Source organism: Sorex araneus, chromosome 8 (assembly GCF_027595985.1).
Source record: "Sorex araneus isolate mSorAra2 chromosome 8, mSorAra2.pri, whole genome shotgun sequence".
Taxonomy (NCBI): domain Eukaryota; kingdom Metazoa; phylum Chordata; class Mammalia; order Eulipotyphla; family Soricidae; genus Sorex; species Sorex araneus.
In genome coordinates, this window is record NC_073309.1 from 172,298 (window position 1) to 278,745 (window position 106,448).

Sequence of the window (106,448 nt, forward strand, 5' to 3'; positions counted from 1 at the left end):
TTACTCCTGGAGTCTGCCAGCAGTGCTCAGGACACCCGGAGATGTTCCAGGCAGCGCTGGCCGGCAGTCCAGATGGGTCGGTACAGGGACTCAAGCATGGGTGCAGTGTGCTCTGGCCTTGCGGCACCAGGGGCACCGTGGACCCCAGGGCCACCTAGCAGTGGGAGCCGGCCGTTTCTGTTGGCTGTACCAGTTCCACTCACCCTGTGGGCTGCCCGCTTCCTGCAAGTGCCATCTGTGCCCTGGGTGTAAAACTTTGGCCTGTGGCCTGCACAGAGGTACCAAGCGTGGGCTTGGAGTGAGAGCCAGACGTGCTGTGTTTTCAGTACTCATCCCTTTGCCTGGAGTGCTTCCCTGTCAGGGAGGGGCGGTTGTGGCCAAGCACCAACTCCTGGGAGCAGAGTGGAGCTCCCACCCAGCAGACCCAGGGCAACCATCTGTCCAGAGAAGAGAAGAGAATCTGGAGGGCCGGAACAGGCTCCACTGTCCCACAGAGCCCTGCTGGTCACAGGACCAAGAGGACCAGCTCATGGATTGGCCCTCGAGCCTGGCTCCCACCCTGTGTCTGTGTAGCCGTCGGGCTCCACGCTACACACGAGACCCTGGAGAACAACTTTATTAGGCCAAGAGTAGTCATTTGCACATACAGAGCTGCTCAGCTACCCCATGCCGCCACCCCCGCACCTTGGGTATGAGAGTACAGTGGCACCTGATGCCCTGGGTGGCTGAGGTGTGGTGCCAGGCAGGCTGGTGGCAGTCTGCCCTAGCGTTATGCCTTCCAGACGAAGGAGTGAACGCTTACAGGACCAACCCTCTCCAGCTTTCCCAGGCCTGCAGCCTGCCATGTCCTCGTCCCTGAGATGAGACACCAGCATGGGATGGGTGCTTCCCCAGAGCCCCCCGCCCAGATTCCTCTGCTCCAGGCTCTCAGTGTCTTCCCAACCTTGTTTCCTTCCTGTGTCCCCGGTCTGCCTGTTGGCCCCCTGGATTTGTGCTTGTGCTGTGGCCCCTTTGGAATAACCCAAGGGCCCACAGGGGACAGTATGCTTCTTGGTTGGCAGCCAGCACTCTGTTCCCCCTCCACTCTGCTTCCTTCCCACTGCTGTTCCGCTTAAGGAATCCTGAGAGGGTCTTAGAGTGAATCTGACCCCGGGTGGACTCGGGGGCCAGGAGAGCTGTCTATAAATATATAGGCTGCGGGTGTGTTACATCGCGGTCTATGTATGAATGTACATGCACTCAGTACAGTTTTTCAGGGGCATCACTTGAAATCCAGCGTCCAGGTGTTGGGGACATAGAGGGACCGGGTCTGCCGGGCCCTGTGCGGGGTTGCGTTGAGGGCATCCACACTCTTGCGGCTAGAGTGTACCACATCGGCCACAAAGCTGGTGCAGTCACTGCAGACGTCCTTGAGCACGCCACCATGTGTGTAGAGGTGTGGGAACTCATCTTCCACGCTCTGCCACTGCGGCCCCTGCAGGGATCTGAGCAGATGGGTGTCAGGGAGGACCGCCCCGTCCTATCCACCATAGCCCTCACCCAGGACAGCAACCAACATGGGTCATGCCAGCAAAGACAACATGTTGGTGCTGACCATCCATGTGTACCTCACATTTTTGCCGTCAACCCCCAAGGCGATGCAGACCATCTCAGAAGCACCACCTGGCTTCCCATTACCCTGAAGTGTCCCAGCAGTTAGCACCGCCCCCGGCTCTGAGGTTACTGTCAAAGCCTGCCCACCAAGATGACCGCAACAAGGGACAAAGAAACGCACTGGAAGACATCTCTTCTTTGAGTAGGCGTGGCTTTCATGGCTGACCTCTTCAGAGGACCCTCAAAGCCCAGTGCGTAGACTGGGATGTGTGCGAGCTTCTTAGAAGGCATCTTCATCTAGAGTGAGAGAGGGGTGTCACCTCCAGGAGAGCTGGAGAGGCTGGGGTCGGAGCAAGAGCATACAGCAGACTTTCTCAAGGATGATCAAGCACCCTACCACATCAAGAGCACCAGAACACCCCCAGGAGGTGACAGGAAGGGAGGATTTGGCAACAGTGCTGCTTCTCAGAATCCTTTCAGCAGGGTCATGCCAAAGGGCTGAGGTGTAACATGCCACGTTTGGGGGGACATGTGGATGGAGCTAAGTGCCTCTTGCAAATCCTTACTTCTTGAGCTTTCTAGGCCTGGGACTGCACACTCATCAAAGATATATTTTTTTGGTTATGGACCACATCCTGCAGTGCTCAGGAATCACTCCTGCACTCAGGAATTACTCTTGGCAGTACTCAGGGAACCATATGGAATGCCAATGATTGAACCCAGGTCAGCTCCCCATTGTCCTCTCTCTCCAACCTAAAAGACATCTTGAATATGTGTGTCCTGCATGTAGATAGACACACTGAATGGTTGCTCTGTGGAGCTCTGCACATGTTCAAGTTGTCCTGACAAAGGGTAGACCCTCAAGGGGGAAGGACTGGGTTCTGGGCACCAAAATAGGGGCACTATAGCACACCACAAGTGTCTTTAGAAATGGGAATGGAAGGGCCAAAGTGATGGTACAGCAGGTAGGGTACTTGCTTGCATGTGGCTAACCTGGTCCAATCCCCACCACCACATATAGTCTCCTGAACCCATCAGGAATAATTCAGTGCAGACCCAGGAGTAACCCTTGAGCATCACTGCCTGTGGCAGCTAGACAAGAAGAAATGGGAGGTGGAGCAGCTTGGATGCAGGAGAGGGAGGAGGTACCTCCTGAAGGGATGCAGTGCCTATTCTGGCCCCCTGGGCATAAGCTCCCTCAGGCCCCAGACGACACTCACCTTTACGCTGCAGAGGCTGCACACGGCCCTAAAAGGGAGAGGAAAGCACACCAGGCTAAGTGTAGGTTAGCCCCCTAGCCCCCCCCCCCATATGTCCTCCACACAGTTGCCTGTCACCTCTCACTACTATACACCATCCGACCCAGAGGAACTGGGTGCTCAGTTTTATTTAGTTTTCTTTTTGGGCCACACCAACAAGTGCTCCAGGGCTATTTCCAATTCAGAGTTTAGGGAACACTCCTGGTGATGCTCAGAGGACCACATGGTACTAAGGCTCAAAAGAAGTGCTCAACTGGGGCTGGAGCGATAGCACAGCAGGTAGGGCGTTTGCCTTGCACGTGGCCGACCCAAGTTCGATCCCCGGCATCCCATATGGTCTCCCAAGCACCGCCAGAAGTAATTCCTGAGTGCAAAGCCAGGAGTAACCCCTGAGCATCGCTGGGTGTGACCCAAAAAGCAAAAAAATAAAGTGCTCAACTGTGGCACCAAAGCTATAAGACAGGAAGTGTAATAGTACAGCTAAGGGCACTTGCTTGCACACAGCCAACCCAGGTTCGATCACAGGCATCCCATATGGTCCCCAAGCATACTAGGAGTGATTCTTGAGTGCAGAGCCAGTAATAACCCCTGAACACAGCTGGATGTGGCCCAAACACGGAAAAGTGCTCAGCCACCAGGAGGAAGCCTCAAATACTGCCAGGTGTGGCCCAAAAACAAGTCAAAGAGTGACATTCAGTTATAAATAGCAAGTAACCCCTTTTCTGCCTCTCTGGCTCCAGCTCTGGGAAAACATTCACAAGATGCTGCTCGAGACAGCTACAAATCCAGCTGTGCTACAACAACCTGAGAAAGATGGGAATTACACATGCTCTGCACAGGACCCCTGTGGCTGTGCTCACAGTATCCACATTCACCTCGTCTTTTGAATTACTGCTGTTGCATGTAGTGTGGTTCAGACCTGGGCCTTCCCCAGACACAAGGCACACCCTCTACCACTGGAGATGTGTCTGAAGTCACTTCTTTAAATGAGCCACCATGTTCTTTTGCACCTATGTGCTGTGATTAATCAGCTTTCAAAATTTTGATTTTACTTTGCTGCATACCCATGTGATATCAACTCATGTCTTATGGCCAGAATCTGGTGTTTGGTCACTGGCATGTGTCTCCTTGACAGGAATGCTGCTCAACTATTCTATAGTTTTTTTCTGCAAGTTTTATCGGTTACTGAGGAGTTTTGAAATAAAAAAATAATTTTCTCTAGCAGAAGTTTTGGTCAATTTAGTATGTCCTTGCCATGATTTTATTTGTAGTTCTTGCACTTGGGTTCATGAACTTTTGTGTGGGTTCAGATCTTTCATCAATATTAAAAACCTTTTTCTATATGTAGCTCTCAGCTGGTGTTCACTGATCCCTGCTGGGGAACCATATGTGGTGTCAGGGATTGAATCTGGGCTCCACCATGCAAAGCATGTGTCAGTCTGAAGCTCTCTCCTGGATCATGAATAACATTCTTAGCCATAATTTATTTTCTTTCTTTTTTTTCCTTTTTTGTTGGCCATTATTTCTATGGAGGTTTTTTTTCTGCCCCACCCCTTCCTTTGGGACTTCAATAATATTTGCATATATTATCCCACATCAGTGTCTTATTTTTTTTCTTTTTTTCTTTTGGCCCACACTCAGCAGTGGTAAGGAATCTTCCTGGCTACTTAGGTGGAGCAGTGCCAGGGGCTGAGCCCAGAGTGGCTGTGTGCAAGGCAAAAGCCCTACCTGCTGTACTATATCGCCAACCCTTATTTAATTTTAAATGTATTTATTTTGTATTGTTAAGAGATCCAATCCAGGGCCTCAATCACACAAGTCAAGTGCTCCATTATATCCCTGGCCCACTTTTTTTATTTAAAATATTCTTGAGCCACATCTGGTAATGTCCACGGCTTACTCTTGGCTCTGTGCTTAGGGATCTCTCCTGGCAGGTTCAGGGGAACATAAGGTGATGGGGTTGAACCTGTGTTGGTCAAGTGCAAGGTAAATTCCCTACCCACAGGACTATGGCTCTGGCCCCATATTTTTTCATTCATTTTTTTTGTTTGCTTGCCGGGAGCATACCTAGCAGTGCTCAAGATTTACTCCTGGTTCTGAATTCAAGGGTCACTGCTGACAAACCTGAGGGACCATGCAGGGTACCAGGGATCTAACAGGTTGGCACATGCAGTGTAAGTGCCCTGCCTGCTGTTCTATGGCTCTAGCCCCCTAGCTTCCTTCTCCCCCTCACACGGGGCTCAGCCAGCTCCAGCTCTGGCTCCCACAGCCTCTGTTATTCCCGTGCCTGTCTGTGTGCTCTGCACTGTGGAGTGCCCAGGGTCCCTGCACGGGACTCTCCCCTTTGAGTATGCAGAGGCCTGTTGCAGCCTGTTTTCCGGCTTCTCCACTCTCCCTGAGTGTGATTCCTGATGCTACAAAAATGTTTCGAATTCACTTTCTGTGCTGAAGTTGTTGGGTTGGGAGAGGGAGGGGCATCATACCTGGTGGTATTCAGGGCTGACTCCTGGCTCTGCACACAGGAATCACTCCTGGAAGTTCTTGGGGGACCATGTGTGGTTCCGGAGACTGAACCCGGGTTGGCTGTGTTCAAGGCAAACACTCTACCCACTGTCCTGTCACTCCAGCCCCTGAGGTTGGTTCATCATTGGTATTTCAGGGAGAAGGCACCTACTCCGGTTCCTGTCAACCCAAATTGGTTGAAAATGGGGTCCCTTAGATAACTCAAGTTAAAACCAAACTAAGTAAAAACTTCTGATACTCCAGGGTTCAGCAGTGTGGACCCCATGCAAAGGGACATGAGCCTGCATTGCACAGCCTGGACCTAGCCAGAGGCTTACCTCTTGCAGAAGAGGCAGGTCGGCGGCCAGGAAAACAATGGGAACTTGGTCCGGCAGCAGCAGCACACCTGCAGGGGAAGGTGACTGAGGGCTGGTCCTCACTGCCCCATCCCGCTCCTGCTCCCAGGCCCTCACCTTCCCCTTCTTCAGGCTGCTGATCAGCTCTTTGTTGTGCAGGAACTTCTCCATCTCTGCTTTCACCAGCACACGGCGCACCTCCATCACCTCCTCCACTGTCAGGGCCAGGCTTTCCACAGGGTGGCTGAACTCCTGTAGGCAGGCCACAGGCGCTGGGGGCAGGGTCCCTGACCACCCCCCACCCCACTGAGTGCTCCTCCACACCCTGACCCATTCCCTCTGACTCCATTCCTTCTGATCCATCCTTCCAGACTCCCTCTAACCCATCCCCACCTTGGCCTTCGGGCAAACATCAGCTTCCACTTTGTTCCCACCTACAGCCACACCACGGCCTCTGGAGAACATCCTCCCAAAACTGCCTGATCAACAGGGCCGATGTGGAGTGCCCCCCAAACTCTCCAAGGCTGAACATAGAATTGGATCCCCCCAACACCCTTCTTTGTGAGACCAGAGCAGTGCCTAGGTTGGCAATGTGACTGTGCAGGAGAGGGCAGGGGTGTCTGGCTCGGGAGTGTGGCACAGCCGGGCCAGACCTGAGGGTACACTTCACTCTCAGTGAGCTGCTGGACTTTCTCCTTCAAGGACAGGGCCTGGACCCCAATCCCCACCCTGAGAGTGGCCATTGCAAGCCCCTGAGACCGAAGGAGCAGGGGAAAGTGTGCTGAGGACATGGCACAAAAGCCACTCAATCCGCAGAGCACAGACGGGTGAAGCGAGGGACCAGATGGAGGGCCCCAAGCAGGCCTGGGAGTTTCACATGGGACTATGGGCCTTGCATTGCAGCCGTAACCCCGGCCACCCACAGCCTTTAGAATGGCAACCGGCAGATGTGGGCCAACCTGCCACTCAGCTTGGAGCTCTGTCTCCAGGAAGTGCTCCTGGCAACAGCACAGTCCGCTCTCAGAGCCTCCCGGACATCCATGTACCCCTCAGCTACAGCACCTGTACTAATCCCGCTCAAGGGTCAGGTGCAAGTGGGGTTCAGACTGGCAAATCAGATGAGATTCCCCACTGCTGAGGGGGCAGGAGAGCTAAGGGGCTTCCTGCGGAGCTGGGTTCAACTCCCAGATACCACATATGGCTCCATGAGCACTGCCTGGTAGGGTACGCTTCCCCTTCCCAGAAGAGGGAAGTGTCAAGAGTCCCTGGTCTCCCAAGCCACACCCAAGGTCGGGAACCTGCCCTCTCAGACCTGGAACTGCAGAGCTCACAGGGCCCAGAGGGTGGCAGTAGAGAGCAGCGTCCTGAGATGACAGTTTACGGGCTCTAGCTGCCCAGGCCCCAAGCCTGGGGGTCGAGACCAGCAGGGTGGACACGACCTCTCTATGACACCACACCCTAGGGTGACCCCCGACAGGTAACATCCCTCTGCCACTCACCAGCCACCGGTGACTGGCATCTGGGGCTGTGCAGGCGGCGCCCTGGTGGCTGTGTGGCCGGGAGCTGGGGTCCAGCTGGGGTTGTGCAGTCACCCCTGGAGGAAGAGTGTGAAGTCAGGAGTCAGGCAGGGACCTGGAGTAAGGGGGTGGAGGGCAGCAGCAGGCTGGTCTGGGCACCACCCAACTCTGGAGGCAGGGCTGGGATCTCTGAGTCTGGGGGCACTCTGGGGAGGCAGGGCCTCCTCACAAAACAAAGTGAGTCTTGAACGGGGACTATCCAAATGGTGGCCAGAAGCGACGGGGCTGCTTAGGTGATCTTGAGGGCAGAGAAGAGCCTGTCCTGCCCAGGGAGAGGCCCCGAGAGGTGGCAGGAACTAGTTCTGTGTGGTCGGCGTGTGTCCTGCCCTCTGCTGCTGATGGGACAGGGGGCCTGTGAGGGCTAGGTGTCAGGCAGGTTCTGGATCTGCCTGTACAACACTCTGGATACTGTCCATGGGCAGAATTCAGTCTGTCCATCTATCTGCTTCTCAGACTCTTGCTCATCATCCCCTCGTTTGTCATCCATCCATCTGGCTAGCCTTATTTCTACAGGCCAATGTGTTAGTAGTAATTGGTAATAGAGCTATGGGAATTTTTCCCTTTGGGGCGGGGGCAGACCTGTGGTGCTCAGGAGTCACTCCCAATGGTACCTGGCCTAGTGGGGCCTAAGGGAGCCACGTGGAATTAAGGATGGAACTCGGGGTCTAAACTGTATCTCCAGGGGCTGGAGTGATAGCACAGCGGGTAGGGCATTTGCCTTGCACGCGGCCGACCCGGGTTCAAATCCCAGCATCCCATATGGTCCCCTGAGCACTGCCAGGGGTGATTCCTGAGTGCATGAGCCAGGAGTGACCCCTGTGCATTGCTGGGTGTGACCCAAAAAGCAAAAATAAATAAATTAATTAAATAAACTATATCTCCAGCTCTCTCAACTATATCTCCCGGAATCCAGAAATATTTCTGTTTTTAAAAAAGTGTTACACTGAATATGGGTCACTAATTTTTTGAGATCACACCTGCATTGCACAGGGGTTACTTGCACTCAGGAATTACTCCTGGCGGTGCTTGAGGGACCATATGAGATGCTGGGAATCGAATCCAGGTTGGCCACGTGCAAGGCAAACGCTCTACCCGCTGTGCTATCACTCCAGCCCCTGGGTCTCTAATATAATTTATTTTGGTTTTGGAGTCACACCCTCCGATGTTTAGGTTTAATCCTAGCTCTGCACACAGGGATTACTCCTGAAGTGCCTTAACCAGTGTCCTAATTCTCCAGCACCTTTAACTTAAAATTTTTAAGAGATTTTGGGCCACAGAAATAGTACAGCAGGTACTTGTCTTATCAGCACACAGCCAGCCTAGGTTTGATCCCCAGCATCCCATAAGGTCACATGCACTAACAGGAGTAATTCCTGAACCTCCTGAGTCCAGAGCCAGGAGCAAACCCTGAGCATCACGGGATGTGCCCAAAATCCAAGAGCATATCAATAAAAATATATTTTAAAGTTCAAATAGGGGCTGGAGCAATAGCACAATGGGTAGGGCATTTGCCTTGCACGAGGCCAACCAGGGTTCGATTCTCGGCATCCCATATGGTCCTCTGAGCATCGCCAGGAGTAATTCCTGAGTGCATAAGCCAGGAGTAACCCCTGTGCATCACTGGGTGTGACCCAAAAAGAAAAAAAATAAAAGTTAAATAAAGAGACTGGAGAGATAGCAGCCGAGCTTTTTGTCTTGCACGAAGCCAAGCCCCATCTCACCCCTGATACCACAAGGTCCCCAGACCCCACCAGGAGTCACCATGGAGCACAGAACCATGAGGAATCCCTGAGCACCAGCAGGTGTGGCCCAGCCCCACCCTCTCCCAAGACCACTGGGGCTGCAGCCTGAGGTGAGAATGGGCCTCAATGTCCTGTAAGCAGGAGGCAGGTGGGCAGGTGGCACTTGCCATGCTCCTGGGTGCTCGGCCTCCAGCTGTGTGCACTGCCTGCACGGGGCCTCGATGGCTGCAGGGCTCCTGCGGGCTGAGTGTCCAGCTGATGGCCAGAGGCCAGTTCCGTGCGAAGCTGGGCCAGATCATGCTCTGAGAAGGAGCGGTCACGCTTCAGGGTGCCTTCTGCACATGGAGAGTCCTCCTCCTGTAGACACAGTAAGCCCAGCCTGACCATCCACCCCAGTATGACCGTGCCCCTGCCACAGCCCAGTATGGGTTTGTGCCTCCCAGGCCTCCAAAGCATCCCCGGAGGCCAGTCTATGTGGCTCTCACCCTGGTCTCCTGGGCACAGAGGGCGCTCAGGTGGACCCTGTGGCCTGTCCACCACCAGGTTCTGCTCTCTAGCCCACCCTGCATCAGTACCCTGTGTGTGAGGACAGGTGGCCTGGGGCTGCCTTGCCACGTGGCTCCCGATGGAGCAGCAGGACTCAGTGCTCCAGCACCAGAGCCTGGCGCTGGCTCTGCTCAGCCACCCCATTCCTGGCTCTGACCTCGGATGTGTTCATCTCCTCCATCTCAGCCAAGGTGGGCGCCTTCAGCAGCACCCGGGGCCGAGGGCGCAGGGTGCTGCCCGCAGCATCCGGGACAGAGAGGTTGATGCAGGAGGCGGCCTTGAGATCCCCAGAGCAGGCATCGAGGATGCAGGGCAAGGAGCCAAACCCTGAGGGAGCGGTGGAGTGGAAAATGGGGAGAGAGGACAGGACAGAGCCCTGGAGGGGGAGAGGGAGGTGGGGGCAGGGCGGGGTCCCCCAGGAGGGCACCAGGGCACTGGGAGGAAGGCAGAGGATAAGCGGCTGGTCAGCGCAGGGCCCAGGGGAGGGCACAGGACGAGACGAGGGACGAGGGGTGCTCACCCCGGGCCCCCACAGGGCGCAGCCGCCGCTCCTGCTTGATCTCTTCCAGGATCTTCTCGTGCAAGCTCCGCTGCTTCTGGGGCAAGGGGCGCAGCCTTCTCTCCGAGACCTGCACATCATAGACGGGGGACCCCCAGGATCCAGCACTGCAAAGGGACGACCCCGGAGCTGACCTTTGACCCTCCTATGAGCACTCTGGGTAGAGGTCAGGTACCTGTTTTAGGGGGGGCCGGGAGCGGATGAAGTCCAGAATGAGCTCGTGTGCATCCTTCTTCACCCGGGGAGGGATGTCCCCATTGACCTGTGGGGATACGGGCAGCCAAGACAGGCCATGGGGGGATGGCCCAACAGTGGCCTCCATGGCCTCACGCCTTCATTAGTCACATCTCCAATTTTCACATGGAGAGGGGGAATCAATCCTTCTTGTTTGTTTGGGGGTCACATTTAGTGTAACGGGAGCTGTTTGTGGCTCTACTTCGCAGGGAACTCTCGGTGCCAGAGGCCATCTCCTGCATCCAGAGCGTTTGCTCTGGCCCTGGGATTATCTCCCCAGCCCTCAATGACGTTTTAAAGCACTGCTACCACATGGCCAGGGCCGGAGGGCTCAGAAAGCACCGAGACCTCAGCTCCTGCCCATTCTCCAGGACCCTCCAGATCTCTCTCCCTCACCAGGATCGCTGTGCGCCCCCCGCCCCCCGCCCCAGGCCTGTTAGCAGGCCTATGTTCAGATACAGGCTAAAGAGCAGGAACTGCAGAGCCTCAGAGAAAGCAAGGTGGAAGTAGGCTCCCAGCTCACTGAGACCTGGACAAGCTTCCCCTCACTCACCATGACCTGGCGCAGCTTGTAGTTTCTGGCCCGGATGTCCTGCATTAGCATCTCGAAGGGGGTGAGCTGGAACTCAGTGGGCAGAGGGTTGAACTCCTGCTCCTGCACCTTCTTGAGCTTCACTCCATGGCGAAGTTCCCGCATGAGCTGGACCCAGAGGCGAGTCTGGACCAGAGAAAATGGAAATAGCCTTAACCCCTCAGACAGACCATGTGCCCTGCATGTGTCCAGTGGGGTTGCTCTCTCACCCAGTCGGTGTGCCCCAGGTGATCAAGCTCTGCCAGGGGTTTCTCTGCCTGAGGCTCCTCTTCCCGGAGCTTCCGCAGCATCTGTCAAAGTAGAGGAAGGAGCTATGAGTGTATGGCCCAAGTCCTTCCCTCACAGGTTCCCCTTCAACTGAGCCAAGGCCCTGGGGCTCAGAAGTCCATCTGGAGAAGCCAAGTCGTCCGCTTGGACACAGAGGACATGAGACACCGCAGCTCTAACAGCTTCTCCCAGGACGGGGCAGTTACAGAAACTTCTATATGCAAAGGAAGCCATGTCTTTTCACCCATCCCACAGGCCCTAGGGACATACTGCATCCCTGAGACACTGCACCCCTGACTGAGACACACACTGCACCTCTGACTGAGACACACACTGTACCTCTGACTGAGACACACACTGCACCCCTGACTGAGACACACACTGCACCCCTGACTGGGATACACACTGCACCCCTGACTGAGACACATACTGCACCCCTGACTGAGACACACACAGTACCCCTGAGACACATACTGCACCCCTGACTGAGACACTGCACCCTACTGGGATACACACTGCACCCAACTGAGACACACACTGTACCTCTGACTGAGACACACACTGTACCCCTGACTGCGACATACATTGCCCTCCTGAGACACACACTGCATCTCTGACTGAGACACACTGCACTGTGGAGCATGGTGACAAACACTGGTGCAGATAAGACTCAACCTTGCAAGGCGACCCAGAATAAAGCCTCACAAGAGGGATTATCTGGGCAAAGTTGGCCAGAACAGGGTGTCAGCCAGCACCAGGTGTTTGGCCTTGAGCCTCACTCGCCCTCCTGGTCACGTAAGCCCCAGACACAGAAACCATCACGCATGCTTAGCAAGTCTCCTAACTGCAGCATCTAGCCTTGATGGGGATCGGACCAGGGCAAAGCAGAGTTGGAGAGGTGACACGCCAATAATGCTGAACTTCATGTGACTGGACTTTCTTGCACGCTGAGACCTCCCCTATAGAATATGTGTGTATCTGGCAATACAGTGAACAGCCATCAGCTGCTCCTGGAGGGTGTTTCTCCGCGTGCCCATCACCCTCCACCCCACGTCTGCCTGGACCCGGAGCACAGCGTGTCCAGGCACATTGGGGGAAAACTGTTCCCCAACACTGCACCTCTCCCTGAGACACTGCTCACACAAGAGCATCTGTGGGCCCAGAAGCCTCGTCCCCATGTGTGGAGAACCCCCAGCTGAGAGCACTGCTGCTCGGGTGTCTCTCTCAGCCTCTCTAATTGGGTCGCAGCTAGCCTCAGAACAGCCAGAGCTGCTTCTGCACGCATGAGCCAGCAGGAGTCTGCATTTCTCAGCACTGTGTGGACTCTGGCTCCGTGAACGTTTTCTGTACTTGCCTTTCCTTACTTCAGTATTTCTGGTTCCTGGCACAGCATGGCACAGTCTAGGTCTTAAATGTTGGTTGGATGGTGAATGAGTGAATGGTGGATGGATAGTGGGTAGATGGACGGATGGATAATGGGATGTATGGGAACACAGCAGGGTGGATGGAGGGTTTGATAAACGGTCAAGGCTACAGATAAGTGGATGGGTGGGTGCATGAGACGGTGTTACTACACAATCCAGGATACAGTCTCAGATATGTATTTTGGGGCTGGGAAAAGGTCATCAAGACACATCCAAGAAGGATATCAGAACATGAGGGACTTCTATGCTAAGAACCTGGGAAGAAGCTGTTAGATTCTGTTGCTGTTTCCTTGGACCACGGCAGGAGGCAAGGGTCTTGCTCACGCCCTCCCATTCTGGACAAGACTGTCCTTTAACACCCCACAGCCAAGACAGAACCAGGAATCTTTCACCCAGTCATCCACCAAACTGCCGTAGAAACGTGGTCACAGAAACGTGGTCTTTGCTGCGAAGGGGTCAGCGAGCAGTCTCTCTCCCCTGTGCAGACCTCCCGCCCACCACTGTGTCTCGGAACTGCTCCTGGGTCTGAGAAGCAGGAGGTCAAGGTGGGCCACGTGTGTCTGTGGGGAGAGCCACGCCCTGAAGGGGGAGGCCTGGGTGGAGGCCACACCGCTGCATGCAGCCCACTGGCTCCTTGCAGAACGGGGGGGGAGCCCGGCCGCGGGGGCTGGGCCTGGCTGCAGGGGCCCCTTCAGGCACCAACTTCCCAGAGCGGGTGCGGGCCCTCACCTCCTTGGCCTCGTGGACCCTGGCCAGAAAGGCCTGCAGCTCCAGCGTCTCCACGAAGAGCGCACGGCACACAGCCTGGTAGTGGCTCTGCGCGCCTCGGGGGTCCGTGAGGCGGAGGGCACACAGCCGCATGGCCTGCGCGAAGGTGCGCACCACACGCGGGCCCTCGGGCCCCTCATCCTCCTCCTCCGGCCCGCCGTAGCCCTCGTCGGCGCCACCGCCGCCATCTGTGTCCTCGCAGTCGTTGTTGGCCATGAGGTCGATGAGCCGCTCCAGCTGCGGGCTCAGCTCTCGCTCCTCGCTCTCGTCCAGCCCCCAGTCCAGCGCTCGGTAGATGGCGAAGCCCAGGGACTGCACCATCTGCAGGATGGGGCGACAGGTCATGGGGTCACGCTCAGGCGAGACCGGCAGAAGCCCCAGAGGACACCAAGAGCACGGGTCAGCAGCTGGAGGCAGTCAGGCCGGATCCACCTGGGCGGGCAGGGGGCTGCAAAGGCCTGCGTTCTTCGTTGTTTTAGGGTCACACCTGGCAGTGCTCAGGGCTGGTTTCTGGCTCTGCACTCCAGGATCGCTCCTAGCGGGGCTCCAGGGGACCCTACGTAGTACTGGGGATCAAATCCAAGTCAGCCACATGTAAGGCCAAGCACTGGCCGGCTGACCTCCCTCTCCAGCCCCAGTGCCTGCGTTCTCAACTGTAGTGTCAATACATGGTGCGTGTGTTTATGAAGTATACTCCAGGAACTTAAGAGACACAACCTACCTAACTTTAGCTTTTAAGAGAATTTAAGAGCAGGTCTCAAATCACAGACCAGTAGATTCATTATTGCTGGAATAATTGCTGGAGTACTTATCATGAAGCACTTGAATTTATACAAAGTGACACCCCTCATATTTCTTTATGTGGTTCTGGGACCAAACCCAGGAGCTCACACAAAGGGCATGTCTACCAGTGAGCAGCATCCCAGCACCTCACTTAAATATTTTAAACTGCATGTTAACTTCAATGTATGCAAATTTAACCAGGAAAAAACTGTGTGCCCAGTGAGAGGGCCTAGTAGGGTTGGGAGGCCACAGGTGGTACAAGGGACAGAAATGGGGTCAGCATGTGGCAAGCAAGTCCTTGCTCTGTGCTTCTCCATGGCCCCTCACAGTAGATTAAGCAGAAAGGACCCGGTTCCTGCTCCCACCTAGGCAGAGGAGAGGAACCTGGGGGTGACCAGCTGCATCGGCTGGAGCAGCTCTCCTGGAACTCTGACCCTGCATGGGTGGCTGGAGTCAGCTGGGGCCTGGGAGGGCCTGCGAGGCAGAATCTGTCTCCCTGCATGGGGGGCACGACCACTAGTGCTCAGGAACAAAGACCCAAGGGACACCAGCCGACAGGTGGACAAGCCCCAGGACAATGGGTCCCCAGAAGGTGTCCTGTGTCTGAGGACAGCTGGCCTGCCCCTGATAACCCCAACTGAACCTTTTCCTAGGGCTGAAGTAGGCACTAAGAAGATGGTGCAGTGAACTTCTGTTACTTCTCACCCCTCTAGGCCTGGTCCTGTTCCCGCCACTCGAGCCACCACCCCAGTGCTGATCCACCCATCGAGCAAGCAGTATGCCACGGGAAGGGTTAACTTGAAGTGAGTACTTATCTGATGCTACTGTTTAAAGCTCCTCTGTGCCCAGCCAGAGATTCCGGAAACTCCCTGAAAAGTAAAGAGCACTAGCCTTCCCATTAGGAGAATCTGGGCCAGGAGCCAGCCTCAGAAACTCCAGCTACTGAGGATCGCAGCAAAAGGACAGCAGGGAGGGCACTTGCCTTGCATGCAGCTGACCCAGGTTCAGTCCCCAGCATCCCATATGGTCCCCTGAGCACCTCCAGGAGTGATTCCTGAGTGCAGAGTGGGAAGTAAACCCTGAGCATCACTAGGTGTAGCCCCAAAACAAAAAAGAAACTTCATGGGGCTGGAGCGATAGCACAGTGGGTAGGGCATTTGCCTTGACATGCCTGACCCTGGGTTCGATTCCCAGCATCCCATATGTCCCCTGAGCACCGCCAGGAATAATTCCTGAGTGTAGAGCCAGGAGTAACCCCTGTGCTTTGCCAGGTGTGACTCAGAAAGAAAAGAAAAAGAGGAGACTAATACCCAAGAACCGTAGAAATAAGTACCAGGAGGTTGACCCCATGGCTTCTCGGCTGGCCTCACGTTCCGGGGAAAGGGCAACTCAGAGAAGCGATCACCAACTACATTGTAGTTGAAGGCCATGTGGGGGAAAGGAGTTGCGGGCTGAATGAGGGCTAGAGACTGAGCACAGCGGCCACTCAACACCTTTGTTGCAAACCACAACAGCTAATTAGAGAGAGAGAACAGAAGGGAATGCCCTGCCACAGTGGCTGGGTGGGGTGGGGGGGAGATGGGAGTGGGGAGGGTGGGAGGGACGCCGGGTTTACGGGTGGTGGAGAATGGGCACTGGTGAAGGGATGGGTTCCCGAACTTTGTATGAGGGAAGTATAAGCACAAAAGTGTATAAATCTGTAACTGTACCCTCACGGTGATTCTCTAATTAAAAATAAATAAATTATAAAAAAAAAAAAAAAAAAAAAAAGAAAGAAAAGAAAAAGAAACTTCAGCTGTTTCCTAGCTCAGATTCCAGAACTACAGGGTTACTACGGGGACACGGTTTGGGGTGGCTAGAGTGAGGGTGCAAGAGACAGTTGAGCAGCTGAGTATGACTTGCTGGAGTTCAGTTTGGTACTGCACCTGAATGGTATCTGAGCCTAAACAAGGAGGCAGTGGCAGACAGCAAGTCCACCTCAGAGATTGGCCTGATCTTCCAGTAATTGCCGGCCCCTCCCTACCCGATGCCCTCTGTCCAGGGAGCAGAAGAGCAGACGCCCTCCCTCGGGCAAGCAGAAGCTTGGGGAGGGGAAAGGTTCAGAGGCTGGGAGGTGTGGCCCAAATCCCTCCAAAGTAGTATTTTAAATACAAGTACCTGAGCTTCTGAGCTGGCTGGTGACCCCACCATCGTGGCAGACTCTGTAGTGGGAGAAAACAGTGACTAAGTGCACACAGAGGTACTCCCCCGGGGCTCAGTCTGACTGTACCCCGACACAGCCCCATCAGCACTCCAGTCTACTGGAAACCCAGAAGGCCGCCAACAGAGAACAGAACAATCACTTACATGAACTCCCACACGCAGCAGCAGCCAACAGAGCTCCCAAAGGACCCCTGGACTGGACATGTGGTTAGTGGCAGATGGGGAAGTGGGGAGAAGGTCTGTTCTGGTGCACACACACACCTCCCTGCACACCCTGCACCCCTGCATACCCACACTTTTGCATGAACCTACACCCGTGCCCCTGCACACACTAGCTCCCTGCATGCACCCCTACACGTACCCTTGCACACACCTGACATACCCAGTACACACTAGCTCCCCTGCATGTACCCGCTGGATATACCCCTAAACACAACCATACTGCTTTACATATTGGCTTGCAGTATGGGGAATGTTACAGGTCAAGAAATTAAGTTGAGGGGCTGGAGCAATAGTACAGTGGATAGCACGTTTGCCTTGCACATGGTCGATTCGGGTTTGATTCCCAGCATACCATATGGTCCTCTGAGCACCGCCAGGAGTAATTCCTGAGTGCAGAGCCAGGAGTTAACCCCTGTGCATCGTCAGGTGTGACCCAAAAAGCAAAAAAAAAAACAAAAAACAAAAAACACAGAAACAAAACAAAATTAAGGTGGAGCTGGAGAGACAATGCAGTGTACAGGGCATTTGCCTTGTAAACACAGGACCCGAGTTCGATCTCAGGCATCCCTTTGGTCCCCAGAGCACTACTAGGAGTGTTTCCTGAGTGAAGAGCAAAGAGTAACCTTTGAGCACTGAGAGGTGTGGCTCAAAAATTAAGGACTATGGGGGCTGGAGAGATAGCACAGCGGGTAGGGCGTTTGCCTTGCACGCGGCCGACCCGGGTTCAAATCCCAGCATCCCATATGGTCCCCTGAGCACGGCCAGGGGTAATTCCTGAGTGCAGAGCCAGGAGTAACCACTGTGCATCGCCAGGTGTGACCCAAAAAGCAAAAAAAAAAAAAAATTAAGGACTATGTGTGTGTGTGTGAGCATGTCCATTATACACACTCTGTGGCTGGTGCACACAAATGTTTGCAAGTACATTCTGGATTGTACATGTGTCTGCTTACACAGCACACTGTGTGTAGGTATACAAACAGGTGTGTGTATATGTGTTGTGGGCTGTGTGTATGTGTCCTGTGTACCACACATGTATAATTTGTGTACATGCCAGTGTATTTGTGCACGTGTACACACATGTGGTGTGTAGAATATAAACTGTGCATGTGTGCAGCATGGGCGTGCATGTTGTATACCGTGTGCACCATGCATGAATGTGAAGTGTCTTGCAGTGTCCATCTGTGTGTGGTTGTGGGGGAGGAGCAAGAGAGACAGACACCTCTCGGTTTCTATCACAATTCAGTACGGAGGGGATGGGGAGAATAGTGAATGGGTCTAACAGCCCATGACAGACCCTGGTTCATTCTCTGGCACCAGATATAGTCGACCTACCACAGGAGCACAAAGCCAGGAGTAAGCCCTCTGCACCACTGGGTATGGCTCGAAACCTAAAAAAACAGGTAGGATTGAAAGGCCAGAGAGATAGCACAATGGGTAAGGCACTAGTCTTGCACAAAGCCGACCTGGGGGCAATCCTTGGTATCCCATATGGTTACTTGAGCCAGCCGGGGCTGATCCCTGAACACAGACCCAGGAATAACGCCTACCCTCAAGCACTGATGGGTGTGACCAAAATTAAAAAAAAGAGGTAGGACTGAGGACAGGAACTTGTGGTCCAGAGCAAACACAGACTTTGGAATCAGATCAGCCCCGTGCCCAAGAGCACCAACTGCCAGGACGCTCAGAGCACAGGCTGCCCAAGAGACCACAAAGGCCGTGTTTGCTCACGTCCAGTCCTGAACTGACAGTGGAGACCAGCTCTGTTGTTGAGAGACAGATTTTATGTCCTGAACTAAGGAAAATGGCAGGTCCAGCAGCTGTTCAGAGAGAAGCTGGGGAGTGAGGGGTGGGAGAGGAGAGCAGAGGGCGGCTGCAGAGCTGCAGCAGGGCCTGTGTGTGGTGGCTCGCACACTTGGCCCCCTTCACAGCCCCCAAATTGGAGCCGGGGCCCCATGGCCACCTTGATCAGAGATGGACAGGCATGTCCACATGCCAGCAGATCCTGGGTCATCCCGAGAAGGCCCCCAGCCTTCTGGGTGCTTCCTCCACACACGGGCCAGCAACAGCAAACTCGGCATCTCGGCGATCATGTGACTGTTCCCTGTGGCCCTCACTGGGCTCCAGAGAGGGAGGGGTCTGCCCATGCCAGACTTCACCCCTCACTAGCCTGATGCTGAGCTACGGTCAGCCAGCCCGGGGTCCTCACGGGGCTGGGCACCCCTTCCTCAGGGCAGCAGCACACAGTGTCCCAGTGTGGCCAGAGCGGGTGCAGGCCCGGCTGTCCGTCTGTGCTGAACTGCCACAGCCACGCTTGGTGGCGCAGTGGGACCCAGAGCACGGACCGGCGGTCCCCACCTGCTGCCTTGATGGGCCTCACTGAGGAGCGGTGGGGGCAGTGCGAGGCCCTGGAATCTTTGCTGGAAGGGACCGATGGCCTGAGTGTGCAGCCCGCCAAGGGACGGACTCGGGGTGAGCCTGGATCAGAGCAGACTGCTCTCCACACATCGCCAGCTCCAGGGCTCACCCCAAAGGCTCCAGCCTGCCCGCAACACCAGGGACCCTCGGGGCGACTGTCCAAATGCACCCACAAACCTGCTGGGGCTCATGGCAGGAGCCTGAGGTGTCTCCGATGCCTCAGCTGGCAGGTTCTCTTGGGGGGGCACAGCCCCCCGTGATCTCCCCAGGAGCTTGGTCACGAGCCATAGACACCACCAACCTGTGAGGTCGCCCCCCACTCAGAGACAGGTGCAGGGAGTAAGGCTGGTGCACCCCCAGGCACCCCCAGCCCCTAACTCCCCCCGACTGTGCTGGGTCTCGTTCCTTCCTCCCCCCCTGGGGAAGCAAAGGGGCTCCCTCTCCACCCGGGTCTGCGCTGGGTGCCAGGGTCCCTGGACGGGGCCCGTGATCGGGGGGAGGAGGACCCAGGAGCTGCAGGTGAGGTCCATCAAAGAGTTTCTGCCACAGAAATGGGAGGACAGACACAGGAAGAAGCAGCCCGCACTTCTGCCGGGGAAGAGAGACTGATCTATCCATGGTGGTCCTGAGCCATGCTCGGGTGAGTCCTGGTGACCCCCTTTGGGGACTGTGCTCTAATCCCACATACAAGCCCCATTCTGGCCCAACACTCATGGCCAGGACACAGGCCCTGCCGCAGAGCAGAAGGCCTTGGGCTTGATCCCAGCTACAGTCTACATTTGCAGCCTGGGAGACGGGGGCACTGACATAGGGTGTCCTGCGCCCCTCAGCTTACGGAAGGGCACGTTCCCAGCGCAGCCCAGCCAGCCTGGCCCTGGACTCAGCAGCAAGGGAAGGGAAGGGGACATCCTGAATGACTTACTTTACAAATCTACTTTTAAAATTTCACCGAAAAGGGGAGCTGGAGTGATAGCACAGCGGGTAGGGCGTTTGCCTTGCACGCGGCCGACCCGGGTTCGAATCCCAGCATCCCATATGGTCCCCTGAGCACCGCCAGGGGTGATTCCTGAGTGCATGAGCCAGGAGTGACCCCTGTGCATCGCCGGGTGTGACCCAAAAAAAAAAGCAAAAAAAAAAAAAATTTCACCGAAAAGGACAGTGAGATAATACTGCAGGGAGGGCATTTGCCTTGCACATGGCTGACCCAGATTTGTTCCCCAGCACCCCATTCGGACCCCTAAGCACCACCTGCAGAGCCAGGAGTGGCCCCAAAGCCCAAATATATAAGCAAGTAAATAAAAGGCAGGTTCAATTGAGCTGCACCTCTGGCCATACATGTCCCCAAACACAACCAGATGTGGCTCCTATAAACAACAGATAGGGGGGCTGAGACAATACAGGGCCAAGGGACGTGCCTCCCACGGAGTCACCCCAGATAGACCCTGAGCCCTGGGTCTATCTGGACCCAGTGACGCTGGAGCACCAAGCCAGGAGTAGCCCAAGTACTGCCACGTGTGACCCCAAAATGAACCAATGAGACCTGGGACAGACAAGCAAGAGGCTGTTCCTGGTCACTTAGGACAGGCCTACATAGCCCACAGTGCCACCGTGTGCCCAGCACCAGGGCACGTGGCCTGTGCAACAGGAGGGGCCTCCAGGGTCAGTACAGAATGTCACGGCTGCCCCAGCATGCTGGCCAGCAAAGTGGGCACAGCTGCCCCTGGGCCAGGCCTGGGGCCGTCTCCCTGTCCGGGAGGTTGTTCTGCGGCTGTTTCTCTATATCAGGCTACAGGTGAAACTTCGGGGCCACAGTCAGCACCCGTGGATGACGAGTGGGGGTATCACGGCACGTGGCACCCCATCCCTGTTCAGGGGTAGCCTCAAAAATTCAGGCAGAGGAAAAGCAGCATGAGGGGTCAGGAGGGACAGGCACCCCAAGAGAGAGGTAGAGCAGAGGCAGACAGACTGCGTGGGGGCGCCCAGCCGTGCCACACAGGCAGCCAAGGGACCAAGACCACAGGAGGATCTTGGGTACAGCCGCGCCAGCTGATCAGCCAAGAGCATCTAAGGAAGTGCATGCAAGGAGAGGCCAAATGCACTTCTTACCTCAGCGGTCTAAAAATAAACCCGGGGGGAGGGGCAGGGCACACCCAGTGGTGGTCTGCAGTCACCCCTGCCCTGTGCTCAGGGGAACGTGTGGTGCCCACAGGCACTGAGCTCTCTCTCCACCCTCCCTCCCCCACCTGGCGATTGTATTAACAGGCTTAGAAGTAACTTCACCTGTCCCCTTTGTAACCGTGGAGAAGCCTCAGCATAGCTTATGAGGCATGTTATGGCCAACCCCAGACTGTGTGTGCTCAGATAAAATCATTCATTCCCCAAGCGTGACTGTGGTCTTGCTTCTTCAGAATGTCATCTTAGGGGTCAGAGAAATAGTACAAAGTACCGTAGGCAGGGTGCTTGCCTTGCCCCATCCCTGGCACCACATATGGTCCCCTGAGCACAGGGTCGGGAGTAAGACCTGAGCACCTTCCCTACCCCCAAAATAGAGTTATCTTAAGCATTTGCTTACTACCTAGATTTATGAAACTACAAAGGAAGGGGGCGGGGCCTGATTTCTATTTACTGCAAGAAATCAAGACGCATCTCTCAGCAATTTCCCAATCAACCAAGTCCCAGAGATAAGGCTGGCCTCTGGCAAGAGGGAGGGGGCTGATCCGAATTACAGCTGATTCACAAAAGTTCAACAAGGGCACAGGAAAGTTCCAGAATCTATTTCCCTCAATCTTTGAAGAGGCAGCAAGTCCCAACACTGGCCCACCTTCCCAGGACATGTTCAAGGGAGCAATGAAAGATCACAAGGGACAGAAAACCGAGCACCGCTGGCTCCTCCCGGGCAGGTGACAGCAGATGACTCAGAAAGAGCTTTGACCCCAGCCTGGGGTGAGCATGTGGCTGCAGCTGGGTGGGCCAGGGCCAGGGAGATGGAGCCAGCCCTGCCTGGGCTCTGGCCGGCAGCACCTGGGCCGAGCTATTTCCCCAGAGAGGAAGATGCAGCTCGGGACAGCCCGACCTCCAGGCCCCAATGCTCCTTCCCACTGGACCGGGACACCGGTGCCGTTTGTGCAAATACAGCTGGGGAGAGTGACCGCGAGAGGGGGAGGTGCAAGTCCAGGGCAGCCTCCGCCCGCCGGGCAGGGGAGGAGGAAGCGGTGGCTCCCAGTGCTAAGTCACCCACCGGCGCGCGTCTCTCCAGGGCTAGTGCCCGGCCCTGGGCCTAAGGCCAGGCGCAGCAGCCCGGACTCCACACACCCGCCCCGCCGCGGGCCCGCGGGGAAGGGGTGGGGTCCCTGCGCCACGGAGGGGGCGCGCCCGGCCCGGCCCGCCCCGCGCGCCCCGGCCCGCTCACCCGCCGCGCCCGCGGCCCCCGGCTCCGGCCGGGCGCCCACCGAGCCGTCCCTGCGCAGCACGAGGTCCGCCGTGTCCCGGATGCGCCGGCCGGCGCCCGGCGCGCCCCGCAGCCCGCGGCAGCCCTGGAAGCACACGGCCCACGCCTGCTCCTCGTTGATGGGCTGCTCGTACGCCTTCAGCACCGCCTCCAGGGACAGCTCCGCCGGCTCCGGCCCGCCCGCGCCCCCCGCCCGCGCCCCCGCCGCGGCCGCGCCGCAGCCGCCCGCCCGGGCCATGGCCCCATCATCGCCGCCGCGCGCCGCCGGCCCCGCGCTCCGTCTCCATAACAGCGCCGCGCGGGTGGGGGCGGGGCCGGGCCGGGGCGGAGCCGGCGGGAGGGGCGGGGCAGGGCGAGGGACCGCGCCGCGCTGCAGGTGGGGGCGGGGCCGGCCCGGTGGGCGGGGCGGGGCCGGCCCGGTGGGCGGGGCGGGGCAGGGAGAGGGACCGCGCCGCGCCGCAGGTGGACATGCAGGGGGCGGGGTCAGCGCTTATAAGGGCGGGGCTTAAGGGGCGTGGTCATCCGGGTGGGGCCGGCGGGTGGGGCTGGCAGGAGGGGTCAGGGGGCGAGGCTCGAAGGAGCGGGAGGGCAGAATGAGAAAGGGGCGGTGTCCGGCTTTCTCAAGTGGGATTTGAAGACTCAGCCCCGTGTAAAGAAGAAGGTAATGGGGTGTGGAAGGGTGAGGAGTGAAGGGCACAGCCAGAGCTGAGCGATGGCGTTCCCACACTATTCTGCACCACACACACCCCATGGCAGCACGTGGTCCCGTGTGGACTGGGCCAAACAGGAGGGACAGCATGCGAGTACCCCAGCCCCCCACATAAAGTCCTCTGCAGGGTGTCTGCCAGTGAGGCTGGGCCTCTGGTGAACTGGGGACACCTGTGTGTGTCCCTCCCCTTTGCACACCTGCATTCAGGGTGTCCATGTAGCACACCAGCCCTGCACAGGTACTTGTATTCACGTTCATCCCAGGGGCCATAAGTGAGAATCATCATCATCATCATCATCATCATCATCATCATCATCATCATCCCGTTAATGTCGATTTTCTCAAGCGGTCTCAGTAACGTCTCCATTCATCCTAGCCCTGAGATTTTTTTTTTTTTTGGTTTTTGGGGTCACGTCTGGCGATGAAGGGGGATACTCCTGGCTTTGCACTCAGGAATTACTCCTGGCAGCGCTCAGGGGACCACATGGGATGCTGGGGATTGAACCTGGATTGGCGGCACACAAGATAAATGCCATACCCGCTGTACTATCACTCCAGCCCAAGCCCTGAGATTTTAGAAGCCTCTCTTTACTCATCCTTCCCAACAGTGCCACATTGGAGGTTCTTTCAGGGTCAGGGGAATGAGACCCATCACTGTTATTGGTTTTGGCATATGAATACGCCACGGTGGGGGGGGCGGTTGCCAGGCTCTCCCAATGTGGGCAGGAAACTCTCGGTAGCTTGCCAGGTTCTCCGAGAGGGAGAACTAGGTTATGAGATGTCGCAGCTGTGCGCTTCCAGGAGCGCTTCCGGGAGCTTGGTTTTATAGTCTCTGAATGTTGGCCATTGATGGGATTACACAGTGCTGGGGGCAGTTTCTGGGTGTGACTGCCTAGCTACTGGAAAATGGGGAATCTGAGTGGAAGAGCCCAGTCCTGATCCGAGCAGGCCTGGAGATATTAGCCCCGGGTCCCGCACACTTGGGTTCCTCTGCCAGTTCCTTCATGTGTGAGGCTTGTCCGAACGTGTGGAGAGGGGTCTTGAGCATGGCTGTGGCTGTGTTCTGGAGGTCTTTGGCTGCGGGGGCTCTGGTCGGGATGGGGAGGGAGATTCAACCCACCCCATCCGAGCAGCCCCAGTGAAGATAGCCAGGGGCCAGGCGTGAGTGCACAAGACTGCTCATTCTCTTCCGGGAGCTTGGTTTTATAGTCTCTGGATGTTGGTCGTTGATGGGATTACTCGGGCGCTGGGGCAGTTTCTGGGTGTGATAATAGGTGAGAATAATAAGACAAAAAGCAGCGGGGAAGTAAATGACAGTGAGGTGGAGGGACCCAGCTGTATGCACAGGAACACGTGAAATGCAGCTTCCTCAATCCCGAACTGTCTGGGCAGGTAAAGGGCTGCTGTGCCAGCAGCGTAGCACAGCGTAGCACTTTCCCTCTGGACAAGAGCTGAGGGCAGTTCACTTCAGATATTGGCCCCTGGGATTGGCATTTTCAAGGACTTTAAAAAAGCATGGTGTTGACAAGGAGGGCTCGTGGGCTGAGCCCATGCTCCTACCTCAGTCCCAACACCACTTGGTCCCCAGAGCATGCAGCTGGGAGTAGCCAAAATAGCAGGAAAGAAAAGGGTGCGAGCCTGTCTGGGGAGGGTTTCCTCTCCCACAAACAACTGCAGCAGGAGTGCTGCTTTTTCCTGAGGGAAAATGGATGCAGAGAGCTTGAACCTCAGGTCTCTCTTCTTGCTTCCCTGACCCAGCCCCTGTCAGCAGGTCGAGAAACATGGCAGATTGGCCTGGGCCAGCCACAGAGACCTCCATGGTGTTGGGAGTTTGTGGGGTGGGGTGTGTGTGGGATAGGGAGTGTGTGGGGGTGGGGAGTGTGTGGATTGGGAGTGTGTGTGGTATTGGGTGAGTATGCATGCTCGGGAGTGTGTGGGAAGCGTGTGTGGGGTGGGGAGTGTGTGGGATAGGGAGTGTGTGTGGATGGGGAGTGTGTGTAAAAACACAAAAAAGAAAAAGGCCCAGCAGGGCTCTGTCTCTCCCGCTGCCCGCATTCGGTAGTCTCACGCCGCTTCCCCACCCCTGGGGAGGTTGATGGCGACGATGAGGCAGGCGAAGGAAGGAAGAAGGCCAAGCTGGTTGTTCGATCAGTTTATTTCATTCTCTCTCTCTGCTTCTCTCCTGGTTCTCGATCTCTCTCTGGATCTTCCTCTATGCCTGTCTCTCTGTGCCTGTCTCTCTGCGTCTGTCTCTTTGCCTCTGTTCTTCTCCTTGTTTCTGTCCTACCTCTGCAGCTTCTGTCTTGCCTCTGCCTTCTTCTTCTGCCTCCTTCTTCTGTCTCCTTGTCTCTTCTATCTCCCTGTCTTCTTCATCTGTCTCCCTCTTCTGTCTCCTTCTTCCTCTGTCTCCCTTGTCTTCTTTCTCTCCTAGCTCCCCTCAGTGCCCCCACAGTCTTAGTTTATATAGCAAATTACATAGGGTGGTGACACCAAGATGGGTTGAACATTAACAAAGAAGGATAAAACCATTTCTCGAAGAGATTAACAAAATCTCATCTAAGGAAATCCACTCAAGGGTGGGAGTCCAAACAAGGGTGTATCAGGGTGTGAGCTAGTAATCTACTTAAATAGTTATGGTAAATCTACTTCTAATATTTCTAACAATGTTATTCTGTATGAGCACAGTAAGAGATATAACCTTAAAGTTTGGTTCTTCCTGAGGGCATTCACTATATATTCCAGACCACAGTCCTCAGGCCAGGTTAGTCTTCCTAACCCCAGCAGGGTCCTAGTCTCGTCGTTACCTTTGGATCATGACAGCACTGTCCATGATCATGCCCTCAACTTATAATTGAGTATTGTGGCCCTTTGGCCTGGCCTATCTCGATGCCAGGGTAGCACATAACTCACCGCTTGCCCTGGATCCATCCTGTTCCTCGTTGGGACCCTGCTTTTGGAGTGCTAGGAACTGAGGGCAACTGAGTTAAGAAAGCAGATGCCCAGGAGTAAATATTATTGGAGTCAATCAATTCCCAAGTTACAAGCACAATATTGTCTTCCTGTGTCCATACAGAAAGGACATTGCTTTAAGGTAAACTATGTTCCCTAAGGCAAGGCTAAAAGGACAAACCCCATGTTATCCTACAGGAGTGTGTGTGGGTGGGGAGTGTGTGGGGGGAATGTGGGAGTGGGGAGTGTGGGGGTTAGGGAGTGTGTGTGGGGTGGGGAGTGGGGGTGGTTAGGAGAGTGTATGGTGTCAGGTGGGATGTGATGCCTATTTTTTTTACTTAGTTTGGGGGTCACATCCAGTAGTACTCAGGGCTTACTCTTGGCTCTGACCCTGTTAATTGCTCCCGGTGGGTTTGGGGGGGTCAGGTGGGGACCAGGGATCGAACTCCTGTTAGTGTTGTAAGGCAAGGGCCCTACCCTCTGTACTATCATTCCTGTTTTTTCAAGTCAACATTTTAGGTCAGCCTGCGACTCCCATATGTGGGCCCCACTGCTCCAGCTCTGAGCACGCTGTTGAAGACGAGACACGTGCCCAAAGGCAGCACCCTACTATAGGGACACTTGCTCTGTTGTCCATGGAGCATGTGACACTCAAAACATGGAATCAGAAATGTTAGTGCCTCTGTAACTGGATTTTTCATCAGGATTCTAGAAAGAAAACTCCCCAGACTCAAGAGATGCCTGTGGAGTCTGGAGGTAGCAGGGGAGTTGGGGTCTCTTTGCACATGTGAAGCCTGAGTCCCATCCCCAGCTCCGCACCCCCCAACGCCCAGGAGGTTTCTGGGGGACCTCAGAGCCACTGGCCTGAGTGCTGGCCTGTCTGTTATGGTTAGCCAGTTATGTCCAGGAGTGACCCCAGGGTCTCTTGAGCATCACTTGCCCTCAAAAGAATAAAATCCCAGAAAAAATGATTCAGGGACAGGTAGAGAAGTGTGTGGGCTGCCCAGGCCGCTCTGGAAACTGCTGGAGGCTCTAGGGCTCCGTGTCCTGGCTCACCTGAAGCCTGCTCCCGAAACCTGTGCTTCATACAACATTTCAAACCACAAGGACTCCTGGGGGATCCTGGAGAGAGGTTCTGGGCTGTGGTGCTGGGGACAGAATAGAAACATCTTGTGTAAGAACCAATCCTGCTTAGCTTTAGAGAGAGGACAGCGGGCAGGGTGCTTGTCTTACACACAGTCAAACCAAGTTCAATCCCCAGCACTCCCTTGGTTGCCAAGATGCCAGGAGTGATCCCTCCACACAGAGGCAGCCATGAGCACTGCCGGGGCGTGGGTCTGGATGGAGCATCATTGCCGCATGGTCCATGAGCAGAGATGTTCTGGCAGTATTCACCTGGGGAGCAGGCTGTTCTCGTTGCCAGCATGTGACTTGGTGTCTGTGCCAGGAGAAGGCAGGCTTCCCGCACCACACCTCCCAGAGCATGTTGTCAGGGAGACGAAAGGGCACGTTCTCCACAGCTACTCGGTGAAACCAGGGGCCACATAGATGCGCTTGTCTCTCCCACGCTCTGTGTCTGATGCTTGGGAGAAACTTCGCAGGGGCTCAGCCAGGTACACACCACAGGCTGCATTTGGTGACTAAACCTCTCTAGGAAACACCCTCAGCATCTCTGCAGACACAGGCATGAGAGGGGCCCCGATCTTGGGCTCTTGCAAGCCAAAATCCAGGTCCCAGGTGTACCAAGGACAGTGGTTCCAGGACTCTGGAGTGAGTAGGGTTCTGGAAATGATTTGAGTGTTTTGCACAAAGGCCCAAGTGAGTCAGGCACATGGGTGATTGGGTTTAAGATAAAAGATTTGGGACTCAAGACAGAGCAAAGTGCCTGTCTTGCATGCATGAGACCTGGGTTCACCCAGGAACTGCAAGAAAAATCAAAAAGAAAAGAAAAAAAGTAAAAAGACAAAGACCATTTGAGGCAAGGCCCTTTAGTGCCCTGTGAGGTGGTGGGTGGGGCTGGGGCCCTCCCGCACAGATGAACCCCAGGCTTCTGAGAGCAGAGCACTTTGCGACGCCTCTCCCAGCACTCAGGTCTGAATGCCCTCTTTGTTCTGCAAGGAAAAGCTGAAACTGGAGAGCTGAGAGTTTTGTGTGTTAGGTTTATTTTGGGATGATGATACAGCGGTGGCGGTAAACCCCCAGGGGAAGCCTGGCTGAGCCGGGCTGTGCTTCTCTCTGAAAGTGAGCCCAGGACTACCCAAGGGAAGGGCTGGGACAGGCATTTCTAGACTGGGATTGAGACTGGCCTGGGACAGAGGAGAGGAGGGATGTAGGGAGGACAGAAAAACCTGCTGTCCTGAGCAGGGCCAAGATTTAGAGCAAGCCCAGCAGCTGGGGGCGGGGAGGGCAGGGGTTTGTCCTGCGGTTCTCAGTAAAGAACACTCAAAGGCCATGGTTCTTCCTTGAAGACATTCCAGGGTTTGGGGGCTGGACTGATAATATAACAGGGAGGCACATGCCTTGCACACAGACTCAATCCCCGGCACCCCAGATGGTTCCCTGAGGTTCACCAGAAGTAATTCCTGAGTGCAGAACTAGGAGTAACCCTTGAGTATCGTCAAGTGTGGCTGAAAAAAACAAAACAAAACAAAACAAGAGTACTAAGGATGGACACAGTGGTTGGCCTCTATGAAGGGCAACTTAAGAAGCTTTTCTTTTCTGGCTGAAAGGGGGATGACACCCAGCTCTGAAATCAGAGGTATTTCCCAGGGAGCATGTAAGTGTGCCCACTGTGTATGTGCATGTGTACCCGCCTGTGTATGTGCACATATGGGCACATATGCATACGTGTGCCTGTCTGTGTGTGCGTACATGTGTGCCTGCCTGTGTGTGCACAAATGTGCTTGTGTATGTGCTTGTGTATGCCTACCTGTGTATGTGTGCACACATGTCCCAGGTCATCAGAGAGCCTCAGCCTGGGCAGCACAGGCACGGTGCACACCTGGTTCATTTGGTCTTTGCTCTTCACTAGCTGCAAGCTAGCTGCATGCCCTGCAGGAATCTTGGGACTGTGATTAGCTGCAATATGGAGCAAGAGAACTGAGCTCTGCCTTCTCTAGGGATCTTGCACAGGGGCAGGTCCCTGGTCTGTGATAAACCAGACGATGGTTCTAAGTTAGGGTTTCCATACCCCGCCAGCCTCACGTCTCCCCATATCGCTGGCACAGGCAGCCTGGGGCGCCACCAGCCCAGGCTCTCCTCTGTCTGTAGGCTGGACACACCCCTCTCACGTGGACTTGCCTCTTCCCATGGGGTCTGGCTCTGGAACTTGGCTCTGGGTATTGTTGTTGGCTTCATTGAAGGGCGCAGGCAGGAACTGGGGAATGTCAATATGATGCAGGCAGGTAGGTTAGTGTGAAGACCCCCACCCCATGATGGCAGTGAAATTTCCGGAAGTAATAAAACCACTGGAGCGATAGCACAGCAGGTAGGGTGTTTGCCTTGCATACGGCCGACGCAGGTTTGATTCCTCCGTCCCTCTCAGAGAGCCCAGCAAACTACCGAGAGTATCCTGCCTGCACGGCAGAGCCTGGCAAGCTACCCATGGCATATTTGATATGCCAAAATCAGTAACAATGGGGCTGGAGTGATAGTACAGCAGGTAGGGTATTTGCCTTGCACGCGGCTGACCCGGGTTCGATTCTCAGCATCCCATATGGTCCCCCGAGCACTGCCAGAAGTAATTCCTGAGTGCAGAGCCAGGAGGAACCCCTGTGCATTGCCGGGTGTGACCCCAAAACAAAACAAAACAAAACAATCAGTAACAAGTCTCACAATGGAGATGTTACTGGTGCCCGCTCAAGCAAATCGATGAACAACGGGACAACAGTGCTACAGTACAATAAAGCCACTGGCAGGAGCAATAGCACAGCAGGTAGGGCATTTGTCTTGCACGCGGCCGACCCAGGTTTGACTCCTCTGTCCCTCTTGGAGAGCCTGGCAAGCTACCGAGAGTATCCTGCCTGTACAGCAGAGCCTGGCAAGTTACCTGAGGCATATTCGACATGCCAAAAACAGTAACAACAAGTTTCACAATGGAGACATTACTGGTGCCCACTCAAGCAAATCAATGAACAACTGGATGACAGTGCTACAGTGCTATAATAAAGCCACTAGTCCTAAATCTCACCCACTTTGTGAATGCAGAAAGAAAGAGCTGATAAGACCTTCTCCAGCAACAGACTTTGAGGAGATGGGCCCCTCCTTCCCTCCCTCCCTACAGAAAGGCCCTAAAGGAAATTACTGGAAAACCCTCAATTCCTTCCTTTGATCCAATTAACTCAGCTATCCCAGACTAGAGAAGCATGGACCCATCCTTGAAGAGAAGATACAGTAGGACCAAAGGTCAGAAAAAGGTCTTTCAAAGGCGGCACCCAATTCTACCCACTTAGCAACAACCCTAGCAAGGGACTCTTATCTAGGTAGAAGCCCCATGTGGGGGTAGGTTGGAAAAACCCTATAAAGCCACCTTGAAAAAAGGAAGGGTACGTGTATGCTACCAGAGTCCATGTGCTGCTTGCTCACACGTGGTCAAGCACATGTGGTGGCCAAGCACATGTCACCGGCATCTCCCCTCTTGAGATGTGTGCTTTCCTATCTAATGCTAGGTGTGTGTAGGGGCTCTCTCTGCCCTTGGAGAAGCCCACGTTCTCCCTCGAACACATTGCTCTCTCTCTCTCTCTCTCCCTCCTTCTCACCTTCAAAAACCCTCCAAATAAAATCTATTTTACTTCACTGCTCATCTAGTCCTGATATTCTTTACTGCGAGGCAAGACAAGAGCCCAGTAGCCCTGGGTAAGGCCTAGGGCTACTGACTTTCCTGAAAAGAGCAAATCCTCACTCCAGCCTGAGAAATCCAACCTGAGAAATCAACTCCCTGTGGAGAATACCAAGCGGACATCAGGTGTGGCTTGACAGCCACCTGGTGGGACTGGCTGGGGTGCTTTGGCCCGTCTCAGACTTTATCAGTCCTGGTCTTCCCAGCTGGGTCTCAGGGTGGCAAGAGGTGGATTGGGAGAAAATGTCTGTTTCTCTCTCCTCCCCTCATGTAAGCCACCTGTGGGCCCACCAACACCAATGTCAGGGATTGAACCTGGGTCGGCAGCCTGCAAGGCAAGGGCCCTGTACTGTCGCTGCGCCCAGTGCTGGGTCACTTTGGACCTAAGGACCGGGCCGCATCTGTCTCGCACGTGATGCCCTTTAGGGTTCGCCAGGTTGATTCTACTGCTAGCCTGCATAGCAGTTTCTGATTCTCTCCTTCCGCCACTCTCAGCATGGCAGCCTCGAACACCTCCCCACTCCCTCGCCAAGCAGGGCTTCCAGCCAGACTCCACCCCAGTGTGGCCGATCGCGCCAGCCAATGAGCGCGCGCGCCTGGCCGCAGCCAATGGGCAGGCAGCGCGGGAGGCAGCCAATGAGGGGGAAGCGCGGGCCGGACCCCGCGATCCCGTCATGTCGAGCTGGTGGCGCCAGTGCGCGGCCCCGGACGGGGTCTCGGACCCGGGCTCGCGGGGCCGCCGCAGGACGTGGGCCGAGCTGCTGGGTAGGTGGGCGGGGTCCCGAACGCGACCACTCGCGTTTTTATCCTGCCGGGGTCCCGCCCCCGACAGCCTCCTTAGACCCTCCATGTGCGTGTCCTGGTCCCGGGCCCCGCATCTCTGCCCGGCCCCAAATCTCTGCTCCTCCCGCCCCGACCCCGCATCTCTGCGGCCCCGCATCTCTGCTCCTTCCGCTCCGACCCCGCACCTCTGCCTGGCCCCGCATCTCTGCCCCTCGCCCCCCACACACCCCGCATCCTGGCCTCCCTCCCGGCTCCGCATCTCTGCTCCCTGCCCCGACCCCGCATCTCAGCTCTTCTGTCCGGACCAGCCTGGCCCACAGTGGACCCCCGCAGTGCCCCCCTGTGCATCCTGTCATGCAGGAAGGACGTTTAGAGGAAGGGTGGCCCCGCACACGCGGGCAGCTCTGCAGGACTCAGGCCCAGGAGCACCGCAGTGCTGCCTCTGGGACCCCGAGGAGCCCCGCTACTCGTCCCCCTCGTTTCTCGGTGGGCAACCTGGCTTTCTGCTTCCTGTGTGTTCAGGACAGTGCTGGCCCCAAGTGGGCTTGTCGGGGTCCCTGATGCTTAGCTAGAAGGAATCTCACATAAGTGACTTTTCCCTGGGGCGTGTGTGGTCTCCTTGGGTGAGGTTTTGGGGGTGCTCAGAGCTTTTTAAACGGGCTTTTCCTTTAGCAGGAAGAGTCAAGAGACAGAAGTGTGATTCCCGCAGGGCTCAGGAGCTCGGAGCAGCTGCGGCCAGCCTCCTGAGACGGCACCTGGCCTTGAAGGGCCTTCTGCTCGAGGTGAGAGAGGTGGCGCCTGGCAGTGCAGCCGAGTCCAGGTGGTTCTGTTGTTAACTTGGCGGCCACACCTGGACTTAGGTTCAGGGATCACTTCTGGTGTTGCTGGGATCAAACTGGCACAGGGGAGCCCAGCCCCTCTGGCCCAGGTTGTGTTGTGTCTGTTGTTATCGGGGTGGCCGGTGCCCAGCAGTAGGCTGCTCAGGCCCTTCAGTATTTCCCCAGACTTGTTAAGGCGCACAGAAGCGTTTGATCTGATAGAAGGACCCATTTGATTTTGTGCAGGTGAGAAAGAAATTTGGATCATTTCTGTCTTTGGAGATAAAAGAACTGGGGAAATAGACTTAATAATTCTCGACTCGATTAGTTATGTCCACTAAGGTTTTGTTTTGTTTTGTTTTTGCTTTTTGGGTCACAACCAGCGATGCACAGGGGTTACTCCTGGCTCTGCACTCAGGCATTACTCCTGGCGGTGCTTGGGGACAGTATGGGATGCCAGGGATTGAACCTGGGTCGGCCATGTGCAAGGCAAATGCCCTACCCGCTGTACTGTTGCTCTGGTCCCAGATTTGTTTTTTTTTTTTTTAAATAGGGACCAGGGCCAGAGAGATAGTACAGTGCGTAAGGCACTTGCCTTGCATACGCCCCATTCAGGTTTGAGTCCTGACACCTTATGTATCCCCCTGAGCCCTGCCAGGAGTAAGTCCTAAGCACTGCCAGGTGTGGCCAAAAAAACCAAAAAGGAAAATAAAGGACCAGACCCAGTGATGGTGTTGGGGATTCGGCTCACACATGCTCCAGCCATAGTCCCCACCTCAGCGGCTTGTCGGCAGTGGCCGAGGCTGTGCTCGCCAGGCTGCTGTCATGAAACGGAGGGGTGTGGTTTCTAGGTGGAAGGCACACCACACCGAGAGCTGAGTCTCAGCCTCTGGACGGACCCTGGCAGCCCTGAGGCCAGCCCTGGCCTTCCCAGCTGGATTATCAGTAAGTAGGGCTTTGTCTCTGGGTGTGTGGAGTTAGGAAGAGCTTTTCCTATATAGTGACCTGGATTTGTGCAGAGCTCCTTCCAGGTAACAGTGGCTCCCTGCTCATGATGAGGCAGTTGTTGAACTTCAGAAGTGGCCCTTTGGGACACTTGGGGACAGGGCAGTGGGGAAAGCTGATGTGGGTCCTGGAAGAGTGCTTCCTGTGCTGTGTGAGGTTAGGGGAGGGGCCGTTAATGGGGTGGCCCTCGTTTCCATGTTGTGATGACTTGCTTCAGAGAGACGAACCAGCTCACAGATCTGTTTTTGTTTTTGTTTTTATTTTCACAGATCTGTTTTAAATTTCCACCAATGTCAATTTAAGTAGTAATTCAGCTGGATCAGTGACTACTGTGGTCATCTCACTGATCTTTGCAACAGTAATTGCATTTTAATTTCACAGATTATATGTCATTTCATTCAATAAGCTGAAATACATACTTCCTTTATTTTTGGATCAAGGCGTAGAGTTGAGGGGTTGGAGCAGTAGTACAGGGGGGAGGTTTTTTGCCTTGTATGTAGCAAACCGGGCTTTGATCCCTGGCATCCCATATGGTGCCCCAAGCACCACCAGGAGTATTTTGTGATTGCTGAGCCAGGAGTAACAACCCCCTGAGCATCACTGGCCTATACTTTACATAGGAGTCTCTTAACCGTGGTTCTAAATATAAATGAACCCTCAGTTAATGATTTTTGTTTCGGGGCCACATCTGACTGTGTTTAAGGCTGACTCCTGCCTCTACATTCAGGGATCAAACCTGGGTCAATTGCATGCCAGTCAATTGCCCTCCCCACTGTCCCTACAATTCATTACTTCTGAGTTCTTTTTTCCTACTGATGATACTAGCTACCACCTTTCTTTACTTTCATGGTGCCAGAATGAACTCAGATCTCTGCTGGAGCCATTTTCCTAGCCTTGAATTTTTTTTTCTTTTGTGGGGAGTGGGCGTGGGAAGGGGTTGGAATCACACCTGGTGAGTCTCAGGGACGTACTTGGCTCTGTGCCCAGGGTCATCGATGGTGATGCCCCGCCCCCTGTCTCTGTCCTCTTGATTTTTTTCCATCACTCTAAAAAAACCTTTGTATTTGGCTTCCTGCCTGCACAGTGACTGACCCTAAGGCAGGAAGGCAGGTACCTTGTGGTGGCTGCACCTGGGGCCTGGCCCCCACTCCCCTGAGGCAGCCTGGGCACAGATCCCCAGGTCTGAAGGTGGGTGGGTCCCTCCTGGGGCTTGGGGGTGATGCCCAGACCCAGGTCCGAGACCCTGAACATGGCAGCTGATGAATTTTCTTTTCTTCCTGGTATTGGGGATTATGCCAGGACCTCTTCCCTGCCAGACAGATTTTGTTGTGACCAGTGACCGTTGTGGCTACTTTGTGCTCATTCACATGTTGTGTGTTTTCAGGGCCTGAAAATACCTCAGGTGCTCATTAAACATCTGTTTTTAGATGCCAAACAAGAATGTGCTCACCTGTGGGCACCTGTTGTAGGGATCCAGGCCTTTAAGCAAGTGCTCTGCTGAGCCCTTGACGATCTCGCTTGGCTGGATGCAGGCGAGACCCTGGGCACTGTTTGGGGCACCCAGGTGCCCACACAGAACTGGGCCCGTCTCAGTCTCCCCTCCCCAGAAGGTAAGGGTGACGGGGCATGTCTGTCTGCCTCGTGCTGCTGGCCTGGGATCGCAGGAGCTCCCTGAAGCTGCCTCCATGACGCCTCTGTCCCCTCTAGCGCTGTCTGCTTTTCCCGGGGCTGTGGCCAGGGCTTGCTCTGAGATGCTGTCTGCCTTTTTCGCTCTAGGCTCTGCACTGCAGGACCAAGCCTCATGGCTGGGGGTCCCTGTGCTGGATCTGTGCAGCCAGCTGGTCGCCTCCCGCCTGCTGCAGCTCTGTGGGGCAGCCCCTGCCGGGGTGCTGCTGAGTGCAGAGCAGAGGGTAAGCCGCAGCTCCAGCAGGGAGGCCGTGCTGCCCTGGCTCCTTGTCATCCTGAGAAATAGGGCGTTTGGGCCTGTTCTCTCCCCAGAGGAAGCTGGCCTCTCTGTTGGAGACCGTGCGCTGCTTCTCTGCACACGGCATGCTTTCCCGCCACCACTGCTGTCAGGAGCTGTGGAGAGAGCAGGTGAGTCTGGGGGTCTGCTGTGGGCGAAGCTGCAGAGACCTGCGTTCTGGGGGCTTCAGCAAGTGTTTCTGTGAGGACGGAGGAAGCCCCCAAACTACCATGTTTCTCGATGTCCTCTGTCAATGGTTTATTAAGATGAGATGTGTCACAAAAATGGGATTTTCTGTCTCTGTAGCATATTAATATGAAGAAGTGCCCGGGCCGTGCTGGCTGGCTCAGGGACGTGGCTGAGACATCGTCTGTTCTGGGGCTGGAGAGAAAGCTCAGTGGGCTGAGCGTGTGGTTTGCATGAAGAGGCCTGGGTTTGGCCCCCGGAGCTACGCGTCCTCCAAGCACTGCTGAGGGACCCCCAATAGTAGTTATCAGCTTATTTGGGGGCATTTTTAATTTAGTTGATATATAGATACTTGAATAATGGAGAAAACGCATAACTCCTGTTTGGTTATTTACTTCTTAATTTTTACTGTATATATAATTTTTTTGTGGGGGACACTCCTGGTGGTGCTCTTGGATCCTCTCAGAGCACCGCTGGGGGACCAGGTAGTGCCAGGGAATGAACCCAAGATTCCTTTGCGCCCTTGTTTCTTCCGCAGGGCTTGAAGGTATCTAGGAAGCGGACACACATGCCACACTGCCTGGTGTCCCGGGCAGCTGTTTGCTTGCTCAGTCAGGGCAGGTGTCTGTGCTCACGAGAGCCTGGGAGAGGGAGTGCTGAGCACAGGCGAGCTGACGGTTGCAGGCACAGGGGCGGCCAGGAAAGTTACTGCGGTCAGTGGGATGCTGTGTGGGGTGTGAGAGGTGCAGCTGGGTGAGCAGGGGGCCTTGGCGGCAGGGGGCTTCCACGCGCGCAGGAGGCCACGTGGGTGCTGTGGCAGTGAGGCCTCTCACAGGTGTGCACGGCCGTGAGGCAGGACTGTCTAGAGAGGTGAGGGACCACTCGGGTTCTGAAATGGGCCTGGTGCACTCGTGTGAGAGGAGCAGGGCCACAGGGAGCGGGAGCTGGCAGGTGTGTGGGCCTGGGCTCCGGTGGAGGTGGGTGGGGAGGGGGGTCCAGGGCACGTCCAGGTGCTGGAGAGTCACGTGTCCGTGTCTGTGTTCCACAGAGCCTGGTGGCTCAGGGCACAGGTGGGTGCACTGTGGAGACTTGGGCAGAGACTCATGGCACCTCCTTTCTTCAGAAATCGCTGGCGCTGGAGGCTGTGTGGCATCTCCACACTCACAACATTGTGCGCTTCCAGGAGCTGCTGGAAAGGTAACCTGCCTGCTGGCAGTGTCCTCGGGCCTTAGCTGTGCTGTTAGGGCACCCGCCGGGGTTGGCCCATCACGTGCACACTCGCTCTTCTCTGGCAAGGACGTCCCTGTGGCTAGAGACCCCTGGGGAGCAAGGCTGAGAGTGTGTGGAACCACTTCCTGCTTTGACCCCCGGCTCTGCCCTCGGTCACTGCTGCCGGGACTCGGGACCATATGGGTGCTGGGGATCAAACGTGGGCTGGCACGGGCAATGTCAGGGCTCTGCCTGCTATACTGCTGATCTGGCCTTAAAAGAGGGATTTTATTAAAAGCTTGACTCCGTAGTTGGGCCAAGGCTAGGAGAGGGACATGGAAGCACTGTTTGGGAGCTGTGGAAAATGACTCAAACCTGAGAAAGACTTGTCCCCAGACCAGCGGTGTGGAAGAGGCAGGGCCCAGGTGTTCGCTTTCTGGAAGATTCCACCTTTGGGCGGAGGCAAGGAGAGTTGGTTTGTGGAAGGAATGGAAAGTGCATGCGGAGACACGGGGACTGAGGTTCCCTCCTAGTGGGCATCTGGCGGGGTCTGCCCACAGCACAGGCTTTTCTGTGTAGACTGACTGGGGATGGACATTGTCCTGGGAAGCCGAGGCCAGTGTTTGGCTCTGGACCACATCTAAGGTGAAAAGTCGAGTCTTTACTATATGCAGCAAAATGATCAGTAACCCAGAGAGGAGGGAAATGGGATTCTAAGAAAGAACTCAAAGAAATCACGGGAGGATTTTTTTTAGTCTTGAATTGGGAAAGAACTCAGTATGAAAGAAATCCAGGAGTTCTAAAAGGTCAGTGAAGTGCGTAATGTGGAAAGCATGTTTCTGAGCAGATATGCCTGATGCAAGAGCAGCAGAGTCTGGGCTGCCGATAGGCTGATTGAAGGAATAAGTAGATCTGCCTTCAGTTTTGTCCGGACACCAGCTGTCCATTAGGTCAGTCAACAGACTTGACCTGATGTTTGTCCCTTGAAGGGAGCCTTGGGGTGCACCTTCAGGATTACGGCTGAGGCTTGAGCGACTGTAGTGGCAGGGAAAGGGGCTGTCGAGTCTGCAGGTGTGCCAGTGCTGGTCAGTGACGGGTTCAGGGATGGGTCACTGCTGGGGTCAGTGAGGGTCTCAGATGGTCAGTGCTGGGATCAGTGAGCGCCTCAGATGGTCAGTGCTGAGGGTCTCAGATGGCTAGTGATGGGGTTAGTGAGAGAGTCTTAGAGATGGTCAGTGCTGGGGTCAGTGAGAGGGTCCCATAGATGGTCTGTTAGGGTCAGTGAGAGTCTCAGAGATAGTCAGTGCTGAGGTCAGTGAGAGAGTCTCAGATGGTGAGTGTTGCGGTCAGTGAGAGGGTCTCATGGTCAGTGCCCCTGAGCTTTGCTTGGAAGGCCCCTCCCCACATGAGAAACATTGTACATGGGATAAAGAGCTCTTCCACTTCACATATTGGGACTGATCCGATTTAAAGTGATGGCTGCGTATCGGGAAGCACCTCCTTGCAAGTGTGAGGATGTGGTTCGCTGGCCAGCACCAGCCCCGCGTCTCTGCCTCCTGGTGAGGTGAGCACTGTGTCCACGGCACAGGCAGGCACCTGGGCAGGCTGTGCCTGCAGCGTCGTGCTTCGGGAGGTGTCCAGCCACTTCCCCAGGGCAAGGTGGGCTGAGTCCTGAGGAGAGGTTTGTCTGTCCTATCTCTGAGAAGGCGGCCGACAGCTGGGCCGTTCCGGGCAGTGCTTAGACTGGGCAGCGCTGAGTCCGCCCAGCCCAGCCGAACTCCCTTTCCCCACCGGGAACCAGCCATCCCACGTAAACGCGGATATTCTGAATTGATTGGCGAATTTGTGTTTCTGATCTTGGGCCTCACCCGTGGTGCTCTGGATGGAACTGGGCCCCGTGTGCCAAGCTGCACTCTGCCTCTCGAGTCCCTGTCCTGTCTGATGCCCTCCGTGGCCCCACCTGCCCCATGTCTGTTTATATTGCAGCCACACGGACACGCAGGCCCTGGTCACGTGGCTCGTGGAGAAGCTGCGCCTGCTGTGTGAGCAGGCTGAGGTGCCCGGTCAGCCCTCCCAGGTTGCCACTACCGTGCTCTCTGGTACGTGGAGGGATGCTGGGGGGAGCGCACAGTCCTTGTGGGGGTCCCACAGCCCAATGTCTCCATGGTGCCCTCGTTGAATCTTGCTGGGGACGTGGGCAGGCCAGCTCCTGCTTCCGTCTCTCTAAGCATCTCCCCTCCAGGGTGGCCTGCCCCTGCCATGGCCAGTGGCCCTGCAGGCTGGGACCTGCAGTGACAGGTAGATGAGAAATGGAATGTCCTTTCCAGGGGCCTGGGGGTCGTTTTCCTCTGCAAAGGACCATTCCTTTTTCTGCATCTCTCTTGGTCACGTGAGCCGCTTTGATTCCTAAATCCAGATAAGAAGGTTGTGTCTAGCCACAGATTTTCTCAGTCTGTTTTCTGCCCCATCCATCAGCCTGGGATGTTCTGGACCTTCTCTTGGTGTGGGTTCCAGACGTGACAGAAACCCTCAGATGCTGCTTTGATTCCCAGGGCAGGTGTGCCTTGGCTAGTGGAGAGTCCTCGTGTGGGGTGGACTCAGTGTGGTCAGGAGCGGCATCGCCGTGTGCCTGGACCGCCCCACCCTCAAGCTGTGTCTGTGGCCCTGTCATCTGCACGCTGCCCTGTTGTGTTTGTTCCAGACCTAGTGCAGGTGCTAGTGTCCAGGGCGTTCCAGGAGGACACAGACCGGGGAGGAGATGCCGACTCTGACCAGGTGCCCCAGGTAGGCGGGAAGTGGACTCGGCCAAGTGACCAGTGCCCCAGGTGGGGGGGGGGGGTGGAGTTGGCCGAGTCCTGGGCTGTGGCACGAAGGAATGCGGGTTCCCAGACAGTCAGTGGCATGCCACCAGCACTGGCCTTGGGGAGCGCCCTGTGGCCATCACGAGGTGACCCTGAAGGTGCCTGGTGTGCACAGGGGACCGGGAAGGCCATCTTCAGGCTTGGCTGGACGGTCACTGTTCCTATCCTGACCATTGGAAATCAACACACTAAGTGAATTCAGACCTTGAGTTTTGGGCTATGTCCAGTGACACTCGGGAAGCTGGGCTTCACCAGCTGAGTGGCTCTCCAGCCCAAATTTAAAATAATATTTTATAAAATTTATAAAAGGGGTCGGAGAGACAGGACAGTGGGAGGGCACTTACCTTGTGTGGCCCTGGCATCCATGTGGTCTCTGAGCACTGCTGGACACTCCCCTTGAGGTCGAGTTGCCTCTGCACAGCTCTGGGAAGCGGCAGGGGTGGCTGGGCGGGTGCCAGGGGTAGGTTCTGTGGTGTCGTCTGTCTGGGGTCCTGCGAGCTCCCGTGACCACTGCCCATCTCTACAGGTTGCCGTGACGGTACTTCAGCGCATGCTGCAGGGTGAGGCCCTTCCTGCTGTGACTGGGCCCCAAGCCCCAGTCCTAGTGCTCCGTCGGTCGGCTGAGCTGGGAGGCCCTCAGGGCCCTCACATGGTCATGAGTGTTTGGGGCTCTGGGGCCACCCCCACCCTGAGTGTAGACACGGGGCTGGTCCGGCTGAGCGAGGCTGCGTGCTGACGTCTGCCCTGACATCTGCCCTCAGATGCCCTGGGTGTCCTGGCTGCGCCGGAGGGGAGCTCGGGACTCAAGGTGGCGGCTGCCTGGTGCGTTCCTGGGCCTGCGGGCACAGCTGGGACGTGGCATGTCTCCCTCCGAGCTCTTTCGCTGAGCTGCAGCTATGTGTGGGGGACACTTCTCTTTGTCCCGCTGCTTCCATCCACGGCCTTCCCTCTCTCTCCTGCGCTGGGGGCACCCTTCCTCCCTGCTCGCCTCCCTGCCGGCGTGTGCCGCGTTTCCAGGAGCAGCTGTCCGAATGCTGGGTGTGGAAGGCTCCTGCTTCCTCCTCCCCACTTCAGCCTTTGGGGGTTCACATTTGGCTCCACCTGGCCCTGAGCTTCCTTCCTGGCTGTCTGACGTCTTCCCTGGACACAGGGTGCATCGCAGGGTTCAGTGCGGGAGGTACTGGGCCCTGCTGGGGGGCCGGGGGGGCCTGACGACCCGCACTGCCTTGCAGGCTCCACGTCCTTGGCACACAGCTCTGCCCGGGGGCTGCGCCTGCCATGCCCCTGAAGAGGTTTTCCCGTCAGACTCTGATTTGGACCCTCACCTACGAGCCCGTGCTGAGAGGTGAGCCCTGACCTGGGGTGATGAGGCCCCTGTTCTTTCGTCACAGGAGCTTGAGATGGTGGCAGGGTTCGACCATTAAACACCTTTTGATTTGGAAATGCCAGATTCTCATCAAGAAAATTTAGAATGAAATCAATGAGGTAGTTTGGGGCCTGATCCCTGGTAAGGGTGCCACCCACCGCCACGCCCAGCAGTGCCCAGGGACAGGAGCACCCCATGACTCCCGGCGCCCACCAGGATTGTTCCTTGAGCATAGAGCCAGGAGTAAACCCTGGGCACCAACAGCTGTGATCTAAAAACAAAATCAAAAAGGAGCCTATTAGGGCCAGGGAGAGAACTGGCGGGGAACTGGTCTGCTCTCTGGCATGTGGGTAGCCCCTGCGCGCCTGCATATTGCTGCTGTGACCCCGACGCGTGTGGCGGAGGAGTTAGAAAGGCCAGCAGATGTGATAAGGGCTTGCCAGCAGGTAACTGACTCAGACAGAGATGTCTGGTGACAGGAAACCCCTGATAGGGAGATACTTGCTGATAACCGAGGGGAACGGTGGTTCCGACCCGAGCTTCCAGAGGGGTGGCTGCTGACGTGATGATCTGTCTGTCCCCGAGTAAAGTGTCCGATGCGCTCCAGATGCAGAGAGACTGGACCTTCGCCAGAACCCCAGCCCTGCTGCGTGACCTGTTTCGTGGAGTGAGTCCGGCTCGGCCTCTGGGGTGCTGAGACCTGGGCGTGGCCTTCTGGGGCGGCGGCTGTCTGCCGGCCACCAGGAGAGCCCCTTGCTCACCCTCTCTTGCAGCTCTTCGTGCCCCTGAGTGCGGAGGAGCTGCTCGGCCTTCTGCAGCACGTGCTGGCTGCCCAGGAGGTCAACTGGCGACACGTGCTGTCCTGTGTGTCTGCAGTGGTGGTCTGCCTGCCGCAGGCCCAGCTCTTGGTCCACGGTGCGGGGGCGGGGGGCCCCGTCCAGCTTGGGGAGGGCAGCAGTGCCTAGCCAGAGCCTGCTGCCCTCGGCCTCTGCTCTTGGCAGTCTCTGCTTGTCCTGGGGCCACACTGGCAGGGCCCTGGAGTACCATCCCAGCTCAGCGCTCAGGGAGTGGGGTGGGGGGTGGAGCCTGCTGCACGCAGAGCCTGTGTCCAGCCCTCTGAGTTGTGTAGAGACGTGACGTGCACCTCACAGACATGGGGAGGCCTCATGCTGGCGGTTCTCCCTCCCCTAGATTGGGTGGCGCGTTTGCTGGCCTGTGCCTTCGAGAGCTGTGACCTGGACAGCATGGTCACCGCCTTCCTGGTTGTCCGTCAGGCTGCCTTGGAGGGCCCCGCTGTGTCCGTATCCTATGCCGACTGGTTCCAGGTCAGCCCCTCGCTGAGCAGTGAGCCTCCCAGAGCAGGCTGCCGGGTCAGCGCTGCAGGGCTGGCTGGCCGCCGAGTGCCCTTAAGCCTGATGGCCTCCTGCCCTCTGTCCAGGGACTAGTGTGTGCACGTGGGTCAGGCGCACTCACAAGAGGGGAGCCCCATGCCCATAGGAGGGAGTGATGGGCAGGCGGAGAGTGGGGGTAAACCAGATGGACTGTGATGGGGGCCGGTACCTCTGTAACATCTCAGTCCTTGCAAGTGTCACACTGTGTAGACGTGGCGCCTCTTGGGCCCCAGACACCTTGTAGAAGCTCCTCCCACCAGCCCATGCCCCGCCCACCTGCCCTAGGGCTCCGCCCACTTACCCTAGGACTCCTCCCACCGGCCCACAGGGCTCCGCCCACTTGCCCATGCCTTCCTGCCTCTTCTGCAGGGATCATGCTCCGAGCCAACCCTCACGGGGCCCCATCTCCCGGGGAGGGCCCTGCCTGGCACAGGTGTCGGGGCTGTGATGGCAGGAAAAAGCCCTGGGCAGTTCCCACACAGGCAGAAGGGGCGCCCCGGGGAAGACTCGGTGGGCTCTTGCCCTGACCCATCCGGAAGCTGCCACAGCGTCCCAGACCCCTGCTCTGGCAGGAGGTGGAGGTGGTGCTGTGCTGAGCCCTGCGGTCCCACTCTCTCACCAGGCCTCTTTTGGGAGTGCTCAGGGCCACCACGTCAGCAGCAAGAAAGCGCTGGTGTTTCTCTTCAAATTCCTGGCTGAGCTGGTGCCCTACGAGGGCCCCCGGTACCTGCAGGTGGGCCCTGACACTGGTCCCGGGTGGGGGTCCTGGGGTAGGGGCCTCCTGCTGCCCCGGCAGGTGTTGTCGTTGCCCCCTCCAGGGGAGAGGAGGGCGGGGCTGGGGGTTCTGCTCCCCCTTCTTTGACCACCATCCCCAGCACAGGGCAGACCCTTGGGCTTCTCCCATCGGCACGCTGTGGAAGTGACCCTCTGCCGCAGGTGCATCTCCTCCACCCGCCACTGGTGCCCAGCAAGCACCGCACCCTGCTCACTGACTACGCCTCGCTGGCCAGGACCCGGCTGGCTGACCTGCAGGCACGTCCCGCGCTGTGCTGCCCCTCCCACTGCCCGCCCCCCCGCCGTGCACACTGACACTGTCCCTCGGCAGGTTCCTATGGAGGCCATGGGGCTGTATGAGGACCTGTCTACAGCTGGGGATGTCCCCAAGGTACTGTCCCCACTGTTGCAGACGCCTGTGGGATCTTGGGGTAGGTCTCAGTTGTGAGTCTTGTGAGAGTCTCAGAGTGGATCCTGTGAGGGTCTCGGCTGTGGAGCCTGTGAGGGTCTCGTCCGTGAGTCCTGTGAATGTCTCGGGGGGGGGGGCAGCTTTTGTGGGTCTTAGCTGTGAGACCTGTGAGGGTCTTAGGGGAAGGGAGCCTGTGAGGGTATTGTGGGGGAGCCTGTGAGGGTCTTGGGATGGATCCTGTGTGGGTCTCGGCTGAGTCCTGTGAGGGTCTCAGCTGTGGAAACTCTGTGGGTTGAGACTGGAGTCTGTGTGGGTCTCAGCTATGAGTCCTGTAAGAGTCTCAAGGTAGACCCTGTGAGGGTCTCAGCTGTGAGTCCTGTGAGGGTCTCAGCTGTGAAAACTCTGTGGGTTGTGGTTGTGGAGCCTGTGAAGGTCTCGGGGTGGATTCTGTGAGGGTCTCAGCTGTGGAGCCTGTGAGGGTCTTGGCTGTGAGTCCTGTGAGGGTCTTGGCTGTGGAGCCTGTGAGGGTCTCAGGCTGGATTCTGCGAGGGTCTTGGCTGTGGAGCCGATATGGGTGTCAGCTCTGAGTCCTGTGATAGTCTCCGGGTGGAGCCTTTGAGGGTCTTGGCTGTGGAGCCTGTGAGGGTCTTGGCTGTGAGTCCTGTGAGGGTCTTGGCTGTAGAGCCTGTGAGGGTCTTGGGCTGGATTCTGTGAGGGTCTTGGCTGTGGAGCCGATATGGGTGTCAGCTCTGAGTCCTGTGAGAGTCTCGGTGTGGAGCCTGTGAGGGTCTTGGCTGTGAGTCCTGTGAGGGCCTCGATTGTGAATCCTGTGAGTGTCTCAGCTCTGGCTCCAGAGACTCAGGCTCTGTGTGGGTCTTGGCTGTGGAGCCCGTGAGGATTTCAGGGTGGATCCTTGTGAGGGTCTCGGCTGTAGAGCCTGTGTGGGTCTCAGCTGTGAGCTCTGTGAGGGTCTGGGGTGGAACCTGTGAGGGTCTTAGCTGTGGAGCCTGTGTGGGTCTCGGCTGAGTCCTATGAGAGTCTCGGGGTGGAGCCTATGAGTGTCTCAGGGTGGAGCCTGTGGAGGTCTCATCTGTGGAGACTTTTTGAGGATCTCAGTTGTGGAGCCTGTGAGGGTCTTGGCTCTGAGTCCTGTGCTCCTTCCCACCTGGACATGTGTGCTTGGAGCCTTGACTGCCTTGGAGGTGCATCACGACTGGTTCACAGGGGCCCATATGGTACCACGAGTTCTTTGTGCTCCATCTGGAGCTTCCTAAGGGTGGCAAACAGTGGTACCTCCCTCTTTGGTGGCGTTTCAAGTCAGCATGTTGTTGCTGTGTGGACGTGTGCCTGCTCTGTGGCCTTTGTTGGGAGTCAGGCAGGGATAGAGCGTGGCTCTTAGTTCCAGCTCTGGTCATCTCTCCCTCCTCCCCCTCCCTTCCCGTGGAGCCAGCCGCACTGCCAGGCACAGCAGGATGTCAGCAAGGCCATTGAGGTGTTTGAACATACCGGCCGGATCCCTGTCGCTGTCATGGAGGCCAGGTAAGACCCTGTGGCTGGGTGGACACAGACCCGGGACTCGGCCACGTGGCCCTCTCCTAGAGAGAGACAGTGCTGTGTCTCCTTTGGAAGAGCTTCCCACACAGAGTGGCTCAGGCCCGAGAGACGCCTGGTCAGTCTGATCCCAGGGCCCCTGCTTCTGGCTCCTCCCCCCGTGGGGTGATGTGGGAGGTTATTTGTTGTGAAGCGGTTAGTGGCTGTGGCACCCCGATCGGCTTAGCCCCTGGAGAACGGCCACCATCCATCCAAACGGCCCTTCTGACCTGTGGCCCCAGGTGGCAGATTGGCTGCTGCGGCTGCTCCTGCAGGAGGTGCCTCGGGTGGGCAGCTGAGCTGTGGCTCGTGGCGATGTCTGAGCATGAAAGCAGGCGGCCAGGTGTTGCCCTGGGGGTGGGCCGACTCTCCCTGACCGCTCCTCCTGCCACCTGGCATGTTTAACGCCTCACCGTGCTCTGTGTCTTACAGCATCTTCCGGAGGCCCTACTTCCTGTCGCACTTCCTCCCTGCTCTGCTCACACCGCGCGTGGTCAGTAGGCCTCCCGACCCTGCCCAGGGGCTGCGTCCACCTCTGACGTCTCATGTGACCCGTCTCCCCCAGCTCCCGCAGGTCCCCGATGCCCGAGTGGCCTTCATCGAGGCCCTGAAGAGGTAGGGCCTGCTGTTCCTAGCAGGGCTTTGCTGGGCCCAGGACACGTGTTTTACTTAAAACCTGGCCTCTGTCGTGCTTCCAAAGAGAAGGACTTTGATTCTGAATATCTTAGTATCATTCTCCAGTGAACCTTTCGGATGATTGGTGTGGAGTTAAAGTAGCTTCATGCTAATAATCATGGCCCCCAGAGAAGAGGTAAAGCAGAGAAAGGAGGAGAATGGGTGCCAGCCATGGTTGTCTTCCGGTCTCTGCACGGAGCCGCAGGGTTTGTGGTCGCCAGTGACCACTGGCAGGAGTAGCAGGAAACCCAAGATGCTGGTTCCCAGGGGCATGGGGACTGGCCCTGGAAGGCAGCAAAGAGCCTGGGGCTGGCGAGATAGGACAGAGGACAGGGCACTGGCTTTGGGTCAGCCCCTAGCACCACATGTGGTCCCCTAAGCATAGAGCCAGGAGTCAACCATGAGCACCACCAGAGAGAGTAGCCCAGAAATCAAAAGGAAAGAAAAAAGCAGCCCAGGAAGGAAGAACAACTTTTTTTTATCTGGCATTGAGACAGTTCTTGTGCTGCGGGTGGCTCAGTGGTGAAGAACTTAACCTGTCACATGGCCCTGGACTGAGTCTAGCACCACAACACGCCCCCAGCCAGGAGTGACCCCCTAGCACTGAGCCAGGAGTAGCTACAGCATTGCTGGGTATGCGTGACCCCCAAGCCCAGGAGGAAGTTTTACTGGGCCAGGGATATAGCCCGGGGCTCGCAGGGTCCATCCCCAGCACTCGAGCCCTCGGCTGGTACCACCGAGAGTGGGCCCTTGGCCTGATGGTGACGAAGGGAAGCAAAGGGGCTTTGACTTTTTAAGTGTTTCATTTTTAACTTATTATTTGCCTTTTTTATAGGCACCAGTGGTGCTGGGATTGGGTCCCGGGCTGCACACACACACCAGGCATCTGCCCCACACTAGGTCCCCCTCCCGGTCCCTGTGCCGGCCATTTATTCTGGAAATCTGTGTCCTTGGACATGATAGGACAGAAATGTGGAGAGGACTGTGTGGAGGCCCCGCCACTGTCTCCAGTGCCTCCCTTGCCCCTCACCTGCACTGCCAGGCGCCTGTCTGCCAGCCCTGCTCCAGGCCGCACACCCAGTTTCCTTGAACCTGCTCTCTTCCAAATCATTCATTCCTGCCTCTCCCGCAGAAGGCACCGAGGGCACAGGCACGTGCCTGACCTGCTTGTTGGCGTCCTGTTCTCTCAGTGCTTAGCTCCTCTGGCCCTTAGTGGTGGGACGTGTCTCGAGAGAGGCTGCCGCGGCAGGAGTCCTGCTCCCTGTCTGCAGGGGCCACGCCATGCTGGTGACGGGAGGGGGCTCCCTCGTGCAGGGTCACACGAGCTCTCCGGCTGACCCAGATCTGCACTCAGCATTGGAAATTAGTGATAGACGAGTGGGTGGCACCACCTCCGATGCCACAGTCACGTGCGCCATGGCCACCATTGGGCGACTGTTAAACGGTCGTATATTGACACAAACAGTCAGAACCACAAGCTTTCATGTGTCTACCAGCTTTTTCTTTCCTTCTGGGCCACAACCAGCGGTGCTCAGGGCTTCCTCCCGACTCTGCACTCAAGGTGTCCCCTGGCAGGGTTGGGGACCCTGTGGGGACTAAGGGTCGAACCAGGCTTGGAGTGTGCGTGGCGGGCACTGGTCGCTGTCCTGGCTACTGGTTTTTCTGAAGATGACTGTGTGGACAGTCCACTCTAACTCACTTTGATGTCCTATGTCACGTTTCTCTTTTATGAGTTTGGGAAATGTAAGTTTGAGAATTGGTCCTTGTTGACTTGATTTTATGTTTCCTTCTGATCCAGAGCAGATAAAATCCCCCCGTCTCTGTACTCCACGTACCGCCAGGCTTGCTCTGCTGCCGAAGATGGGAAGCCAGAAAGTAAGCCAGCAGGACTGTCCTCTGCCTTGCTCTGCTCTCCAGTTGTCCTCCCGAGTCTGAGGACCTAAACAGCCGACTCCGAGGGCAAGGCATGGCCCTGTGTCATGCTGAGCTTGGCCCCATATGGGGTACTGGGGATTGGACCTGGGCTGGCCATGTGCCAGGCAAACGCCCTTCCTGCTGTGCTATCACTCTGGCCCGGAACCACTTTTTCTATCGTTTATTTGTAGATAGACTATATAAATAACAGTGTTGGAGGGACAGGTGCCTGCAGCCCCAGGCCCAGACAGACGGTCCTGTCACCCCCACAGCAGATGCAGTGGCACAGACACAGCTGGGAGAACCGCTGGAGGCACTCAAGGCTGCACTGCACGCGCTCCGGGAGGCAATGGCGGACCCTGTCCGGCATGAAGGTGACGGGGGGACATGCAGAGACCCTGCTTCTAGCCTGCACTCAGCAGGGCAGAGACAGCGGGATGGGGGGCTGGGTAGCCAGAAAGGGGATGCTAGGGGTTGTCTGTAGAAAGGGTCCTAGAGACCCCCGAGTGTCATCAACCCCAGTTTAGTCTAGTACTTGTGTGGTTTTCTTTTCCTTTTTGGGTCACTCCTGGCTCTGCACTCAGGAATGACTCCTGGCGGTGCTCAGGGGACCATATGGGATGCTGGGAATCGAACCTGGGTCGGCCCTGTGCAAGGCAAACTCCCTACCTGCTGTGCTATTGCTCCAGCCCCAGCACTTGTGTGTTTTATGTGAGAAACGCAGCATCTGGTCTAAAGCTCTCTTTGCTGGGCAAGAGGGTCCTGTTTCTGTCCGATGGGGCTCTGGAGGGAGCAGAAGAGGCCGAGAGCTTGTTGTTTGTTCCTCAGTGTCTCTGGGCTGGGGGTCTGGAGGGCAGCGCTGGCCTCGGGGTCCTGGAGCTCAGGACGCAGGCCTGAGCACAGCTGCACCTGTGTGCCGGGGGCAGCATGTGGAGATGCTGGTCAGGCCAGCTCGGCTGCTTGTGCTCCGTGGGCTTGTGCTCCGTCTCAGTGTCTGGCTGGAGTCCCCAGAGAGAGGCTGCTTTCTCGGCTCACCAGATGCCCCCTCGGCAGCCGTGTCCCCTCAGCTGGCTCTGGTTGCTGAGCGGCTCAGCTCTGCCGTGGGCCACGAGGACGAGGATGTGTCCCGGCTTCAGCTCGCTGCCCCAGCCTCAGCACCGGAGCCACGGGGAGAGGCGGTGAGTGAGGCCCCAGCGCTCGGGTCACTCTGGGCCCTGCACGTGTGAGTGGGCTGCGCGCGGCGGGGCCACTCCCGGCTGTGTGCGGGATGGCGATGTCAGGGCCGCTTCCCTCCTCAGGTGGTAGATCTCCTGCTGACGGCTTTTTGTCAGAACGTCACCGTGGCTTCCCACTTCACACCCCCAGACAGGTAATGGCCAGAAACCGTGGGGTCTGGGAGGCCTTTCTCGCACCTGCCATGCAGGCCCCCGACGGTGCTGGCAGGTTGCTGGGGGGTGCCGCCCGCGGGCTCCTGGCTGCCACGTGCCCTTCACTCCCCCTGCAGGCAGGGCTCCTGGGCGGCCCGGTTCGCGGCGCTCATGTGTGGACACGTGCTCCTCCCTGCTGTGCTCACCAGGCTCGGCCAGCTGCTCGGACCCCAGGTGGGCTGCACCCCAGCATCTGCAGACGCCCTCCTGCACCTCTGCCCTCACCTCCGCCCTCACCTCCTTCTCCGTCCCTCAGGGCCCAAGTCTGCACACTGCACATGTCCTGGGGCTGGCTGCCCTGGTCGTCCACCTGGGGGAGCCCAGCTCCGTCCTGCCCCGGGTGCCTGTGGGCGCCCGCACCCTTCCTGACCTCCTGAGCAGCTCCTTGAGCTGCTCCTCCAGGGAATCGTCACTCTTCTGCCTCAGGTGAGCTGCCCGCCTGCCCGTGGCACGGGGACCATGTCTTCTGGGATCTGTATTTCCTCAGGGACACACAGCCCAGCTGGCAGATTTGGTGTCTCGCGTTGCGGGCCGCCAGGCTGGGACTCGGGCCCCACACATGCCAGGCACGTCCTGCCCCCTTGGTCTGTGTCCAGGCACGTCCTGCCCCCTTGGTCTGTGTCCAGGCCCCCTCATCTTCCCTGTTCTGCTCACGCTGTTTCTAGCACAGCAGGGAGCCTTGGTGGTGTGCACACTTCTGGGAGATAGGTGTGGGTCTGTGCCCCACCCCCACCCTGACCCTCACTGCAAGGACACACCTCAGCATCTGGTCCCCTCCCCCCACTGCGGGACCTCGTCTCAGCCTGGCCCCTGTTGTGGGTTCAGGTTCTGCACCGCGGCCATCTCCTACTCTCTCTGCAAGTCTCCCTCCCAGCCACGGGGTGCTCTGTGCAGCAGCTTGGGTGCAGACCTCATTAAAAAGGTACGTTCTGGGGCCAGAGCGATAGCACAGCAGGTAAAGTTCTTGCCTTGCATGCGACCGACCCGCGTTCCATCCCCGGCTCCCCGTACAGTTCCCCAAGCACCAATAGGAGTGATTCCTGAGTGTAGAGCCGGGAGTCAGCCCTGAGCTTTGCCCCCCATCACACACAAGGTATATCCTAGGGTTCCTCTTTTCATTTCCTTTTCCCAAGAGTGCTTTGAGTTCTGAAAATGGGGAGGAGGGGAACCCACAGTCAGCGCCGTAGCCTGGGGCTCCTCACTGGTCGAGTCAAGATTCTCTCACTCGTCGTCTTAGTACCTGCCACCTGGCCAGGCAGTCAGCACACCTGGTCCCAATTTTCAGCAGGAGCAAGGTGTCACGTTTCCTGTGGGTAGGAACTGGACACTGCACGGCTGCACTCCTGCGTAGGCCCACAGCAGGACACCGAGGCTCGTGTGTACACCCTGTGTGGGACCCCAGCACTGGCTGTGTCTGGAGGGACATCTGGACTTGCCGTGGGCAAGCCCTGGGGCAGAGTGGGCATGCTTCTGCCAAGGAAACAGGCGGCGGGGCTGACTGGCGTGTTCACGCCCGGGGCATTTTCTTGCTCACAACAGCAGCCTTGCTCGTGTCTTCCCCAGTTCCAGTTCCTCGTGTTGAGATTGTTCGCTGAAGCCCGGGAGCACCCGTGCTGGGGGCATGACACTGGCCTTCCGTGGCGGGCTCTGTCTCCCCCCTCTGCCGACTGGCAGCGTGCAGCCCTCTGCCTGTGGCAGCAAAGAAGCTTCCAGGACCTGCTGGTTGAGGAAGGACTTCATGTGGGTCCCTGACTGCTCCCACACTTTAGGGGTTGCCTGCTCAGCTCTGGGGGCTGGGATGGGCCTCACGGGTACTGCGTGAGGTGGCAGGGAGGCGCCACCACGGCAGCCTTGCAGAATCACCCATGGCTGTGACAGATAAATGCTGTTTGCCCCGTGGTCCAGGATCCTGGGCAATCAGTTGCCGACAGTTCCGGGGGGCTAGAAACTTGTGTGAACAAATCCCAGGCACTGCCAGCAGCTCGGCCCTGGGTGGGGGGGGGGGGTGTGGAGACACCTCATTCTGACTGAAAGAGACTGGCCAGTCCAGGCACTGCACAGTCCTTGTCCCCTGCCCCCGAGGGTACCAGGATCCTTGCAGTGGGGTTGATTTGGTCCTTTCTTCCAGTTAACATACAGAGACTGGTTACAGCTGGAAGTGGAAATTCAGCCCCAAGCTGATTATCTTTCAGACCTAGAAAGGTAAGCGTCTCAGGGTCACAGGGCTCGTGTCTTACCCAAGCACAGTGTCCTGCTCCCCTGTGAGCTCTGCACAGACTTAGGTGCATTCCTGTATCTCACGTCCGGAGTGCGTGCGCTGGGCCAGACCCTTCCCTGCCCACTCTGTTTCAGGGGTGGCTCAGGGAGACAACGCAGTGGGACAGGTGCTTGGTGAGCATGTGCTGACTCCAGTTCGACGCCCAGCACTGCCAGGAGTGGTTCCTGAGCACCAAGGGTGGCCTCAAAACAGCAAAAGCGATCAGGCCTTCGGCAACGTCTGCAGTGGGGGGACACGGGTGACCTCTGGCTCAGACACCCCTGGGCTGGGTCAGTCCACGAGGGGAGGAGAGGGTGCTTCAGTGGACACAGCAGAGGTGGTGAGGTCAGGGTCTGCATCTCCCCAGTGGTGAGAGGGCAGAGGGGGCTGCCGAGAGTCCTGTGCAGGTGCCCCTGGGTGCCAGGGGCAGGGCCAGCACCGGTTCTTAAGCTGGCTGGGTCAGCGTGCTGGTGAGGGTTGTCAGGGGAGCGAATTTGTGTTGAGAGCCCCAGGATTGCTCCTTGTGGGTCTGAACACATGTGCACGCACGCACACACATGCGCACACGCACAGACACTCTGGCGTTGGAATAGCCAGTTTCAGACACAACAGACAGCAGCCAGGCCAGGTGGTAGCACAGCGGGGAGGGCGCTTTCCCTGCACACGGCCAGCCTGAGCTGGTCCCCTGAACACTGCCTGGAGTGATCCCTGAGTTCAGAGCCAGGGGTCAGCCCTGAGCACTGCTGAGTGTGGCCCAAACAGAAAGAAGAATGCTCCTTCCTAGGCCGTGCTGGCCCACCGACCGCTCAGGCTCCTGGGCTGCTGGTTTCTCATGAGGAGGGGTTGGCTTTGCTTCCTGGGAGGAGGCTGTGCTGACCTTTCATCTTGGACGTCGCCTGCTGACAGTGTCCAGCCCTGCTCCGGTGTCCTCTCGCTGTGGACAAGCAGCAGGCTTATCCCTCAGCCCTTCCTGCTGGAGCTTCCAGGTGGTCGGACTCGGGCATAGTTTGGGCCCGAGTGTCCGTGCTAGCCTGTCGGGGGTGCATGCTGCCGCAGGGCCCTGACACAGCTCTCAGCACTGGCGTTGCTCCTGCAGGGCAAGCTTCCAGCGCTGGGCCATCCTGGAGCGGTTCCTGCCTGCCCCCACTGCGGCCGGAGGCTGCGGCAGAGATCTGGAGAGGGCCTGCACCGCACTTGCTGACGTGCTGCTGGACTCGTGGCAGAGGTGAGGGCCTTGGTGCTACGCTGTGCTGGGGCCGAGACCCTTGTGCAGAGGCTGGGCACTGGCCAGGAGAGGGAGGGCCAGGTTTTGCTCATTTTCAGTTGCAGAACTGGAGGGTCACTGAATCCAGGCACGCGGCTGTGTGGGCTGCCCTGTGGCCACTCCTGCGGGGCCTCAAGCCCAGCCCGTCAGGCCACCTCTGCAGCCTGTGGTGACCTTCTCTTCCTGTGTTGTGGGAGAGTCTACACAGCCCTCTGCGGTGCACTCAGGCCCTCCACGCTGGCCTCGGGGCACTCTGGTCTGCTCGGGGTCCTGCTCGGGGCTGGCCAGGTCACACTCCCTGGTCCATGCTCGGCCTCTGTCTTAGGAGAAAGGCTGCGCTGGGCTCCCCCACTTGACAGTGGGTCCTTTGTCTTTCAGAGCTCTGAGTGCTTCTACACTCAGTGCATCACCTCCCCTCCTGAGAGCCCTTTCTGAGAGCACTTTCTGATGAACTACTTTGATACAGAGTTTTAAATTGCCCAGTTCATCTAGTTTGGGTTGCTGCTATGCTTAAGTCTCTGCCCCTTCTGGGCTCGGTTCTGCTATTCTCAGAGATGGGGTCCTGCTTTCTCCTGCACGTGGAGACGGCTTTCCCAGAGCGTTTGTACAGAAGCATTTGCCTGTCACACCGTCTCAAAAAATCAAGAGTGTGCTGGGTGAGAGCGATACGCTTGCTTGGTGGTGCTCAGGGCTACAGCCGTGCCCAAGGCGGTGCCCTCCCTGCTGTGCCATCGCTCCTGTGTTCTTTTCAGGACTGTTCTGGGTTCTGTGCTCCCTTCTGAACTTTAGGCTCAGCTGCGCAGTGACTGCAGGGGGGGCACAGGGAGTGTCCTGTTTCAGTGCCCCATTCCCTCACTGGGAAAAGGCGGTTGGTGGTGACTTACCTTCATTTGTTGTGATTGTTTCGTGAGTCTCACTGCGTGATTCTCATTTTTAAGTCATCATCATAATCATCATCATCCCGTTGACCGTCAATTTCTTGAGCAGTCTCAGTAACGTCTCCATTCGCTCTAGCCCTGAGATTTCAGACGCCTCTCTTTACTCATCCTTCCCAAGGGTGTCCTATTGGAGGCCCTTTCAGGGTCAGGGGAATGAGACCCATCATTGTTACTGGTTTTGGCATATGAAGACGCCACGGGGAGCTTGGGCAGGAAACTCTGGGTAGCTTGCCAGGTTCTCCTAGAGGGAGAACTAAGGCTGTAAGATGTCTTCCGGGAGCTTGGTTTTATAGTCTCTGGATGTTGGCTGTTGATGGGATTACATGGCGCTGGGGGAAGTCCCTGGGTGTGACCGCCTACCTACTGGAAAATGGGGGATCCGGGCAGAAGAGGCCCATTCCTGATCCGAACAGGCTTGGAGATCTCAGCCCCGGATCCTGCACACCTGGGTTCCCCTGCCGGTTCCTTCATGTGTGAGGCTCGTCTGAACTTGTGGAGAGGGGCCCTGAGCATGGCTGTGGCTGGGTTCCGGAGGTCTTTGGCTGCTGGGGCTCTGCTTAGGGAGGGGAGGGAAACTCAACCCTCCGCCCTCCAAGGGGTCCCAGTGAAAACAGGCAGGGCAGGTGCGGGGGCAAGAGACTCTTAAGCATTATATTTAAACAATGCTGTGAATGAAATTAGCACTTTAGTTTTTTATTTTGGTTCATTGTTAATGTATGGAAATACAGCTGGCTTTTGTGCATTAACTTTATTTTTATTTTTTTGCAATTTTTTTTATTGTATCACTTTGAGATAGACCCTTACAAAGAGGTTCAGCATTAGGCTCCAGACAGTTCCACACCGTCCCTCACAAGTGGTGCCTTAACTTTAAACCCTGCGGTCTCACTGAGCTCACCATGTCTAATGCTTTTTATGTTGTTTTCTTTGGAGGCCCAGGCCAGAACCCAGGGCCTCACAAGGCAGGCAGGGCTCTGCCACAGAGTCCCAGAGTGCCACACCTTGTGCGTCTGGAAGATTCTGTCTTTCCCTCCTCTTGGGCTGTGCAGTGTGGATGGCTGTGCGAGAATACTCTCCACATGTCCCTGAGCCTTGCCGGAACACAGTCCCTGCCCGTCGCTGAGGCCTGATGAAGGTGCTCAGTCAGCCTTCATCAGGGTGAGGCTCCCTGTGCCTGCAGCTGTGCTGGGCCAGAGATGACTCCTGTCTCTGAGTTCAGGGGCCGCATGTGGTGCTGGGGACTGACCTGGGGTCTGCTTTAACCTGTGCCCTCTCCCCAGCCCGTGAGAGTGTATTGGATGTGGCTTAGTGCTGGGATGGTTCTTTTTGTTTTTGGCTTGACTCCTGGCTCTGCACTCAGGGGAAACTCCTTTTTTTTTTTTTTTAAATATGTAGGAATACTGCTATTTATTCAGCCATTGATTAAGCTGATTGAATTGGGCATGAACTCCACATTACTTTTTTTCTTAATGTCTTTAATTGGATATCCATGAGCTAGTCCTACAGTGATCCAGCACCCATCCCTCCATCAGTGTACGTTTCCCACCACCAGTATAACCCAGTCCCCGCCCTCCAACCCCAACCTCTATGGGAGGTACTTTAAAGGGGTAACTCCTGGTGGGGCTCAGGGCACCTGATGGGTCCCCATCAGCCCCTGCCCCCTCTCGCCCCCTCTTATGGTCCTCATTCTGCCCCTGTGTGCTCCATTTACTGGTGGTTTTGGCCGCCTTTGCTTTCTTGGTAACTTCTCCTTGGTCTTAGCACATACTGTTTCCCGTGTTGCTGGATCTAGGTTGTTGAGAGTGAACTCGAGAAGGTCTGGTGGATTAGTGATCCCTTGTGAGTCTTGCCGGGTGCATCTAGGCCTGTCCAGACAGTCGGGAGGTGGGAGCTGTGCACTCAGGGACCGAGGAGGCTTTGCCTGTTCCCATTGCAGTTCCAGGAGCTCCAGCTGCTCAGAGACCTCCGGCCTGGGCCCTGGTGTCTTCACAGGAAACGGAGGCCTTCTGTCCAGATTGCAGGTGAGTTAGAAGAGGCAGAACCCAGCGTGCTCCCTGAATTGCGAGTCTGTTCTCAGACGTGAGTAGGGAGGATACACAGAGCAGGAGTAAGATCTGGGTCCTGGGCCCTCTCTGGGTTTTTTGGGCCTCTCCGTTTTTCCGTTGGAAACAGGAAATCAGTACCGACTCCCCTCAGAAGTGGTTGTGCACAGGCTTCAGACAAGCCTCTGCTTGCGGCTGCCTCTGGGTTAATCCCGGTTGACTCCTACAGCGAACACTGGGGTTGAGGACAGACAGTCACCCCCGCCCCCAGCCTCGATGACCAGTGTGTCCTCACTTTGGTTTTGAAGCCATACCCCCTGGCTCTCAGGGGACGAGGATGCTGGGAATTGAGCTGAGGCATCTCATGGTCTCGACCCTCGAGCCCTCGCCAGCCTCTGGTCATGTCTCATTGGGTCATCTGTGTTGAGTTCTTGCTTGGTGTCCCTGTGGCCACTGTAAGGGCCCAAATGGGAAAACAAGGTCCAGAGCTAAACTGCACAGTGGCATTGGCGCCCGGAAGCATCGACGCCTGTCCCGTATCGACACGAGGACCTATTTTTTGCCGATCCCTTGGGAAGAGTTTGTCGTGTGGGCTCTTGAGGGCCAGTGACCCGGGGGTCGGGTCCTGTGCCTCGGGCTTAGCCTGGGCGTGGGGGTGCGGGGCTTCTCTCTGTGCTCGTGTGCCTGGCCTGGGTGCAGCCCCGGAGGCCTGGCCCACTGCTGCAGGGGCAAGTGGGGGAGAGCCACTGCCTCACCCACCCTCTTCCTGTCTCTGGGGTTTGTCCCTCCCAGACCCCGAGTATATGGGGTTCACAACCCCCGTGTTTGCTGCTTGTTCCATGCTGTGGGTCCCAGTGCAGCCGCCCTCTGGGAGGGGCAGCCGCGGGAGACTGACAGGCTGGTGGGAACACTGTCTCTGCCCCAGGAGATGGTTGCTGACCTGGACCGGGGCCCAGTGCCGGCCCTCAGCTCGTCCCCTCCGCAAGGACACTCCCTCCTCCAGGCCTTCTGCCGACGGCTGCAGGCTCTGCCGGGCGGGTGGGACGAGGCTGCCTGCCTTCGAAGACAGCAGGAGCTGGTTGTCTGCCAGTGGTGAGGCGGTGTCTCCTGGGCCAGGCCACACGTGGACCCTCTCGCCCCCGCCCCGCAGCTGCCCCTGGGGGTGTGGGGGATGACCTTGGACGATACAGACTTGGCGTGGTGCAGCCCCTTTTCGGTCCCAGCCGGGAGTAGCTTACCACCTCCAGGTGTGACCCCCCAGAACAGACTTAGGCGGATTGACAAGATCGTCTCATCAGACCTGAGTCAGACCAAGGAATGGGCGGGGAGACTGAGGCTTCTGCAGCCTGGGCTGCAGGCCAGGCGCGGCCTCACCGCTGCCCTTCCCAGGGTGCTCGTCAGCCTGCCTCCGTCCCTGCTCGTCAGCAGCCCTCAGGCAGACCTGCCTATCCCCGACTGTGCCGAGTTCTTTCACTTGGTCAACTCAGAGCTGGTAGGTGTGGGGCGGGGCTGCTGTGTCCACCGGGCGCCAGACCTGGGCATGTGGTTCTGTTCATAGCCAGTGTGACCGGTGACCCTCAAGGGCAGTCACCTGTCAGCAAGCACCCTGGACAGGGCTTGGGCACCAAAGCTTGTACTCAGCCTTGACCTTTGGCCCTTGACCCTCGTTTGGAAATGCAGAGAGATGGAGGCTGGTTTCTCAGAGCAGGGAGTGGGGGCAAGCTTTACTCAAGTGCTCCCAGAGCCTGCCCCCTGGAGGGCATCCAGTGGTCTGTGACGACACGTAGGGGAGCCCATTCGTCAAGAGCAGAAGCAGAACCAGAGCTGGTGGGCGGGGGGATCAGTTGTACAGAGAACTGTGTAGAGAGGCAGTGAGCAAAAAAGATTCTAGAACAATGTGTTGACGGTGGAAAACTCTCTCTCACACCCTGTCCTGCTTTGCAGAGAAACATCTGCTCCCACGAAGGTGCTCTGGGCCACGCCATCACCGCCCACTTCTTCAGGGTAATTCCATTTCACACGCCTGCTCATCCTCAGACCGGGTCCCATGTCCAGGTCTGAGGCTCCAGCTCAGCTGTGCCCACAGGGTCTCCTCACGGCCTGCTCGAGAAGCAGAGATCCCTCCCTGACCGCCAATGGGACCCTGGAGGTGTGCTGGGCTGAGTGCCCCCTGCTGGTGACCTCCGCCCTGGTAGGCTGCCCTGGCCCCCAGCAGACCCTCTGCCCACACCTCATCCCCTCGTCACAGTGTGGAGGTGACGCACCTCCTGTGGCTCCATCTGTGGTGGTGCGGAGGGCCACTGTCCCTCGTTTCCCTACCCAAGGGGCTCTGACCACCGCCCCACCACTGGGCACTGTCCAAACGTGAATCGGGCTGGGCTGTGTCCGATCGGCCCGACTGCTCTCCAGACTGCTCTCCACTCACTGACCTTCCTCATCCAAGCTGTGGTGGCCACGTCTGGAGGCTGAACTTGAGAGTCGGTGGGCCAGATGCTCGGCCGGCCCCCTGCCCAGAGAGCTGCAGCGGCTGCGAGAAACCCAGCTCTTTGCCAGGAGGTCAGTGTGGGCAGGGTGGGCCGCCTGCCGCGTGCTGGGCTTCAGGCAGGCTGCAGAGCCAGACAGGACTCCTCCGCGCTTGTTTGGCTCCCCCGAGCCTGTTTGTCTCTGCCATGTGTGTGCCCTAAACCCGGCCTGACCTCGGGACCGTCTCCAGGCAGAGCCAGGATTTGGGGGCACAGACAGCAGCCAGGTCACTGTGGTGACCCCTGGGCCCCTTCTCCTGCAGCCTTCTGTCCACCGACACGCTGCCCCCACCGCCCAGCCCAGCCTGGGCCCTTGCCGCAGCGTTGCATTTCTCCGTTTGGCGAGCAGGACAGGCAAGTGTCCGGAGTCTGCTGGGGCAGCTGCCCTCACCCCCAGGGGAGCAGGTGAGTCCAGGCTCCAGGGCCCACCCAGCCGGGAGTAGAGTCCAGGCTGGCAGGTTTGGTGGCCCAGAGAGGGCCCTGACGTGCCTGGCTTTTCTCCTTGCACCTGCCCCCAGGTGGGGAGCAGCTTTGCTCTGCTGCGCACCCTCGGCCAGAGCAACAGAGGCTGGATTACTCAGCTCTGAGTCTGTCAGCTCAGGCAACCAGCGGCCGAGAGTTTCCTGCAATAAAATGTAAAGGGCTGTAAGGAGGAATATTCTCCTACGTTTGTGTTCCCAAGGGGTCACTAAGGCTTTCAGGGGCCCCAAGCCTGCTGATCTGTGTGCCACTTGCCTGGGGTAGGAAGCAGCTGCACATCAGGTTCTGGGGTTCAGACACACCCTGGATAGGGACAGGCATGGCCAGTACAGTCAGTGAGCCCTTGGAACTGCCCATTTCTCCACGGCTTTTGTCTGTTAGGGGCACCTAGTGTGGTGACCCCTCGGACACTTCGTGCCTCAAAGGAATGAGCTTTCTGGCACAACTGCTCGAACCTGAGAGGCCCTCAGGCCTCAGCTAGATGGCGGTCACGGATAGGTGGTTGTGCATGTCCTGAGGCCCGTCTCGCCCACAGCAGCTGCTCTGCTTGTTCTTCTTCTCCCTGATGTGCCTGCTTTCCTCGTACCTGGCTGCACAGGTGAGCCGCAGACCTGAGCTGGGGAAGACATGCCTGCTGCCTTGCAGAGGGCCATGGGTGGGCACTTACAGGGGTGTGCTGTTCCCCCGTGGCACACAGGCTGCCAACTCCGAGAAAGCTTTGGGCATCTGTGCCGAGATCCTAGGGTGTCTGGAGACGAGGAGGATTTCCTGGCTGCAGCTCTTCGAGTTGAAAGAGGCAGGTGAGGTGCCGTGGGACTCGGTGCCGGACACGGCTCTGAGCCCCAACAGTTCAGAGGCCTCCCTGGGGTCTGAGCCAGATACTGCAGCGTTCACCCGCCCCAGCAAGACCGACTGCACAGTGCTGAGTGGTGGCGCCCCCAGCACACCACAGTACTCGACGTTCCCAGAAGGCACTCGTGGGGGTGGGGGTATGCCCAAGGACTGGCTGAGACCCCCACCCATCAATATTGCAGGTAACGGCCTGGGAAGTGTCCTGCTCCGTCTGGCCCCTGATCAGCACATCCGGCTGCTGCCTTTTGCCTTCTACAGGTAACGGCCTGTGGCTCGGTGCCCCTCCCTGGACTTGGTCCCCACCCCCTGGGTGCTCCCACCACACTGTGTTCCCTTTAGTCTCCTTCCCCACTTTGGTCAAGATGTCCTCTTGGAAGAGGGTTTCCTGTGTGTTGCCGTGAGCATGTACCAGAAGCTGACCAGCCTCTTTCTGGGTGGTGAGACCCAGCCCGTGACGGGCCCTGGACGGCACAGGCAGAACCAGGCAAGTGCAGGGCAGGAGGTCTGGGCTGCTCAGGGTCTGCCGGTCCCTCCCAGGGTCCACAGCTCTGCCCCTCCGCTCCCTAGGAAGAGCCTGTGGGCTTGATTACGAAGGCACGCCTCTTCCTGCTGCGGGCCATACCTCAGTGTCCGGCACAGAGCTGCTCCAACGTGGCCAAGGTAACAGCCAGCCCTGTGCCTGTGTGGGGGCTCTGAGGGCTCTGGCCTTGACCCTGAGCACGGCTTTCCTTGCAGCTGCTGGCATCTGCTGGGGATGGTGACCCCGAGCTGTGTGCTGCCCTCCAGAGCAGGCTACAGACCACCCCCAACCTTCTCCAGGAGCCCCTGCTTTTCTGAAAGGACCAGGCGTCACCAGCTCCTTGTAAATAATTTATTACAAGTGAAACATTGCGCTTTTGTTGCACTAAAATGATTACAAAAGTCCTGGATTGCTCTAGTGAGAAGGGGAATCGGTACTTAAAGTCTGGCCGGTCACTCAGGGTTTGCAGGAAAAGACACTGCTGGTCCCACAAGGAGGAGCCACCGGTGGTCAGGTCGGCTCAGGCTTCACCACCCCGGGCCCAGGCGGGGCCTTGTCCTGAGCCTGTGTCAGCGGGTGGACCATGGACATATGCACGTTGAGGTTGTGAGCCTTCTCGAATCTCCGGCCACACTGGTCACAGGCAAAGTCCAGCTCTGTCTCCGCCTTGTGCTTGGTCATGTGGTACTTGAGGGATGCCCGCTGCCGGCACTGGAACCCGCAGACCTCACACCTGCGGGGCAGGACCGGGTGAGCGGCATGCGTGCCGGGCCGGGCCAGGGGCAGGGGCGGGGGGCGGGCACACACTCACTGCAGGGGCTTGGCTCCCGAGTGGCGCATCTGGTGGACGAGCAGGTGCTTGCGCTGCTTAAAGGTCTGCCCGCACTCGTCACAGATGTAGTTGCGCACCTCTGCGGGCCACAGGGGGCGCTGAGCCTGCAGGCCCCACCCAGGCCCTAGCAGAGCACATCGGGAGGGGCGGGGGGGCAGGGCACGCACCTGTGTGGATGAGTTTCAGGTGCCGCTGCAGGTATCGGTCGATCATGAAGACCTTGTTGCAGCCCGGGTAGGGGCAGGGCCGCTCACGGACCTCCTCATGGTACTCCTTGATGTGCTTCTGTGGGCCACCAGCACCCCCTGAGGGTCTGGCCCGGGGACGCCTCTTCCCTCCCCAGGACCAGGCTCGGGGTCCCCGCACAGCTCACCTTCATGCCATCAGCCCCACGGTACACAGCGGTGCAGCCCTGGTGCGGGCACTTGTAGATGGTGGGCAGCTCCTCCCTGCAGCACAGTGCCTGGGTCAGCCCCCGCCGGGGGCAGCAGCTGACCCCTGACCCCTGCCCTCACCTCTCACAGCGCAGCTTGCTCTTCCAGCCTGGCTTGGGGCCAGGCTTCTTCCGGAGTTTTGGTTCTTCTTTCTTGGCATCTTTGCTTTCGCTCTTCTTAGTGGAGAGCCTACAAAGCCCCAGCGATTGGACCTGGGCACTGTCGCCGGCCTGCAGTGCCTCCCCCAGACACAGGCTCCTGGCTCCCTGCTGCCTGGGGCAGGGCCCACTGTCAGGTCAGGCTCCTCCCACCGACGGCACCCCCCCGTCGTGTCCCACCCCTGGGGGCCACATGCCAGCCGCAGATGAAGGGGCACTGCCCTGGGGCCCGCAGCACTTGCTGAAGATGGAAGGGTGCTCATGTCCTTCAGATGTCTCAGAAAAACTCACGAGGAGGAAGGAATTCCCAGGGAACACCTGGGACCCCAGAGGCCCTGACCCTGTGCATGTATCCACACCGGGAGGTTGGCCCCAGAGGACAGGCCTAGCTCTCGGGCACGACACTGCGGAGGCCAGGGCAGAAAAGGAGAACAGGCAAGTCCCCGTTCCCACGGCCGACAGTCTCAGCACGCAGGTGCCTGACTCGGACTCGAGCTCCACAAGCACCCAGGGAAAGGCACATGGCAGGCAAGTGAGGAGACGGCACAGGCCCACGGGACCTGAGAGCCCTCCCGGGGAATGTGGCACCCAGAGCCTCAGCTCAGCTGCCCCACGACCATGAAACTTCTCCCATCTGACACCAGGCTGTACCTGAAGGAGAGTGTAGCTATGGGTGCTGTGACAGTGAAAAAGATTACCCACTGAGCAGCAGAAACGATTTGCCAGTCTTGCCTAGCAGAGGAATATGACGCATAACAGCCTACAGCTCACGTAGGCTGAACACACTCCAGTGAGAACATGGGCAGGAGTTAGCAGGCGTTTTCCAGGGGTGTGTTAGTACCTGCCCCCACGAAGATGAGCACACATAGTACCAGCGTTGGCATGGATGCCAGAAGCCAATCCTGGAGCCCTTAGAACCATCAGCCAGAAAGACTGTGGCTTTGGGTCTAGCTCAGGGGCTCCCAAGCACGTCCGCAGCATGCAGTGCAGTCAAGCCAAGAACCCAGGCGTGAACACGGCTGAGGAGAGCTGCCTGAGGGGCTGAGGCAGGGCTGGCACTGGCTGCTGGCAAGGCAGGGTGGGCACGGCGGCTTTGGGGCAGCAGCCTGAGGAAGACAACTGCACGGCACCCACCAGAACTTTCGAGACTTTTAAAGTGCGAATGTTTCACAGCAGATTTGCTGATGTGGTTTTGAAGAGGTCACTGAGAAAGGCCCTTCCCAGCTGAGGGCAGTGGCAAGACCACCCCCCACCCCCCTGGTCTCTGCCAGCCTGGCTGCTCCCAGGCCCTCAGCCCTGCCGGCACTTGTGTTCACAGCCGATCTAAGCGTCTCAGCATCTCCCCTCCCGTGCCCAACCACCTCCCGTCTGCCTACTGCCCCCTCTCAGCCGTGCATGGTGCTCTCATGTCCCTGGACTGTCCATTCCTATGGAGGACCTGTCCTGCACAGGCTCCAACTACCCCGAGCTCGTGCCTCCTCTCCCCTGCTGTTCTCCGGAACCACCCAAGGAGAACAGGCAGGCAGGGGCCTACAGGGACCTGCTGGGAAGGGCAGCCCAGAGGCTGAGCACCACGGACCCTGCATCCAGTGGGCTGGAGCAGGGGGACCCCGCCCCCGCAGCAGCCACCCCTTACCTCTTTTCTGGGTAAGGCTCAAAGGACTCGTCTGAGGACGGCACGTGCTTCCTGTCATTCTCATCCTCACTTGGGAAGCCTCTAGGGGAGAGGGGGGTCTTCACTACAACCCTGGCAGGTCCTGTCTGAAGGACCCCGAGTTACCCTCATTCCTTCTGAAAACCCCCGAACCTCAGGTCACCTCCAAAGGCTGCAAGAGCCACACGAGCCGAGTACCCGTCTCCAAGGGAAAGTGTCTAAGCGAAGGCAGGGGTGGGGCCCAGGAGGGAAGAGCTCAGGGAACCACACTCGGCCACTGCACCCAGGTCAGAGGTTACAGGCCAAACTGACTTGCAGGACCGTGACCTTCCCCCCAAGTTGGTGCCCATGCAGCCATCCCCACCACTAGCACCGTCACCCTAGCGCCCACAGCTGCCAGTGGCCCCTCGGGAAGTCTGGTCCTGCAGAATGACCCCCACCCAAGCCCAGACCACACCTCGGGACACAGCCTCCCCTGCTCAGTCGGGCAATCCCAGTCTCAGAGCTCCTATGCCCCCCAGGGGAGCCCACGGGGGCAAGGCCCCGGGATGGTGTGGTCTGGCTTTCCAAGGAGAGGTTTTTAGACTACTGAGACCCGCTCTTCTCTCACCCCTCAGAAAGGTCACTGAACTCGTCTTTTACCCGATCATCCGAGGCTGAAGGTGGAGCCTGCGTCTCCCCCAACTGCCCTGAGAGAGAAAGAACAGCGTCATCACCACCTGGGCGGGGGCTCCTGTGGGGAAGGCACCCACAAGCCTGCCTCCAGAGCAGGCCCTCCCCGTGACCTGCGACCCCACTGTCCCCGAGACAAATCTGGCATCTTGGGATGCGGGATGAGCTGGGGACAGTTCGGACCCTGCTGCAGTGGGCCCCCTGCAGGCAAACAAAGGCGACTGTCTGACTGTCCAGCAGCTGCACCTGTTCTCACTTGTCGTAGGTGCTGGGGTGACGCATGCTCAGCACAGGCCCCACAGGGTAAAGGCCCAGGAGGAGCTGGGAGCCCGCCGCCCCCTGCACCCCAGGGCTCACTGAGCGTGCTCGCCAGCATGCCCACCCCCGCTTCCCAAAGGCAAGGACTCCTGACCTGGGGGATGGAGGCACCTCCTACCTGAATTCCCTCTCAAGGGAAGGTTCGGCTGAGGTGGGGGGCCTGGTCCAGGCCCCACTGGGTTGCCAGCAGAAGGCAGCTGGGCCGTGTCCGTCCTGGGCTGGGTCTCCGTCTCAGTAACCCTGGCAGCCAGGGTTGGTCGGCCCGGCGAGGGCTGAGGAGCGGCCCCCGTAGGGCTGGTCCCCCGATGCTGGGTGGGCTGGGGGGCCAGCTCCTTGTCCCATGCCCACTTGATGGACAGCGAGCTGTCCAGCAGGAGAGCCCCACAGCTGGTGCCAGTGTCCATGGTGTAGCAGTGGCCCTGGGCGCAGCCCCACACAGCCTGGAGGGCGCCGTGGTATCCGGAGGAAAGCGTCTGCTGGAGGCTGGGCAGGGCCCCACAGCCCGCTGCGTGTCCGTGCACCCACCCCACCAAGCCACGCAGGCCCTGGGTGCTTGGGCTCATGTGGCTGGCTGAGGAAAGGCACAGAGAGCCCACTCAGGGGCTGCTCAGCACCCAGTCTGGCAGAGCCCACCCATTCTCCATGCCCGGGGACACTCACCCATACACGCTGCCTCCTCTGGCCCTGCTAGGGGCTGGGCACTGGCCCTGCAAGAACCACCTGTGAAGCCAGCCACAGGCACGCCTTCCCGCCCCCCCCCCCCCCCGCCAGCTGGCCCGTCTGCCTGGGCTGCCCCACCCCCTCCCCCAAGCTGCCACACAGGAAGCTGCCCACAGTCTGCTTACGGGGCACGGGGCTGGCGGAGGGCGGCCGGGGAGGCGTTGACCCTCTGCAGGAAGGACGTGAGGAGGCCGTGGCATTGGTAGAACTGGCTGAGGCAGTTCTTGCAGATGAAGGGAGACAGGGCTGCGTCCTGGCGCACGGTCACCCCCAGCAGACACTGAAAGTCTCTGATGAAAACACGCTCTCGGGGGGCCGGCTTCTCGGCGCTGTCCCCCAGGACACAGCCGGAGATGCTGCGGAGACTCCGTGAGGAGAACCTCCCGTGACAGAGGCGACAGTGCCCCATAGCCGGAGCCCGGCCTGCTCCTGGACAGCAGGAGGGCGGGGATCAGTGCATGAGGCCCCCTTGGCACCTCCCCGGCAAAAACACCATAAACGCGAGTCCTTCCTGGGCTCTGCCAGAGCTCAGGAAAGAGCCTGGGGAGCGTGGCCACGGTGGGTCTGGCCCACAGCATGTCCCCTGGGGAGCAGGCGCTCCGCGTGAGGCCCACGTCCTCCGGGGGAAGGGCCTCTAACAGACCCCGAGGCAGACACTCTCGACAAGCCCAATGTCTGCCAACCAGATGCCCCTGCACAGGGAAGTGATCCACAAGCAAGGGGGACTTATTTCTGGGAACAAGTGGGTCGGGGTGGCTTGTCATCCACGAGAGGTGATGTGGTAACACCAACGAAGAGAGATGAAAATCACAATCATCTCAATTCAGGCAGATGATTGAAGCTGGAGTGCTAGCAAATGGGAAGAGGTTTGCCTTGCACGCAGCTAACCCTTAGGGTCCCCTAAGCCCCACCACGAATGACCCCTGAGCTCTACTGGGTGCAGCCTAAAACCCTTTCCCCAAGAAAAAGAAAACCCTCTTTAAAGACCCCACCTAAATATCAGAACGAATTAAGCCGCAAAATAAGGAAAAATTTAATACACAAAAATCAGTGCCATTTCTTTGTTTTGTTCTTCTCGGGGGCAGGAGGCCATGCAGCAATGCTCAGGGGTCACTACTGGTGAGGTCAGGGGGCCACACAAGATGCCGAAAATCAAACCTAAGTCAGCCGCATGCAATCTCTTTGGTCACCATCAGTGGCATTTTTATATACTAATAATGAAGCACAGAAGAGAAACTCAAGGACAGAGGTAAAAATACAAAGCTTTGCATTATTTACTTGGTTTTGGTTTATGGGCCACACCCGGCAGTGCTCAGGGATCATTCCTGTTGGTGCTTGGGGGACCATATGGGATGCCAGTGATAGAACCTGTGTCGGCCATGGAAAAGGGCCACTCATTCACAACTGCAGCAATAAGACCTAGGAAAGAAGCTAGCGAGATGTGAGAGGTCTGCGTAAGGCACAGTGTGAGCTGGGCCAGTGCACAGCAATCGTGGTGGTGGGGCTGGAGCCCTGGCACGCTGGCGACCCAGGTTACATGCCTGGAGGCGTCCCAGATGGTCTCCAGAGCCCCGCCAGTAGCAGAGTCAGGACTGACCCCTGAGCATCCTAAAATGCCCGGTGTGGCCCCCAAAAGAAAGAAAGGTTCACCTCATGAGGAGAGTGCACGCAGCAACCCAGGTTCAATCACCAACATCCCAAATAGTCCCCTGAGCCCTGCCAGGAGTCACCCTGAGCACTGCTGGGTGTGGCCCCCAAAACAAAACAAATACGGAGGAGAGGCCTAATAAGCACACTGAAAGGCACACTGAAAGGCACTCAGAAAAGCATGATAATCATCATCTGAGGTGTTCCTGGGGGCTGGTCCCAAGCGCAGGAAACAAAAGCAACACGACCTGCTGGGACCAATCACGCGTGGAGAGCAGAGTGCCCGCAGAGAAGGAAGAGGCTGTTCGCACACACCTAATAAGAGGTCAACATTCAAAGTATACAGAGAACCCTCACCCAGAAAGGGCAAACAACTCAACAGGAAATTAAAGTGCTGACGTGAACAAGAGTTGTCCAAAGATCTACAGCCAGCCAGAGGCAGATGGAATGAGTCAGAGAAAGCGCCTAGTGGTGTCACCAAGGTATTTATTTTACACCTGTCATGAAGAGAGAAAGAACGAAAGAACAAACGGAAAATATGCACTTGATGGACTCAAAGGTCTCTGGAAGGGATATGGCAAAGTAAGAAGATGAATTTGAGTTTAAGGGGTGTGTGTGGTGGGGAGGCAGGTTATTTTTAATTTTTTTAAAAATTAAAACAACGGGGCTGGAGGGTTAGCACAGCGGGTAGGGCGTTTGCTTTGCATGCGGCCAACCCAGGTTCAATTCTCAGCATCCCATATGGTCCCCTGAGCACTGCCAGGGGTAATTCCTGAGTGCAGAGCCAGGTGTGACCCAAAAAGAAAAAAAAAAATTAAAACAAGAGGCTAGAGTGATAGTAAAGTGGTGATAGTGACACTTGGCTTGCACTTAGCACCCCAAGTTCAATCCCCAGTATCCCATATAGTCCCCTAAGCACCACCAGGAGTGATTTCTGATTTCAGAGTCAGGAGTGACCCATGAGCACTGCTGGGTGTGGCCCAAAAGCCAAAAGGAAAAGAAAAATAAGAACCAATAGGATGGAAGGGGCCACGCAGAACTCACGCCTACTATATGAGGCCTCAGTGAGGCCACACCTCACTGCTACACCTCAAAAACTTAATGGGGCCGAGGGCCTTTGGAGTCACCAGATGTGACCCCAAAACAAGAAGTAAATGAGGTTGAGGTTGAAGAAACAGAACAGTGGGTAAGGCACTTGCATTGCATGTGGCCGACTTGGGTTCGATCTCGGGCCCTGCTTACAGTCCCCAAACCCAGCAGTGATCTCTGCGCAGAGAGCCAGGAGTAAGCCCTAATTACAGCTGGGTATGGCCCAAAAACTAAAAAAAGAAAAAGAAAAAAAGTTAATGGGGGGTCCGGAGCGATAATATAGCAGGTAGGGCGGTTACCTTGCACGCGGCCGACCCCAGTTTGATCTCCGATACCCCAATGGTCCACTGAGTACTGTCGCAAGGAAACCCTGAACATAGCTAAGTGTGGCTCACACACAAACAAAATTAAACAGGTAACTGCTAGGGAGTGTAATCTAACCTCAGGGACCAGCACCGCTCCAAGGAGACAATGACCAGGGAAAGACACCAAGGCACAGGAAGGCTGGAGACCCCAGGGCTGCCTCTGGTCACTGGGGGGCGGGGACAAGGAGACAGGAGCAGAATCATCGGGGCTGGGAGACTGCTGAGCTGAAATGGCGGAGTCAGACAGGCACAGTGAGACCAGAGCAATGAGAGAACACCTGTGGGAGGGGAGGACCAGAGAGCACCAGTGTGAGGCCTGGAGGGGCCGTCCCACCAAACAAGGCACATGAGCTTTGTGGGACCTTCCATGCTGCAGCCTGATCGAGGGCCTTGCTAGGGGCCTGGACAGCCTGGACACGGGGGTCCTGAGGTTGGTGAGAACAGAGGCCAGACCAGCACAGCTGAGGTGGAAGTGTAGCTGCGGGGCCCCAGGAAGGTGCAGGGGGGAGGGCACTTGCCTTGCCCGCGGACCGTTGAGCACCGCTGCTGTGCTGTACCCAGCAGCCCACCTCCGGTCTCTGAAGGGGACACGAGCAGGCACTCAGGACACCATCTGCCGGGCTACAGGGGGGACCGGGGCTGCATGTGGGAGGCCCAGATCTGACGTCCAGTACCCTTGGGCTTCCCCGAGAATGCCAGAAGTGTCCCCCCAGAAGGACATCTGCATCCCACGTCCTCAGCACTATCCACAAAGCCAAGCCAGGTGCCTGTGGGAGACGAGCAGGACAAAGCCCCAAGCACGGTCTGCCCGCTGCAGAGGGCGCAGTCAGGGGCCCCGGTGCACCCGGGCACAGCTGAGCCGCCGGGCGGAACTGAAGCAGCGCAAAGCTAGACATGCAGCTCGTTCTCGTATCTGTACCAAACGGGGGAGACTTGGACAATCTGAAAGCATTTACAGACAAATCATCTGTGTCACTGGATGATCACTGAGTTTTAATGAAGACTCGTTATAATCAGCAGAGGGAAGCATGACAGTAGCGTGGGTTCTACATAGGCCAACTTTAATGACTGGCTCCCACCCCCAATAAAAACAAACGGAGAGAATTAGGTATATCACAAGTGCACAAAAAACCTAATATACACTGCTCATCCACTAATTTCACTGTGTGCACTACCACTTGTCCCTCTGCTCTGGAGCCTACCTGACTCCAGGAGGTCCCCAGAAGCCCCCTGGTGTGTTTGGCACAATCGAGCACTGTGGAGGGAGCATCCTAACACATATGGCACAACTGTGGCTGCCCTGTTTCAAGGGTAATGCACCCCTCCTCAGCCACCATCAGAAGAGCTCGGCGAGGGGGCTGGAGCGATAGTACAGCAGGTAGGGCGTTTGCCTTGCACGCGGCCGACCTGGGTTCGATTCCCAGCATCCCATATGGTCCCCCAGAGCACCGCCAGGAGTAATTCCTGAGTGCAGAGCCAGGAGTAACCCCTGTGCATCGCTGGATGTGACCCAAAAGCCAAAAAAAAAAGAAAGAAAAAAAAATAAGAAAAAGAAGAGCTCGGCGAGGTGCTGGCCCGGAGCTCTCCCTCTCGAGGCACCTGCACACTGCAGGGCACAAACGAGCAGTTCTGGGAGCTGGAGCAGGGAGTGGGGGCGAAGGCACTTGCTCTGCACTGCCAGACCCACCCGGGAGCAACACCGGGAGTGGCCCAGGGTGAGAGACGGAGCTGGCCCAGCCCTCCCGGCAACACCCGCCCGCAACACACGCACTCACACACGCACGCACGTGCGCACGCACACACACACGCATTCACGCGCGCACAGACACACACAGACACACGCACGCATTCACGCGCGCACAGACACACACAGACACAGACACACACACACGCACGCATTCACGCGCGCACAGACACACAGACACACGCACCTATTCACGCGCGCACAGACACACACACACGCACACACACACACGCACGCATTCACGCGCGCACAGACACACACACACGCACGCATTCACGCGCGCACAGACACACACAGACGCACACACACACGCACGCATTCACGCGCGCACAGACACACGCACACACACACGCACGCATTCACGCGCGCACAGACACACACAGACACAGACACACACACACACGCATTCACGCGCGCACAGACACACAGACACACACACACACACACACACACGCATTCACGCGCGCGCACAGCAGACGGGCCCTGTGCCGACAGGTCTAAGCGCGCCGCTGTACCCCGCACCGCGGACCGCGCGGACGGTCCGGCCCGGCCGTGCCGGAGTCCCGGGCGCCCAGCGGCCCAGCGGGAAGCGAGGCCGGGCCGGACCGTCGGCCGCGGGCCGGGCGGGAGCTCCCGGGGGTCTCCGAGGGGCCGCGCTGCGCCCGCACCTGGCTCCTCGGCGCCGTCCTCGCGCGCCCGCTCCACGCCGCGGGAGGGGCGTCCCCGGGCCCGGCCGCCCCCGCGCGCCCCCGCGGGCCCAGGCGACAGGAAGCGGCCGCGCCGGTCCCGCCGCATGGCCGCCGAGGCGCGCTGGCCAGCGCTGGGCCCGCCAAGATGGACGCCGCGGGGCGGGGCAGGGCCAAGGGCGGGGCCAGGAGGGGCCGCGGAGGCGGGGCCAGGAGCGGTGTAGGGAGGCCAGGAGCGGGCGAGAAGGCGGAGTAAGGGGCGGGCCTCGGAGGCGCGGCCAGGCGAGGGCCGGAGAGGCAGGGCCTGCTCGGCCAGGCGAGGGCGGGAGGCGGGGCCAGGCGCGGGCCGGAGAGGCGGGGCCAGGCGGGGGGCGGGGCCAGTCGCGGGCCGGAAAGGCGGGGCCAGGCGCGGGCGGGAGGCGGGGCCAGGCGCGGGCCGGAGAGGCGGGGCCAGGCGGAGGGCGGGGCCAGTCGCGGGCCGGAAAGGCGGGGCCAGTCACGGGCCGGAAAGGTGGGGCCAGGCGCAGGCGGGAGGCGGGGCCAGGCGCGGGCCGGAGAGGCGCGGCCAGGCGGAGGGCGGGGCCAGGCGCGGGCCGGAGAGGCGGGGCGCGGCGCGGGCGGGTGGCAGGACCAGGCGCGGGCGGGAGGCGTGGCCTGACGCGGGCGGGAGGTGGGGCGCGGCACGGGCGGGGCCGGGGCGCGCGGCTGCACTTACGCGTGGCGGGCGGCGCTCCGGGAGCCGGTGCCCTCGGTGCGGGCCGGGCCGCGCTGGCCGGCGGAAGTGCGCTCGCGCGGGTCCGCTCCTTCCGGCGCGCGTTCCGGCCCGGCCCTCCCGGCCCCCCCGGCCCCGCCCCGCCCCGCCATGGCCGCGGCGCTCGGGGACGGCGCGGCGCGGCCGCTGCAGCGCGCCATGAAGCTGGCCAGCGCGGCTCTGGAGCTGGACGCCGGTGGCCGGCCGCGGGTGAGGCGCGGGCGGGCGGGGGCGGGGCGGGTTCGGCCCGGCCCGGCCCGGCTCACGGCGTCTCCCGCAGGAGGCCTACGCCGAGTACCTGCGGAGCATCCGCTACATCTCGCAGGCGCTGCTGGAGCAGGCGGACGGCGGCGCAGGTGCGCGCGGGCCGGCGTGCCCGCCCTGCGGGTTTTCTCGGCGCCCCCCGGGTGGGCCCGGCCCGGGGAACGCGGGCACACCGCGCGGCGACCCTGCCGTAGGTCCCGGGGCGGCCGGGGCCCCGGACCGGAGAGGCTGAGGGGGTCGGGCCGGCGCGAGGAGAGGGGCGCGCTGCGTTTCTAGCTGCTCTTTTCAGTGAGGCTTAACGGGCTGGGAGGTACGGGAGCGATCTGATTCATGGCGAGAGGATGGTGACCAGCCTTGTTGTCGCTTGCTCCCCAGAAGCCGGGGACATCACGTCCCCTGACACCTCGAAGATGCTGAGGCTGGCGGAGCAGTGCCTGGAGCGCGCCCAGTCAACGGCCACCGTGCTCGGTGCGTCTGTGCGGCTCGCAGGGCGCCCAGTGAACCCTGGTGCCCGGGACTCATCCCTACTCCTCAATGTCTCATAGGAAGGACACAGCTGCGGGCAGCCACAGCGGCGGTCACTCCTGGCTCCTGTCCAGCCAGCCGGCACCGGCGGGTGTGCTCAGATGAAGGCGGGAAACTCTGTCCCTTCCTGCCGCCAGAGGTGTTTCAGAAGCTTCAGGTGGTTGAGTCACAGAGTTCCAAGAAGTAAGAGGGGAGCCAGGGCAGGGGCGTGGGGGCAGTTTGTGTGTGTGACTGCCAAGCTACTGGAGAACTGGTGGGGGAGGGGGGAGCCCAGTCCCGGTCTGAGCGGGGCTGGAGATCTCAGTTACAGGTCCCATGTACCTGGGTTTGCCTGCCAGTTCACATTTGAATGAGGTTCATCTTGCCAAACGGAAACACTTTAGTGCCGACAGACTTCTCCCCAGCCCTCCTGCCAGGTACCTGCAGCCTGGCAGAGGCTGATGTTGGTTGGCACACATGGGTATGAACTAAAGTGCATCTGCAGACAGTAGCACAGGCACGTGCGGCCAGGCCCCGTGGGAAGCATGGAGCAGATGAGATCAGCAGTAAACGGCCTCACACGTGTGAGCCCTGAGTCCCATGTCAGCACCTCAGAACAGAGCTGCTTGCTGCAGAGGTTCGGGGCAGGGGTGGCACAGCCCGTGCCGTTGGGCACCCACGTTCTCCTTTACTGTGGGTGCTTGTGGACCACTGCCTCACCTTGGCCAGGACAGCATCGCGAGGGCGCAGGCCACCAGAATAGCTCCTGGGCCCAGACAGAGCCTGTCACCAACCATTTCCAGGGAGTTGACCCCACTGGAAGAGGCTTCTGTGCAGAACCAGAAGCTGAAGGCTGCATATGAAGCCCGGATGGCCCGTCTGGACCCCAGCCAAGCCACGCAGAAGACAGCACTGGTCAGAGCTGCAGAGTGTGGGGTGGGAGGGGGCCCTCGCTGTCCCCACGGGCCCTGTCCGGGGCCCTCACTGTCCCCACGGGCCCTGTCCGGGGCCCTCGCTGTCCCCACTGGCCCTGTCTAGAGCTCTCGCTGTCCCCACTGGCCCTGTCCGGGGCCCTCGCTGTCCCCACGGGCCCTGTCTGGGGCTCTCGCTGTCCCCACTGGCCCTGTCTGGGGCTCTCGCTGTCCCCACTGGCCCTGTCCGGGGCCCTCACTGTCCCCATGGGCCCTGTCCGGGGCCTCGCTGTCCCCACGGGCCCTGTCTGGGGCTCCTGCTGTCCCTGTAGACCTGTCCTGTGGTGTGCCCCTCACTGCCCCACAGACCCTGTCCCTGCAGCGGCAGGTGATGGAGAACCTGGTGATCGCCAAGGCTCGGGAAGAGACAGTATCCTTTCTCCCACCTCACGCAGAAAGAGGACCCTTGGGCTGAGTCCCCTGCCTCACACCCACCCTGGCACACAGGCTTCTCCCTAGCTCTCCCACCAGATAAGTGCAGCCTGGCAGAATCTGGCATTGATTGGCACAGATGGGCATGAACTACATAAATGGGCAGGGGCAGACATATCACAGACTGGCATGATAGCCACGGACAGCCAGACGTTGACTTGCCACGTACTCTCACCGACTGGCACAGATGGACACATTCTGGCATGGACGATCAGGTTGGTATGGACTGGCACTGACAGGTGGACAGGACCTGCTTGGGGCAGATGGGCGCAGATTGGCTTGGTTCTGCACGGGTGGGCTCGGACAGGTACCGGCCTGTGGCTGCAGCTGCGGGCCCAGTGCACAGGACAGCCTTGACTCCACCAGCTGCAGAGAAAGATGGAGGAGCGCAGGCTGCGGCTCCAGGAGGCGGCCAACAGGTGTGTGTGCGGCAGGTGGGGTGGGCAGCAGGCCCCGGAGCCGCCAGCCCTGAAGGCCCTGCCCTCCGCAGGAGGTTCTGTAGCCAGGCGGCGCTGACCCCTGAGGACCGTGAACTGCGGGCTCTCTACGCTGCGATCCTCGAGTACGAGCAGGACCATGTGAGTCCCTGCAGGCCCCCAGGGGAGGCCCGAGCATGTGCAGGGTGGTCTCCCCATCACAGGGGCCCACTGAGCTCCCCAGCCCTCTTGTCCTGCAGGACTGGCCGAGAAGCTGGAGAGCCAAGCTCAAAAGGAACCCAGGGGACCTGTCACTGGTGGCCAGCCTGGTCTCACACCTGCTCAGGTAGCCAGGGGCTGTGGCTGGGAGGGCGGGGGTGGGGCTGGGGCCGCGGCAGCTTCTCTGCACACTGCCTGGTACTATCCTGCAGCGTCCCAGACCACCCCATCTCACAGCTGCTGCGGAGGCTCCAGTGTGCTGTGTACCGGTCACTCTACCCCATGGTCAGCTGCTCCCTGCCTCCTGACACCCGTGGACTGCGGGCCCCTGCAAGCCGGCGTCTCCGGCCCTCTCAGAGTCTTTACTGCATGCTCTCGCCCCCGGAGCCCACCGACGAGACCCCTGCCAGCCCCCCCGCAGCCCTGCTGCAGCCCGGCCCCACAGACAGCGGCTCTTCCGGGGCCCCCTCGCCCCTGGTGGAGAGTTCCTCCCGCCCACCGGACAAGGACAGTTCATTTGAAGATCTGGAGCAGCTCCTGACTGCTTCTGAACAGCTGGGCGGGCAGCCCGGGGTACAGCCCGAGTCCCTGACCACAGGGGTATCAAAGGAGCCTCTGATGGAGCAGCTGAGGAGCCTGGTGAGGGACATACACAACGCCATCGGTGAGCTGATGCGCCAGCTCTCGGCCCGTGTGCAGGGTTAGCCAGGCGGGGCCCTCTCAGCCCCCACCACCACAGCCCCAGGCTCTCCTGTCTCTCAGAACTCAGGCTCTGACCCATGGACTTCCTGGTAATGGGCTTGCCCTTTGACCATTTGAGAGTCACTTGCTGGGCTGGAGAGACAGGACGGAGGCGGGCACTTGCCTTGCATGCAGCTTGATCCCCAGCACCACTTCTGGTCCCCTGAGGAGCCTGAGACGGTGTAGGGGTCAGGTGCTCACCCAGTCCACGACCGACGAGGTTCCATCCCCCACCACCACCAGGTATGGCCCAGCACCCAAAAATAAGAGGAAAGGGTTGTCACCTGCCCGCACATGGCATCCCCGTGGGCCTCTCCAGGAGTCATCTTGACCCCTGGGAGCAGGCTCAGGGTAAGTCCTAAGTGCCTCTGGACATGGCCCAGGAACAAAATAAAAAGTGAAACTAGGGCACAGGTTCCTAAACGCTGGGAGTCGAGATGGCTCCTGACTGCTGAGCCTGGGCAGGGCTGTTGGCCCTCGGCGGGTCACGTCAGGAGGCGCTCAGCCTCAGCCCTCTGGAGTCTCAGTGCCCCTCCCTGGTGCTCTGGTCCACACTTGTAGCTCAGAAGGGGCGTGGGGAGGGAGGCTCCGTGGCGTTGCTGGGTCAGCCTGCTGTGTGGGCTGTGAAGCGGAGAACACTGTGCTGGGGACCCAGGACACAGCACCCATGCACGGCTGTGTCCCGGCAGACAGGCTGCTCTCGCTCACGCTTCTGGCCTTCGAAGGCTTAAACACAGCCCCCTCCAAGGACCGCTGCCTGGCCTGCCTCGAGGAGCCCTTCTTCTCCCCGCTGTGGCCCCTACTGCTGGCCCTCTACAGGTACAGCCCCACCCCACCTCTGCCTCGCTGCAAACTGGTTTGCACGGTACCTGGGCCTCAGGTGTGGGCCAGCCTGTCTCAAGGCACGGCTCTTGCTCACCCACTTGTATGGGTGCCGCGTCCCCCACCCGCCATTACCCTGGGTCCATCCAGGGACAGGTGCCCTAAGCCATGAACTGCTTGTCTGTGCCAGGGCTGTGTACCGTCTTCGGGAGGCTGCTCTGAGCCGAAGCATGGAGCTGTACAGGAATGCGCCCCCGGCAGCTGTGGGCATCCCCGCCCGCCTCCTGCCCCCAGATCCCACGGCCCTGGGCACCGACTCCTACCCCTACTTCTCTGCTACCCAGGAGCTGGGGCTGCTGGTCCTGGAGAGCTGCCCGCAGAGGAAGCTAGCCTGCATCGGTGAGGGGGCGCTGGGGACCTCAGCCACAGGCAGTGACCCATGGGCGTACTGAATGCTGGGATGGTCTAGCTCTGCCAGTTTGGCACCTTAGTAGCCAACAGTGCTGGTGGGGGGGCTCCTTCTGACCTTGACCCCCTCACCCAAGTCCCCTCTGTCCCAGTGCGGGCACTGAGGGTCATCTGCGCCTCTGCTGAGGATTACTTCCGGGCCCATGATGCTGCCCCCGTGGCTGGGCACCAGCCTGGCGCTGCCGCCATGTAAGTACCAGGGGCTGGCCTAGGAGGGAAGGGGTTGGCACTGGGCCCTGGGCCCAGCTGGAGTCTGGCTTGAGGCGGAGCATAGGCTCCAGACGTCCACCGAGTTACCAGCAGCCCCGAATCCCACCCCCTGTGACCCAAAGCAGGAAATAAAAGCACCTGCTGGGCCCCAAGCTGGAATGGGGGCTTGTCCCTCCCACCTTCCCAAGGGCACCCAGGCCCCTTCCCGGCTGGCGGCCCACCCTCCGTCTCGCCTGCAGCGGTGCCGACGACCTGCTCCCCATCTTGTCCTTCGTGGTGCTGAGAAGTGGCCTCCCCCAGCTGGTCTCCGAGTGTGCCGCCCTGGAGGAGTTCATCCATGAGGGGTAGGAGTGGGGGGTGCCCTGTGCCTGCCACCGGCAGTTCCTGAACGTCTGCCTACAGGTGGGGCCCTGCAGGATCCAGCACTGGGCCCTCCTGCAGGTGTCTGATTGGAGAGGAGGGCTACTGCCTGACCTCGCTGCAGAGCGCCCTCAGCTACGTGGAGCAGCTGCCGCGGGGAGCCCTGGGCAAGTAGGGCTGAGGAGCATCACCCCAGGGCCACGAAGGAGCCCCCAGGACTGCGACCGGTGGGAACGGACGCTGCACCTTCCTTCCCCCACCCCACTCCTGTGACAGTGCTGGGAACAGCCTGACCTGCCTGCCCAGTGTCTACACTGGCTGCCCTGTCCACTGAAGCCTCTGCCAGTCATGGGCAGGGCTGTGGCCAGAGCTCAGTCTAGGGTACCCCTGCGTTGAGTCTCAATCCCTTCTCATCCTTCACTGTAGGCATTCTGGGACCCCGGGCCAGCTCCCTGACCTTTCTGAAGGTCAGAGCCCGCTGTGCCCCTCACCCTCTTTTACATGCCAGTGGACAATTGCCAGCTGGAGCACAAATAAAAGCAGTTACTGGCACTGGTCACTGGGTCGCCACCCAGTTGCCGGAACAAGAGTCTGCATTTCTTGGGCTGCTGTAGCAAAATGCCACCCACCAGTTAACTCAGAATAACAGAATTAGGGCCAGAGTGATAGTACAGTAGGTAGGGCAGTTACCTTGGATGGGCCAACCCAGGGTTGATCCCTGACATCCCACATGGTCCCCCCTAGCCCCACCAGGAGCAATCTCTGAGTGCAGAACTAGGAGTAAGCACTGAGCACCACCAGGGATGAACCCCAAAAAATGTTGAAAAGAAGGGCTGGAGCAATGGTAGTATATGCCAGCTAGGGTGCTTGCCTTGTAGGCAGCTGACCTGGGTTCAACCTCTAGCACCCCTCTGGTCCCCAAGCCCTGCCAGGAGTAATTCCTGAGTGTAAAGCCAGGAGTGAGCCCTGAGCACCACCAGGTGTACCCGAAACAACAGGATCGGGGCCAGGGATGTGGCTCAGTGTTAGGGTGCTTCCTGGCCTACATGAGGTCATGGGGTTCAAGTCCCAGCACTGCAAAAGGAAAAAAATACCTGTGGACTACAATTCTTGACAAGCTCTGGAGGCTTCCAGCAGAGTCAGGCATTCCCCCAGCCTCTCCCTCAGCCCTCTAGCACACTGCCCGCCTGGATTTCCGGTTCGGCCTTATCTGGCATGGCCTCATTTTGAAGAGATCTGCAAACTCATTTCCAAAGGCGCTTAAGCTGTCAAGTGCCAGGTGGGCGTGTATTTGAGAAGATAGTGATGGGTCCATTGAGGTCAGGCCCATGTCCTCTAAGTGGCTGGTGGCACTCGGTGGCAAACAGGCGCTCCAGACCGTAGCCTGTGGACTCAGTGCCACTTCCATTCTGTGGGCCAACATTTGACCAGGATCAGGTGCCATGAGAAAGGCCAAGTTTCTTGGAATCCAAGCTTTCTCATGGGGCCCCACAGGGGCGGACGGCTGACTGTCAAGCACTGCTGGCAAGCGGGGAGGCCTTGGAAGAGCCCGGGCACTGTCTGGGGGCCAGGGCCAGCCCGTCAGCAGCTGCCAGGCCTCCCTCAGCCGGAAGCTGCCATCCTTGTTTAGTTTTAGGGTTATACCTGACTGTTGGGGCTACTCTCCAGAAGGTTCTCTCCCACATGCAAAATCTGTGCCCATACCCGTGAGTTCTTACTCCTGCCCCAGGGTAATGTTTTGAACCATAGGATTTTGGTGTCAGGTAAATGGGGCTAAGGAGGTAATGGATTAGGGGGCTGGAGCAATAGCACAGCGGGTAGGGTGTTTGCCTTGCACGCGGCCAACCCGGGTTCGATTCCCAGCATCCCATATGGTCCCCTGAGCACTGCCAGGGGTAATTCCTGAGTGCAGAGCCAGGAGTGACCCCTGTGCATCCCCAGGTGTGACCCAAAAAGCAAAAAAAAAAAAAAAGGGGGGGGGGAATTAGGCACTTGCCTTGACGTGGCTGACCCAGATTAGATTACCTGACATGGCCTACGGTCCCCAAATACTGCCAGGAGTGACCCGTGAGAATAGAGTCCCTGGGCATCACTGGCTGTGGCTCCCCAAAAAATTAAAACCACAGGTTTAACCGCTTACACACTGCCCTGCCTCTGCCCGCCCCACCGACCCAACAAAGGAGTTGCTGGTGGCCGCGCCTCGCGGATGTGGCCCGATGCCCACCTGGGTCCCAAGAGTGGCCGGCTACTGAAAGTCCTCGGCCTGCAGAGAGACCTGCAAAGGCGAACCGTGGCCCATCGATAAGGTGCTCCAGGACGTGCAGCCCGCCCCGCCCCTCTCCTCCTGGAGCCCCGCCTTCTCTCCGGTCCTGGAGCCCGCCCTCTACTCCTTCCCTCCTGGAGCCCGCCCTCTCCTTCCCTCCCGGAGCCCCGCCCTCTCCTCCTCTCTCTCCCTCCCGAAGCCCGCCCTCTCCCTCCCTCCCGGAGCCCCGCCCTCTCCTCCTCCACTCCCGGAGCCCCGCCCTCTCCTCCTCTCTCTCCCTCCCGAAGCCCGCCCTCTCCCTCCCTCCCGGAGCCCCGCCCTCTCCTCCTCCCCTCCCGGAGCCCGCCCTCTCTTCCTCTCTCTCCCTCCCAGAGCCCGCCCTTTCCTCCTCCCCTCCCGGAACCCCGCCCTCTCCTCCTCTCTCTCCCTCCCGGAGCCCGCCCTCTCCTCCCCTCCCGGAGCCCGCCCTCTCCTCGCTCTCCCTCCCGGAGCCCCGCCCTCTCCACCTCCCCTCCCAGAACCCCGCCCTCTCCTCCTCCCCTCCCGAAGCCCCGCCCTCTCCTCCCCTCCCGGAGCCCCGCCCTCTCCTCTCTCTCCCTCCCGGAGCCCCGCCCCGAACGTCACGGTCTCGGCCAATGCGCGGCACGCGCGCGGCCGGAAGCGCGGGGCCCAGGCCGGGGGCGGCGCGGGGCGGCGCGGGGCGGCGCGAGGTTGCGGGGCTGTGGGTCTGCGGGGCCGCGGCCCGGGCGCCGTGGCCATGGGCAGCCCTTCGCTGTCCGAGGACTACCGGCAGTGCCTGGAGCGCGAGCTTCGGCGCGGGCGCGCGGGCGTGTGCGGGGACCCGTCGCTGCGCGCCGTGCTCTGGCACATCCTGGTGGAGGACTTCGACCTGCACGGCGCGCTGCAGGACGACGCGCTGGCGCTGCTCTCGGACGGGCTGTGGGGCCGCGCCGACCTGGCGCCCGCGCTGCGCGGCCTGGCGCGCGCCTTCGAGCTGCTGGAGCTGGCGGCCGTGCACCTGTACCTGCTGCCCTGGAGGAAGGAGTTCACCACCATCAAGGTGCGCGTGGGCGCTGCAGTCGCGCGGGGGCGCCGGTTGCCGTGGCAGCGCGGCGCGGACGGGGGCGCTGCGGGATGGCGGGGGCCGAGCGGTGGGGGCTCCCCATGGGTCGGTGCCCGCCGCACCTCTGTCGAGGGGCGGGCGGGGCGGGCCTCTTGGGGGTCAGGCGGGGCGGGCGTCCTGGGGGTCAGACCGGGGGTCAGGCGGGGCGGGCGTCCTAGGGGTCAGGCAGGTGGGCGTCCTGTGGGTCAGGCGGGGCGGGAGTCCTGAGGGTCAGACAGGTGGGCGTCCCGGGGGTCAGGCGGGGGGTCAGGCGGGGTGGGCGTCCTAGGGGTCAGGCCGGGGGTCAGGCGGGGCGGGCGTCCTGGAGGCGCGGGGCGGCTCTTGCTGTATCCCAGCCGGGAGCGTCTTGTTCCTTGCGTTGAGTGCCCGCCTACCCGGGGAGCGTCTCCTGCACCCTCCTTTGGGTCATGCTGCCCGGCGGACCTGCCCGGCCCCTCGGAGCCGTCTCCCCTCTGGTCTGAGCCCTTGAACGCTGTGGTCCGCCTGTGCAAACCCCAGCCCCGAGAAACCAACAGCCACTGAGCTGGAAATTACCTAAAACCTACTGGGAAAAAAGAGGGGCAAGGAAAGTGGCGCCCAGCTGCGGGCAGTGGGCGCGCTGACCGGGCCCTTCCCCTGCAGACCTTCTCCGGGGGCTATGTGCACGTGCTGAAGGGGGCGCTCTCCGAGGACCTGCTCATCCAGAGCTTCCAGAAGATGGGATACGAGCGCAGGGACGGACACCGCCTCATGGTGGCCGCCCTGCCGCCCGCCAGCCAGCTGCTGCAGGTGGCCCTGGGCTGCTTTGCCCTTCGGCTGGAGTGTGACATCCTCTGTGAGGTGCTGGCCCAGCTGGGCACCAGCATGCTGCCAGCTGAGGAGCTGCTCCGGGCGCGCCGGGCCAGTGCTGATGTGGCCTCCTGTGTGGCCTGGCTGCAGCAGCGGCTGGCCCAGGACGAGGAGCCGCCCCCTCTGCCCCCCCGGGGCGCCCTGTCCCTGTACCAGGCCCAGCTGGACCTGTACCAGGAGCTCCCAGAGGATGAGGGCTCGGAGGCGGCAAGCTTGTACGAGGGGTCTTCCCCTGGCCCGGACTCGCCGTCCTTGGAGCTGGCCTACCAGCCGCACCTCTGGGCGCAGAGTGCCAAGCTCTGGGGCAGTGGCAGTGCAGGCTGGGAGCCCGGGGCTGAGGAGGGGCTGCCGCCCTACAGGGCCCTGGAGGAGCCTGGGGCCTTTTCCTTCCTCTCCTTGCACACGGAGCTGTCGAGCGAGTCTGAGGACCCGGCTGCTGCCAAGGCCCCCGGGAGCCCCAGGCGGGCAAGTCCCCCCCAGAGCCCTGGCCTGGCCCACGAGCCCGCTGCCTACCAGGCCCACAAGTGCCTGGCACCGGGCACCCTGCCCACCGTCTGCTGTGACACGTGCCGCCAGCTGCACACGGCCCACTGCGCCTCCCTGTCTGCCTGCCGGCCCAGCCATGCGCTGCGCGTGCTGCTGGGGGACACACAGCGGCGCCTGTGGCTGCGGAGAGCCCAGGTGGACACTCTGCTCCGGGAGGGCCCGGGGGCCCAGCCCTAGGCCCGGGCAGGCCCCAAAGCTCTCTGGGGTCTCTGGTGCTTCTCTGACCCTGCAGGGCCCTGCACACCCTACACCCACGGGCACCTAGATGCCACAGCCCCAGGCAAGCCCCTCCCCAGGCCCCCTGACCCCCGACCCACGCCTCACTGGGCACTGTCCACGTGGTCTCAGGAACCAGAGCTCTGTGAGGACCGGCCCGTGGCCGGTGGGCCTGCCCTTCTCTGCCCCATGGTGGGCACAGAGCTAGGTCGAAGCTCGAGAGCTTCTCCACACTTTGCACCTCACTCGGCACGACCCCAGGCCCCTGCGGTGCCCCTGCAGTGCTGGCTCCAGAAGGGGCAAGGAGTCACCCGGAGCCAGGCCACTTCAGGGGCAGCCCTGGCACCTCTGGCCCAAGGTGGGCAGCCACCATCCCTGGCTACAGCCCCTCCATAAGCCAGAGACCATTAAAAGATGCTGAGTCCATGGGTGCCAGAAAAGCGTTTAATCTCTTGGGGCTCCTGCCGGCAGGGACAGGCTTTGCCACAGCCCAACCTGGCAGGCCCTGGAGACCAAGAGGGCCCCCAGGCACAGGGAGATGGGCTCGGCAAGCCTTCCCTGGGATGGCGCTGGCAGGGGACGGCAGGGCTGCTGACCTGGCACCATCCCCTCGGTGCCCACGTCAAGGTCTGCAGCGCTTGCTCTGGGCCTCGGCCCCCGAGGATGTGGCTGGGGCAGCCCGCTTGTTCCGGTGGTGGGGGAAGGTGGGCATGAGCTCCGGCTCGCAGGCTGTGGGGGCGGGGGACTCCATGCACAGAGCTGCTGGGGGGGCTGTATCCAGTGTGAGCCCAGTTCTCTACTCATGCTGGGCCCTGCTCCCATGCCATAGCCCTGTCTCTGTGCCAGCACCCCTTCCTCCCTGCCCGCACACACAGGGCCCAGCCTGGGGCGGCACTCACGCAAGGGTTTCTCCTTGAAGTAGGAGCTCTCCAGGCAGTCCCCAGCCGTGGCCCTGGAGGGGACACCCACATTAGCAGGCCCCACCAGTGCCTCCCACCCACCCACCCATGGCCAGGGGCCTAAGAAGCCGTGTTGGGGTGCCCCTGCAGGCCGCCAGCACCTTTTCTTGGGGTCATACATGAAGAGCAGGTGCAACAGGCGCAGACCGGCCTCGGAGAGCCAGGGGAATCTGTGCTTTAGGTTGTTGTAGGGCTGCTTCCGCAAGCTGTACTGGTTGGCCAGCGGCAGCTTGGAGAAGCCCTGTGGACGACGGGTGGTCAGGGCACAGGGCTGAGCAGGCTGCCGGGCGAGGACGAGGCCGGACACTCACCGGCCAGATGTTCTCACTGGGTGTTCCCAGCAGCTGCACAATCAGGTCCACCTGGTGGATCTCAGACGTGCCCGGAAGAAGTGGTCTGTGGGCCAGGAGCTCAGCTAGGATGCAGCCCACTGCCCTGCAGAGAGACGGCCAGAGTCCTTGCACCTGCCCCCGGCTTGGAGGCCAGCAGGAGGGGGCACGGCACACTAGGCCTACCACTTGGGCACTGTCCACTCCAGAGCTACATCCCCCTGGGAACACCAACATGCAGCCCCTCTCACCACATGTCAATGCTGGTGGTCTGCGTGGCGGTGCCCAGCAGCAGCTCTGGGGCTCGGTACCTGCACACAGAAGCACCCAGCTGGCACAGGACTTCCCAAGTCCGTCTGAGCCAGCACACAGCAGGCAGCACTGCAGGGCAGAGCTGTCCCCCACTGGGTCTTGACTCACGGAGGCACACCAGGAGCAATTTCAGGGAGACCCCCACAGGGTCTGCTGCCAGTCCAGAAAGTGCGGAGAGGCTCCCTCTGACAGCAGCCCTGCACTGCCACCGCCACCTGCCAGGGAGGGGCCCTGCCCAGGCCAGGTTCCAGGCCCTCCAAGTCACTGCTGAGAGCCTCCTTCATAGGCACAGCTGACTCACCACAGTGTGACCACCTTGGGGGTCATTGGTTTCACAGGAGTGCCGTAGGCCCTGGCCAGGCCAAAGTCAGCTGTGACAGGCAGAGACAGAGGACACGTCACCGCCCGCCCACAGGCAGAGGAAGCATCACTGCCCACACCCACCCGTCACGGCACGGCACGCACCAGTCTTCACGCAGCCCTTGTCGGTCATGAGCAGGTTGGAGACCTTGAGGTCCCTGGGGAGAGAAAGCAGTGGGGCTCCTAGGGTGCACCAACCGCCCAGGCCAGGCTCTGCCTGCGGGGGCCTGTGCCACCCAGCCCAGCCCGCCCTAGCCCTGTGGCTCCTTTTCCCGGGCAGTCTGAGCACGGCCGCCACCACTGCTGCCCAGCAGCCGCACAGGCAGGGTTCCGCTAGCTGGGTAGGTGCCCCCCTCCGGGCCCGCCACCTGTGGATGATGAAGTTCCGGTGCAGGTACTGGAGACCGCGAAGCACCTGCAGGGCAATGCACTTCACCTGCCAGAGAGCAAGGGCGGCACTCAGGGCCGCCTCCGCACACGTCAGAGGGCGGGGACAGCCAGGGCCCGCCTCGCCACCCACCTGCGCCTCAGAGAAGGGCGTCGGCATGTTCTCCAGCAGGCTGGCCAGGTCCTGCTCGCAGTAACCCATCACCAGGAAGATGCTGGGGGGACAAGAGTCAGGTGCTGCTGATGCCAGCACGCAGGGGGGGGCCGGCACAGCCCACGCTCACCTCTCCAGGTGGTTTCCCACAACCACCTCCTTCAGCTCCACAATGTTGGGGTGTCGCAGGCGGAGGAGCAGCGTGATCTCACGCAGACTGCTGATGGGAACCCCTGCAACCACACGGATCAGAGCCCCCCTCGGCACACTCTGTCCCTGCCCGGCTTGGAGCCCCCCAGCACAGCGCAGAGCCCCCCTCCGCAGGGCTCTCACTGCACGTCCTCCACACACAGCCTGCAAGAAGGCGCCAAAGGCTGGAAGGTCGGGTGGGGTTACCGACCAGAATCCCCTGAGATCAATCCCCCAGGCTGCTGCACAGCCCTGCACTCACACCCCAGCCTGTCCCTACTCACCGTCCTTCTCCTTGTCCATCCTCACTTTCTTCAGGGCGACAATCTCGTTGGTCTGGGTGTCCCGGGCTCGATCTGGAAGAGAAACTGTCCGTAAGCTGCATCCAACCTCTCCCTGAGCGCGGGGCTCCCTCTCACCTCTGCCCAGCACCTCCTACACACTCGGGGCACTCTCCCTGGGGGCATGATACATCATAAAGTAACAGCCCTTACTGGCGCAAGGGTGGCTTCAGGGCATGGTGCCATCCGCTTGCCCGCGAAACCCCCACCACAGCACACAGCCGGTCACGGCTGCTGGAGATCCATCCACGACTCCTGCCAGAGTGGGACTCAGTTTCTGGTCACCCTGGGGTGGACATTTGTCCACCTTAGCAGTGAAACAAGAGGTGTGTGTTTCCTCCTTCCAGCCCAACACAGCTCCTGTGGGAAAGCCCCTTGTGCCCAGGCCCCCATCGCGGCCACTCACACACGATGCCATAGGTGCCTTCCCCAATGCGGTTCAACTTCTCAAACTCCTTCACGCTCCGGCATCGCCCCAGCTGAAAGAGTGGCAGAGTCGGGGCAGCCCACACTCAGCGTCCCACAGATAGGCAGGGGCTCTGCTTCTCAGGTGCAGAGAGGGGTGATGACCCCGGTGGCACGACACCCTACTCAGGACCCCAAGCTCTCCCGAACAACAGTGTGGGAACACACCCAAAGGCCAAAGAGGAAAGAACAATGTCGGAAGGGGCCACACTGGAAGGTCATGGCCCTGGGCTTGAAATACGATGCCCGTAGTCCTCCTAAAAGACTAGGGGTGGACGGTGGGGACAATACTTGTTTTGTTTCTGGGGCTTTTTTTTTGGGGGGGGTGTCACACCTGGCGATGCACAGGGGTTACTCCTGGCTCATGCACTCAAGAATTACTCCTGGCGGTGCTCGGGGGACCATATGGGATTCGAACCCGGGTCGGCCATGTGCAAGACAAACGCCCTACCCGCTGTGCTGTCACTCCAGCCCCAATACTAGTTTCGTTCTGAAGAGGCCGGTATGATCAGCTTGGGGCCCTGGGCCAAGCTACGGGCCACCAGCCCAGTACGGATACGGAATGAAAATAAAATGACAAGCCCGTTTCTCCGATGCTGTGTCTTGTCTCAAAGGGCCCCAGCCACACGCTGTGACCGCGGCGAGTTCGTGAGCCATCTCCCAAGCACAGACGGCTGCGGCGGCAGGGACCGTCCCCAGGAGCCGCACATGCCTTCCTCCAGCCTCCGGGCAGTGCTCGCTCCGAGTGCTCGCGGCAGCTGTGCGATGCCGCCGACGGCAACCCCGGCGGCCTCCGGCCTCGTCCTCCGCGTCCAGCGCCCGGGAGCACGCGTGGGCTGGACGCAGCCCTCCCCGGCCGCTCCTCGGTCCAGTCCTTTCACTCCCCGCCCGTCTTCTCGCGCCCAAGGCGTTGGAGGCCGGGTAGGAGCGCCTGCCCCGCGCGCCCCCGCCCCAGGGTGAGGGGCCCAACTCGGGCGGGCGCAGGGTCCGCGGCGGACGCGGCAGGTGGGCGCGCCAGAGGGCGCTGCAAAGGGCTGGCCAAGGCCGCGCCACACCCACCCCGGGATCCGCCCATCCCCCTCGTCCCGCCCTCGCCGCCCGCCTCGGATTCCGGGTCCTCTCCCCGAGCCCACCAACCACTTCCGGCCCGCGCGAGCTGTTCTGGGAGGAAGGCCCCGCCCCTGCCGGAAAGCAAGGCGCCGCTGCGCGACACTGAGGGCGCGGCGCGCTCTGGCCTCGCCCCGCCGCCAGCGAACCCAGGCGCACCCTGTGTTCCGGGGGCACCGTGAAGTAGCCTTCCTTACGGACACACTTCAGGCGGATCAGTTCCGACTCCGGCTCCTCCATGAAGCCTGCGGCCCCCGCTCCGTGCGCAGGCGCAGCCGGGCACCGCGCGCAGGCGCAGGGTTCACTTCCGGGGGCCTTCCTTGGAAACGGTTACCAAGGGCGCCGCCGGAAGTGCCCGTCCGCGGAGCTCTAGCCCGGCTGCTGCACTCCTGGTCCTCGGGGACCCGCGGGTGCTCGGTCGGGTGGAGCGCGCTGGTGATTAGACGCGCGTTCGTTGGTGCGTCAGAATCTGTAGTCTTGGGACCGAAGAGTTGCCGGCCCGACGGTCTGAGCTCGGCTTGGCACGCGTGAGCCTGGGGTCGTGCCCCGACGGCACGGTCCTTGCAGCACGACTGACTGGCGCCTGAGCAGCAGCGCTGCTGTGGCCCAGAAGCCCCCAGTTTAACTGTCCACGTTTCGTTTATTCTGACCCCTTGGAGTTCCTTCATAGCGTCAGAGCCGTGATGTCGTCTTGTTCGATGAAGATACTTGGGTCAGGGGAGGGAGGAGGCTTGTGCAAGATCAGATACGGAGATTGGATGCGCTTTCATGGGCACAGGCACGGGTGCAACCCCCACGGGTCGTGGTGGTCTGGACGCAACAAATACAAAATTCAACAAGGCCTGAGCAAACTGTCATGAGATACTTGACAAAAGGTAGTGGATTGCGGGGGTGCTGCGATGATCCTCTGGGTAGGGTTCTTGCTTTGCAGTGGCTCCGCGTATGGACCCCCAAGCCCAACCAGGCGTGATCCCTGAGCAGAACCAGAAGTAAGCATTGAGCACCGCTACACAGAGCCCCAAAACCAAAACAACAAAAAATGTAGTTGATTGCAAGTCATTTGTGTTGTTTAATACTTAAACAGTGCTCACCAATAAAAAGCATTGGGTGCACCTCGGGCCACCAGGAGCTGAGGAAACGGTGCACATCACCAGCCACCCGGGAGGCAAAGGGTCTGACCCCAAGTGCGCTGGACACTACTCAGCATGCACTCCCTTCCCCAGGCAGCTTGGAGCCTGTGTTCTGAGGGTCTAGGCTGCTCCATCACCCCTTCTCCTAACAGGCCTTCTACACCTCTGTGTAGGTAACAGCCCTCAGACACTACTTGCTCACCTGCTGTGGGACTCAGCCCTCCATGTCCCTCTGCTCCTGTACGGGGGTCATATCTCCAACTGGTTCCAGGGACACCAATTTCCTGTTGCTCCTGAGGCCATGGCCAGCTGCTTTGACAGTGGACAGAACCCCCAGCCTCCATGAGTCAGCTTGCTCTTGGCCCCTTTCAGCTTCGTGTGCTGGCCCGAAACAGTCCTTCATGGGCACTCTACTGGGCACGGTCTTATTTCGACGGTGGGGAGCCCAAGGCAGCCACGGTGCTGGGGCTCCTGTGTCGGAAGTAGGGGCCCCAATCACTACACTCATGGATGGGCCTCTGCTCTTCCTCAGGGACAGCACTGAGGCTGATGAGGCTCTGCCGGGAGGCACGGGTGATGGCGATGCGGGGGGTGTCCAGCTGCACAGGGTGCTGCTCTGGAAGGAAGCGACACCCGAACGTTAGTGTGTAGCAGTGGCACAGCTCTTCAGGAAAACCAAGTGCCCCAGTGGGTGGGGCTGGAGCGATAGCACAGCGGGGAGGGTGTTTGCCTTGCACGCACCCAACCCAGGTTCGAATCCCAGCATCCCATATGGTCCCCTGAGCACCACCAAGGGTAATTCCCGAGTGCAGAGCCAGGTGTGACCCACAAAGCAAAAAACAAAAACCCGAGTGCCCCAGTCGGGCAGGTGGGATCAGGGGCGCAGGGTCCATCTGGGATGACCCCAGGCTACACTTTGGAGCCAGTGAGCGAGCGAGCGCTGGGAGGTTCAGTGGGGATGCCAGAAGAGGCAGGCCTGTCCCCAAGGTGGAAGCCAGACACTGAGAGAATCGTCCATGCAGAATGGAGAGCCGGGCATGAGGGCCCAGGACCGTGCAGGACTGACAGAAGCCCTCTCCTCGATCTCACTTTCCTCTGCACACACAGGAACCCACATTTCCTTAAAGTCAGTTTCTGAAAACCTGGAAGAGGGCTAGAGGAGGGTTTACTGTCGAGTGTCGCTGCCATTTTGTGTGAGCCACACCGAGCAGTGCCTCTGGGGCAGCTTGTGGCTCGGGCTCAGGTGTGGAAAGAACCATGCCGTGCCAGGGCTCAACCCCGAGGCCTCCACGAGCAGAGCAAGCACACACCCCTCTGAGCCACCCACCTGTCACCTGTCACCTGACACGCCTCTATGTGTGTGCCACATGCAGCTCCCCCTTACCCCATCCTGAGCCCAACCCAAGGTCTCTGAGGCCCAGCCTGAAGCCACTCTGCCTCAGGCAGTTGGTGGCCACAGACAGGAGAGGCCATGAGGCCATGCAGACTGCCCACCAGCAGAAGCATCTAATGGTGATGGGCTCTGCCCACCATGTTTGCATGGAGATGGCCTGTATGTCCCACGTCTCTTGAGCCACAGTCTACAGGAACCAGTGCATGGCGCATGTGTGCACTGGAGATGCCATCATCCACACAGGAGACTCCCTACACTCACAGGTCCTCACGGCCTCCATGCCAGCTGGGGGCTTTCCCTGGTCTGTCCCCAAGACGAGCCCTGTGCTTCAGCGCATGATGAATACACAGAGCTGCATCTGCCAGAACTCTCCAGTTCTCTGAGTCTATGACATTAGGTTAACACTGAGGGTCGGAGAGAGAATCCGGGCAAGGAGCTTAGATCCCAGCATCCCATATGGCCCTCCAAGTCCCACCAGGAGTGATTTCTAAACACCACCAATGTGTGTGTGTCATGGTGTGGGACCCAAAAACAAACCCTAAAAGTTCTAACTTTCCCAAACAGAACAGAATCTTCAGTTTTAAGACAGTAAAGTAGGGATCGGGAGATGGCTCAAAGGGCAACAGCTGGGCCCTGGTCCTTGGCTGCACCACAGCCTCGTTTCATCCCCCAAGGCACTGCATGCCTGCAGCCTTTGGGGGCAAGGGGCAGCTCTTCCTGGCCCCGTGAGTCCATGCTCCACTCACCCCTGTGTACAGGCAGCCCTGGGCGCTAAGCCACATGCTCCTCTAGTCCCTTCCTGTGGACAGCACTGTCCACTGGGTCCTTTTGTGTCAGAGACACCTGCACCACACCCATCGCACTTGGGGCAGTCAGGATTTGAACTCGTGAGCACAGACATGTAAGGTCAGTGCTGGAAGGCCCTGTACACTTCTCAGGCCTCTGAACACCATCCCCAGCACACGTGTGTTCAGGCCTCAGACCCGGAGCCTCATCAAAGTGTTCTAAGAGGGCTGCCAAGCTTCAACCCCGGCTCCAGCTTCTCTTTTTAACAGCTTTCCCGTGGTGTGATTTACATGCAATAAAATCGCCTGTGGAGAGAACACAGTTCAGTAATCTTTAACAAACTTTCGGAGTCAGACCCCGTGAATCCAGCGCCGTGTGGCCACGGGAACAATTTCACCCTGGGAAAAGTCTCCCACGGCAGCAGCCACTACCTCGTTCCCACTCAGGCAACGCGGGTTTGCTTTCCTCGCAGGTGAACGCAGCGCCCACGGGCGCCCAGCCACCACCCCTTGACCAGTGACCCGCATCACTGGAGCCCTGCCCAGTGACTGCAACGGGCCCAGCCACCACCCCTTGACCAGTGGCCCGCATCGCTGGAGCCCTGCCCAGTGACCGCAACGGGCCCAGCCGAGTTCTCTTGGTTCTTGCTTTGGGGCCACACTCTGGTGCTCAGGGGTTACTGCAGGCTCTGCACTCCTGGCAGTGCTCAGGGTACCACAGCCGCGCGCAAGGCTGTGGTCCTCCGCGGTGTACGGCTGCTCCGGGCGCTCGGCCCGAGTTCTGACGTCCCTCGGCCTCTGGCGAGCCTGGCGGCCGCGGAGGACCCCCCGACTCTGGGCGCGCCCCCCGCTTCCCGCCCGAGCTCCCCGTCCACACCTGCGGCGCCAGCGGGGGCCGCGGCTCCGGCTCCCACGGCCGCTTGCTTGGGCCCGGGCCCCGCACCCGCCCGGGCCTTGGGCTTGCTCCGGCCGAGCCCCATAGGCTTGGTCTCGTGACTCACAGACGCGTCTCCACGGCAACGCCTCCGCGCCATCCTCTCGCGAGAGCTGCCGGCGGAAGGGGCGGTTCCGGAAGTGCCGCGGCCGAGCGCGACAGCGGCCCGCCCGCCGCCCGCAGACCCCTGGCCATGGACGGTAAGAGGCCGCAGGCCGACCCCGCCCCAGGCCTCGCCCCGGCGCCGAGCCGCGGCCCCGGACTGTCCGGCGCCCAAGAGCGCCCAGGCTCTGGGCACCCGGTGCTGGCCGGCCGGGCTGCCCTGCCCGCTGCCCCGGCCTGCCCGCTGCCCGGCCCTGCCCGCTGCCCGGCCCTGCCCGCTGCCCCGGCCTGCCCGCTGCCCCGGCCTGCCCGCTGCCCCGGCCTGCCCGCTGCCCTGCCCTGCCCGCTGCCCCGGCCTGCCCGCTGCCCTGCCCTGCCCGCTGCCCGCTGCCCCTGCCCGCTGTCCCGTCCTGCCCGCTGCCCCGGCCTGCCCGCTGCCCCGTCCTGCCCGCTGCCCTGTCCTGCCCGCTGCCCCGGCCTGCCCGCTGCCCCGGCCTGCCCGCTGCCCTGCCCGCTGCCCCTGCCCGCTGTCCCGTCCTGCCCGCTGCCCCGGCCTGCCCGCTGCCCCGTCCTGCCCGCTGTCCGTCCTGCCCGCTGCCCCGTCCTGCCCGCTGCCCCGGCCTGCCCGCTGTCCGTCCTGCCCGCTGCCCCTGCCCTGCCCGCTGCCCCGTCCTGCCTGCTGCCCCGGCCTGCCCGCTGCTTCGTCCTGCCCGCTACCCCGGCCTGCCCGCTGCCCCGGCCCTGCCCGCTGCCCCGTCCTGCCCGCTGCCCCGGCCCTGCCCGCTGCCCCGGCCTGCCCGCTGCCCCGGCTTTGCCCCTGCCTCGGGGCTTCCGTTCGCCGTCCTGGCCGTCAGGTCCCTCACCCCAGCCGCCGGCAAGGGCTCCCCGTGCGCCATCCTCCCCGCGGTCATCATGGGCAGCGGGGCAGCCCTGAGGGATGGCCTGAGCCCTGGCGAGAGCGAGCCCGGCCGTGGCCGCCCGCCGGCCCGGCCTGTGGCGCAGAGTCGGCCGCTCTCGTCCTTTGGTTCTCCATGGGCCGCACCCGGCGGGGCAAGGCCCGCCCGGGCTGCTGGTGCTCTGGGGCGCTCCCTCGCGGTTCTGGGGGTGGAACTCGGGGCATCGCAGACTCTGACAGGCGCTCTGTCCTGGTCGGCCTGCGGGAGGGAGTCCAGGAGTAGCCGAGCCATAGCTCTCCTGGACAGGGCAGTGCTCATTGGGACCACGGTGGCTCGCATACTGGCCCCTTACGGTCAGCGGTCATCCCCTGGCCTGTGAGAAGTGGGCTTCAGAGGACACGGCGGTTCCTGGGGGCCAGAGTGCGTCTCCCGGGCCCAGCAGGGGTGAAGGGCTCCACGCAGGGCCAGAGCTGCAGCTCTGAGAGCCTCTCCTCAGGTGTTCTGGGCAGGCACCAGCTGCAGTCACGCTTCTGACTCTCACCATCTCTCTTTGCAGACACCCTGTTCCAGCTGAAGGTATGTCCCCAAAGTGGCCCCTCCCGGCCCTGCCGCTGCCCTGGGGAACGGTGCTGTCAGGCCTCGATGCCTGCCAGGCTCTCCTCGTCTGCTGAGCCCGAGTGGTCACTCAGCTCCGGGGGGAACACACGTGTCACTGGAAGGGACAGCCTGGCACTAGCCTCACCCCTTCTGGACCAGGGGCCTCTGTCAGGCCTGCAGTGCTGGCCCGGGGTTCCTGAGTGAGCTGGCCTCGAGCACTGCCAGAGAGGCCCCTAAAAAATAAGATTAGAGTGATAGTCCAGCAGGCAGGGCCTTCACCTTGCAGGTGGCCAACCAGGTTTGATCCCCAGCACCCCATATGGTCCCCGGAGCCTGCCAGGAGGAATCCCTGAGTGCAGAGTCAGAAGTCAGCCCTGAGCATAGCTGGGAGTGACGCCAAAACAAAAAGATTGAAATCACAGAACAACCTATTGGCAGCTCAGTGCCCCTCCCTGGTGTGTGTGCGTGGGGTTGCCCCTGGAGTGCTCCTGCCACCTTTGGTGGCAGCTGATGGAGAGGGAACAGGTATCCAAGCAGCGCTGGGACCCCGTTCCCAGTGCAGATCCCCTCCAAGTGTCTCACCAGCAGCCCGGGTGGTCACTATGGTGGTCTTTCCCGTGGGAATGTTCTGAGCAGGTGTCTGGGAAAGGACAGACGCAGTAGAAAACCCTTCTTGGCCAGCCACGTGGCCTGACGCACCACTGCATCTGCTTGTGGCTGGGAGACAGGGTCGGTGGCTCTGCATCTCTCCTCTGTTGCCTCTTCTCAGTTCACTGCGAAACAACTGGAGAAGCTGGCCAAGAAGGCGGAGAAGGACTCCAAGGCTGAACAGGCCAAAGTGAAGAAGGTGAGCTGCTTCTCTCGCCCCACCCTGGGATGTGGCTGCTGGAGAACACGCCCTGGTTGGTGTCCTGCCCATCGCCGGTCGAGGCTGCTGTTAGGACAGGCCTTGTATGGGTATCCCACCCTACCTGGAGGTGTGGCTCTGGAAGACTGACCCTGCCCATGTGCTGGACCTTCCCAGGCTCTCCAGGATCAACTCCCTTTCCTGTGTTTTCTTTGTTCTGTGCCCGCGGGATGCCCATGAGCCTTCCATCCCTTTCCTCACTTCACCACAGTGCCTGAGGGCCACCTCTGGGTGGAGGCCAGAGATGGATGCTCAAGGCTGTGGTCACCCGGCTGATGGCACAGCTCTAAGAGAGGGATGGAATGGACCAGGGGCACCAGGCTGACCCTGTGTCATCTCCAAATGCGAAGGGTAGAACTCGTCCACTGGTTCTAGGTGTGGCTCCCTGGAGTGACACGACTGCCCAGGAGCTCAGGGCAGAGAGATGGGATGGGGGAAGGCGCTTGCCTTCGGGCAGTCGACCTGGGTTCCACCTGGGGCCACGTGTGGTTTCCCAATCCCCACCAGGAGTCCTCCCTGAGCACTGCCTGGTTATGGCCATAAAGCAAAGCAGACAGGGGCTGGAGAGGTAGCACAGCTGGTCAGGCGTTTGCCTTGCACGCAGCCCACCCAGGTTCAATTCCCAACATTCCTGGTGGTCCCCTGAGCACCGCCAGGAGTAATTCAAAGTAATGCAAAGCCAGGAGTAACCCCTGTGCATGACCCAAAAAATCGAAAAAAAAAAAAAAAAAAAACAGACAAAAAGCAGCAGCTGAGGCCTGGTGCCTTCGGTGAGCCCACCCGGGTTTCCTGTCTGATCCCTCTGTGGACTGGGCCCTTGGTGCAGGGTTGGGGCTGGATGTGTTTGTAAAACTGGAGTTGGCGGGAGGGCAGCTGTTCTCTCACTAGCAGACAGCACCCAAAAAAGCCAGGTCTCACTCAACCAGGACCTTGGCTGCCCTCCCCACTGCCCCACCCTGTCCCAGGCTCTGCAACAGAAGAATGTGGAATGTGCGCGAGTGTATGCCGAGAATGCCATCCGCAAGAAGAACGAAGGCGTGAACTGGCTCCGCATGGCGTCCCGGGTGGATGCTGTGGCCTCAAAAGTGCAGACAGCTGTGACCATGAAGGGGGTGAGTGCCTGTTGCAGGGTCAGCGCGACCCTTTGGCTGGAGTGTGTGTTCCTGCTGGTTCAGGACCTAGACCTTGCCAGGGACAGCTTCCCTGTCCGTGAAGTTTGGCTCTGCCTGCGGAAAGCCCGGCCTGCTGGGCATCACTGAGGTGCCTCCATGATTTGCAGGTGACCAAGAACATGGCCCAGGTGACCAAAGCCCTGGACAGGGCCCTGAGTGCCATGGACCTGCAGAAGGTCTCTGCGGTGATGGACAGGTTTGAGCAGCAGGTGCAGAACCTGGATGTGCACACTTCGGTATGTTCACTGCCCAGCTCATGGCGCCAGGGCGGGGGTAGGAGAGGGGCCCAGGTCCCCAAGGCCTGGGCGCAGCTGCTCAACCTGTGGCTTACGCAGGTGATGGAAGACTCAATGAGCTCGGCCACCACACTGACCACACCACAGGAGCAAGTGGACAGCCTCATTGTGCAGATCGCTGAGGAGAATGGCCTCGAAGTCCTAGACCAGCTGAGCCAGCTGCCCGAGGGTGCCTCAGCCGTGGGTGAGAGCTCCGTGCGCAGCCAGGAGGACCAGCTGTCGAGGAGGTAGGCCCCCGTGGAGGGTTGGCTGTGGGGGCGAGGAGGTCCTTGCAGGCTTCTCATGTGCTGTCTGTCCACACTGCACCTCTGGCCTGGCCAGCACGTGACTTGGGTGGCCTCGGTCCAGCCTTTCCCTGATGGGCTCTGTGGTACACTGCAGGCTGGCCGCCCTGAGGAACTAGGCCGCCCTCCACCTGGAGGGGAGGAGGACGGCCGCCCCTGCCTTTCTGCTGACTGTGGCCTCACTGTTCTCCGCCCACCTGCCAGCCCGGAGTCCTGCCATGTGCCCACAGTGGGCGCCTGTCTCTGCGACTACACAAACTTCTGACGTCTCTGGGTAATTCCCATGTCTCTGGGCCGGCCAGTTGGGGACGCACAGACCCCTGTCCCCTGATCCCCAGGCATGGACAGGAGCTAGCCAGCGGATGCCTATATTATCAGTGTGTGTGCAGTGTGCTTCCGCGGTTCTAGGACCACCCCTTTCCAGGCCCCCAGAGGCCTGCCCTCAGAGATCTGAGGAGACCACCCAGGGACAGAGTGGGAGGGCCCAGGGGGGCCTGGGCAATCAGCCGCCTCCAGACATACGTGCCTGCGTCCAGCGGACCCTGCTAACCCCCCATACTTCAACCGTGGGCTTCCACCTTCTCCTCCACTGCCCTGCGGGCGTCCAGTCTTCAGTGAGGTCCTGTCACTGTAGAGAGTGGACATCCCCTGACCATGACCATCAGAGTTGCTGGGGCCCAGTGACCGTCCCCAGACGCCCGCCTGGGACAGCCTACCCTGTGCCTCTCTCCCAGTCCCCGATGTTGACTGTCCTCTCGCTGTTTTCACGGTTTCTCTTTGGGTTTTATTTTTGCCAAAATGGAAGGATTTTGGCACCAGGCTGCATCCCGGGCTGAGCACCTGCTCCGAGCAAGGTGCTCAGCCCAGTAGGCCAGGCCAGAGCCTTCCACACACCCAGCAGACCCCCTGTGCCAGAGACCCCTGTAAGAGGCTGTGGCTTTCCAGTCTGCTATGTTGAACAGCGGGTGCAGCCTCTCAGTCCCCAGGGGCTCAGAGCGTCCTGGAGCCCCATGCTCAAGTAGGGGGGGTGTGGGTGGGGGCTTTGTAAAAGGCAGCAGAGCTGCCCCTCGTCCTGAACTGGTGTTGTGAATAAACGATTGTTCCTGAGGACCTGCCCATCTGTGCTTTGGGGTCTTGGGGGCGGGGGTGTCGCTGTGGCTGGGGGTGTGAAGGTAGAGACACCCTCAAGGCGGAATCTGAATTGCAGGGGCATTAAAAGGAGTCTCCAAGTTCAGTGGCACAGCTTCTGTCCCCGGGACTGTAACCCTCTAGACAGTGCTCCCTGCCACGGTGCAGTCATATCTGCACTGGTGTACTCACCAGGCCTGTTCCAGGACACACACCTGACAGTCCTTCCTTCACCCTGCCAATGGGCACCACAACTGGGTCACCCTGGTACATCTGCTTCCACACTTACAACATGTTCCCATAACAGGATCTGCGCCCGTACATGGGTGTGTGTGTGTGTGTGTGTACACACTGGGACCCAGACCTGTATGACCTGCGTGTGCACTCCAGTCCGTTCAGACCTATGTCTGTCTCAAGGAAACCCAGTTATAAAGTCAGAGGCGCTACCAACATAGCACACTGGGGGCCCTGCCAGCCACCAAGGAGGCTGTGAGAAGACTGAGGTGGCTGGCCAGAACAGTAGTATAGTAGGGAGGGCGTTTGCCTTGCACGTGGCCAACCTGTTTTATGTCCCCTGCATCCCCTCTGGTCCCCCAAGCACCGCCAGGAGTGATTCCCGAGTGCAGAGCCTCAAGGAATCCCTGAGCATTGCCGAGTGTGGCTTATAAAACAACAAAACAAAAAGATTGTGTGGAAGTGAAGCTGGGGTGGGAACTAATTCATGCCAGAGCTGTAGTACAGCAAGTAGGGTGCTTGCTTTGCCCACAGCCAACCTTAATTTGATTCCCAGCATCACCTATGGTACCCCAAGCACTGCCAGGGATTAAATCCCAAGTGCAGAGTCAAAAGTATCCCCTGAAAAGTGCCGGGTGTGGCCCCAAAATCAAATCCAAGACTACAGAAATGCCCGAGGTGACTGTCCATAAGGAGATCATGCTGATCTGGACCATCGGGAGGTTAGTGGTCAGGCTGGCTGAGTGTGAGATAAGAGTCTCATCTCCATTCCTGTTGGCTCTGCTCATGCAGGGAACCAGTGTGAGACTGCATGTGTGTGTGTGGATGCATGCATGTGTAAGGTGTGTGCATGTGCAGATGTGAAAGTGGGGAGATATGTATGTGCACTAGTGTGAGTGCATGTGTACAACTACGCTGTGAACATGTGCACATGTACTACGCTCGTGAGTACACACATGGAATGAGACAGGTGTGGCCGATTGCATGAATGTGTGGAATCATTATGTGCATGTGAATATATGTGTGTAGGAAGCATGTGTGTGGGTACACGTGTACATGCACTGTATTTTTGTGTATGTATGAATACAGGTGTGCATGAGGTGAGCATTGTGTGTGCGTGGTGTGAATACATGAGCGCTGGCGTATATGTGTATATTGAAAGGAGCAGGTGGAGCCAGGAATGTGTGTGAAGACCCTTTGTGTTCCCAGGAAGCCCCTCCTCAAGAGCCTGAGCTCCTGCCCGCGCTGCAGTGCCAGGTATGCTTCTGTCTGGGTGTAGCCCCGGCTGCCCACAGGGTCTTGGGGGCCCCTCCAGGACAGGCTGACCACACACTGCTGCAGACTTGAGAGAGTCTTTATTGTGGGTCCACAGTGTGCCCCTGGGGAGCAGTGAGGGAAGCCCTGCACATCACAGCAGAGACAGGCCGAGCAGGAGGGACACGAGAGAGGCCAGCAGGGCCCCTGCCGGGCGGTGGAAACAAGGCGCAGCTGAGTAGCCGTAGTTGGTCCTGCAGGAAGCCTCCAGCTGTCCCAGGGCGATGGGCTCCTCCTCGGGGGGCTGCGAGTGGTTGCTTGCCTGTGGGCCAGGAGAGGGTGGGGTAGCTGCCTGTGGGGGCGGATGGGGGCGGTGGGTGCTGCTGTTCTCACCTTCTCTACAGCCTCGAAGACCCTGAGAAAGTTCTTTGCCAGGGCACCCTGGACCTCTGCTTCCGTCCACTGTCTCCGGAGCAGCTCAGCGATCAGGTCTGGGTACTTGGACACGTCCTCAAGGCCCAAGGGCAACCTGAGATGGGGCAGAAATCCAGGCTCTGCTTCGGCAGGGGGCTGAGGGCCCACCCGAGGGCCCAGAACCCTCACCCAAGGCACCAGACAGTGGGGCCCCGACCCTGCCAGCCCTGCCCCTTACCTGGAAACCCCATCAAAGTCCCCACCGAAGCCCACAGCCTCAGCTCCAGCCACGTTTTTGATGTGGTCCAGGTGGTCTGTGGGAAGCAGCCGCGTGGGCCTCTTGAGGCCACGATTGTGGGGGGAGGGGAAGGGGGAGTTGGGGAGGCTCAGGACAGAGGCTCGGGCGCTGCACCCACCTGCCACCTGTGACAGGTTGGCATCCTTTTGGCAGGACACATAATCGTTGTAGAAGTTCACCATTACCAGGCCACGCTTCTGCTTCTGCTCAGAGGGGGTAAGCGTGAGGACCCTCGGGGGTGGGCAGGGGAGGGCGGCAAGGGACACCTGGTTCCCCCAGGACCCTCACCACCAGCTGCAGCACGCTGTCCGGCACGTTGCGGCGGTGGGCACACAGAGAGAAGGCGGAGGAGTGGCTGAAGATGACCGGGGCTGTGGACAGCTCCAAGGCGTCCTGCATGGTGGCCAGGGACACGTGGGCCAGGTCCACGATGACACCCAGCCGATTCATCTCCCTCAGCACGCTCTGTGGGGACACGGGGCAGGAAGGGCTGGAGGAGGGGCTGGGAGGGCTGGGGGCGGGGCGGGGCAGTCTGGGGTGGGACGTGCTGGGGGGCGGGTTGAAGGCGGGGATGGTGGGCTGGAGGCGGGGCTGAGGGCAGGGCTTGGTGGACTGGGGGGGTTGGCAGACTGAGGCGGGTCCTGCGAGGTGGAGGCGGGGCTGGCGGGCTGGAGGTGGGGCTTGGTGGACGTGCGGGTTTGGTCGGTTGGGGGTGGGCCTGGTTGAGTGGGGGCGGGGCTTGGCGGACTGGGGCCGGGCCTGCGGGCTGGAGGCGGGGCTGGCTGGCTGAAGACGGGCTTGGTGGACTGGGGTGGGTTTGGTGGACTGTCGGGTGGGCTGATCACACGGGGCTGGGTGGGCAGGGGGCGGGGCTGGCGGACTGGGGGTGGGACTGGCTGGCTCAGGTGGGGTTAGTGGGCTGGGGGCGGGGCTGTTGGGAAGGCTGTGGGGCTGGCGGACTGGGGTGGGTTTGGTGGGCTGGGGTTGGGGCTTGGCACACTGGGGGCGGGGCCTGCGGGCTGGAGGCGGGGCTGATGGGCCAGAGGCGGGGTTAGGTGGGTGTGGGGGGACTGGGGGCGGGGCTTGGTGGGCTGGGGCGGGGCTTGTCTGACTGGGGGCGGGGCCGTAGGCTGGAGGAGGCGGGGCTGGTTGGCTGAAGGCGGGGCTTGGTGGACTGGGGTTGGTTGGTGGGCTGCGGGTGGGGCTGGTCACTATGGCCTGGCCTGGGCGGGTTGGGGGGGTGGCATGGGCTGAGGGGGCCGTGCAGCTCCAGATGGGGGAGCTTCAGCCCACCTGCACTGGGGCTTCCCGCACACCCTGCGACCTCTCCAGATCCTATCAGCGAGGGTGGTCGTGGCCTGCCCCCTCCTCACCTTCCCGAAGCGGGACAGGCCTCCGCTCTGGGCCGCATCGTCCCCCGTGTCCACCAGCCAGTTGTCGGCCCTGCAGAGCAGAGAGCCGGTGGGCGGGAGGGTCGCGGGCGGCGGGCGCGGGCAGCAGGTGGGCACTCACCAGGGCGTGTTGCAGCTGTGCGTCAGTGTCAGATAGCGCATGCCCAGGCGGTAGAGTGAGCGCAGCACCCCCAGGCTGCTGTCCAGCGAGTGGCCGCCCTCCACGCCCACCAGGCTGGCCACCTTGCCCTTGTGGATAGCATCCTGGACCTCTGAATAAGAACAGGGTGAGCGCGCGGAGGGAGAAGGGGGCACGAAAGGGGGTGGGGTGGGGACAGAGGCACAGGGTGGTCGGCACGGGGGTCAGGGGCGTGGGGGGACAGAGGCACAGGAGGAAACTGTGGGGTGGGGCACAGGGATCTCCAGCACACCTGAGCTGTTGGTGACGCAGGCGAAGGTGTCCGGGTACATGCTGCACATGCGCTGAATGACGTCGATCTGCTCCAGCGTCCTCTTCACGGCGTCCTTGTTCTGGGTGTCGCAGGGGACGTACGCGGACCAGAACTAGGGGCCACAGGACAGGAGCTGGGGCTGCTGCCAGCCACACCCCGCCCCCACCTCTGGTCCCTGCTGTGCCCGTAGGAGACTGAGCCAGGTGCTGGCCCTACCTGGCCCCCCACGAAGCCAGCCCTGAGCTTGGGGATGTTGGTGTGCGTGGTCTCCAGGCGGTGCAGGTCGGCCTGGGGGTCCCGCAGCTGGTTGTTAAACTGCTTCAGGAGCTGCCACGGCAGGTCGTTGTGTCTGGGGGCACACACCGCTCAGGAGGGCCAGCACCCTCGGGTTGTTACTGAACCCAGCACTTTCCTGCGCAAGTCCCTGCACTCCAACAGGAGATGGTCACAGGACCAGGCCATATGTGAATGTGGCACAGCCAGTGACCAGGGGTGGCCACTGGTCAAGAATGGCCAGGGGCCAGGGGTGGTCAGGGGTGACCGGTGAGTGGGTGGGGGTTGTCCAGGGTCCTCCAGCTGGTGAGGTGAGGGACTCACGAGGAAGTTCCCTCGGGCACCTGAGACCTGCCCCAGGCAGCCCCTCGGTCCTCTGCCCTTAGCTGGACCCAGAACACCTAATCCTAACCCTGACCAGACTTCCACCAGCCCCCTCCCACTGTCACCCCTTGGAGGGCCAGAACTGGAAGTGTCCCTGAGGGAGCCCTCCTCCTGGTGACAGCTGCTGGGCCTGACTAGTGAGGGGTTCGACTGGCCTCACCACACCGTCCAGGATGGGCTCTCGCTCTTGCCCTTTGCCCCTTTGTCCTAGCAGGATTTCCAGGTGACGGCTGCAGCTGATTGTCGTGAAGTGACAGTGGGGATGGCAGCCACTGAGCCTCTGGAATCCCGAGCCCCCCGCCGGGACCAGCTCCCCGACTGTCTTGGGTGGGTGTCCCCACCAACGCCCAGCAGGAGCAGCAGGTGCCAAGCTGTGTTCTCCAGAGTGTGAGAGGGCACAGCCTCTCTCGCTGTGGAGGAGGGGAGCTCCAGGCAGGACACACGACACGCACTGGCTCAGAGGACCTTGGGGCTGGCGTGAGGAAGGCCCTGGTGTGACAAGGTCACAGGTTGGAGACTGTTGTGGGTAGTGAGGACTTGGCGGCACGGGAGCTGAGTGGACCTCACAGCAAGGTCCAGTGCTGGCCAGAGGGGCCCGGCTGCCGGGGATCACTGCCAGGGGCACCAGTAGGAGGCCCCCAGGGTCTGAAGCGCCCAGAGAGGAGAAAGGAGGCTGCCCCTGACTCAGCACCACCCAGCACCCCCGTAATGGAACTCTGACTTAGGGCAAGCCAGGTGCCTCCCCCCACCTCGGCCCCCATCGCACATGTCCTTCTCTTCAGAAGCTTCTGGGGGCCCTAACGGCCAGCGAGGTGAGGCCAGGGAAGGTCAGGACCCCAGTGCCAGGCTGGCTGCTCACCCGTCGATGACAGGCGTGTTCTGCATGATCTTCAGCGCCTGTTCCCTGAACTGGTCAGCAGCACAGACAGCCACAAGGGCCCAGAGCCAGCAGGTGGGCTGCATGGTGGCGGCAGGCTCTGCTGCTCACGCTCCGGTCCAGCTGCGAGGGGAGAGCAGAGCCCTTTGCCTGGGGACTTGAGCAGCTGCCTCCTTTACTGCCGTTCAATCAGTAACGAGCCCCCGCGGGCGGGGCCGGCACTGCCTACCTGGAGGAGACGCAGGAGGAGCCAGATGAAAGGAAGGGGGCCGAGAAGGGGGCGCGGCGAGGTCCACATGACCACGACCGCATGCATGACCGGGGCCTGTCCAAGACTGGCCAACAGAGACCCACCCTTCCACAGGGACACCCATGCGCAGGACATGCCCCTGGCTGGGGGCTGTTCTCGCCGCTCCCCCGGGGCCCTCTGGCCTGCTGTGGGGCCTGGCTGGGCTCCTGGCCCCAGGGAGCTCAGGGGGCTGCTCTCTGGCTGCAAACGTTGGACTTTGGGGTTTGGGTGAGAAACCCTGAGTGTCAGCGTTTCCTGAGAGCTGGGCACATTCCACTCCCACCTGGGACATTCCTGCTGCCCGGGACAGGGTAGGGGTCCCCTGTGTGCTGCTGCAGGGTCCCAGGACAGATCAGTCTCCTCCACCTGGGCTGAGACATGGGGACACTTTGGCCAGTCTGAGCCTTCAGCAGTGTACCCAGGCAGGGGCAGTGCCTGCAGCCTCAGTTTCCCTGCTGCTCTGTGCCCTCTGTGTCACTAGGCGCCCCCAGGATAACAGACTGTGTCTGGTGCTTGGCTCTGGCCCCCCCATGAGTATAAAACGTGGCACCTGTCCAGTTCCTCCTGGGTCGAACCTGTTCTTGCCCCCCACAGGCTTTCTTCAACCCTGGAGATTTTTGACACAAGCTTGGCATAAAAAAAAAAAATAGTCCAGTCAAGGAGGGGCCTGGACAGGAGCTGGCACCCATGGCCATAAGCACCAAGTTCACGAGAACCTGAGAGAACAGTGGACCCCTTGAGGGTCCCCAACATCAGGATCCAGCCATCATGTTCCCAGGATCCAGTCACCACCCACTGTGATCCTGGGCCAGAAAGATAGCACAGTGGTTAGGGCTCTTGCCTTGGCCAACCCATGTTTAATTCCCGATGCCCCATGTCATCCCCTGAGCCCCAGAAGTGATTCCTAGCACAGAACCAGGAGTAAGTCCTGGGTACAGCTGGGTGTGGCCCCAACAACACACACACACACACATACCAGAATCCACTCACCACACTCCTGGGATCCACTCTGGGATCCAGTCACAACACTCTTGGGATCCAGCCCACACACTCCCAGAATCCATCACCCTCCATGGACCTAGTCATCACCCTCCAGGATCTAGATCACACTCTGGTATCCAGTCCCTACACTTCCAGGATCCACACCACACCCAGGAGATCCAGTACCCACAGCCTGAAATTCAGCTTTCATACTCCGGGGGTCCAGCCCCACACCCTGGGCTCCATTCCCCAAACTCTGGGATCTAGTGCCCACCACCAGGGATACAATCATCACACTCCCAGGATCCAGTCCCCTCGCCCCTGGGATCTGGTCCCCAGGCTCCTGGGATCCACGTGCTCTTTCTTATTGGCAGCCTGAGCTTCTCGTGTCCCTGCAACCTTGCTGAACTGTCCCTTTTGCTCCCTCCCCTGTGCCTGAGCTTGTGGGGCCCTGTCCCTCCCCTGCTCCCGGGTACCGTAAGGCTTGGGTACGGCCACTGTGAAGATAGTGGCCGTAGGGCACTGGGCTTGAGTTTTGGATCCAGCAGCCTGGGTCCAGGTTTCTAGAAACACCCATTCCTCACTCTCCTTCCTCTGGGTCATGACCTGTCCCCAAGGCAAGTCTGCAGGTAGGACACAGTAATGCCACTTAGTCTGACCTCAAGCTCCCCTGCCCCCTACATCCCTGCTGGTCTGGGAGGGCCCAGCCCACAGTGCTGTCTAGACCCTGACCCCAGCCACGGGAGCTGCCTTCCCTTGAGAGGGCTGCTGGGTGGATGCAGGCAGGAGCCCTCCTCTTCTCAGCCTCATACTGCCCGTCCTCCAAGGGCCCCCGCCCCAGTGCTGCAGGTTCAGAGGACACAGGGCTGGGGCCCTGTGTCCCAGATCAGTGACCCTCTGTGAGAACCACTTAATCATATCCCATGTACTGAATCATCAACTGAAAATGCGACATCAACAAATAGTTTCCCAGAAATAGAATCCACGCTGTGAAAATAAACAAGAACACCGCAAGGCTGTTAGGCCCCAGCCAGGCGCGGGCCGACCCGGCCGGTCACTTTCTCTGAGAGAAGCTGGGCCACCAGGCCCCAGGGAAGCCTCAGGAGCCAGCACCCTCCCCAGATCCCACCCAGCCTGTTCCCCAGGGCTGGGCCACCACCCGCCAGGGCAGAAGAAGCTCTGTTCTCACAGCGTACATAGTCCATGCACAGGCAGCACACAGGAACACAGAACACAGCTAGGCCCACAGCCCCAGGCCTGAGAAACCTGCCACCAACACACCCACACATACATACATACACACCACAGGCAAGCTCGTGCAGAAGTCATACCAGTGACATATGGGACTCATGGCTGTGAGCTTATCCACGTGTGCATATACATGCAGCAGACATGCGCATGCTTACATGCATGGCAGACATGTATGTGCAGACGTGTGACAAATACATGTGCATAAGTGCACACAAGACAGCCATAGGCTTGCCACACCCAGACTCATGGGCAGTCACATGGGCACGCTTAGATGCTGAGACACCCACGGCCTTCTCATGTTTAGAAGCATGCACTCAGCCATTCAGACCTACAAACACACACACACCACACATACCACACACACGCACACCACACATACACACTCACACACATACCACACACATCACACACATTCATGCCACACACACATGCATACACACACCGCACACACACCACACATACCACACGCATACCGCACACCACACACACCACATATGCATACACACCAGACACATGCACACACACCACACACACATGCACAAAAGGCACACACATGCACACCATACACACGCACTCATACCACACAGTCATACACACATGCACACACACACCACATACACCACACACACCACATACACACCACACACATACATGTACACCACACACACCACACACATGCATACACACACCACATGCACACCACGTATACATGCATGCACACACATGCATACACACACCAAACACAAACCACACACACCACATGCATACACGCATACCACACACACATACACACCACATATACTACACACACACACCACACACATGCCACACACAAATGCACACACAGGCACTCACATGCACACCACACACATGCATTCACACCACACAGTCATACACACATGCACACACACGCACACACCACATACATACCACACACAGACCACACACACACCACATACATGCACATACACCACATACACGCACACACCACATACATACCACACACAGACCACACACATTACACACACATGCACATATACCACACACACCACACACATGCATACACACCACACACATGCACACACATATCACACAGATATGCGCACACCACACACACACACACCACACCATACACACGCACACACACCACACATGCATACACACCATGCACACACATGCACACACAGGCACTCACATGCACATCACACTCACGCACTCACACCACACAGTCATATACACATGCACACACACACCACATACATACCACATACACCACCAGACACTACACACACATGCACATACACCACACACCTGCACACACACCACACACATGCATACACACCACACACAGATGCACACACTACATATACTACACACACATGCACACACACTACACACACGCACACCACATGCACACACACACACCACACACACGCACACACACCACACACACATACCACACACATATGCACACACACCACACACACGCACACACACCACACACACATACCACACACATATGCACACACACCACACACGCGCGCACACCACACGTACACACACACACACATGCACGCATAGCCCGCAAACACAGAATAATCAGACTCAGATGTAGGAGCCAGCCGAGGCCACACAGCGCCTCACAGTGCAGGGCGGGTCCTCACCAGCCGCCTGGTCTGTTCTGGGCTCCTGAGTCGACCTCAGGGCCGAGTGCCCTGGGGCAGGGGAGGGGGTCCTTTCTCTGGAAGCTGGGGCGGCTTCTCTCTGGTTTGCTGTGTCTGGCTCTGGGGCCCGTGCAAGATGACCCATGAGACCCTCTCCCACTCAGTTGACACGGGGGACCCGTCCCAGTGTGTCCTGCCGTCCAGAGCCCGAGCCTGGTGGACACCCAGAGGGCAGAGGCCCACTTGCTGCAGCAGCCCCCAGCAGAAGCCCCTCCACACTCACCACAGAGCAAGGGGGCACCTCGGGGGACACAGGGAGGGGCCCAGGTCCACTCTGTTCTGGGGGTCCGTCTGCTTCTCTCCCTCAGCTACACAGCCGCTGCCTCAGGCGTGTCCCACGAGCGGGGCTGGGGGCTGCTGTCTCACACAGCTGGTTCTTGTTTCCGAGTCACGCAGAGCCGCCGCCCCGACGCTCCTCCCCACGGTCTCAGGCCCCACGCGGGGCAGGACTGTGGGAGACGGGCCATGGAGGCTGGGCTGCGGCCGGCAGTGAAGGGACGGTACTGCCCGGGGCCCCAGCACCCGGCAACCCTCTCTGACCCCGGGGCCCTGCCCGCCGGGCTCAGGCTGGGGCACACTGAGGGTGGGGTGGGCTCCAGCTGGCCCCTGTCTGTGACCGGGTGATGTCCCCTGGCGCGTGCAGCTGGGCAAATATGGGTTGGAATGTTTCTGGCAGGGCACAGTGACTGTCGAAAGCAGGGAGGGTCCGGCTGGGGACG

The 106,448-nt window shown here is 59.6% G+C and overlaps 8 protein-coding genes across 25 annotated transcripts; 4 read left to right on the plus strand and 4 right to left on the minus strand.

The window, feature by feature from the left end:
* Positions 1 to 600: 600 nt before the first annotated feature.
* SPIRE2 (spire type actin nucleation factor 2) lies at positions 601 to 22,739 on the minus strand. 3 transcript variants are annotated; one of them, XM_055145895.1, is made up of 15 exons: positions 22,451 to 22,739; positions 16,360 to 16,403; positions 13,381 to 13,740; positions 11,170 to 11,250; positions 10,922 to 11,086; positions 10,310 to 10,396; positions 10,096 to 10,204; positions 9,733 to 9,902; positions 9,197 to 9,386; positions 7,210 to 7,304; positions 5,828 to 5,962; positions 5,693 to 5,760; positions 2,814 to 2,841; positions 1,775 to 1,890; positions 601 to 1,484 (listed from the first exon to the last, which is right to left on the minus strand). In XM_055145895.1, the coding sequence occupies exons 1-15, from the start codon at positions 22,725 to 22,727 to the stop codon at positions 1,262 to 1,264; spliced, it is 2,148 nt and encodes a 715-aa protein (XP_055001870.1). In that variant the 5' UTR covers positions 22,728 to 22,739; the 3' UTR covers positions 601 to 1,261. The 3 variants fall into 3 exon arrangements, with proteins under 3 accessions (XP_055001870.1, XP_055001869.1, XP_055001868.1); XM_055145894.1 differs by lacking the exon at positions 16,360 to 16,403 and having other exon boundaries at positions 22,451 to 22,582; XM_055145893.1 differs by lacking the exon at positions 1,775 to 1,890 and having other exon boundaries at positions 1,310 to 1,484; positions 22,451 to 22,735.
* An 8,892-nt stretch (positions 22,740 to 31,631) lies between these two features.
* Positions 31,632 to 60,577, plus strand: FANCA (FA complementation group A). 2 transcript variants are annotated; one of them, XM_055145204.1, is made up of 43 exons: positions 31,632 to 31,749; positions 32,440 to 32,549; positions 33,437 to 33,530; positions 35,367 to 35,500; positions 35,589 to 35,684; positions 36,863 to 36,936; positions 38,935 to 39,047; positions 39,650 to 39,732; positions 40,336 to 40,369; positions 40,571 to 40,631; positions 41,042 to 41,154; positions 41,766 to 41,842; positions 41,949 to 42,090; positions 42,367 to 42,500; positions 43,189 to 43,299; positions 43,503 to 43,598; positions 43,672 to 43,731; positions 45,200 to 45,288; positions 45,772 to 45,832; positions 45,905 to 45,954; positions 47,813 to 47,889; positions 48,201 to 48,302; positions 48,982 to 49,106; positions 49,227 to 49,297; positions 49,433 to 49,529; positions 49,612 to 49,781; positions 50,181 to 50,277; positions 50,919 to 51,095; positions 51,484 to 51,557; positions 52,709 to 52,837; positions 55,748 to 55,832; positions 56,779 to 56,945; positions 57,243 to 57,345; positions 57,798 to 57,857; positions 57,940 to 58,044; positions 58,297 to 58,409; positions 58,639 to 58,780; positions 59,391 to 59,453; positions 59,553 to 59,655; positions 59,890 to 59,965; positions 60,047 to 60,195; positions 60,279 to 60,367; positions 60,443 to 60,577. In XM_055145204.1, the coding sequence occupies exons 1-43, from the start codon at positions 31,659 to 31,661 to the stop codon at positions 60,542 to 60,544; spliced, it is 4,299 nt and encodes a 1,432-aa protein (XP_055001179.1). In that variant the 5' UTR covers positions 31,632 to 31,658; the 3' UTR covers positions 60,545 to 60,577. The 2 variants fall into 2 exon arrangements, with proteins under 2 accessions (XP_055001179.1, XP_055001180.1); XM_055145205.1 differs by having other exon boundaries at positions 59,394 to 59,453.
* A 6-nt stretch (positions 60,578 to 60,583) lies between these two features.
* Positions 60,584 to 71,367, minus strand: ZNF276 (zinc finger protein 276). 6 transcript variants are annotated; one of them, XM_055145213.1, is made up of 12 exons: positions 70,529 to 70,577; positions 68,193 to 68,394; positions 65,141 to 65,444; positions 64,956 to 65,002; positions 64,414 to 64,866; positions 63,916 to 63,994; positions 63,288 to 63,368; positions 61,575 to 61,682; positions 61,433 to 61,508; positions 61,227 to 61,344; positions 61,039 to 61,138; positions 60,584 to 60,960 (listed from the first exon to the last, which is right to left on the minus strand). In XM_055145213.1, the coding sequence occupies exons 3-12, from the start codon at positions 65,422 to 65,424 to the stop codon at positions 60,738 to 60,740; spliced, it is 1,569 nt and encodes a 522-aa protein (XP_055001188.1). In that variant the 5' UTR covers positions 65,425 to 65,444; positions 68,193 to 68,394; positions 70,529 to 70,577; the 3' UTR covers positions 60,584 to 60,737. The 6 variants fall into 6 exon arrangements, with proteins under 6 accessions (XP_055001188.1, XP_055001187.1, XP_055001190.1 ...); XM_055145212.1 differs by lacking the exons at positions 68,193 to 68,394; positions 70,529 to 70,577 and adding an exon at positions 71,262 to 71,367; XM_055145215.1 differs by lacking the exons at positions 68,193 to 68,394; positions 70,529 to 70,577 and adding an exon at positions 68,635 to 68,722.
* On the plus strand, positions 71,341 to 77,291 carry VPS9D1 (VPS9 domain containing 1). 6 transcript variants are annotated; one of them, XM_055145207.1, is made up of 15 exons: positions 71,343 to 71,507; positions 71,578 to 71,653; positions 71,940 to 72,029; positions 72,107 to 72,269; positions 72,869 to 72,980; positions 73,344 to 73,406; positions 73,835 to 73,887; positions 73,959 to 74,046; positions 74,145 to 74,230; positions 74,316 to 74,767; positions 75,534 to 75,663; positions 75,857 to 76,065; positions 76,227 to 76,323; positions 76,533 to 76,688; positions 76,786 to 77,291. In XM_055145207.1, exons 1-15 carry the CDS (start codon positions 71,409 to 71,411, stop codon positions 76,877 to 76,879), a joined length of 1,968 nt encoding a protein of 655 aa, XP_055001182.1. In that variant the 5' UTR covers positions 71,343 to 71,408; the 3' UTR covers positions 76,880 to 77,291. The 6 variants fall into 6 exon arrangements, 4 of the variants coding, with proteins under 4 accessions (XP_055001182.1, XP_055001181.1, XP_055001184.1 ...); XM_055145206.1 differs by having other exon boundaries at positions 71,344 to 71,507; positions 71,937 to 72,029; XM_055145209.1 differs by having other exon boundaries at positions 71,348 to 71,507; positions 76,584 to 76,688.
* Positions 77,292 to 79,626: 2,335 nt separating this feature from the next.
* On the plus strand, positions 79,627 to 81,961 carry SPATA2L (spermatogenesis associated 2 like). Its single transcript, XM_004600480.2, has 2 exons — positions 79,627 to 80,027; positions 80,712 to 81,961. Exons 1-2 carry the CDS (start codon positions 79,725 to 79,727, stop codon positions 81,639 to 81,641), a joined length of 1,233 nt encoding a protein of 410 aa, XP_004600537.1. The 5' UTR covers positions 79,627 to 79,724; the 3' UTR covers positions 81,642 to 81,961.
* Positions 81,962 to 82,102: 141 nt separating this feature from the next.
* On the minus strand, positions 82,103 to 87,840 carry CDK10 (cyclin dependent kinase 10). 5 transcript variants are annotated; one of them, XM_004600481.2, is made up of 14 exons: positions 87,616 to 87,838; positions 86,443 to 87,256; positions 85,118 to 85,190; positions 84,655 to 84,726; positions 84,312 to 84,414; positions 84,161 to 84,242; positions 84,009 to 84,076; positions 83,746 to 83,798; positions 83,582 to 83,651; positions 83,220 to 83,279; positions 82,951 to 83,074; positions 82,741 to 82,880; positions 82,580 to 82,632; positions 82,103 to 82,409 (listed from the first exon to the last, which is right to left on the minus strand). In XM_004600481.2, exons 2-14 carry the CDS (start codon positions 86,521 to 86,523, stop codon positions 82,303 to 82,305), a joined length of 1,086 nt encoding a protein of 361 aa, XP_004600538.1. In that variant the 5' UTR covers positions 86,524 to 87,256; positions 87,616 to 87,838; the 3' UTR covers positions 82,103 to 82,302. The 5 variants fall into 5 exon arrangements, 3 of the variants coding, with proteins under 3 accessions (XP_004600538.1, XP_055001019.1, XP_055001018.1); XM_055145044.1 differs by having other exon boundaries at positions 83,746 to 84,242; positions 87,616 to 87,839; XM_055145043.1 differs by having other exon boundaries at positions 82,580 to 82,880; positions 83,746 to 84,242; positions 87,616 to 87,840.
* A 2,771-nt stretch (positions 87,841 to 90,611) lies between these two features.
* Positions 90,612 to 95,886, plus strand: CHMP1A (charged multivesicular body protein 1A). Its single transcript, XM_004600483.2, has 7 exons — positions 90,612 to 90,725; positions 92,080 to 92,099; positions 92,890 to 92,967; positions 93,993 to 94,139; positions 94,307 to 94,435; positions 94,535 to 94,722; positions 94,877 to 95,886. Exons 1-7 carry the CDS (start codon positions 90,719 to 90,721, stop codon positions 94,896 to 94,898), a joined length of 591 nt encoding a protein of 196 aa, XP_004600540.1. The 5' UTR covers positions 90,612 to 90,718; the 3' UTR covers positions 94,899 to 95,886.
* A 1,632-nt stretch (positions 95,887 to 97,518) lies between these two features.
* DPEP1 (dipeptidase 1) lies at positions 97,519 to 106,199 on the minus strand. The gene is made up of 11 exons (XM_055146120.1): positions 105,953 to 106,199; positions 101,467 to 101,607; positions 100,167 to 100,299; positions 99,930 to 100,062; positions 99,620 to 99,770; positions 99,481 to 99,550; positions 98,396 to 98,572; positions 98,226 to 98,310; positions 98,048 to 98,123; positions 97,789 to 97,924; positions 97,519 to 97,717 (listed from the first exon to the last, which is right to left on the minus strand). The coding sequence occupies exons 2-11, from the start codon at positions 101,568 to 101,570 to the stop codon at positions 97,550 to 97,552; spliced, it is 1,233 nt and encodes a 410-aa protein (XP_055002095.1). The 5' UTR covers positions 101,571 to 101,607; positions 105,953 to 106,199; the 3' UTR covers positions 97,519 to 97,549.
* Between the last annotated feature and the right edge of the window lie 249 nt (positions 106,200 to 106,448).

What these genes read in the sequence shown, in the direction of transcription:
- ZNF276 (XM_055145210.1), bottom strand. Translation starts at nt 70,655, where the DNA reads ATGCGGCGGGACCGGCGCGGCCGCTTCCTGTCGCCTGGGCCCGCGGGG. An exon ending in GAGCCTTACCCAGAAAAGAG is followed by an intron (nt 61,683 to 63,287) that starts GTAAGGGGTGGC and finishes GGGGCTTTGTAG; the next exon opens with GCTCTCCACTAAGAAGAGCG. An exon ending in CCTGAAACTCATCCACACAG is followed by an intron (nt 61,139 to 61,226) that starts GTGCGTGCCCTG and finishes TGTGGCCCGCAG; the next exon opens with AGGTGCGCAACTACATCTGT.
- SPIRE2 (XM_055145895.1), bottom strand. Translation starts at nt 22,727, where the DNA reads ATGGCCCGGGCGGGCGGCTGCGGCGCGGCCGCGGCGGGGGCGCGGGCG. An exon ending in ATGCCAGTCACCGGTGGCTG is followed by an intron (nt 5,963 to 7,209) that starts GTGAGTGGCAGA and finishes GCCTGCCTACAG; the next exon opens with GAGTTCAGCCACCCTGTGGA. An exon ending in GCAGCCTCTGCAGCGTAAAG is followed by an intron (nt 1,891 to 2,813) that starts GTGAGTGTCGTC and finishes CTCTCACTCTAG; the next exon opens with ATGAAGATGCCTTCTAAGAA.
- FANCA (XM_055145204.1), top strand. Translation starts at nt 31,659, where the DNA reads ATGTCGAGCTGGTGGCGCCAGTGCGCGGCCCCGGACGGGGTCTCGGAC. An exon ending in TGAAGGGCCTTCTGCTCGAG is followed by an intron (nt 32,550 to 33,436) that starts GTGAGAGAGGTG and finishes TGTGGTTTCTAG; the next exon opens with GTGGAAGGCACACCACACCG. An exon ending in ACCCAGCTCTTTGCCAGGAG is followed by an intron (nt 58,410 to 58,638) that starts GTCAGTGTGGGC and finishes CTTCTCCTGCAG; the next exon opens with CCTTCTGTCCACCGACACGC.
- CHMP1A (XM_004600483.2), top strand. An exon ending in AACAGGCCAAAGTGAAGAAG is followed by an intron (nt 92,968 to 93,992) that starts GTGAGCTGCTTC and finishes ACCCTGTCCCAG; the next exon opens with GCTCTGCAACAGAAGAATGT. An exon ending in ACCTGGATGTGCACACTTCG is followed by an intron (nt 94,436 to 94,534) that starts GTATGTTCACTG and finishes TGGCTTACGCAG; the next exon opens with GTGATGGAAGACTCAATGAG.
- SPATA2L (XM_004600480.2), top strand. Translation starts at nt 79,725, where the DNA reads ATGGGCAGCCCTTCGCTGTCCGAGGACTACCGGCAGTGCCTGGAGCGC. An exon ending in AGGAGTTCACCACCATCAAG is followed by an intron (nt 80,028 to 80,711) that starts GTGCGCGTGGGC and finishes CTTCCCCTGCAG; the next exon opens with ACCTTCTCCGGGGGCTATGT.
- VPS9D1 (XM_055145206.1), top strand. Translation starts at nt 71,409, where the DNA reads ATGGCCGCGGCGCTCGGGGACGGCGCGGCGCGGCCGCTGCAGCGCGCC. An exon ending in CCAAGGCTCGGGAAGAGACA is followed by an intron (nt 73,407 to 73,834) that starts GTATCCTTTCTC and finishes TGACTCCACCAG; the next exon opens with CTGCAGAGAAAGATGGAGGA. An exon ending in CTACTGCTGGCCCTCTACAG is followed by an intron (nt 75,664 to 75,856) that starts GTACAGCCCCAC and finishes TGTCTGTGCCAG; the next exon opens with GGCTGTGTACCGTCTTCGGG.
- CDK10 (XM_055145043.1), bottom strand. Translation starts at nt 86,523, where the DNA reads ATGGAGGAGCCGGAGTCGGAACTGATCCGCCTGAAGTGTGTCCGTAAG. An exon ending in CCCAAGGTGGTCACACTGTG is followed by an intron (nt 83,280 to 83,581) that starts GTGAGTCAGCTG and finishes TTCTGTGTGCAG; the next exon opens with GTACCGAGCCCCAGAGCTGC. An exon ending in CCAGTGAGAACATCTGGCCG is followed by an intron (nt 82,881 to 82,950) that starts GTGAGTGTCCGG and finishes CGTCGTCCACAG; the next exon opens with GGCTTCTCCAAGCTGCCGCT.
- DPEP1 (XM_055146120.1), bottom strand. Translation starts at nt 101,570, where the DNA reads ATGCAGCCCACCTGCTGGCTCTGGGCCCTTGTGGCTGTCTGTGCTGCT. An exon ending in CTGGCTTCGTGGGGGGCCAG is followed by an intron (nt 100,063 to 100,166) that starts GTAGGGCCAGCA and finishes TGTGGCCCCTAG; the next exon opens with TTCTGGTCCGCGTACGTCCC. An exon ending in ACAGCGTGCTGCAGCTGGTG is followed by an intron (nt 98,311 to 98,395) that starts GTGAGGGTCCTG and finishes CCCTCTGAGCAG; the next exon opens with AAGCAGAAGCGTGGCCTGGT.